A 143,530-nucleotide genomic window follows, 5' to 3' on the forward strand; every position below is an offset into this window, starting at 1 on the left:
GCCCCCAGTAGCTGTCTCCCTCCCTCCCAGTTCTCAGGGGCAGTTACACACAGTCATTTGGTCTCTCTGTGGTGCCAATTCCCTTCTCAGGATTGAAATCCCAGTGATCATCACATGACAGATTCCTGTGGCTTCTCTCACTGGGCTGAACAGTTCTCCATTTGCTTCCTGTCCCACTGCTGACAGTGACTCCAAAATCCACAGTGAAGCAAAACACAATGCTTTTTCACTTACAATTGTTGGGCAAGTTGCCGTACTCCACACCCCTCTGCTTTCCGAGCAGTAAGTAGGAACCCGGTTGTTAGTCGATTGGCCTTTCTGGGGGTAATAATTCCTTCCAAAAATAATACTAATAAATTGGTCACTTCAATTATCTAACAATATAACAGTGTGCGCTTTTAATCAGAATTATAATCCTCATATAACATTTGAACGGTTACAATGAGCTTCACAGGCAATTGCTGCAGAGGGCAGTGACTGCGCCTTTGTAAGCCATTGTGGCGGCCAAATTGTACACAGAAATGTCCAGCAACAACTTGCATTTATATAGCTTGCCCTTCCTGTGGGGTAGCATCTCTCGAGGGCTTAACAGAGGCAGAGCTTGAGGCGAACTGGGGGAACGGACGACGTGACTGTCAGCACATCAAAATGGAAGATCTTCAAAATGGAAGCGACTTCCAAAGTTTCGGGGTGTAGTGGCATGGAGTGGTGGATGGTGGAGCTGAGGGGATGCGGGGCAAGCAGGAGGCTGGAGCCAGTCAAGCGGAGGCAGCAGGTGGTGGAGTAAGCAGTAAGTAGGTCGGGGAGGCAGGGAGATCCAGGGCTTGAAAGGGTTCGTGGGCAAAATTAAGAATGTTGAAGTCGACCGATGATTAGGGAGCGAGTGGACCACACTCCCTCTCAGCGATGTCATTCACTTGCATCTCACTCTGGAGATGTTATTGTATGTATACAACATTGCCCCCAAAAGCCTCGCACCCCTAGTATGTGACTTGCAGCTCTCTCCACTCCTCCTCCCACTTACACTCTTGCAGACCCCAAGTCTTGACCGTTGCCAGCCTTCACCTAACAGTCTCTGGAAGGGAGTGCCCTGAAGGGGTACGGATATTTCCAGGGGAAGTTTGGTGCATACGTGGGATGTTTGGAACTGTCAGATTGATGTGGACACTCTGAGCCTGTGATAGATTCTGTATATGTCAGACACCCGGCTGACCAAACAAAATGTAAGCTTTCGAGCCTTTGATATTTAGAACTAACAGAACTAAATATGTTGCCCACAGGATCCTGGTCTATATAACTCTGTATAACTCTGTGTTTCATACATAAACATTTGGCTGAACCTGACTGTGTCGGTCAGTGTTTATACTCCACCCTTCCGAGTTCACTCTCCTGTACCCGTCTACTCCCTTCTGTCTCGTAATTGCACTGTGTTTCCTGTTATGAAATTTTTTATTTCAGCCACAGCAGCGAGTTTCACACAGTCACCACCCTCTGTGCAATGGAGCTCCACTTAAAATCTTTTTTACCTTCATCTCAGAAAGTTTATATTTCATACAGAATCTTATCCATTTACAATCAGCCTTTATTTTGTTTCCTTCAGGGGAACAGACAGTTACGTGCTGACTGGGAGGCTGTGCACCTACACTGACAAACCCGCCTCTCGATCTTGGAGTGGGATTTTATGGCCCCCAAACATCATGTTATAATATAATCCTCAGTTTGTCCCCACCTCCCCACGGTGTCCCCGCCTCCCCACGGTGTCCCCGCCTCCCCACGGTGTCCCCGCCTCCCCACGGGGGCCCCGCCTCCCCACGGTGTCCCCGCCTCCCCACGGTGTCCCCGCCTCCCCACGGTGTCCCCGCCTCTCCACGGTGTCCCCGCCTCTCCACGGTGTCCCCGCCTCCCCACGGTGTCCCCGCCTCCCCAAGGGGGCCCCGCCTCCCCACGGTGTCCCCGCCTCCCCACGGTGTCCCTGCCTCCCCACGGGGACCCCGCCTCCCCACGGGGGCCCCGCCTCCCCACGGTGTCCCCGCCTCCCACGGTGGCCCCGCCTCCCCACGGTGGCCCCGCCTCCCCACGGTGTCCCCGCCTCCCCACGGTGTCCCCGCCTCCCCACGGGGGCCCCGCCTCCCCATGATGCCCCGCCTCCCCATGGTGGCACCGCCTCCCCACGATGACCCCAACCTCCCCATGGGGGCCCCGCCCCCCATGGTGTACACGCCTCCCCATGGGGGCCCCGCCTCCCATGGTGGCCCCGCCTCCCCATGGCGGCCCCGCCTCCCCATGGCAGCCCCGCCTCCCCATGGTGGCCCCGCCTCCCCATGGCGGCCCCGCCTCCCCCTGGTGGCCCCACCCCCTCACAGCCACAACCTGCCCCCAGACTCCCTGCCTGGTACCCAGTGAGGCAGCGCTGCACTGGATTCTCACTGGACCCTCTCTGTGAGACCGCCCTCCCCTGTCACTGGGTGTGTGAGTGGAGCAGTTGGAGACAGGAGATATTTGCACAAAGCTCTCACAGTGCGGGTGGGGCTGAAGCAGCAGCAACAGTCGCTCTGGATATCGCTGTTGACGGTGACTATCAGCAAAGTCCATCTCACTGATCGATTTGTTCCAACAAGTACCCACTGCAGGTAAGGACCAGGACTTCACCATCAGCTGCTTTTGTATGAGGGTCAATTATCCGAGAATTCTCTGCATTGAGCACCGACTGATCAGTCTATTGGTGACAGAATAATTTGGTTCAACTCCATCCGAGTCCAGATTTACTGTTAATGTCGCATTTCAGAGCCTCAAGGATTTGGCAAATTGCCTCAACTTTGTTTTCAGTAGTTTTTAAAAGAAACTGACAGAAAACAGACCTTAGAAATAAGGCTGTGTTTGAGGATTGGACAAATTCTGGACACTCTGAAATGTTACGTTACTGGAGTAACCATAAAAGAGCACAGTTGGACACTCGGTGGAGTTTTGAACTCCTCATTATGGGAAAGATGTTGAGCTCCTGGAGGCAGTACAGGAGAGGTTGAGCAGTGATGTTGCCTGGAATGAGAAAATGCACTTGAAGGGAAATAATCCCTCAAGAAAAAAAAACAATAATAAATTGGTAATTTCAATCCAAGACTGTTCGTTGGGACATTGCTGTGCGCAATTGGCTGCCGCATTTTGCCCACAAATATACAGTCTATTCACTTTAGAGTATGTTCTGTGAAGCGCTTTGAGACGTCTCAAAGGTGTGAAAAGCGCTATATCAGATGCAAGGATCTTATTATTTATTATTATTTTAAGTCTAATTGTTATCTGGATGAGCCAAAATTTACTCTTAACAGTATATGATATCAAGGTCCTCAACCCTATCTACAAATCCATCCGCTCCATGGCACATCTACATCAAGATGGAAGCCATCCTCCACGGCTCCTGCCAACGTCTCCTCTCTTCTGGCTCTGACCTCCTGATCTCTCTGGCCTCTAACCTCTCTGTACCAGTGTGCAGCCTTGGTGTCTGGCTCCCACTCTCGCTTTCCCGACACACTCCTCACTGGTCTCCCTAACTCCCCCATTCACAAGCTGCAACTCATCCAAAACTCCAGTGCCCACATTCTCACTCTGTATGCCCATCACCCCAGGCCTCGCCAGCCTCCACTGGCTTCCTATCTCCCAGTGGATCAATTTCAAGGTCCTCACCCTCACTGACAAATCCATCCCCTCGTTGGCATCTCCTCTGATCTCCTCCTGCCCGAATCCACTGCTCACTCCCTCTGCTCAGCCACCTCAGCCTTGCTGGACTTCCCCCGCCCTCTCCGGTTCCCCATGGTGGGTGAGATGCTACAGATACAGTTGAAGCCGGTTAAGCCGGACGTATCGGGGATGAACATTTTTAAGGACTTATGAGGTGTCCGAGTTTAATTGAAATTCCATTCTCGCCATCACTGCGGACTTTATGATCCCAAACATTGCATCATAATGTAATCCTCAAATTGTCCCGCCTCCCTATGGTGGCCCCACCTCCCCGCGGTGGCCCCACCTCGCCATGGTGGCCCCGCTGACCCATGGTGGCCCCGCCTCCCCGTGGTGGCCCCACCTCCTCATGGTGGCCCCACTTCCCCATGGTGGCCCCACCTCTACATGGTGGCACCACGTCCCCTTGGTGGCCCTGCCTCTGCATGGTGTTCCCTAGGTGGCACGGCTCCCCGTGGTGGCCCCACCTCCCCATTGCGGCCCCACCTACCTGTGGTGGCCATACCTCCCCATGGTGGCCCCGGCTCCCCATGGGGGCCCCGCCCCTCATGGAGCAGGTTGGAGCCGGTTGAGCGGAGGGAGCGTGCAGGTTGATAAGTGGTTAGGAGGTCACAGGGAGATAGGGTGGCGCGAGACCATTGAGGACTTTGTAGTTGAGGAGCAGGATTTTGAACTGGATCCTCTGAAGGATAGGGAGCTAATGGAGTCGTGCGAGAGTGGGGGAGATGGGGTCACGGAGTTTGGTGTGGGAGAGGACACGGGCTGCAGAGGTCTGGATTATCTGCAGTGGAGGGAGGAGTTGGGAAGCCCGACAAGCAGGGCATTTGCGTAGTCGAGCCTGGAGGTGATGAAAGCATGAGCAAGAGTTTCAGTGGCCTGAGGGGTGAGGTGGTGACGGAGTTGGGTGATGTTACGGAGGTGAGTGAAGGCAGAGCGGGTCATGGCTTGGATGTGGCGGAGAAAAGACAGTTGAAGGTCAAACAAGACACCGAGGTTCCTGACTGGCTGGTGAGTTGTAATGTGCAACCATGGAGGTTGATGCTGCCAGAGCCTGAGGTGCGGAGGCGCTGGCGCGAGCCAATGGGAGGGCCTCAGTCTTGACAGACCGTTTTCAGGACAGCAGTGGTCCTGGAGTTGAGGTGGAGGCAGGAAGACAGAGTTGGGTGTCATTCGCATACATATGGTAGTTGACCCCATATCTGCGGATGATGTCACGAAGGGGAGCATGTAGATATTAAAGAGGAGACAAGGACAGAGCCCTGGGGGACGCCAGACGTGACAGTGCGGGGGCTGGAGGAGAAACCGTTAGATGGCAACAAACTGGAGACAGTGAGAGAGATAATAATAATAATAATATTCCTCGCATTTGATATAGCGCTTTTCATGTCTTCTCGACATCTCAAAGTGCTTCACAGAATAGACTGTAAAGTGAATTGACTGTATATTTGTGGGCGAACGCGGCAGCCAATTGCACACAACAATGTCCCACAAACAGTAGTGGATTGAAAATGACCAATTTATTATTGTTTTGTTTTGGAGGGATTATTATTAGGCTCTGTGTGGAGTAAGGAAACTTGCCCAGGTTTTCGCCCTCTGCCGGGAATTGAACCCAGATGTCTCACTTGCAAAGCGAGTGCTCTAACCACTGAGCTACAGTACACAGATAGGAATTGAACCAGCACGGGCAGGTCCGTGAAGATTGAGTAAAGCGGAGAGGCAGTGTATGAGGATGGAGCGGTTGACAGTGTCAATGGTGGCAGAGAGGTCGAGGAGGACAAGGAGGCAGAGGGAACCCTGATCACAGATGTTCAGAATGTCATTAGTGACTGTGACCAGGGCTGTTTCCGTGCTGTGGGCAGCGCGTAAGCCGGATTGGAGGGGTTCAAAGGGGGAATGGTGAGAGAGAAAGGAGCAGAGCTGGGACGCCACGACTCGTTCCAGAACCTTGGAGAATGGGCAGTAGCCGGAGAGTAGGGATGAGTCCAAGGAAGGTATTTTCAGGATGGGGAAGATGACAGCTGTTATTAGAAAGGTTGGAACTGAACCAGTTGACAAGGAGAGGTTTATGACGTTGGACAGGAGAGTGGCCAGGAGGTGGAGCTGGAAAGGTTATTTCCAGAGGTCAGGGGTTTTGGAAAACGAGGCCTAGTTTTAAAATCAGAACTGGGAGATCCAGATCTGAGTTCAGGAAAAACTTTTTCACCCGGAGAGCGATGGCAGTGTGGAATTCTTTCCCGCGGTGATTTTTTGCACCGCAAGTACACATTCAAAAGGATTTGATGACAGTGACAACAACCTGAGGTTATATAGCACCCATCAAGCAGGAACGGGACTGGGTGCACTTAAGAGTGGCAAAGCCTGACACCGAGCCAGGGGAAGCGGGGAGGTGACTGTAAGTGATTCCGAAGAGGAAGGCATTGCGTGATGCGGAAAGGGGGAAAGAGATGGAAGAGAGGGAGGGAACGAGGGAGAGAGTTCTAATGTTCTGGGGCACATTGACTGATGGCATGGCTGCCAATGGCATGGAAAGTAGGGGACAGGGAGCCAGCCAAGTGGAGTTGGCATGGGGAATAAGTAGGTCAAAGAGCTAGGGAGGTGCCAGGGCATGAAGGGACCTGTAAACGAGCGTGAGGATCCTGAAGTTGATGGTGACAGTTTCAAAGTTGTGGAAGGAGGGATGGGTAGTTGTCGGAGTGTGGGCGGGGGTAGGATCCTCACACTTGTATTCAAATCCCTGCACCCCCCGACTTCTCTGACCTCCTCTCTCCTCAAAACAGTACCCATTGCCTTCGTTCCTCCGGGTCTGGCTTCCTCCTCGACCGCCGAGTCCTCTGCTCCACCCTCGGCTGCTGTGCCTTCAACCACTATGCCCCGAGGCTCTGGAACTGCCTCCCTCAGCCCCTTTGCCTCGCTCCCTCCCTTCCTATTTCCAGGTCTCTGCTGAAGACCTTTCCTTTCAACCGCGCCTTTGGTCATCTTCCTCCCCCTCCCCCCAGCTCCTCGCCTTCCCCCTCCCAGACCGTTAGGCCGGATTTGAGCCAAGTGGGTTCTCAGCCCACACTCTCCCTTGAGCGAGCGGAGGTGCTGGTGAACCAGATTGAGGATCGGGAATAGGAGGCAGTTCGGGAGGTGAGGGGGGCAAAGGCATTGAGTGTGTTGGAGAGGGCGCTGTGGAGAAGAGTAACCGCAGAGGATTGGTTGGTGCGAGAAGTGAGCCAGAGGGGGAGGAGTTCAGAGGATTCCAGGGCAGCAGAGAGGGATTGCGGGGAGATCTTCCACAGGTGGTAGAAAGTGGTGGTAGGTTTGGAAGTAGTGGGGAGAGGGATATAGGAGTTGAGGGAGATAAAATGGTGGTCAGAGATGGCCTTGCTGCTGATGGTGACATCTGAGATGCTGAGGCCCCGGGTGATCAACAGATCGAGTGGGTGGCCATGGGTGTGGGTAGCAGAGTGGATGTGGAGGGAGAGGTTGAGAGAGGAAAGGAGAGAGGAGAGGTCTGAGGAGGTGGAGCAAGAGAGGTTGAAGTGGAGGTTGAAGTTGCCTAGGGTGATGAGGCGGTCGGAGCAGAGGCACAGGGAGGCTAGGAGGGTGGAGATGGCAGAGTTGATGGTTGGGGGAGGATTTTGGGGGGCAGTAAATTAGGAGAATTTTTAGAGAGAGGTGGGAGGGATGGCAGAGGGTAATGTGTTCAAAAGAGGGGAATGAGCCTGTGGAGTAGGGGGATAGGGCAAGTGACGCCCTGGAGATAAGGGCCATCCTGCTACCATGGCAGTTGGGGAGTGGGGCATGGTGGTAGGTGTAGTCAGGTGGTGTGGCCTCAGTGAGGGGGAAGGTGTCACCTGGGTGATCCAGGTTCGTGAGGGCCATAATGTCAAGGTTCTCGTCGAGGATGACAGCATTGATGGCCAGAGTCTTGTTGCAGATGGAGATAAATGATTCTTAGTTTGGGCAAACATGTCATCCTCCTGCTGCTGAGGGGAGTGTTAGGGCTGCACCGTACCCGGTGGAAGATTACCGGCATAAAAATAATCTGACAGCCAACATGGGGCAGAATGTGCAAGTCCTATGTGACCAGCTGTTTTGTCGACTGTTTTCCAGATGTTAACAGTTCAAATTGTCTGTGAGGAGCCTAAACTTCCTGATGGTGTTTAGAGGGTGGGTACTCTAGAGGGATGAGATCCAATGGCCAAAGCATCTTCTCCATCCAAACCTCCAAACCAATGTTGTGTGTGATCTTGTGATGTATGCAGCATCTCCTTTCTCTCCTTTTCGACCACCTTGACACTGAGCTCAGGAGAGTCATTGCTGTGTGTAAGTCACCTGTTCCTTCAGATCACCGACTACTATCCTTTCTCACCCCTATTCCCAGGGCTCCAACAACCCAGGAATTGTGCAGGAAGAGGTCTAGTGTCTTGGTCAGCATGCAGTCTGGCTCATGCAGTCTCGCATCTAAGTCAGATGTTTGTGGGTTCAAGTCCTACATTAGAATTGATATAATTTATGCTAATACTCCATTGCAGTGCTGGGGTGTGTTATATTGCTGGAGGCAGTGTGTTTACGCTGAGAGGATTAGCTGAGTTCCCATCTGCCTGCTCTTGATATTCTGGCCAATAATCACCCAAATAAAATTAGTCATTCACTTGTTTCAATCTTTGTGGGACCTGGCTGTACGCAAATTGGCTGGCGCATTCACCTACAAAGTACATGGTCACTGCACTTTACAGTCCATCATCTTCCTGGTCTGAGAAGCGGAGCATTAATCTATTACTATAATACCCCAGAGGGGAGTAAGACTTTCATAACATGTCTCCAAGTGTTGTGTGGAATCAGGCTACAGTTGGGAAGATGCTGAGCTGCTGCTTGTGTGTTACTGAGCTCTCTGTCCTCTATCACTGATTCAAACAAGTTGGGGGCTGTGTGTCAGCCTCACTAACACGTGATTACTCACAAGGACCCTGAGCTGAAAGGAATGTATTCTGTGCAAATCTCTCCCAATGCAGTAAATGTGCTTCCAAATCATTTACTGGTTGTTACACAGAAACCTCACTGCTTGACTCTCGCTGCTCTCCTGTCTCCTTCGTCTCCTGAAGGTGCTGACTCACACTGCAGGACGGTTACATTGACAATAACATCAAGCCAACGTTCTTCACATCTGGTCGTAAACAGTGAGTGTTAGCGATCGAGAAAAACAGCTAAAACCACACAGCTTATCATCGGGAGCACTGGACCTTGGGACATCCTCCTGATGCGAAAGGCGCTATACAAATGTAATTTGTTGTTCTTGTTGTTTCCTGCTACTGGTTCAGCTCGGACCAGCCTCCCGTTAGAGCTCTCGGGCTTACAGCGATTTTTACAGCAGCAGCCGATTTGGACACGGCAATGTCCCACAAACCCTGAGGTGAATGACCAAGGATTGTTGGCCAGGATACAGGGAGAAATTCTTTTTTGAATAGAGCCACAGAACATCCACTGAACAAGCAAACAGGACCTTGATTTAATGTCTCATGTGAAGGAAAACATTTCCAACAGGAGTCCCTTGGTCTATAGACTCGATGTTATCCCTATTTTACTGTGAGATGGGAACTGGTTTGCCTGCAGCAAAGGGGAAAGGGTCTGGATGAGAAGTAATTGGAAATATTTTATCAAATAAGACTTTCATAACAATGTAAATAAACCAAATCACATTATTTTCTAAATTAAAGCAGTTAGCTTTCCCAGTGCCTGAGCTCCGGCTGTGTGGTTACCTGGGACAGGGGAAGCTATACAGATAGCAAGAGGTTAAATAGTCCCAGGGTCATGTCTTCCAGGTGCCTATGTCAATCACACTGTTCACAGTGTCTGGTTCTGGCCCGTGTTGTCTGCACACAGAATCTGATGGTTGGTTTCCTGTCGCTGTTTATAATAACAATAATAATCCTTGCATTTGATATAGCGCCATATCGAGTCGTCTCAAAGCGCTTCACAGAATATACTATAAAGTGAATTGACTGTTTATTTTGTGGGAAAACGCGGCAGACATTTGCACACAACAGTTCCACAAACAGTCGTGAATTGGGTGACCAAATTATTATTATTTATTTATTAACCGGAAAAATGAACCGCCAATCGACTAACAACCGGGTTCGTATTTACTCCCGGGTAATCAGAGGCACGTGGAGTAAGAAAACTTGCCCAACATTTCACCGTACCCAGGAATCGAACTCAGGTCCTCTTGCTTGCTCTAACCACTAAGTTATAGCACTCCACGTTATCAAGTCAACATTATCTCAGCATTTCAGCCCTCTCCCCTGTTCTGTCCAGCGCCTTGGGACATTCTCACGATGTGAAAGGCACTATATAAATGCAACTTGTTGTTCTTGTTATGTTGTTGGGATCTGACTCCTTTAATCCCATCGAGCAATATGTTACGAGGAAAGCATTGAATGGCTCTGCCTCACAGAGAGAATGTTTACCTGGAATTTGATGACATTCACAATGATACCAGGGCTGAAAGGATTAAATCACGAGGACAGGTTGGAAATCCGTTAATATGGTCCTGTGTGTCTAGAGAGGGATTTGTGTGTGTGTGGGGGGGGGGGTGTGGAGGGTGGGTGGAGTGGGAGGGCTTGGAGGAGGAGAACGTTTGTGCAGGATTCTGTCCATATGCTCCCAGTGTCACATACTCTAAAGCTCTATAGACCTACATACTGTAAAACTAACCAACATAAACTCCTGTTGTGGAGTTAACCCAAAGCCAAACAAACGGTGGAAAAATGATACACTTGTTGTGTTGTACGTTAACCAGCAAGTGCATGTTTATCAGTGGGAGATAGAGGACATCAGGACACTGGTTCTCAGCCAAAGCCAAATCAGTTGTTCTCTAATACCATAGCCAGTGAGCTTGACCATTGTGCATATAACCTTTCTTCATAATCAGTAAACAAATAATGTTAAGCAATCATTACCTTGTGATGATCATTGACACAGAGTACATGACAACATAAGAAAATAAGAAATGCTCAAGGAAAAAAGACCAAGGTCCATCTAGTTTGCCTTTCACCTTCCTGGCAGTCGCATGTGCACATGTCCCAAACTACCTATGTACTATATCCCATAATGTTATTTCCTAAAAAAACTATCTAATCTGTGTTTCAGGGAATCAGCACTTCCTGCTTCAACCGTCTCCTTAGGTTTATTATTTATTCACTGAAATACCGTTTCTGTAGATTTGTTCTGAATTTCCCCCCTTCAATCGCAGGCCGTGTCCTCTTGTTGAAACAGCTTGTCATAGAATCATAGAATTATACAGACCATTGTGTCTGTGCCGGCTCTTTGAAAAGAGATTGAAAAGAACATAAGAACATAAGAATTAGGAGCAAGAGTAGGCCGTTCGGCCCCTCTAGCCTGCCCCGCCATTCAATAAGATCATGGCTGATCTATTCTAACTCCACCTACCCGTCTTATCCCCATATCCCTTAATCCCTTTAGCCACAAGAAATCTATCACAAGAAAAGAGTTATCCAAGTCAATCCCACTCCCCCGCTATCTCCCCATTGCCCTGCAAACTTGTCCTCTCCAAATAATTATCTACTTTTCTCTCGAAAGTTGTTATCGAATCGGCTTCCACCAGCGTATCAGGCAATGCATTCCAGATCCAAACAACTCGCAATGTAAAAAAATTTCTCCTCACCTCCCCTCTGTTTCTTTTAACAACTATTTTAAAATTGGAGTCCTCAGGTTAACGACCCACCCGCCAGTGGAGATAGTTTCTCCTTGTTCATCCTATCAAATCTCCTCATAATTTGTCAAAACTTCTATAAAAGTCTCCTCTTAGCCTTCTCTGCTCCAAGGAGAATAATCCCAGCTTCTCTAGTCTTTTCTGATAACTCAAGTCCCTCATTCCTGGTACCATCCTGGGAAATCTCCTTTGCGCCCTCTCCAATGCCCTGACATCTTTCCTAAAGTGCGGTGCCCAGAACTGAACACAGTCTCGAGCTGAGGCCTAACCAGTGTTTTATATCAAGGTTCCTCATAACTTCCTGACCTTTGTACTCTATGCCCCTATTTATAAAGCCCAGTATCCCATATGCTTCTTTAACAGCTTTATCTACCTGTCCGGCCACCTTCAAAGATTTACTATATGAACCCCAGGTCTCTCTGTTCCTTCACCCCCTTTAAGTTTGTACCATCAGCTTATATTGCCTCTCCTCATTCTTCCTCCCAAAATGTCTCCCAGCCAGTTCTGTATCCGCTGCCACTGTCCCTTTAACGCGGATTTCTATTTTGCTGACAATCTCGTATGTGGCACTTTATCAAACGCCTTTTGAAAATGCTATAATATAAACTACATCAACTGCACTACCTTCATCCGCCCTCTCCGTTATATCATCCAAAAACTCTATCAGGTCTGTTAGACATGATTTACAAATCCATGTTGGCTGTCCTTCATTAACCCATATTTTTCTAAGTGAAGATTTATTTTGTCCCGGATGATAGTCTCAAACAGTTTCCCCACTACTGACATTAGGCTGACTGGCCTGTAGTTCCCGAGTTTATCCTTCTGCCCCTTCATGATCTAGGGGTGCCCAACCCCAACCCGCATGAATTGGAAAATAATCATAACATGAAAGAAGTTTAATTTTCCTATTCCGAACCTGCCGGCTGGCTTGCTGACACACACTCAGCTACAAGCTCTGCTCGTCCTTCTAGTGTAGCCCTCATGTTTTCAGGTAATATGAGTGGATTTACCAAAAAACTAATAACATATAATTTCAACAGTGAATCAGAAGAGCCATTCTGCTTCGTTAATTTTAAAGGAAAGTGTGTGTGTTTACAACAACAACAAGATTACATGTCTATAGCGCCTTTCATGTCGGGAGGACGTCCCAAGGCGCTGGACAGTGACAGCATTTCAGACCCGAGCTGGGGTCAGGGGGGGAGAAGGGAGGGGAGGGGAAGGGGGGGTGGGCGATGGCATGGTCGAAGAGGAGGCTCTTGAAGCGGGACTTGAAGGAGGCTACGGAGGGGGCGAGGCGGAGTGACTGGGGGTTGGAATTCCAGGGGTTGGGGTCAGAGTGGCTGAAGTCTCTCCCGCCAATAGTGGGGCGGGTGGGTCGGGGGACGTGGAGTAGGCCGGAGACGGCTGAGCGGAGGGAATGGACAGGTTGGTAGGAGCTTAGGAGTTCGCAGAGGTAGGGTGGGGCGAGACCATGGAGGGCTTTGTAAGTGAGGATCAGGAACTTGAACTGGATCCTCTGAAGGAGTCGGGAGAGAATGGGGGAGATGGGGTCACGGAGTTTGGTGTGGGAGAGGACACGGGCTGCAGAGTTCTGGATTATCTGCAGCCTGAGGAGGGAGGGGTTGGGAAGGCCGACAAGCGGGGAGTTTGCATAGTCAGCCTGGAGGTGATGAAGGCATGAACAAGAGTTTTGGCGGCCTGAGGGGTGAGGGAGTGGTGGATTTGTTGTGCCGTGCTAGTACCCAAGAAACATAATGTCCAAAGGCACTTTCGAACGAATCACAAGGACTTTGACACAGATTTCCCACACAATTCTGTTGTAAGAAAGAAGAGAGTGAGTGACTTAAAATCCAAACTTGCAATTCAGCAGTGGGTTTTTACTGAGTATGTTCATCAGTCAAAAATTGTACGATAGCGTCTTTTAAAGTTGCTCATGTCCTTGCTAAATGGAACAAACCTTTCGACGACAGAGAGCTGGTGAAGGAGGCGATGCTGTCTGCTGCAGACTCTCTTTTTGAAGGTTTTAGCAATAAGATGGAAATCATGTTGTTGATATATGAGTTGCAAATGTGACATAATACTGTAATAGGAATAGAGTCTATTTCACAAAATATATGATTTCAGTTGATGAGTGACCTTCAAACACGTGACTACTTTCCATTACAATTTGATGAGACCACAGACGTGTCAGACACTGCCCAACTAGTGGTATTAGTTAGGATCAAAACACAAAATACTGCAGATGCTGGAATCTGAAACTAAAACAGAGAGAGCTGGGAAAACTCAGCAGGTTAGGCAGCACCTATGGAGAAAGGAAAGTGAGTCAACGTTTCGGGTCCACGACCCTTCTTCAGAACGTTCTGACGAACGTTTGCAGCACAGACTTTTCAAAGCTCTTCCAGAAGACGTTGATGCTGAGTATACAGACCTGATAGTGCATCCCGAAGTTCGGAGGTTGAGTACAGGGAAAGTTCTTGCAAGATTCCTAGATCTCAAGCCAGAGATTCAGGTGTTCTTGGAGTCCAGAAAAGAAAAATACGAACAACTGAATGACCGGTCTTGGTTGCTTGACTTGGCATTTCTCACAGATTTAACTCTGAAACTAAACATGTTAAATCTGGAACTTCAGACGAAAGCCAAACAAATTGCTGAAGTGGTCAGCTTAGTAAGCGCATTCAAAAGTAAACTGAACTTATGGATGTCTCACTTGATGAAGAAGTCTCTTCTACACTTCCCACGTCTGAAGAAAGTAATTGTTGAAACTGCTGATGAAAACGCTTCTGATCCTCAGTTTTTTGTGGGACATCTTGAGAAGCTACAACAAGAATTCAGTCGGACAGTTCAAGAATTTAATACAATTGCACCAATTGTGAAATTGATTGCAAACCCATTCAGTACAGTTGATGCCTCTGAGAGACATTGTTTCAAGCTGACATCAGAAAAGTGGATGTTAGAATAATAAACATTGAAAGTGACATTATTCTACAGTCCCATGCAAAAGATGAAACTTCTGGAAACTTGTTGACAAAAATAAGTAACCTCTTCTAAGAAGTGCAGCATTGAGGATAAATTGATGCTATGGATCAATGTACCTCTGCGAGTCACTGTTGGCCAATATGAAGTATATTAAGTCAAAGATCCAGACTTACAGATTCACATCTAAATGATTGTCTGCGAGCTGCAAGCTCATCATACAATCCAGATTTCAACATGTTGGTGGAAGAAATGCAGTGCCAGGTGTCACATTAATAGTAACTAAACTGACTTTCTGTTTGATGTTAAAGGTTATACACATACGTAGTATATAATATGCATGTAAATAATGTCCCTAATTTTTAAATTGGGAATTTTATTCCCTTTTGTTCTGTACTACTCCATTTGGTTCATACACATAAATTCATAGAGTGCCCGCTGTGTATTCAAAACTTCTCCCAGGAGCCCTACACCCAAAAAAGGTTGTGCGTTGGGCGTATACACAATGATCTACATTGTGTAGCGCCTTTAGAATCTTAAAGACAGCAATCATGTCGCCTCTCAATCTTCTCTTTTCCGGCATGAACATGCTCAATTTACTTAGTCCGTCCTCATAGTCCAGACCCTCCATTTTTTGATTACTCTCCTCTGTATCCTCTCGATTTTTCCTTTTTGTACTGTACACAGTCTCTAAGTATGGTCTCACCAATGATTTATACAGTGGCAGGAATACCCCACTATTTTGGTTTGCTGTTGATCCTTTGATATATCCCAGCATCTGGTTTGCTTTACTCTCTGCCACAGAGTATTGTTGTGGGAGCTTCAATTTATTGTCAATCAGGGCCCCCAGTTCCTTTTCATTTTCCAGACATATTATTTTCCTTCTGTTCAAATAATAATCTCTTCCTGGATTTTTTGTCCCCATGGACAGACTTGTCTGGCAGCTATGAGCTAGCGTGGTGTTTGATTCTGTCTGATCCTGTTTAATGATCAGTGACGAGAATAGGAAAATTCCTACATCCATCACCTCCTGCTTCGATTTTTCCAACACCCTTCCTGCCGGTCTCCTCAGCTCCACCACCCATAACAACCAACTGATTCATAACTCTGTGGCTGTAACAAACTGCACCCACATCACCCCATCCTCGTCAGGCTGCACGAACAGATCAATTTCACGATCCTCACACTAACTTACAAATCAATTCATGCTCTAACAGCTCTCCTCCTCTCCAACCTGCTTCCACTCCACTCCCCACCCCACTGCTCGGATGGCTCCAGCCGCACGTTTGTCCCTCGTTCCCTCTGCTCCCCCATCAGTGGCTGTGCCTTCAGCCAATCTCGCCCGAATATCTGGAACTATCTTCCTCAATCCCTCCACATCCCCACTTTCAAATCCCGCCTAAAGGCCTTCCTTTTTCCACATGCTTATGGTCACCTCTCCCCTCGCTTTCCCTCTGCAGATTCTGCCACTGTCAATTGCTGCAGGAGGCTACCCCGTATAAAGGGGCTATATAAATGTTGTTGTACGTTGCTGTTCCTTGTCCCCTCGGCTTAACCATTTGGGCTGAGCTTTCAGTAAACCCTGAAACTCCTGAAATCTCTGCCTCAATCCCTCAGTCGTGCCCCCTCATTGCCCATCTTCAGATCAAACCTGAAGAACTTCCTTTTTGACCTCCTCCCTATTTCCAGCTCAGGGTTTGACTCCACCACTGTTAAGCGCTCTGAAACCACCCGCGTGAAAGGCAATGTTTTACTGTATATTTGACTTATATTAAGAAGAGGGCTTCCCTATCGGGCCAGCTGACATTAGTTTGTCAGTGAGTCTAAACTGTGCAATGAGATCCCCAGCCCACCCCTCTCCTGTACAGTCACACAGCTTCTAATTTAACTCTGGACAGAAGCTTTATCAACAGAGTAATGGGGTTAGGCTTGAAGATTTGTACAATTTCCAATGTTTATTTTCCTTTCAGATATAAAATGGCTTCATTTCCAGACTCCAAATGTTTCAGCAAGGAAGAGCTTGATGAGCTTCAGGCTGCTTTTCAAACATGTGGAGAAGACAAAGTCACACATCTGATACAGAAAAAGTTACAGGACTTAGAGTCTGTAGAGCTTAACATTGCAGTAACTGGGGTTTCAGGAGCAGCGAAATCCACCTTTATCAATGCTATGAGAGGTCTTCGGAGCAATGATGAAGGAGCAGCTCCAACTGGTAACATAGAAACCACACTGGAGGGAACCGGATATTCACATCCCACTGTGAAAGGTGTTTATTTCTGGGATTTGCCTGGAATTGGAACTTCAACATTCAAAGCTGATCAATATGTGAAAAAGATGCAGTTTAAAAGATATGATTTCTTCATCATTATCTCACACACGAGATTCACTGAGAATGATACGTTGCTCGCCAAGGAGATTAAACGTCTGGGCAAGAACTTCTACTCTGTTCGGTCAAATGTTGACAATGATCTAAATGGGCTTGGAGAGGAGGGTATTGATTATAACAAAGAAGCAGAGCTGGAAGGATCAGGAAGGATTGTGTCAGTAACTTGGAAAAGGCAGGGATTCAATCCCCATCTGTTTTTCTGATCTCAAGCTTCCATCTGGATCAGTTTGATTTTCCTGTATTAAAGAAAACTTTTGGAAATGATCTTCCAGATAAAAAGAAAGATGTTTTCCTCCTGTCATTTCCAAACAGATCCGTGGATCCTGTGAAGCAGGAAATGAACCCCTCTCCACTTCCATTATTTAGGTTGGTTTTAGATTAGGAAAATTAAATTGGAGTTTAGGTCTGGCTCCAAAGAAAGTGATGTCCAGTTGGCCTCTGGAATCCAATATTCACTGATATAATACACTTTCATATCACTTTTAAAAAAGGAATACTTAGTCCAAACTGCTCTGAAAAGGTGTGAAAATTATAAAGTAATTTACAGAGCAGAATGAAGCCAATCAGCCCATCACGTCTGCCCCAGATCTCAAGCATCTGTCCTTTCAATCCCACTGCCTCGTCCTCTCCCCATTCCCCTTCAAGCCTTTATCTCTTATGTTCATGTCAAACCCCTAATGGACTCTGCCTCCAACAGCCGACTGGTGACATTCTAGTCACAACAACTCTCTGTGTTAAAACATTTCTCCTAAGCTCTCTTTTCATTCTTCTTGAGACAATCTTATTTAAAAGGTATTTAAAAAGGGAAAACTTTGCAGGGTTATGGTGTGAGCTCTTTCAAAGGAAAGGCACGAGGGGCTAAATGGTCTCCTTCTGTGCTGGATGATTCCATGATTCTAAACTATCCAGCGCTCTGAAACCCGTGTCATTTCCCTAACCAGGCTCCTCATGCCGAGCATCACCCTCCTCGCTCAGCTGCATTGGCTCCACATCCCCAGCGGATAAAATTCAAAATCCCTGTTCTCACCATGAAATCCCTCCATGGTCTTGCCTCATTCAAGGTCCATCTAGATTTACTACTTTGACCAAACCTTTCCCACTCCATTGCCCTTAGGTTCCCCCCCAGCTCAGGTGCAGCCAATACTGCTAAGCTCTTTAGTGTGACCTCACTATGTGAAAGGTGCTATCTGATTATGAATTTGTATTGTATTTTGTTGTCTGTAAACACACTGCCGGTACTCTCTGTAATTTAAATAAGAGGCCAAATATCAATATTAGAGGTAGAATGGTTAGATGTCAGATCCCAATCCCGACCCTCAGCTCGGGTCCAAATTCCTGACTCTCCAGCACCTTGGGACGTCCTCCCAAAGTTAAAGGCGCTATACAATTGTAATTTGTATTGTATTATATCAGGAAAATATTAGGGTTGTGATAATGTGGAATGCATTGGCCCAAAGGCCATAGAGATGGAGCTAAATGGGATGTTTAAAAGGGTGATAGAGAGAAAGATACACTGTCATGAAACTTTGTATTTACTATTTAATTATTAATGAAATAGTGTGTGCACAGTTTGGATGTTAAACAAGTCTTTCTTGATTGTAGTTCCAGTCAATGATTGTGCAAAGGACAACAACCCACAATTGCAACATACAATAATTGTAGCAACGAGGTTTCAGTAGTGATCAGTTATCTTCTCTTCAGGAAAGAATATCATAGACAATTTGGGGAAGAGCAGGAGAGTAGGATTTGAGGAGACAGCTACAAAGCATCAGCACAGACACAATGGGCTCAATGACATCCTTCTGTGCTGCAAACATTATAATATAGCTCCTTGGGGGAGAGGTAAGCGAGGTCTCCTTGGAGCTCCAAGGTGACAAGCCTGACCGTATCTGGTAGTCTCTTGTCCGGTTCCTGAGCCAGGCAGGTCCGCAGTATTCCAGGGCACAACCCACTTGGCTCATCAGCAGGACCTGGAAGGGCAGAGCCTTCCATTGTCCACTGGGGCAGGAAGTCATTCCACTCAGCTCTTGTTCATCGTACAAACCAAACCCACAGGGGTAGGGTGTTCCTCGCTGGACAAGCAGCGGGAAAGCTTGCCAGACAGCAATACCAATACCAAGTTATGCAGTTTTATTTGGTTAGACTCCACCAGTTACCCCAACGCACACTCTGGGATCCACAAGCCTTGGCTTTTGCTCACCTGTGCCTATGGAATTATGTAAACAGGATGTGTCCCTCCAGGGAGAGAGTGCACATTCCATTCCAACAATCTAACTCTGGGATTTCCATGTGTTGGTGGGATGTGTGGAATTCTCAGCTTGGATACTGTTAAGTTTGGTGATGGGTTTCCTCATGTGTCAGACGGAGTCCTGTAGCTCAGTGGTTAGACCACTCGCTTTGCAAGCGAGAGACCTGAGTTGAATTCCAGGCAGAGCCAAACCTTGGGCAAGTTTCATTACTCCACACACCTAATAATAATCCCTCCAAAACCAAAAACAATAATAAATTGGTCATTTTCAATCTACGACTGTTTGTGGGACACTGCTGTGCGCAATTGGCTGCCGCGTTTGCCCACAAATGTACAGTGAATTCACTTTACACTGTGTTCTGTGAAGCGCTGTGGGACGTCCTCCCGACATGAAAAGCGCTATATCAAATGCAAAGATTATTATTATTATTATTATAGATACCTGGCTAACCAAAAAAATAGTATCCCAGAGATACAGAGCCACAGTCTGAGGCCGGCACTGAAGGGAATCCCGCTCTATTACAGGACGCTGGAGACTGTCTGTGGTAAATAAAGATCTGCACACACACAGATGTTGAGTCTCTGTTCTACATTTCTCAACGAAGCCAAAATGTTCTCTCAACCGAGGATCTCCACTTGCCGTGGTGCCCAGGGCACAGAGGCTGGTTCTCTCACCACTTCCATAGCTGGACACATCAGTACAGAGCAGTGATGGGATCTGTTATCCTGGCTCTGAGGACCTAATATCACTCTGGACAGAAGCTTTATCAATGGGGGCAATGGGTTTAGGCTTCAAATTGTGTATAATGTACAATATTTCTTTCCTTTCAGAGAGAAAATGGCTTCACCTTCTCACTCAAATCCTTCAAACAGGAAGAACTAAAGCAGCTTCAGGCTGCTTTTCAAACAGGAGGAGTTGAAGGTGTCACTCTCCTGATCCAGAAGAAGTTACAGGATCTGGAGTCTGCAGAGCTTAGCATTGCAATCACAGGGGAATCAGGAGCAGGGAAATCCAGCTTTATCAACAGTATGAGAGGTCTTCAGAGAAATGATGAGGGAGCAGCTCCAAATGGGCTTGGAGGGGAGGGTATTGATTATAATGAAGAAGCAGAGCTGGAAAAGATCAGGAAGGATTGTGTCAGTAACTTGGAAAAGGCAGGGATTCAATTCCCATCTGTTTTTCTCATCTCAAGCCTCAAACTGGATCAGTTTGATTTTCTTATATTAAGGGAAACTCTTGCAAATGATCTCCCAGATATAAAGAAAGATGTTTTCATCCTGTCATTCCCAAACACAACTGTGGAAATTGTGGAGCAGAAAAGGGGGATTTTAAAGAAAAGAGTCTGGATGATGGCTGTAGCTTCCGCTTCTGTCAGAGCTGTGCCAGTTCCAGGGTTGTCCTTTGATTGTGATATCGCTTTGTTAGTTACAGCAATAATATATTTCCGTCACTGCTTGTGTCTGGATGATGCCTCTCTTGAAAGATTGGCCAGGAGAGTTAGTAAACCTGGAGAGGATCTGAAAGCGTAATACAAACCCCCTCGTGGGTGAGATAAACAGTGATCTAGTTACTAGGTCAATGCTCGGAACTGGTGCCATTGCCATCTCCGCACTAGAGCTGGCCCTCGATTTTGTACCAGTTGTGGGTTCTCTCTTTGGAGCAGGATTTATTCTGACCTACAAGCTGCTGAATGCTGCACTTGATGATCTTGTGAAGAATGCAAAAAGTGTGGTGAAGGTCGCATTTGATACTAATTAGGCTCCTCGTCTCCACCACCAACCACCTGCTCTGCACACCCACACGTGCTCCCTCCATCCTCACCTCCATCTCCAAATGTGAGCAGGTGACTGACTTCCTCAGGTCTGTACAGATGTTCACTTCATATCAGAGACACAGTGTGGAACCTCAGTGTCTTGTTAGACCCCCAACTGTTTTTCAAACTTTACATCTGGGCGCTCACTCTCTCGGCTTTCCCTCACCTGCACATTCCCCTCCTCCACCTCTCCTGCTCACCCCACTCTCCAGCGCCTCCCTACACAACTGCAGACCATCCAGATTTCAACAGCCCAGGTCTTCTCCTGGACCAGACTCCTCTAGCGTATCACATTCCTCCTCACTCTACATCAGTGATTCTCCACAATCCATCAGATCTGTGTCAGGTCTCTCTCTGCCCACTGTCGTTGGCTGAGCTCTCATCTACTCTGTCTGCATTCTCTGCAACTCAAATCCCAAGTCTCTCCACCTCAGAGGCCTCCACTTTTGCATCTTGCAGTAAGACCTACCTTATCAACCGAATTTTCCTTCTTCTCTCCACCAAGCTCTTCCCCACACAGGCCCAAGTTGTCTAGTCAGAAGCACTTCCAGACATCCGCCCAATATAAACGGTGAAAATTAAATATAAATTTGTTTGTAATCAAAAATGAGATTTTCCATGGTTTCATGCTGTTTCTTATGAAGGATTCCTATAGCTCAATGGTTAGAGCATTCGCCTCGCAAGGGAGAGAGCTGGGTTTCATTCCCAGTAGGGCAAAACCTTGGGCAAGTTTCACCGAGGGTGGAGCAGAGGATTCGGGGGACAAGGAGGAGGCCAGACCCAGAGGAACAAAGGTGTTAGAAAAGGTTGATTTTAATATAGTTTGTAAAAAGAGCAATAGAAGAATTAATAGAATTAATTTATTATGTGTGTATATCAATACCATATATGCATGGCGGTAGGAAACGGGAGAAAGAAACAGTTTTAATAACATTTTAGGAATTGGCAGAATAAGCCCTCCTGGTTCTCAAAAGTCAACAATCAGTCAGTTGTGATGGTGAGAGAAGGCATAGAACAGGATGCAAGAAGGGCCCAAGAAATCTGCATTCCATGAGGGCACCTAAATAAAGCTGCTCAGTATTCTGTGAACACAGACAGAGACAGGCTCTGGGCTTGGAAGGGAGAAGCAAGATGTCCTGTGTTGAAGAATAGTGAGCAAGCTGTTTCATCTCAAAGGGTTTGCGTATCTAGAAGATATGGGTACAAGGATATGCAAGGGTCGAGTACATTGGGTATGTGCTAAGATGCTTGATTGGAGCAGAAGGGGGGAAGATCCCTCGGCGAAAAAGTATAAGTATCCTGACTTTAGGCAAGTAAGGCAGCAGATCCAGCTGGACAAAGAGGGCAGCCGAACCAACGCCGAGAAGCTGTGCTGAAACCATCGCAACCGACTGACTGACTGACTGCTCCAAAACTCGTAGTGTAAGTTCTGTTACTTGTAGTGGCAGTATTATTTTACTAGTTTTGTATGTGTTACTTTGATTAATAAATCTCTATTACACCTTAATTGGATTGTCGGGTCATTATTTGAACCTCGGGATCGGAAATCCCAACTAAGGCAATGAGCACTGTTGTGAGGAGAGAGGAGGTCAGAGAGGGGGGTGCAGAGGAGGGGAGGGATTTGAAGACGAGGGTGAATTTTGCCTCCATCTCCAGCCCATCAATCTCTCCCTATCGTCTGGCACGGTTCCCATCTCCTTAAAAACAGCTATGATCACCCCCATCCTGAAAAAAACCTTCCCTGGACCCATCCCCGCATTCTAAACACTGGCCCATCTCCAACCTCCCTTTTCTTTCCAAGGTCCTTGAACAAGTCGTTGCTTCCCAACTTCACTCCTTCCTCTCCTATCCTTCCCTTAATGAGACCCTCCGATCAGTTCAGTTTTGTTGTTGTTGTTATTATCACATCATTATCATGTCAAAGCACTTCACAGAGTATACTTCAGCCAGCTCCTAATATTTACTTTTAATACACAGTAACATCAGTTTGTGAAGCAGCTTTGGTTGGTATTTTATTTGAAAATCTACTCACTATGTGCGACGGCCACTTTAATGTGTGATGTCACCTCTAGTTTAAGAGATAATAATAATCCTTCCTTACAACTGGTCTATCACCTTTCACTTGTCAGTTACTCGGTCAGCTGCCTGGTACACACTGACCCTAACAACAACAACAACAAGTTATACTTGTATCGCGCCCTTCATGTGGGAAAGACGTCCCGGGTCACTGGAAAGACAGCGTCTCCTCCAGAGCTCAGCTTCTCACATCATGTCCAGCAGCAACAACGTCCAGTTACTGTAACTGAGACAGACACTGACACACATACACATAGGGGCTTCCTCACAGAGGGGGAAACCTCAGCCTTGAGGGCGTGGAGGTGGTTGGTGTACCAGGAGGACTTCCGTGAGTAGGAGGCAGAGTGATGTGTTATATTATGCTTTAAGAGCAGGGACAGATTCTTTAAATTTAAGAGGTAATAATTCCAATGTATCAGAGATAGCTGGAGAGTTAGAGAGTGAGTTTGGATTTAACTTTTAAATTCCTTTATTTCAATTTATTTATGAAACTTACTGCTCTGCCCTCACCTCCACTAAATCATCCTTCCACTCCAAGACAATCTTGGAGGCCAAGGACAACTTCAGGCTCCTCTTCCTCATCTGCACCCTCCATCCACACTCTCACACCTCACCCATCCTCTCCTCCGATGCTGGAGGAGATGCTGGACTTGAAGTGCCACTCAACCGCCACTCCCTCCCTGTCTCCCCCTCACATTCCAGCCCTACCCATTCGTCCCTCCACACCTTCTCATCTGTCTCCCCCTCTTCTCTCACCACCATTATAACCCATATGAAACCCATCAACTGCTCCCTTGACACCGAGCCTACCCTTCCCCTTAACTTCCAACTCCACCTGCTTGCCCCTCTACTCACAGACATCAGAAACATCTCCCTGGCACCATTCCCACCCCTGTAAAAACAGCCGTCATCACTCCTGTCCTTAAAAATCCCTCCCTGAACCCATCACTGCTCTCAAACTACCGTCCCATCTCAAACCTTCCTTTCCTTTCCAAGGTCCTGGAATGCTTCCTAGTTTTGCTCCTTCCGCTCCCACCATTTGCTTCACAAACCTTCACAAATCAGGTTTCCATGCCGCCCACGACTTTGGTCAAAGTGCAAAATGACATTTTGTCCAGGGCTCCCTCTGCCTCCTCATCCTCCTTGATCTCTCTGCTGCCATTGATACCATTGAACACTCCTCCTCCACCATCTCTCCTCTCACCTCATTCTTTGTGATCTGTCCTTAAGTTGTTCAGATCCTACCTCTCCTGCACCAGGCTCCGTGACCCCATCACCCCCACCTTCATCCAGCTCCACCGGCTGCCCATCCCCCAGAGGATAGAGTTCAAACTCTTCGTCCTCAAGGCCCTCTCTCCATGGCCTTGCTCCTCCTTATCTCTGTGACCTGCTGATCCCATATCAACCTGTCCGCTCTCTCCGCTCAGCAGGCTCTGGCCTGCTCCACATCCCCCGCCCAGCCAACCCCACCAGCGGCCGCTGAGCCTTCAGCCTTTCTGCCCCCATCCTATGGAACTCCATCCCATATTCCCTTTGACTTGCTCCCTCCCTTGTCTCCTTCAGGATGCATCTCAAAACCCTCCTCTTCAACCACCCTCCTTCCCTTCCTGCCCACAACCCTTCCTGATATGGAACCCCAGCTCAGTCAATCCCTGACTGTCCAACATCTTGTGGAGTCCTGTATCTCAGTGGTTAGAGCACTCACCTTGAAAGCGACACACCTGGGTTCAATTCCAGTCAGGGCGAAACCTTGGGCAAGTTTCCTTACTCCACACGCCTGATAATAATCCCTGCAAAAACAATAATAAATTGGATTTCAATCCATGACTGTTTGTGGGACATTGCTGTGTGCAATTGGCTGCTGCATTTCTCCCACAAATACACAGTCAATTCACTTTACAGCATATTCTGTGAAGCGCTTTGAGTCGTCTGGAAGACGTGAAAGGTGCTATATCAAATGCAAGGATTATTATTATTATTATCTTAGGAAATCCTCCTGATGTGAAAGGTGTTATACAATTTTAAGACAAGACTTAACACATAAGAAATGTTACCCCTGTAATTCGGGAGAAAGAAAACAATATTGTAATATTTTGGTGTTTTGGAGACCGACTGAAGGAAGATTGAAAGAAACTTGTTTCCGCCCGGTTCCTGTTATGATTGGCTTCCTGTCCCCAGCATTGTGATCACAGCTTCCTAAGCCTCTCCAACATCACTGCCCGTAACATGTCCTCACAGCTTCCACCGGGACTGTAATCACAATAACCTGCTTCACGTAGCCTGATACCCTCACACTCATGTCTCCAGCTTGGGCTCCACTGTGCTCTTGGGATGAGGAGCAAACAACCAATATGACCACAAAACACAGTCACTGCACTCTACAGAAATAATAATCCTTGCATTTGATATCGCGTAATATCATGTCTTTGAGATGTCTCAAAGCGCTTCACAGAATATACTATACAGTATCCTGTAGCTCAGTGGTTAGAGCACTCGCCTTGCAAGTGAGAAACCTTGGGCAAGTTTCCTTACTTCACACACCTACTAATAATTCCTCCAAAACAAGACAATAATAAATTGGTCATTTTCAAACCACGACTGTTTGTGGGACACTGCTGTGCGCAATTGGCAGTCTGGGGATTGGTGCAGTGTCAGAGCGAAGCGGCAATGCTCACACACCACAATGGGAACGGAAGTCTGTTCTGTTTATTGTGCAGAAATGAGGTTGAGCCCAGACTGTGTGTAGCGCAGGTTTCAGCTCTGAAGGTCTCTCTGGTCTTGCAGAATATTTGCATGTACGGGGCAGCTCCTCTCTGTGCTGCCTTGTTCCATCCAGCCTCTGCCATTTTAATTATCAGTTCATTCTCCCTCTTTAGCTAAAGTATTAAAATTCCTTTACGATGCACTTTTCCCCACCCCCAGCATGACTCCAGAATGATCCTCTGAATTTTGAAATCTTTCTCAATGAATAGAGTTCAGGTGAAAGGACAGGTGGTGGATGAGGATAGAGTGGTCAGTGGTGTCAAAGGCAACAGAGAGGTCAAGAAGGTCGAGGAGGCAGAGGAAGCCCTGGTCACAGATGGACTGAACGTCACTTGTCACTTTGACCAGGGCTGTTTCTGTGCTCTGGGATGTCCTCCTGACGTGAAAGGTGCTCTATAAATGTAATTTTTTTGTAGCACGGAAACTTAATTGGAGGGGTTCATAAAGGAAGTAGTGAGAGAGGAAGGAACAAAGCTGGGAAGCAACAACTCACTCCAGAACATTGGAGAGGTTGGAGATGGGGTGATAGTTTGAGAGCAGTGATGGGTCCAGGGAGGGTTTCTTAAAGATAATAGTGATGGCGGCTGTTTTTAATTGGGTGGGAACAGTACCAGTTGACAGGGAGAGGTTTATAATGTCTGTCAGTAGAGGGGCAAGGAGATGGAGCTTGGAGTTAAGGAGAGGGGGAGGGATGGTGTCGAGGGATAAGGTGGTCAGTCTCATGCGGGTTATAGTGGTAGTGATAGAGAGAGGAGTGGGAGACAGGTTCGAAGATGTGGGATGGGTAGGGGCTAAGATGAGAGGGGGAGATGGAGATAGAAGGACAGAGGGAACTGAGCAGATACCCTCGACTTTGGATTCGAGGATGTGCAGCATTGCCTTGCAGTTGGAATTGGAGGTGAGGATGGGTGAGGCATGAGAGGGTGGGTGGTGGAGCCAGTTGGTGATGGAGAAGTGGAGCCTGGGGTTCTCCTTGACCTCCAAGATTGTCTCGGAGTAGAGCGACGATTTAGCGGAGGCGAAGGTGGAGCGGTAGGATTTGATAAGGTCCAACCGTATCTGCCAATGGACAGTTAAGTTTGATTTAAGCCAGGTGCGCTCAGCGGTTCGTATCTGTGCTGCAAGGGAGCACGGTGACTCTCGTGAGGAGGAGTCAGTTCAGGTGAGTGGAGCAAGGGAATCGAGAGTGGAGGAGAGGGAGCTGTGGAGAAGGGTGACCGAGAAGGATAGGTCATTGCGAGAGGAAGCCCAGAGGGGAAAGAGTTCAGATGACTCCAAGGCAGCCAAGAGGGGGGAGATTTTTTTCCGGGTGGTAGGAGGTTGAGGTTGGGTGGTGGTGGGAAGAGGGATTGAGGAATTCAGGAAGATGAAGTGATGGTTCGAGATAGCTTTATCGATGATGGTGAGGTCCAAGACAGAGATGCCCTGAGTGATCACCAGGTTCAGGGGGTGACCTCGGACGGGGGTGGAGGAGTGGATCTGGCGGGAGAGGTTGAGGGAGGAGATAAGGGAGAGGTCAGCAGAGGTAGAGCAGGAAGGGGTGAAGGTTGAAATCGCTTAGGATGAGGAGGCGTTCAGAGTAGAGGGAGATGGAAGATAGGAGAGTGGAGATGTCGGGGAGGAAGTTGGGGAGGGCTTGGGAGGGGGGCGGAAGATAATTGATAACTGTGCTGTATAATTCTATGATTCTATATAGATAGACACATATATACACAGTAACAGAGAGATAACACGCACACACAGATATATACATCTGTAGGTACATTAGATATCTTTAACGTCCACCTGAACAGGGACATGGTATCTCGGTTTCAAGTTTCATCTGAAGGACGGCATCTCCAATGATACAACGAGAATGATACCAGGAATGGGGAAGCTCAGCTATGAGGACAGGCGGGAGAAGTTAGGACTTTTCCCATTAGAGCAGAGAAGGTTACGCGGGGACCTGATAGAGGTCTTCAAGATCATGAAAGGTTTCGACAGGCGAGATAGGGAAAAGCTGTTTCCGCTGGTAGGTGTGTCTGTGACCCGCGGTCACAGTCTTAAGATATCTACCAAAAGAAGCAGAGGGGAGGTTAGAAGAATTTTTTTCACTCAGCGAGTTGTTCGAATTTGGAATGATCCGCCCGAAAGGGCAGTGAAGTCTGATTTGATAACAGCTTTTAAGAGAGAACTGGATAGGTATCTGGGGAAGACGGGTTTGTAGGGTTATGGGGAGAAAGCTGATTGGGGTTAGAGTTCTGCCAAAGAGCCGCACAGACTCGATGGGCCGAATGGCCTCCTTCTGTGCCATAACATTCTATGAATCTATAACCCACCCCCCAGCACTGCATTGGAGTGACACCTTAGACTATGCACTTCCAAGTCCTGCTGTGGGCATGAACCCATATCCTGGCAGCTCTTTCAAAGAGCCGCACAGACTCGATGGGCTGAATAGCCTCCTTCTGTGCTGGAAGATTCTATTCTATTCTATTCTATTCAGTGGGTACATGATAGGGTTCAGGGACTGTGGGTGGGGTCAGCCCTGAGTGACAGGGACTGTGGGTGGGGTCAGGCCTGAGTGACAGGGACTGTGGGTGGGGTCAGGCCTGAGTGACAGGGACTGTGGGTGGGGTCAGGCCTGAGTGACAGGGACTGTGGGTGGGGTCAGGCCTGAGTGACAGGGACTGTGGGTGGGGTCAGGCCTGAGTGACAGGGACTGTGGGTGGGGTCAGGCCTGAGTGACAGGGACTGTGGGTGGGGTCAGGCCTGAGTGACAGGGACTGTGGGTGGGGTCAGGCCTGAGTGACAGGGACTGTGGGTGGGGTCAGGCCTGAGTGACAGGGACTGTGGGTGGGGTCAGGCCTGAGTGACAGGGACTGTGGGTGGGGTCAGGCCTGAGTGACAGGGACTGTGGGTGGGGTCAGGCCTGAGTGACAGCGACTGTGGGTGGGGTCAGGCCTGAGTGACAGCGACTGTGGGTGGGGTCAGGCCTGAGTGACAGGGACTGTGGGTGGGGTCAGGCCTGAGTGACAGGGACTGTGGGTGGGGTCAGGCCTGAGTGACAGGGATGGGGGGAAGGGGTTGTATTGCGGACCTATTACAGAAGATAAAATGAATCTTTATCAAACATGCTTTTCACGGCTCTCTGTGCGGCTCCCACGTGCTGCCTCACTGCGTCCGTCAGGACCGTGACGGTGAACCACGAGGACACTGCTGCTCCGAGGAGAGAGATGGTCACTGGAGGGAAGCCACGTTCCTTCATAGCCACCGTGCAGCCAACAGCGGTGGCCAACAGCACTGGAGACAGTTTACTCAGTAAACAAAGCTTCTTTACAGTTTTCCATATGCTCATGGGCTCCTCCCGGAATGAGCTGATCGCTCTGTACAGAGACCCGTAATCCAGTCCAACCTCACGCTGGAGATATACGAGTCCTGCGACTACCAGCCCAATGCTAGTCACAAACAAAAAAGCCTGGCCGTGGGACCGCACCCACAGCACCGGCCAGCACAGCCAACAGCCAGATTCTGTTCACCATCGATCTTATCTTCTGTCCCATAATCTCCCTGGTTATTTCGGGGAGTGCGAGTGTGAAACCCTGTGACCTGATCATCGGGACATGTCTGACGAGGTTCGTCCTTAGTTCAGGAAAATCATATTTGTTCAATTTAAAGTTTGATATCAGAAAAATGGGGGTATTTTAATGTTAGTGTATTGGAAGTTGGCCACACAGTCCATCCGGATTGTCTTCATCTCTTCATCTTCTGTAAACTCAGCTCCTTCCATTGCCAGTGAGTGCAGATCATTGTCTATTTTACATCGGACATAGAAGCACAGTTTGCCCTGCTCCTGGACCTTCTTGGCCAGTTCAGCATCATTTTCCCTGAAGCGAGCCTGAGCCACAATGATGAAGAAGTCGTAGCTCTCAAACTTTACCAGCTCCAGATAACGCTTCATTCCCAAACCACAGCTATTTACTGCTGGAAGGTCCCAGAGCTGAACATTGGGGAGATGTGGATAGGGATACATGGTTGGCTCAGTTGTGGTCTCACAGTGACCAGTCGGAGCAGCTCCCTGAGCGTTGCTCTGAAGATTTCTTATGGCATTGATAAAGGTGGATTTCCCTGAGCCTGCTTCACCTGCCACTGCAATGTTAACCTGTACCTCGTCTAAGTGACTACATTTATTCCTTATCTGAGATAGAATGGCTCCTAATCCACCAGTCTTATAATCAGATTGTAGTCCAATGATTTCATCAGAATGGAAGAACTTGGAGGCAGCCATTTGATCTCTGAAATCAAAGATTAATATGAAGGTTTAATTAATGTTGGCCATCAAAAACAACTTATATTGACACGTTACTTATCATGTAGGGAGAGGTCTCAAACATTTGATCAGTTGGATTGGGAGCCCGAGCGAGGTGTGAGATGGGGGCGAGAAGCGAGGGGATCGAAAACACAGCCAAAGAGACAGATTCTTAGAAGACTTTTGAAGGTAGAGAGGGAGAGTATGAAAGGTATAGCTACAGAATATCCCTGGAGTGTGTGTGTACAATGATTACTTGGAGTGTGTGTGTACAGTATATACCTGGAGTGTGTGTGTACAGTATATACTTGGAGTGTGTGTGTACAGTATATAAATGGAGGGTGTGTGTATAGTATATACCTGGAGAATATGTGTGTACAGTATATACCTGGAGTGTGTGTGTGTACAGTATATATCTGGAGGGTGTGTGTGTACAGTATATACCCGGAGGGTGTATGTGTACTGTATATACCTGGAGGGTTGTAGACAGTATATAACTGGAGGGTATGTCTGTACAGTATATATGTGGAGAGAGTTTGTGTACAGTATATGACTAGTGGGTGTGCACAGTACATACCTGGAGTTTGTGTGTATAGTATATACCTGGAGGGTCTGTATATACAGGATATAACTGGAGGCGGTGTGTACAGGATATAACTGGAGTGTATGTGTACAGTATTTAACGAGAGGGTGTGTGTACATTATATACCTGGAGGGTGTGTTTATACAATACATACCTGGAGTGTGTGTGTGTAAAATATTTACCTGAGGGTATGTGTGTGCAGGATATAACTGGATTGTATATCAACAGTATATACCTGGAGTGTGTGTGTACAGTATATAACTGGAGTGCATATGTACAGTATATAACTGGAGAGTATGTTTACAGTATATAACTGGAGTGTGTGTGTACAGTATATAACTGGAGTGCATATGTACAGGATATAACTGGAGAGTATGTGTACAGTATACCTGGAGGGGGAGGGTGTGTGTATACAGGATATAACTGGAGTGTATGTGTACAGTATATAACAAGAAGCTGTGTGTGTAGGATATCACTGTGGATACACTGTTAAAGGAAGTGACTGTCAGACATTGTGGGACAGAGGAGCAAACAGACAGAGTGAATGTGTAAAGAGACAGATACTGACCGGAGTGTGTCCTTCACTCTCTGCAATCCCCTACAAGGGGGAGGAGCCGGTGGGGAGGGGGAGGAGCCAGGCGGAGGGGCTGGGGGGAGGGGGAGGAGCCGGTGGGAGGGGGAGGAGCCAGGGTGGGCGGGGTGGGGTGGGGAGGGGGTGAAGGTGACCAAAGGTGCGGTCGAAAAGAAAAGTCTTCAGCAGAGACCTGAAAATGGGAAGGGAGGGAACAAGACGAAGGGAGTGAGGAAGGCAGTTCCAGAGCCTCGCGGCGCAGTGGCTGAAGACACGGCCACCGAGGGTGGAGCGGAGGACTCGGGGGATGAGGAGGAGGCCAGACCCGGAGGAACCTGTGTTTAATAGAAACAATGTGTGTTTAATAGAAACAGCTTCTTCCCACTGCAATAAACAATCCCAGTACTTACACCCATGTTAAGGCTTGGTATCCTCCAGGTTAGAATTGTGTTATTCAATGATCCAGGGGATTGTTGGCCAAGACACCGGGAGAAACCCACTTTTCATTCTGAATAGTGCTGTGGAGCCCTTAATGTCCACTGAACAGACAGACAGGACCTCAATGTAATGTCTCAGCTGAGGACAACACCGGCAACAATGCAAGGCACCCCTCTCACTGCACTGGAGTATCAGTTAATTATGTAAGTTTAAAGTTATATTTAATTAAATGACTTTGCTTTTAGTGTTCCAAAACAATTCAAATTACTCAAACTCATGACGCTGTATAAATTAACTCTGAACATTTTGGACACAAGTAATATCTCAGATGCATTTATAGTACACCTGGACAGGGGTAGCATTAATCCCAGGTCTGTGATCTGCTTTAGTAACACCAGACAAGGGATTTTTCAGGTTAGCATTCTGTGATCTCATTTACTACAACTATTCAGGTCAGTAAATTATGGAAGTTTTAATCTTATTGAAATATAAAAATACTAAGCCACAACAAGAAAACAAATTCTGTTGATAGATTTCCTTCATCCAATCATAAATCATAATGTTACCTTTGTGCAAATTGTAGATGTTGACACTGTAAAGTGAATTGTCTGTATATTTGTGGCAGCCAATTGCGCACAGCAGTGTCCCAAAAACAATCATGGATTGAAGTCACCAATTTATTCATTTTCTTTTCTTGAGGGATTATTATCAGGCGTATGGAGTAAGGCAACCTGCCCAAGGTTTCGCCCTGCTGAACCCAGGTCTCTCGCTTGCAAGGCGAGTGCTCTAACCACTGAGCTACAGGACTTCACATGACAAAGGTAATTCCATGATCCAGAATTACCTGATTATACCGAATGCCTTTCCTCTCCTGTTACACAATGTTGGTCTTTATTTCATCTGCCAAGTGTCAATACTGCAATGGGTCACAGCACATATAAGGGATCTGTGGGCTGTAAGGTTGGAGCTTACCAGACAGGTTCACCCGGTTACATCGTACAGTAATGTGACTGTTGGGAAATAGCCACAGCATTGCCTTTGCTGCTGATGTGATGGTTACTGTTATGAAGATTTCACTTGTAAGTTATTCTAACACTATCACATCACATCCCCAGGGAGTAAACCCTAATCAATGGCTGCTGTCAGTGACTTCAGATAGAAAGCGTGTGAATGGATTGACTCGGATGGCTGTGATGGTCCTCAGGTATAAATTACCACTCAGCACAGGGTGACCATGTGTGTGTCCACTCTCGGGCCCACCGTGGCACTCGGCATTGGCTGTCCAGCAGCAGCCGCACTGAGTGCCCCATTCCCCACTATCACCACAAGCCCCGCCTGACCCAGACCCCGGGGCACAATCTCTCCTCCCGCATCTTCATTCCCATCCTCCCTGCCAATCCCTCCATCATCCCCTCAGGTCTCACACATTCCCCTGGCAACTGTCCCCTCCGCACCAGCCTTCAAAATGTCTACTCCCTCTGCAACAAGGCTCTGACCATCAATGACCTCATCGATGATGAAAATATCGACATCAGTAACACCCCAGACGACAGCTTCCCCCTCACTGAGGCCGCACCACCCAGCTATACCTCCCATCATTCTTCACATCCCAACCACCGTGGCAGTGGTATGACCCTCATCTCCAGGACCTCACTTACTCTATCCCCTTACTGCTCTGGCTCATTCCCCTCATTCGAGCTCCTTACCCTCCTTACCCTCCTTGAGGGAATCTCAAACACTAACTTTCATCTGAAGACCTTCCCACCACAAAGCCTCACATAGGCATTGCCACCATCTCTCCCGACCTCACGTCACGTACTGTAGCCCCACTCCCATCTGCGCCTCCTCTTGGTGACCCCGCCTCCAGTTGTTGACCCTGCCTCCCCTTGGGGTGCCCGCCTCCCGTTGTAGCCCCACCTCCCCTTTCATGGCACAGCCTCCCTTTGGTGACTTTCCCCCACCTTGGTGGTCCCGCCTCCTCTTGGTGGCCCCGCATCCCCATGGTGACCCCGCCTCCCCATGGCGGCCCCGCCTCCCCATGGCGGCCCCGCCTCCCCATGACGGCCCCGCCTCCCCATGGAGGCCCCGCCTCCCCATAGTTGCACCGTCTCCCCATGGTGTCCCCACCTCCCCATGGGGGCCCCGCCTCCCCATGGTGGCCCCACCTCACCATGGTAGCCCCGCCTCCCCATGGTGACCCCACCTCCCCATGATGACCCCACCTCCCCTTGGTGGCCCCGCCTCCCCATGGTGACCCCGCCTCCCCATGGTGACCCCGCCTCCCTATGTTGACCCCGCCTCCCCATGGTGGCCCCGCCTCACGATGGTGGCCCCGCCTCCCCATGGCGGCCCCACCTCCCCATGGTGGCCCCACCTCCCCCTGGTGGCCCCACCCCCTCACAGCCACAACCTGCCCCCAGACTCCCTGCCTGGTACCCAGTGAGGCAGCGCTGCACTGGATTCTCACTGGACCCTCTCTGTGAGACCGCCCTCCCCTGTCACTGGGTGTGTGAGTGGAGCAGTTGGAGACAGGAGATATTTGCACAAAGCTCTCACAGTGCGGGTGGGGCTGAAGCAGCAGCAACAGTCGCTCTGGATATCGCTGTTGACGGTGACTATCAGCAAAGTCTATCTCACTGATCGATTTGTTCCAACAAGTACCCACTGCAGGTAAGGACCAGGACTTCACCATCAGCTGCTTTTGTATGAGGGTCAATTATCCGAGAATTCTCTACATTGAGCACCGACTGATCAGTCTATTGGTGACAGAATAATTTGGTTCAACTCCATCCGAGTCCAGATTTACTGTTAATGTCGCATTTCAGAGCCTCAAGGATTTGGCAAATTGCCTCAACTTTGTTTTCAGTAGTTTTTAAAAGAAACTGACAGAAAACAGACCTTAGAAATGAGGCTGTGTTTAAGGATTTGACAAATTCTGGACACTCTGAAATGTTACGTTACTGGAGTAACCATAAAAGAGCACAGTTGGACACTCGGTGGAGTTTTGAACTCCTCATTATGGGAAAGATGTTGAGCTCCTGGAGGCAGTACAGGAGAGGTTGAGCAGTGATGTTGCCTGGAATGAGAAAATGCACTTGAAGGGAAATAATCCCTCAAGAAAAAAAAACAATAATAAATTGGTAGTTTCAATCCAAGACTGTTCGTGGGAACACTGCTGTGCGCAATTGGCTGCCGCATTTTGCCAAAAAATATACAGTGAATTCACTTTACAGTATATTCTTTGAAGCGCTTTGAGACGTCTCAAAGGCGTGAAAAGCGCTATATCAAATGCAAGGATATTATTATTTATTATTATTTTAAGTGCTAATTGTTATCTGGATGAGCCAAAAATTACTCTTTACGGTACATGATATCAACCTTCTCAACTTCACCCGCAAATCCATCCGCTCCATGGCACATCTACATCAAGATGGAAGCCATCCTCCACGGCTCCTGCCAATGTCTCCTCTCTTCTGGCTCTGACCTCCTGATTCTCTCTGGCCTCTAACCTCTCTGTACCAGTGTGCAGCCTTGGTGTCTGGCTCCCACTCTCGCTTTCCCGACACACTCCTCACTGGTCTCCCTAACTCCCCCATTCACAAGCTGCAACTCATCCAAAACTCCACTGCCCACATTCTCACTCTGTATGCCCATCACCCCAGGCCTCGCCAGCCTCCACTGGCTTCCTATCTCCCAGTGGATCAATTTCAAGGTCCTCACCCTCACTGACAAATCCATCCCCTCGTTGGCATCTCCTTATCTCTGATCTCCTCCTGCCCGAATCCACTGCTCACTCCCTCTGCTCAGCCACCTCAGCCTTGCTGGACTTCCCCCGCCCTCTCCGGTTCCCCATGGTGGGTGAGATGCTACAGATACAGTTGAAGCCGGTTAAGCCGGACGTATCGGGGACGGACATTTTTAAGGACTTAAGAGGTGTCCGAGTTTAATTGGAATTCCATTCTCACCATCACTGCGGACTTTATGATCCCAAACATTGCATTATAATGTAATCCTCAATTACTCCCACCTCCCTATGGTGGCCCCACCTCCCCATGGTGGACCCACCTCCCCATGGTGGCCCCACCTCCCCATGGTGGCCCCACCTCCCTGTGATGGCCATACATACCCATGGTGGCCCCGGCTCCCCGTGGGGGCCCCACCTCCCCATGTTGGCCCCACCTCCCCATGGTGGCCCCACCTCACCATGGTGGCCCCGCCGACCCATGATGTCCCCGCCGACCCATGGTGGCCCCACCTCGCCGTGGTGGCCCCACCGCCCCATGGTGTCTCCACTTCTCCATGGGGGCCCCACCTCCACATGGTGGCACCACCTCCCCATGGTGGCCGCGCCTCCCCATGGTGGCCCCACCTCCCCATGGTGGCCCCACCTCCCTGTGGTGGGCATACCTCCCCATGGTGGCCCCGGCTCCCCGTGGGGGCCCCGCCCCTCATGGAGCAGGCTGGAGCCGATTGAGCGGAGGGAGCGTGCAGGCTGATAAGTGGTTAGGAGGTCACAGGGAGATAGGGTGGGGCGAGACCATTGAGGACTTTGTAGTTGAGGAGCAGGATTTTGAACTGGATCCTCTGAAGGATAGGGAGCTAATGGAGTCGTGCGAGACTGGGGGAGATGGGGTCACGGAGTTTGGTGTGGGAGAGGACACGGGCTGCAGAGGTCTGGATTATCTGCAGTGGAGGGAGGAGTTGGGAAGCCCGACAAGCAGGGCATTTGCGTAGTCGAGCCTGGAGGTGATGAAAGCATGAGCAAGAGTTTCAGTGGCCTGAGGGGTGAGGTGGTGGCGGAGTCGGGTGATGTTACGGAGGTGAGTGAAGGCAGAGTGGGTCATGGATTGGAGGTGGGGGAGAAAAGACAGTTGAGGGTCAAACAAGATACTGAGGTTCCTGACTGGTGAGTTGTAATGTGCAACCATGGAGGTTGATGCTGCCAGAACATGAGGTGCGGAGGCGCTGGCGCGAGCCAATGGGAGGGTCTCAGTCTTGACAGACCGTCTGTCAGGACAGCAGTGGTTCTGGAGTTGAGGGTGGAGGCAGAAAGATAGAGTTGGGTGTCATCCACATACATATGGTAGTTGACCCCATATCTGCAGATGATGTCACGAGGAGGAGCATGTAGATATTAAAGAGGAGACAAGGACAGAGCCCTGGGGGACGCCAGACGTGACAGTGCAGGGGCTGGAGGAGAAACCGGAGCTGGGATGCCACGACTCGTTCCAGAACCTTGGAGAGATGGGGCGGTAGCTGGAGAGTAAGGATGAGTCCAGGGAAGGTTTTTTCAGGATGGGGATGATGACAGCTGTTATTAGAAAGGTTGGAACTGAACCAGTTGACAAGGAGAGGTTGATGACGTTGGACAGGAGAGTGGCCAGAAGGTGGAGCTGGAAAGATTATTTCCAGAGGTCAGGGGTTTTGGAAAACGAGGCCTAGTTTTAAAATCAGAACTGGGAGATCCAGAACTGAGTTCAGGAAAAACTTTTTCACCCGCAGAGCGATGGCAGTGTGGAATTCTTTCCCGCGGTGATTTTTTGCACCGCATGTACACATTCAAAAGGATTTGATGACAGTGACAACAACCTGAGGTTATATAGCACCCATCAAGCAGGAACGGGACTGGGTGCACTTAACAGTGGCGAAGCCTGACACCGAGCCAGGGGAAGCGGGGAGGTGACTGTAAGTGATTCCGAAGAGGAAGGCATTGCGTGATGCGGAAAGGGGGAAGGAGATGGAAGGAGGGAGGGAACGAGGGAGAGAGTTCTAATGTTCTGGGGCACATTGACTGATGGCATGGCTGCCAATGGCATGGGAAGAAGGGGACAAGGAGCCAGCCAAGTGGAGTTGGCTGGTGGTGGCATGGGGAATAAGTAGGTCAAAGAGCTAAGGAGGTGCCAGGGCATGAAGGGACCTGTAAACGAGCGTGAGGATCCTGAAGTTGATGGTGACAGTTTCAAAGTTATGGAAGGAGCGATGGGTAGTTCCTTCCTCCCCCTCCCCCCAGCTCCTCCCCCTCCCCCTCCCAGATGTGCCGGTGGACCGTTAGGCCGGATTTGAGCCAAGTGGGTTCTCAGTCCACACTCTCCCTTGAGCGAGCGGAGGTGCTGGTGAACCAGATTGAGGATCGGGAATAGGAGGCAGTTCGGGAGGTGAGGGGGGCAAAGGCATTGAGTGTGTTGGAGAGGGCGCTGTGGAGAAGAGTAACCGCAGAGGATTGGTTGGTGCGAGAAGTGAGCCAGAGGGGGAGGAGTTCAGAGGATTCCAGGGCAGCAGAGAGGGATTGCGGGGAGATCTTCCACAGGTGGTAGAATGTGGTGGTAGGTTTGGAAGTAGTGGGGAGAGGGATATAGGAGTCGAGGGAGATAAAATGGTGGTCAGAGATGGCCTTGCTGCTGATGGTGACATCTGAGATGCTGAGGCCCCGGGTGATCAACAGGTCGAGTGGGTGGCCGTAGGTGTGGGTAGCAGAGTGGATGTGGAGGGACAGGTTGAGAGAGGAAAGGAGAGAGGAGAGGTCTGAGGAGGTGGAGCAAGAGAGGTTGAACTGGAGGTTGAAGTTGCCTAGGGTGATGAGGCGGTCGGAGCAGAGGCACAGGGAGGCTAGGAGGGTGGAGATGGCAGAGTTGATGGTTGGGGGAGGATTTTGGGGGGCAGTAAATTAGGAGAATTTTTAGAGAGAGGTGGGAGGGATGGCAGAGGGTAATGTGTTCAAAAGAGGGGAATGAGCCTGTGGAGTAGGGGGATAGGGCAAGTGACGCCCTGGAGATAAGGGCCATCCTGCTACCATGGCGGTTGGGGAGTGGGGCATGGTGGTAGGTGTAGTCAGGTGGTGTGGCCTCAGTGAGGGGGAAGGTGTCACCTGGGGTGATCCAGGTTCGTGAGGGCCATAATGTCAAGGTTCTCGTCGAGGATGACAGCATTGATGGCCAGAGTCTTGTTGCAGATGGAGATAAATGATTCTTAGTTTGGGCAAACATGTCATCCTCCTGCTGCTGAGGGGAGTGTTAGGGCTGCACCGTACCCGGTGGAAGATTACCGGCATAAAAATAATCTGACAGCCAACATGGGGCAGAATGTGCAAGTCCTATGTGACCAGCTGTTTTGTCGACTGTTTTCCAGATGTTAACAGTTCAAATTGTCTGTGAGGAGCCTAAACTTCCTGATGGTGTTTAGAGGGTGGGTACTCTAGAGGGATGAGATCCAATGGCCAAAGCATCTTCTCCATCCAAACCTCCAAACCAATGTTGTGTGTGATCTTGTGATGTATGCAGCATCTCCTTTCTCTCCTTTTCGACCACCTTGACACTGAGCTCAGGAGAGTCATTGCTGTGTGTAAGTCACCTGTTCCTTCAGATCACCGACTACTATCCTTTCTCACCCCTATTCCCAGGGCTCCAACAACCCAGGAATTGTGCAGGAAGAGGTCTAGTGTCTTGGTCAGCATGCAGTCTGGCTCATGCAGTCTCGCATCTAAGTCAGATGTTTGTGGGTTCAAGTCCTACATTAGAATTGATATAATTTATGCTAATACTCCATTGCAGTGCTGGGTGTGTTATATTGCTGGAGGCAGTATGTTTACGCTGAGAGGATTAGCTGAGTTCCCATCTGCCTGCTCTTGATATTCTGGCCAATAATCACCCAAATAAAATTAGTCATTCACTTGTTTCAATCTTTGTGGGACCTGGCTGTACGCAAATTGGCTGGCGCATTCACCTACAAAGTACATGGTCACTGCACTTTACAGTCCATCATCTTCCTGGTCTGAGAAGCGGAGCATTAATCTATTACTATAATACCCCAGAGGGGAGTAAGACTTTCATAACATGTCTCCAAGTGTTGTGTGGAATCAGGCTACAGTTGGGAAGATGCTGAGCTGCTGCTTGTGTGTTACTGAGCTCTCTGTCCTCTATCACTGATTCAAACAAGTTGGGGCTGTGTGTCAGCCTCACTAACACGTGATTACTCACAAGGACCCTGAGCTGAAAGGAATGTATTCTGTGCAAATCTCTCCCAATGCAGTAAATGTGCTTCCAAATCATTTACTGGTTGTTACACAGAAACCTCACTGCTTGACTCTCGCTGCTCTCCTGTCTCCTTCGTCTCCTGAAGGTGCTGACTCACACTGCAGGACGGTTACATTGACAATAACATCAAGCCAACGTTCTTCACATCTGGTCGTAAACAGTGAGTGTTAGCGATCGAGAAAAACAGCTAAAACCACACAGCTTATCATCGGGAGCACTGGACCTTGGGACATCCTCCTGATGCGAAAGGCGCTATACAAATGTAATTTGTTGTTGTTCTTGTTGTTTCCTGCTACTGGTTCAGCTCGGACCAGCCTCCCGTTAGAGCTCTGGCTTACAGCGATTTTTACAGCAGCAGCAGCCGATTTGGACACGGCAATGTCCCACAAACAGTCGTGAATTGGGTGACCAAATTATTACTATTTATTTATTAACCCCGGAAAAATGAACCGCCAATCGACTAACAACTGGGTTCGTATTTACTCCCGGGTAATCAGAGGCACGTGGAGTAAGAAAACTTGCCCAACATTTCACCGTGCCCAGGAATCGAACTCAGGTCCTCTTGCTTGCTCTAACCACTAAGTTATAGCACTCCACGTTATCAAGTCAACATTATCTCAGCATTTCAGCCCTCTCCCCTGTTCTGTCCAGCGCCTTGGGACATTCTCACGATGTGAAAGGCACTATATAAATGCAACTTGTTGTTCTTGTTATGTTGTTGGGATCTGACTCCTTTAATCCCATCGAGCAATATGTTACGAGGAAAGCATTGAATGGCTCTGCCTCACAGAGAGAATGTTTACCTGGAATTTGATGACATTCACAATGATACCAGGACTGAAAGGATTAAATCACGAGGACAGGTTGGAAATCCGTTAATATGGTCCTGTGTGTCTAGAGAGGGATTTGTGTGTGTGGGGGGGGGGTGTGGAGGGTGGGTGGAGTGGGAGGGCTTGGAGGAGGAGAACGTTTGTGCAGGATTCTGTCCATATGCTCCCAGTGTCACATACTCTAAAGCTCTATAGACTCACACACTGTAAAACTAACCAACATAAACTCCTGTTGTGGAGTTAACCCAAAGCCAAACAAACGGTGGAAAAATGATACACTTGTTGTGTTGTACGTTAACCAGCAAGTGCATGTTTATCAGTGGGAGATAGAGGACATCAGGACACTGGTTCTCAGCCAAAGCCAAATCAGTTGTTCTCTAATACATAGCCAGTGAGCTTGACCATTGTGCATATAACCTTTCTTCATAATCAGTAAACAAATAATGTTAAGCAATCATTACCTTGTGATGATCATTGACACAGAGTACATGACAACATAAGAAAATAAGAAATGCTCAAGGAAAAAAGACCAAGGTCCATCTAGTTTGCCTTTCAGCTTCCTGGCAGTCGCATGTGCACAAGTCCCAAACTACCTATGTACTATATCCCATGATGTTATTTCCTAAAAAAACTATCTAATCTGTGTCTGAGGGAATCAGCACTTCCTGCTTCAACCGTCTCCTTAGGTTTATTATTCATTCACTGAAATACCGTTTCTGTAGATTTGTTCTGAATTTCCCCCCTTCAATCGCAGGCCGTGTCCTCTTGTTGAAACAGCTTGTCATAGAATCATAGAATTATACAGACCATTGTGTCTGTGCCGGCTCTTTGAAAAGAGATTGAAAAGAACATAAGAACATAAGAATTAGGAGCAAGAGTAGGCCGTTCGGCCCCTCTAGCCTGCCCCGCCATTCAATAAGATCATGGCTGATCTATTCTAACTCCACCTACCCGTCTTATCCCCATATCCCTTAATCCCTTTAGCCACAAGAAATCTATCACAAGAAAAGAGTTATCCAAGTCAATCCCACTCCCCCGCTATCTCCCCATTGCCCTGCAAACTTGTCCTCTCCAAATAATTATCTACTTTTCTCTCGAAAGTTGTTATCGAATTGGCTTCCACCAGCGTATCAGTCAATGCATTCCAGATCCAAACAACTCGCAATGCAAAAAAATTTCTCCTCACCTCCCCTCTGTTTCTTTTAACAACTATTTTAAAATTGTAGTCCTCAGGTTAACGACCCACCCGCAGTGGAGATAGTTTCTCCTTGTTCATCCTATCAAATCTCCTCATAATTTGTCAAACCTTCTATAAAAGTCTCCTCTTAACCTTCTCTGCTCCAAGGAGAATAATCCCAGCTTCTCTAGTCTTTTCTGATAACTCAAGTCCCTCATTCCTGGTACCATCCTGGGAAATCTCCTTTGCGCCCTCTCCAATGCCCTGACATCTTTCCTAAAGTGCGGTGCCCAGAACTGAACACAGTCTCGAGCTGAGGCCTAACCAGTGTTTTATATCAAGGTTCCTCATAACTTCCTGACCTTTGTACTCTATGCCCCTATTTATAAAGCCCAGTATCCCATATGCTTCTTTAACAGCTTTATCTACCTGTCCGGCCACCTTCAAAGATTTACTATATGAACCCCAGGTCTCTCTGTTCCTTCACCCCCTTTAAGTTTGTATCATCAGCTTATATTGCCTCTCCTCATTCTTCCTCCCAAAATGTCTCCCAGCCAGTTCTGTATCCGCTGCCACTGTCCCTTTAACGCGGATTTCTATTTTGCTGACAATCTCGTATGTGGCACTTTATCAAACGCCTTTTGAAAATGCTATAATATAAACTACATCAACTGCACTACCTTCATCCGCCCTCTCCGTTATATCATCCAAAAATTCCATCAGGTTTGTTAGACATGATTTACAAATCCATGTTGGCTGTCCTTCATTAACCCATATTTTTCTAAGTGAAGATTTATTTTGTCCCGGATGATAGTCTCAAACAGTTTCCCCACTACTGACATTATGCTGACTGGCCTGTAGTTCCCGAGTTTATCCTTCTGCCCCTTCATGATCTAGGGGTGCCCAACCCCAACCCCAACCCGCATGAATTGGAAAATAATCATAACATGAAAGAAGTTTAATTTGCCTATTCCGAACCTGCCGGCTGGCTTGCTGACACACACATTTCCGAGAGGACACGGGCTGCAGAGTTCTGGATTATCTGCAGCCTGAGGAGGGAGGGGTTGGGAAGGCCGACAAGCGGGGAGTTTGCATAGTCAGCCTGGAGGTGCAAATCCAAACTTGCAATTCAGCAGTGGGTTTTTACTGAGTATGTTCCTCAGTCAAAAATTGTACGATAGCATCTTTTAAAGTTGCTCATGTCCTTGCTAAATGGAACAAACCTTTCGACGACAGAGAACTGGAGAAGGAGGCGATGCTGTCTGCTGCAGACTCTCTTTTTGAAGGTTTTAGCAATAAGATGGAAATCATGTTGTTGATATATGAGTTGCAAATGTGACATAACACTGTAATAGGAGTAGAGTCTATTTCACAAAATATATGATTTCAGTTGATGAGTGACCTTCAAACACGTGACTACTTTCCATTACAATTTGATGAGACCACAGACGTGTCAGACACTGCCCAACTAGTGGTATTAGTTAGGATCAAAACACAAAATACTGCAGATGCTGGAATCTGAAACTAAAACAGAGAGAGCTGGGAAAACTCAGCAGGTTAGGCAGCACCTATGGAGAAAGGAAAGTGAGTCAACGTTTCGGGTCCACGACCCTTCTTCAGAACGTTCTGACGAACGTTTGCAGCACAGACTTTTCAAAGCTCTTCCAGAAGACGTTGATGCTGAGTATACAGACCTGATAGTGCATCCCGAAGTTCGGAGGTTGAGTACAGGGAAAGTTCTTGCAAGATTCCTAGATCTCAAGCCAGAGATTCAGGTGTTCTTGGAGTCCAGAAAAGAAAAATACGAACAACTGAATGACCGGTCTTGGTTGCTTGACTTGGCATTTCTCACAGATTTAACTCTGAAACTAAACATGTTAAATCTGGAACTTCAGACGAAAGCCAAACAAATTGCTGAAGTGGTCAGCTTAGTAAGCGCATTCAAAAGTAAACTGAACTTATGGATGTCTCACTTGATGAAGAAGTCTCTTCTACACTTCCCACGTCTGAAGAAAGTAATTGTTGAAACTGCTGATGAAAACGCTTCTGATCCTCAGTTTTTTGTGGGACATCTTGAGAAGCTACAACAAGAATTCAGTCGGACAGTTCAAGAATTTAATACAATTGCACCAATTGTGAAATTGATTGCAAACCCATTCAGTACAGTTGATGCCTCTGAGAGACATTGTTTCAAGCTGACATCAGAAAACTGGATGTTAGAATAATAAACATTGAAAGTGACATTATTCTACAGTCCCATGCAAAAGATGAAACTTCTGGAAACTTGTTGACAAAAATAAGTAACCTCTTCTAAGAAGTGCAGCATTGAGGATAAATTGATGCTATGGATCAATGTACCTCTGCGAGTCACTGTTGGCCAATATGAAGTATATTAAGTCAAAGATCCAGACTTACAGATTCACATCTAAATGATTGTCTGCGAGCTGCAAGCTCATCATACAATCCAGATTTCAACATGTTGGTGGAAGAAATGCAGTGCCAGGTGTCACATTAATAGTAACTAAACTGACTTTCTGTTTGATGTTAAAGGTTATACACATACATGGTATATAATATGCATGTAAATAATGTCCCTATTTTTTAAATTGGGAATTTTATTCCCTTTTGTTCTGTACTACTCCATTTGGTTCATACACATAAATTCATAGAGTGCCCGCTGTGTATTCAAAACTTCTCCCAGGAGCCCTACACCCAAAAAAGGTTGTGCGTTGGGCGTATACACAATGATCTACATTGTGTAGCTCCTTTAGAATCTTAAAGACAGCAATCATGTCGCCTCTCAATCTTCTCTTTTCCGGCATGAACATGCTCAATTTACTTAGTCCGTCCTCATAGTCCAGACCCTCCATTTTTTGATTACTCTCCTCTGTATCCTCTCGATTTTTCCTTTTTGTACTGTACACAGTCTCTAAGTATGGTCTCACCAATGATTTATACAGTGGCAGGAATACCCCACTATTTTGGTTTGCTGTTGATCCTTTGATATATCCCAGCATCTGGTTTGCTTTACTCTCTGCCACAGAGTATTGTTGCGGGAGCTTCAATTTATTGTCAATCAGGGCCCCCAGTTCCTTTTCATTTTCCAGACATATTATTTTCCTTCTGTTCAAATAATAATCTCTTCCTGGATTTTTGTCCCCATGGACAGACTTGTCTGGCAGCTATGAGCTAGCGTGGTGTTTGATTCTGTCTGATCCTGTTTAATAACAATAATAATACTAATCCTTGCATCTGATACAGCACTTTTCACGTCGGGAGGACATCCCAAAGCGCTTCACAGAATATACTGTAAAGTGAATTGACTATATTTGTGGGCGAACCGGCAGCCAATTGCTCACAGCAATGTCCGACAAACAGTTGTGGATTGAAAATGACCAATTTATTATTGTTTTTTTTTGGAGGGATTATTATTAGACTCTGTGTGGAGTAAGGAAACTTGCCCAAGGTTTGGCCCTCTGCCTGGAATTGAACTCAGTTCTCTCGCTTGCAAAGCGAGTGCTCTAACCACTGAGCTACAGGACTCCACGATCAGTGATGAGAATAAGTAAATTCCTACATCCATCACCTCCTGCTTCGATTTTTCCAACACCCTTCCTGCCGGTCTCCTCAGCTCCACCACCCATAACATCCAACTGATTCATAACTCTGTGGCTGTAACAAACTGCACCCACATCACCCCATCCTCGTCAGGCTGCACGAACAGATCAATTTCACGATCCTCACACTAACTTACAAATCAATTCATGCTCTAACAGCTCTCCTCCTCTCCAACCTGCTTCCACTCCACTCCCCACCCCACTGCTCGGATGGCTCCAGCCGCACGTTTGTCCCTCGTTCCCTCTGCTCCCCCATCAGTGGCTGTGCCTTCAGCCAATCTCGCCCGAATATCTGGAACTATCTTCCTCAATCCCTCCACATCCCCACTTTCAAATCCCGCCTAAAGGCCTTCCTTTTTCCACATGCTTATGGTCACCTCTCCCCTCGCTTTCCCTCTGCAGATTCTGCCACTGTCAATTGCTGCAGGAGGCTACCCCGTATAAAGGGGCTATATAAATGTTGTTGTACGTTGCTGTTCTACACGTTCCTTGTCCCCTCGGCTTAACCATTTGGGCTGAGCTTTCAGTAAACCCTGAAACTCCTGAAATCTCTGCCTCAATCCCTCAGTCGTGCCCCCTCATTGCCCATCTTCAGATCAAACCTGAAGAACTTCCTTTTTGACCTCCTCCCTATTTCCAGCTCAGGGTTTGACTCCTCGTGAAAGGCAATGTTTTACTGTATATTTGACTTATATTAAGAAGAGGGCTTCCCTATCGGGCCAGCTGACATTAGTTTGTCAGCGAGTCTAAACTGTGCAATGAGATCCCCAGCCCACCCCTCTCCTGTACAGTCACACAGCTTCTAATTTAACTCTGGACAGAAGCTTTATCAACAGAGTAATGGGGTGAGGCTTGAAGATTTGTACAATTTCCAATGTTTATTTTCCTTTCAGATATAAAATGCCTTCATTTCCAGACTCCAAATGTTTCAGCAAGGAAGAGCAATTCAAACATGTGGAGAAGACAAAGTCACACATCTGATACAGAAAAAGTTACAGGACTTAGAGTCTGTAGAGCTTAACATTGCAGTAACGGGTGTCAGGAGCAGGAAAATCCACCTTTATCAATGCTATGAGAGGTCTTCGGAGCAATGATGAAGGAGCAGCTCCAACTGGTAACATAGAAACCACACTGGAGGGAACCGGATATTCACATCCCACTGTGAAAGGTGTTTATTTCTGGGATTTGCCTGGAATTGGAACTTCAACATTCAAAGCTGATCAATATGTGAAAAAGATGCAGTTTAAAAGATATGATTTCTTCATCATTATCTCACACACGAGATTCACTGAGAATGATACGTTGCTCGCCAAGGAGATTAAACGTCTGGGCAAGAACTTCTACTCTGTTCGATCAAAAGTTGACGATGATCTAAATGGGCTTGGAGAGGAGGGTATTGATTATAACAAAGAAGCAGAGCTGGAAGGATCAGGAAGGATTGTGTCAGTAACTTGGAAAAGGCAGGGATTCAATCCCCATCTGTTTTTCTGATCTCAAGCTTCCATCTGGATCAGTTTGATTTTCCTGTATTAAAGAGAACTTTTGGAAATGATCTTCCAGATAAAAAGAAAGATGTTTTCCTCCTGTCATTTCCAAACAGATCCGTGGATCCTGTGAAGCAGGAAATGAACCCCTCTCCACTTCCATTATTTAGGTTGGTTTTAGATTTTAAGCAGAAGAAAAATTAAATTGGAGTTTAGGTCTGGCTCCAAAGAAAGTGATGTCCAGTTGGCCTCTGGAATCCAATATTCACTGACTTAATACACTTTCATATCACTTTTAAAAAAGGAATACTTAGTCCAAACTGCTGTGAAAAGGTGTGAAAATTATAAAGTAATTTACAGAGCAGAATGAAGCCAATCAGCCCATCACGTCTGCCCCAGATCTCAAGCATCTGTCCTTTCAATCCCACTGCCTCGCCCTCTCCCCATTCCCCTTCAAGCATTTATCTTTCAAACCCCTAATGGACTCTGCCTCCAACAGCCGACTGGTGACATTCTAGTCACAACAACACTCTGTGTTAAAACATTTCTCCTAAGCTCTCCTTTCATTCTTCTTGAGACAATCTTATATATATGCCATCCAGTCACTGACTCCCCAACCAGTGGAAATAGCTTCTCCCTATTTACACTAACTGTCAAACATCTCATAATTTTATACATCTCTATCAGGTCCTTCTCAATCTTCTCTGCTTCAATTGAGAGGATGAGCCACAGTGTTACACCAATGAGCTCTGCAGAAGCTGTTTAGTATTGAAGGAAAACGACTCAGATACCAGGAAGTGTCTCTTTACTCAGTGGGTAATAAACAACTGGAAGAGGTTGCCAGGAAAGGTGGTTGCGGTCAGGACCTCTGTCACGACCTCTCAAGATCCACCAAGCATTTATCACATCCAAGCTTGACGACACCTACACTCTGTTTGCCTTCTTCCCCAGCACTTCCCAAAACCAGCTGCAAACTAAATGGTACAATTTTAAAGGGGTCCAGGAACAGACAGACCTGGGGCTTCACATACATACATTTTGAAGGTGGCAGGACAAGCTGACAAGCTGTTAAAAAGTCTTTGGCTTTTTAAATAGAGACATAGAATATGAAAGAAGGAAGTTATGTTCAACCTTTGCAAATCGCTGGTTAGGCCTCAGCTGGAGGCTTCTGTCTGTTTCTGACCACTGTACTTAGGAAGGATGTCAGGGCCTTGGAAAGGGTGCAGAATTATACCAGGGATGTACTGTAATTATGTGCAAAGTCTAGAGAGGCTGTGATTATTTTCCATAGAGCAGAGAAGGTTGAGGCGAGATTTAATAGGGCGTTCAAAATTCTGATGGGTTTTGATCGAGCAGATGGGGAGGAAATGTTTCCTCTAGTGGGTGGGTCGGTAACCAGAGGACACAAATTTAAGATATTTGGCAAAAGAACCAGAGGGGAGACAAAGAGAATTTTCTTTTACCCGAAGAGTTGTTATGGTCTGCAATGCACTGCCTGGAAGGATGATAGAAGCAGGTGCAACACTTTCAAAAGGGGAGTTGACAGGTATTTAAAAAGGGAAAACTTTGCAGGGTTATGGTGTGAGCTCTTTCAAAGGAAAGGCACGAGGGGCTAAATGGCCTCCTTCTGTGCTGGATGATTCCATGATTCTAAACTATCCAGCGCTCTGAAACCCGTGTCATTTCCCTAACCAGGCTCCTCATGCCGAGCATCACCCTCCTCGCTCAGCTGCATTGGCTCCACAACCCCCAGCGGATAAAATTCAAAATCCCTGTTCTCACCATGAAATCCCTCCATGGTCTTGCCTCATTCAAGGTCCATCTAGATTTACTACTTTGACCAAACCTTTCCTACTCCATTGCCCTTAGGTCCCCCCCAGCTCAGGTGCAGCCAATACTGCTAAGCTCTTTAGTGTGACCTCACTGTGTGAAAGGTGCTATCTGATTATGAATTTGTATTGTATTTTGTTGTCTGTAAACCACACTGCCGGTACTCTCTGTAATTTAAATATGAGGCCAAATATCAATATTAGAGGTAGAATGGTTAGATGTCAGATCCCAATCCCGACCCTCAGCTCGGGTCCAAATTCCTGACTCTCCAGCACCTTGGGACGTCCTCCCAAAGTGAAAGGCGCTATACAATTGTAATTTGTATTGTATTATATCAGGAAAATATTTCTTCACATAGAGGGTTGTGATAATGTGGAATGCATTGGCCCAAAGGCCATAGAGATGGAGCCAATTGGGATGTTTAAAAGGGAGATAGAGAGAAAGATACACTGTCATGAAACTTTGTATTTACTATTTAATTATTAATGAAATAGTGTGTGCACAGTTTGGATGTTAAACAAGTCTTTCTTGATTGTAGTTCCAGTCAATGATTGTGCAAAGGACAACAACCCACAATTGCAACATACAATAATTGTAGCAACGAGGTTTCAGAGAATAAGTAGTGATCAGTTACCTTCTCTTCAGGAAAGAACATCATAGACAATTTGGGGAAGAGCAGGAGAGTAGGATTTGAGGAGACAGCTACAAAGCATCAGCACAGACACAATGGGCTCAATGACATCCTTCTGTGCTGCAAACATTATAATATAGCTCCTTGGGGGAGAGGTAAGCGAGGTCTCCTTGGAGCTCCAAGGTGACAAGCCTGACCGTACCTGGTAGTCTCTTGTCCGGTTCCTGAGCCAGGCAGGTCCGCAGTATTCCAGGGCACAACCCACTTGGCTCATCAGCAGGACCTGGAAGGGCAGAGCCTTCCATTGTCCACTGGGGCAGGAAGTCATTCCACTCAGCTCTTGTTCATCGTACAAACCAAACCCACAGGGGTAGGGTGTTCCTCGCTGGACAAGCAGCGGGAAAGCTTGCCAGACTGCAATACCAATACCAAGTTATGCAGTTTTATTTGGTTAGACTCCACCAGTTACCCCAACGCACACTCTGGGATCCACAAGCCTTGGCTTTTGCTCACCTGTGCCTATGGAATTATGTAAACAGGATGTGTCCCTCCAGGGAGAGAGTGCACATTCCATTCCAACAATCTAACTCTGGGATTTCCATGTGTTGGTGGGATGTGTGGAATTCTCAGCTTGGATACTGTTAAGTTTGGTGATGGGTTTCCTCATGTGTCAGACGGAGTCCTGTAGCTCAGTGGTTAGACCACTCGCTTTGCAAGCGAGAGACCTGAGTTGAATTCCAGGCAGAGCCAAACCTTGGGCAAGTTTCATTACTCCACACACCTAATAATAATAATCCCTCCAAAACCAAAAACAATAATCAATTGGTCATTTTCAATCTACGACTGTTTGTGGGACATTGCTGTGCGCAATTGGCTGCCGCGTTTGCCCACAAATGTACAGTGAATTCACTTTACACTGTGTTCTGTGAAGCGCTGTGGGACGTCCTCCCGACATGGAAAGCGCTATATCAAATGCAAAGATTATTATTATTATTATAGATACCTGGCTAACCAAAAAAATAGTATCCCAGAGATACAGAGCCACAGTCTGAGGCCGGCACTGAAGGGAATCCCGCTCTATTACAGGACGCTGGAGACTGTCTGTGGTAAATAAAGATCTGCACACACACAGATGTTGAGTCTCTGTTCTACATTTCTCAACGAAGCCAAAATGTTCTCTCAACCGAGGATCTCCACTTGCCGTGGTGCCCAGGGCACAGAGGCTGGTTCTCTCACCACTTCCATAGCTGGACACATCAGTACAGAGCAGTGATGGGATCTGTTATCCTGGCTCTGAGGACCTAATATCACTCTGGACAGAAGCTTTATCAATGGGGGCAATGGGTTTAGGCTTCAAATTGTGTATAATGTACAATATTTCTTTCCTTTCAGAGAGAAAATGGCTTCACCTTCTCAGTCAAATCCTTCAAACAGGAAGAACTAAAGCAGCTTCAGGCTGCTTTTCAAACAGGAGGAGTTGAAGGTGTCACACCCCTGATCCAGAAGAAGTTACAGGATCTGGAGTCTGTAGAGCTTAGCATTGCAATCACAAGGGAATCAGGAGCAGGGAAATCTACCGTTTTCAACGCCCTGAGAGGCCTTCAGAGAAATGATGAGGGAGCAGCTCCAACTGGTAACGTCAAAACCACACTGGAGTAAACCGGATATTTACATCCCGATCTGAAAGGTGTTTATTTCTGGGATTTGCCTGGAATTGGAACTTCAACGTTCAAAGCCAAACAATATCTGAAGAAGATAAAGTTTAAAAGATATGATTTCTTCATCATCATCTCACACACGAGATTCACTGAGAATGATACGTTGCTCGCCAAGGAGATTAAACGACTGGGCAAGAACTTCTACTTTGTTCGATCAAAAGTTGACAATGATCTAAATGGGCTTGGAGAGGAGGGTATTGATTATGATGAAGAAGCAGAGCTGGAAAAGATCAGGAAGGATTGTGTCAGTAACTTGGAAAAGGCAGGGATTCAATTCCCATCTGTTTTTCTCATCTCAAGCCTCAAACTGGATCAGTTTGATTTTCTTATATTAAGGGAAACTCTTGCAAATGATCTCCCAGATATAAAGAAAGATGTTTTCATCCTGTCATTCCCAAACACAACTGTGGAAATTGTGGAGCAGAAAAGGGGATTTTAAAGAAAAGAGTCTGGATGATGGCTGTAGCTTCCGCTTCTGTCAGAGCTGTGCCAGTTCCGGGGTTGTCCTTTGATTGTGATATCGCTTTGTTAGTTTCAGCAATAATATATTTCCAACACTGCTTGTGTCTGGATGATGCCTCTCTTGAAAGATTGGCCAGGAGAGTTAGTAAACCTGGAGAGGATCTGAAAGCTGTAATACAAACCCCCCTCGTGGGTGAGATAAACAGTGATCTAGTTACTAGGTCAATGCTCGGAACTGGTGCCATTGCCATCTCCGCACTAGAGCTGGCCCTCGATTTTGTACCAGTTGTGGCTTCTCTCTTTAGAGCAGGATCATCATTTATTCTGACCTACAAGCTGCTGAATGCTGCACTTGATGATCTTGTGAAGAATGCAAAAAGTGTGGTGAAGGTCGCATTTGATACTAATTAGGCTCCTCGTCTCCACTACCAACCACCTGCTCTGCCCACCCACACGTGCTCCCTCCATCCTCACTTCCATCTCCAAATGTGAGCAGATGACTGACTTCCTCAGGTCTGTACAGATGTTCACTTCATATCAGAGACACAGTGTGGAACCTCAGTGTCTTGTTAGACCCCCAACTGTTTTTCAAACTTTACATCTGGGCGCTCACTCTCTCGGCTTTCCCTCACCTGCACATTCCCCTCCTCCACCTCTCCTGCTCACCCCACTCTCCAGCGCCTCCCTACACAACTGCAGACCATCCAGATTTCAACAGCCCAGGTCTTCTCCTGGACCAGACTCCTCTAGCGTATCACATTCCTCCTCACTCTACATCAGTGATTCTCCACAATCCATCAGATCTGTGTCAGGTCTCTCTCTGCCCACTGTCGTTGGCTGAGCTCTCATCTACTCTGTCTGCATTCTCTGCAACTCAAATCCCAAGTCTCTCCACCTCAGAGGCCTCCACTTTTGCATCTTGCAGTAAGACCTACCTTATCAACCGAACTTTCCTTCTTCTCTCCACCAAGCTCTTCCCCACACAGGCCCAAGTTGTCTAGTCAGAAGCACTTCCAGACATTCGCCCAATATAAACGGTGAAAATTAAATATAAATTTGTTTGTAATCAAAAATGAGATTTTCCATGGTTTCATGCTGTTTCTTATGAAGGATTTCTGTAGCTCAATGGTTAGAGCATTCGCTTCGCAAGCGAGAGAGCTGGGTTTCATTCCCAGTAGGGCAAAACCTTGGGCAAGTTTCGCCAAGGGTGGAGCAGAGGATTCGGGGGCAAGGAGGAGGCCAGACCCAGAGGAACAAAGGTGTTAGAAAAGGTTGATTTTAATATAGTTTGTAAGAAGAGCAATAGAAGAATTAATAGAATTAATTTATTATGTGTGTATATCAGTGGAGTCCTGTAGCTCAGTGGTTAGAGCACTCGCTTTGCAAGTGAGAGACCTGAGTTCAATTCCAGGCAGAGGGCGAAACCTTGGGCAAGTTTCCTTACTCCACACAGAGCCTAATAATAATCCCTCCAAAACCAAAAACAATAATAAATTGGTCATTTTCAATCTACGACTGTTTGTACGACATTGCTATGCGCAATTGGCTGCTGCGTTCGCCCACTAATATACAGTCAATTCACTTTACAGTGTGTTCTGTGAAGCGCTTTGGGACGTCCTCCCGACGTGAAAAGCGCTATATCAAATGCAAGGATTATTATTATTATTAATAATAAATTGGTCATTTTCAAACCACGACTGTTTGTGGGACACTGCTGTGCGCAATTGGCAGCCTGGGGATTGGTGCAGTGTCAGAGCGAAGCGGCAATGCTCACACACCACAATGGGAACGGAAGTCTGTTCTGTTTATTGTGCAGAAATGAGGTTGAGCCCAGACTGTGTGTAGTGCAGGTTTCAGCTCTGAAGGTCTCTCTGGCCTTGCAGAATATTTGCATGTACGGGGCAGCTCCTCTCTGTGCTGCCTTGTTCCATCCAGCCTCTGCCATTTTAATTATCAGTTCATTCTCCCTCTTTAGCTAAAGTATTAAAATTCCTTTACGATGCACTTTTCCCCTCCCCCAGCATGACTCCAGAATGATCCTCTGAATTTTGAAATCTTTCTCAATGAATAGAGTTCAGGTGAAAGGAGAGGTGGTGGATGAGGATAGAGTGGTCAGTGGTGTCGAAGGCAGCAGAGAGGTCAAGAAGGTCGAGGAGGCAGAGGAAGCCCTGGTCACAGATGGACTGAATGTCATTTGTCACTTTGACCAGGGCTGTTTCTGTGCTCTGGGATGTCCTCCTGACGTGAAAGGTGCTCTATAAATGTAATTTTTTTGTAGCACGAAAACTTAATTGGAGGGGTTCATAAAGGGAGTAGTGAGAGAGGAAGGAACAAAGCTGGGAAGCAACAACTCATTCCAGAACATTGGAAAGGTTGGAGATGGGGTGGTAGGTTGAGAGCAGTGATGGGTCCAGGGAGGGTTTCTTAAGGATAATAGTGATGGCGGCTGTTTTTAATTGGGTGGGAACAGTACCAGTTGACAGGGAGAGGTTTATAATGTCTGTCAGTAGAGGGGCAAGGAGATGGAGCTTGGAGTTAAGGAGAGGGGGAGGGATGGAGTCGAGGGATAAGGTGGTCAGTTTCGCGGGTTATAGTGGTAGTGATAGAGAGAGGAGTGGGAGACAGGTTCGAAGATGTGGGATGGGCAGGGGCTGAGATGAGAGGGGGAGATGGAGACAGAAGGGCAGTGGGAACTGAGCAGATACCCTCGACTTTGGATTCGAGGATGTCCAGCATTGCCTTGCAGTTGGAATTGGAGGTGAGGATGGGTGAGGCATGAGAGGGTGGGTGGTGGAGCCAGTTGGTGATGGAGAAGTGGAGCCTGGGGTTCTCCTTGACCTCCAAGATTGTCTCGGAGTAAAGCGATGATTTAGCGGAGGCGAAGGTGGAGCGGTACGATTTGATAAGGTCCAATCGGATCTGCCAATGGACAGTTAAGTTTGATTTAAGCCAGGTGCGCTCAGCAGTTTGTATCTGTGCTTTAAGGGAGCACGGTGACTCTCGTGAGGAGGAGTCAGTTCAGGTGAGTGGAGCAAGGGAATCGAGAGTGGAGGAGAGGGAGCTGTGGAGAAGGGTGACCGAGAAGGATAGGTCATTGCGAGAGGAAGCCCAGAGGGGAAAGAGTTCAGATGACTCCAAGGCAGCCAAGAGGAGGGGAGATTTTTTTCCGGGGTGGTAGGAGGTGGAGGTTGAGTGGTGGTGGGAAGAGGGATTGAGGAATTCAGGAAGATGAAGTGATGGTTCGAGATAGCTTTATCGATGATGGTGAGGTCCAAGACAGAGATGCCCTGAGTGATCACCAGGTTGAGGGGGTGACCTCGGACGGGGGTGGAGGAGTGGATCTGGAGGGAGAGGTTCATGGAGGAGATAAGGGAGAAGTCAGCAGAGGTAGAGCAGGAGGGGGTGAAGTGAAGGTTGAAATCGCTTAGGATGAGGAGGCGTTCAGAGTAGAAGGAGATGGAAGATAGGAGAGTGGAGATGTCGGGGAGGAAGTTGTGGAGGGCTTGGGAGGGGGGCGGTAGATAATTGATAACTGTGCTGTATAATTCTATGATTCTACATAGATAGACACATATACACACAGTAACAGAGAGATAACACGCACACACAGATATATACATCTGTAGGTACATTAGATATCTTTAACGTCCACCTGAACAGGCACATGGTATCTTGGTTTCAAGTTTCATCTGAAGGACGGCATCTCCAATGATACAACGAGAATGATACCAGGAATGGGGAAGCTCAGCTATGAGGACAGGCGGGAGAAGTTAGGACTTCTCTTAGAGCAGAGAAGGTTACGCGGGGACCTGATAGAGGTCTTCAAGATCATGAAAGGTCATGAAAGGTTTCGACAGGCGAGATAGGGAAAAGCTGTTTCCGCTGGTAGGTGTGTCTGTGACCCGCGGTCACAGTCTTAAGATATCTACCAAAAGAAGCAAAGGGGAGGTTAGAAGAATTTTTTTCACTGCGAGTTGTTCGAATTTGGAATGATTTGCCTGAAAGGGCAGTGAAGTCCGATTCGATAATAGCTTTTAAGAGAGAACTGGATAGGTATCTGGGGAAGACGGGTTTGCAGAGGTTATGGGGAGAAAGCTGGTGATTGGGGTTAATGAAAGTGACGCTTTGTCAAAGAGCCGCACAGACTCGATGGGCTGAATGGCCTCCTTCTGTGCTGGAAGATTCTAAGTTAGGAATCACTCCTGTGTGAATGTTATGTTTGGAAGCGAAACACAAAACCATTGCTTAGGCCGCTCACTTTATTATTATTGGAAATCCGTCATTTGAAAAGACAACGTCCATGTTACAGTGGGTACATGATAGGGTTCAAAGCACTTTCCATGTCACAGTGCTGAATGGACACTGGAGCTGGGGTGGGAGCCGAGGGGGCCGGAGGGGAAAGGAACCCCAATCAAGGAGATACGTTTTGAGACTTGGCTTGGAAGGATTGTCAGGGTGGGGTGGGGGGGGGGGGGGGGGAGTGGGGGGGGAGCAGGGCAAGGTGAAGCCAGGGAGGGATTTGAACATGAAATGAATTGAGTTCACACATCCATCAATGGTATAAATTTTTGTAAATATTCAAAACAGCTCAATATATTGTGAGGATCTTTCTCCTCCTCTGACAAACACTAACATCAGCCAAAATTGACCACGGCTCGACCGCCTGTCCCTCCCTCAGCCACCTCAAACTCCGCTACGCAAACTCCCTGCTTATCGGCCTCCCCAACCCCTCCCTCCACAGGCTGCAGATCATCCAGAACTCTGCAGCCCGTGTCCTCTCCCGCACCGGGCTCCGTGACCCCCATCCTCACCCGACTCCACTGGCTTCCCATCACACAGAGGATACAGTTCAAGATGCTGGTCCTCACCTTCAAAGCCCCCCCTGGTGTTGCACCCCCGACCTCTGCAACTGCTAACTCCCTATCAACCTGCACTCAGTGGGCTCCAGCTCGGCTCTGAAACACTGACTATCCCGCGACTTGGGACGTACTCCCGACATGAAAGGTGCTCCACACATGCAATTTTGCTGTTGTGACTTCACACCCGTGCACCTCCCTACCTCTCTGACTTGCTCACACCCCAATCCTCAGTGGGTGGGGTCAGGCCTGAGTGACAGGGACTGTGGGTGGGGTCAGGCCTGAGTGACAGGGACTGTGGGTGGGGTCAGGCCTGAGTGACAGGGACTGTGGGTGGGGTCAGGCCTGAGTGACAGGGACTGTGGGTGGGGTCAGGCCTGAGTGACAGCGACAGTGGGTGGGTCAGGCCTGAGTGACAGGGACTGTGGGTGGGGTCAGGCCTGAGTGACAGGGACTGTGGGTGGGGTCAGGCCTGAGTGACAGCGACTGTGGGTGGGGTCAGGCCTGAGTGACAGGGACTGTGGGTGGGGTCAGGCCTGAGTGACAGGGACTGTGGGTGGGGTCAGGCCTGAGTGACAGGGACTGTGGGTGGTGTCAGGCCTGAGTGACAGCGACTGTGGGTGGGGTCAGGCCTGAGTGACAGGGACTGTGGGTGGGGTCAGGCCTGAGCGACAGGGACTGTGGGTGGGGTCAGGCCTGAGCGACAGGGACTGTGGGTGGGGTCAGGCCTGAGCGACAGGGACTGTGGGTGGGGTCAGGCCTGAGCGACAGGGACTGTGGGTGGGGTCAGGCCTGAGCGACAGGGACTGTGGGTGGGGTCAGGCCTGAGCGACAGGGACTGTGGGTGGGGTCAGGCCTGAGCGACAGGGACTGTGGGTGGGGTCAGGCCTGAGCGACAGGGACTGTGGGTGGGGTCAGGCCTGAGCGACAGGGACTGTGGGTGGGGTCAGGCCAGAGCGACAGGGACTGTGGGTGGGGTCAGGCCTGAGCGACAGGGACTGTGGGTGGGGTCAGGCCTGAGCGACAGGGACTGTGGGTGGGTCAGGCCTGAGCGACAGGGACTGTGGGTGTGGTCAGGCCTGAGCGACAGGGACTGTGGGTGGGGTCAGGCCTGAGCGACAGGGACTGTGGGTGGGGTCAGGCCTGAGCGACAGGGACTGTGGGTGGGGTCAGGCCTGAGCGACAGGGACTGTGGGTGGGGTCCGGCCTGAGCGACAGGGACTGTGGGTGGGGTCAGGCCAGAGCGACAGGGACTGTGGGTGGGGTCAGGCCTGAGTGACAGGGACTGTGGGTGGGGTCAGGCCTGAGTGACAGGGACTGTGGGTGGGGTCAGGCCTGAGTGACAGGGACTGTGGGTGGGGTCAGGCCTGAGTGACAGGGACTGTGGGTGGGGTCAGGCCTGAGTGACAGGGACTGTGGGTGGGGTCAGGCCTGAGTGACAGGGACTGTGGGTGGGGTCAGGCCTGAGTGACAGGGACTGTGGGTGGGGTCAGGCCTGAGTGACAGGGACTGTGGGTGGGGTCAGGCCTGAGTGACAGGGACTGTGGGTGGGGTCAGGCCTGAGTGACAGGGACTGTGGGTGGGGTCAGGCCTGAGTGACAGGGACTGTGGGTGGGGTCAGGCCTGAGTGACAGCGACTGTGGGTGGGGTCAGGCCTGAGTGACAGCGACTGTGGGTGGGGTCAGGCCTGAGTGACAGGGACTGTGGGTGGGGTCAGGCCTGAATGACAGGGACTGTGGGTGGGGTCAGGCCTGAGTGACAGGGACTGTGGGTGGGGTCAGGCCTGAGTGACAGGGACTGTGGGTGGGGTCAGGCCTGAGTGACAGGGACTGTGGGTGGGGTCAGGCCTGAGTGACAGGGACTGTGGGTGGGGTCAGGCCTGAGTGACAGCGACTGTGGGTGGGGTCAGGCCTGAGTGACAGCGACTGTGGGTGGGGTCAGGCCTGAGTGACAGGGACTGTGGGTGGGGTCAGGCCTGAGTGACAGGGACTGTGGGTGGGGTCAGGCCTGAGTGACAGGGATGGGGGGAAGGGGTTGTATTGGGACCTATTACAGAAGATAAAATGAATCTTTATCAAACATGCTTTTCACGGCTCTCTGTGCGGCTCCCACGTGCTGCCTCACTGCGTCCGTCAGGACCGTGACGGTGAACCACGAGGACACTGCTGCTCCGAGGAGAGAGATGGTCACTGGAGGGAAGCCACGTTCCTTCATAGCCACCGTGCAGCCAACAGCGGTGGCCAACAGCACTGGAGACAGTTTACTCAGTAAACAAAGCTTCTTTACAGTTTTCCATATGCTCATGGGCTCCTCCCGGAATGAGCTGATCGCTCTGTACAGAGACCCGTAATCCAGTCCAACCTCACGCTGGAGATATACGAGTCCTGCGACTACCAGCCCAATGCAAGTCACAAACAACAAGCCTGGCCGTGGGACCGCACCCACAGCACCAGCCAGCACAGCCAACAGCCAGATTCTGTTCACCATCGATCTTATCTTCTGTCCCATAATCTCCCTGGTTATTTCGGGGAGTGCGAGTGTGAAACCCTGTGACCTGATCATCGGGACATGTCTGACGAGGTTCGTCCTTAGTTCAGGAAAGTCATATTTGTTCAATTTAAAGTTTGATATCAGAAAAATGGGGGGTATTTTAATGTTAGTGTATTGGAAGTTGGCCACACAGTCCATCCGGATTGTCTTCATCTCTTCATCTTCTGTAAACTCAGCTCCTTCCATTGCCAGTGAGTGCAGATCATTGTCTATTTTACATCGGACATAGAAGCACAGTTTGCCCTGCTCCTGGACCTTCTTGGCCAGTTCAGCATCATTTTCCCTGAAGCGAGCCTGAGCCACAATGATGAAGAAGTCGTAGCTCTCAAACTTTACCAGCTCCAGATAACGCTTCATTCCCAAACCACAGCTATTTACTGCTGGAAGGTCCCAGAGCTGAACATTGGGGAGATGTGGATAGGGATACATGGTTGGCTCAGTTGTGGTCTCACAGTGACCAGTCGGAGCAGCTCCCTGAGCGTTGCTCTGAAGATTTCTTATGGCATTGATAAAGGTGGATTTCCCTGAGCCTGCTTCACCTGCCACTGCAATGTTAACCTGTACCTCATCTAAGTGACTACATTTATTCCTTATCTGAGATAGAATGGCTCCTAATCCACCAGTCTTATAATCAGATTGTAGTCCAATGATTTCATCAGAATGGAAGAACTTGGAGGCAGCCATTTGATCTCTGAAATCAAAGATTAATATGAAGGTTTAATTAATGTTGGCCATCAAAAACAACTTATATTGACACGTTACTTATCATGTAGGGAGAGGTCTCAAACATTTGATCAGTTGGATTGGGAGCCCGAGCGAGGTGGGAGATGGGGGCGAGAAGCGAGGGGATCGAAAACACAGCCAAAGAGACAGATTCTTAGAAGACTTTTGAAGGTAGAGAGGGAGAGTATGAAAGATATAGCTACAGAATATCCCTGGAGTGTGTGTGTACAGTGTATACTTGGAGTGTGTGTGTACAGTATATACCTGGAGTGTGTGTGTACAGTATATAAATGGAGGGTGTGTGTATAGTATATACCTGGAGAATATGTGTGTGCAGTATATACTTGGAGTGTGCGTGTGTGTAGCATAAATCTACAGTGTGTGTGTACAGTATATACCTGGAGGGTGTGTGTACAGTATATACCTGGAGGGTGTATGTAAAGTATATACCTGGAGGGTATGTGTGTACATTATATACCTGGAGAGTGTGTGTGTACAGCATATACCTGCAGTGTGTGTTTGTACACTATATACCTGGAGGGTATGTGTTAACAGTATATACCCAGAGCGTGTGTGTGTACAGTATATACATGGAGTGTGTGTACAGTATATACCTGGAGTGTGTGTATACAGTATATAACTGGAGGGTGCATGTGTACAATATATACCTGGAGGATTTGTGTGTACAGTATATACCTGGAGGGTGTATGTTTACAGTATATACCTGGAGTGTTGTAGACAGTATATAACTGGAGGGTGTATGTAAAGTGTATACCTGGAGGGTATGTCTGTACAGTATATATGTGGAGAGAGTGTGTGTACAGTATATGACTAGTGGGTGTGCACAGTATATACCTGGAGTGTGTGTGTATAGTATATACCTGGAGGGTATGTATATACAGGATATAACTGGAGGCGGTGTGTACAGGATATAACTGGAGTGTATGTGTACAGTATTTAACTAGAGGGTGTGTGTACATTATATACCTGGAGGGTGTGTTTATAAAATATATACCTGGAGTGTGTGTGTGTAAAATATTTACCTGAGGGTATGTGTGTGCAGGATATAACTGGATTGTATATCAACAGTATATACCTGGAGTGTGTGTGTACAGTATATAAGTGGAGTGTATATGTACAATATATAACTGGAGAGTATGTGTACAGTATACCTGGAGGGGGAGGATATGTGTGTACAGGATATAACTGGAGAGTATGTGTACAGTATACCTGGAGGGGGAGGGTGTGTGTACAGGATATAACTGGAGTGTATGTGTACAGTATATAACAAGAAGCTGTGTGTGTAGGATATCACTGTGGATACGCTGTTAAAGGAAGTGACTGTCAGACATTGTGGGACAGAGGAGCAAACAGACAGAGTGAATGTGTAAAGAGACAGATACTGACCGGAGTGTGTCCTTCACTCTCTGCAATCCCCACTCGCTGTCCTCGGCTCGGGACCAGTCTTACCCACCAGCTGCTCACAGTAAACGAGTTTGCCCTGAGTAGCGGCAGCAGTGAGAGGCCACAGCACAAGAGCAGCCGTTACAGTGAAAGTGAAAGGAGTTTGTGGTGGGAGTTCTCTTCCTGTACAGAGGCGTCCAATGTGTGGCATTCATGACACTTCAAGGCAATCTGTTCCTCCTCATCACCGATGCTCGTCAGTGACAGAGAATCACAGCACTTGGTTCACTGGGAAATGGGTCCAGGATCGTGTTTATATTGTATTTATAATAATAATAATTGTTGCATTTGATATAGCGCTTTTCACGGTCTTCTAGACATCTCAAAGCGCTTCACAGAATATATTGTAAAGTGAATTGACTGTATATTTGTGGGCGAAACGCGGCAGCCAATTGCGCACAGCAGCGTCCCACAAACAGTGACCAATTTTATTGTTTTGTTTTTTCTTGAGGGATTGTCATTAGGTGTGTGGAGTAAGGAAACTGTCCCAAGGTTTCGCTCTACCAGGAATCGAACCCAGTCTCTGGTTTGCAAGGCGAGTGCTCTAAACATTGAGCTACAGGACTCCACAATAACAACAAAAACAACTTGGATTTATATAGCGCACTCCACACCGGACGGCGTCTCAGAGCGCTTTACAGTAATGGATCCAGGGACCGGGTCAAGGGGAGGGGGAGGAGCTGGGGAGGGGGAAGAGCAAGGGGAGGAGCCAGGGGGAGGAGCCAGGGGAGGGGGAGGGCTGTCGAGGGGGAGGGGCCAGGGAGGGGGGGGGGGAGGGGGGTGAAGGTGACCAACGGTGCGGTCAAAAAGGAAAGTCTTCAACAGAGACCTGAAAATGGGAAGGGAGGGAACAAGACGAAGGGAGTGAGGAAGGCAGTTCCAGAGCCTCGCGGCGCAGTGGCTGAAGACACGGCCACCGAGGGTGGAGCGGAGGACTCGGGGGATGAGGAGGAGGCCAGACCCGGAGGAACCTGTGTTTAATAGAAACAATGTGTGTTTAATAGAAACAGCTTCTTCCCACTGCAATAAACAATCCCAGTACTTACACCCATGTTAAGGCTTGGTATCCTCCAGGTTAGAATTGTGTTATTCAATGATCCAGGGGATTGTTGGCCAAGACACCGGGAGAAACCCACTTTTCATTCTGAATAGTGCTGTGGAGCCCTTAATGTCCACTGAACAGACAGACAGGACCTCAATGTAATGTCTCAGCTGAGGACAACACCGGCAACAATGCAAGGCACCCCTCTCACTGCACTGGAGTATCAGTTAATTATGTAAGTTTAAAGTTATATTTAATTAAATGACTTTGCTTTTAGTGTTCCAAAACAATTCAAATTACTCAAACTCATGACGCTGTATAAATTAACTCTGAACATTTTGGACACAAGTAATATCTCAGATGCATTTATAGTACACCTGGACAGGGGTAGCATTAATCCCAGGTCTGTGATCTGCTTTAGTAACACCAGACAAGGGATTTTTCAGGTTAGCATTCTGTGATCTCATTTACTACAACTATTCAGGTCAGTAAATTATGGAAGTTTTAATCTTATTGAAATATAAAAATACTAAGCCACAACAAGAAAACAAATTCTGTTGATAGATTTCCTTCATCCAATCATAAATCATAATGTTACCTTTGTGCAAATTGTAGATGTTGACACTGTAAAGTGAATTGTCTGTATATTTGTGGCAGCCAATTGCGCACAGCAGTGTCCCAAAAACAATCATGGATTGAAGTCACCAATTTATTCATTTTCTTTTCTTGAGGGATTATTATCAGGCGTATGGAGTAAGGCAACCTGCCCAAGGTTTCGCCCTGCTGAACCCAGGTCTCTCGCTTGCAAGGCGAGTGCTCTAACCACTGAGCTACAGGACTTCACATGACAAAGGTAATTCCATGATCCAGAATTACCTGATTATACCGAATGCCTTTCCTCTCCTGTTACACAATGTTGGTCTTTATTTCATCTGCCAAGTGTCAATACTGCAATGGGTCACAGCACATATAAGGGATCTGTGGGCTGTAAGGTTGGAGCTTACCAGACAGGTTCACCCGGTTACATCGTACAGTAATGTGACTGTTGGGAAATAGCCACAGCATTGCCTTTGCTGCTGATGTGATGGTTACTGTTATGAAGATTTCACTTGTAAGTTATTCTAACACTATCACATCACATCCCCAGGGAGTAAACCCTAATCAATGGCTGCTGTCAGTGACTTCAGATAGAAAGCGTGTGAATGGATTGACTCTGATGGCTGTGATGGTCCTCAGGTATAAATTACCACTCAGCACAGGGTGACCATGTGTGTGTCCACTCTCGGGCCCACCGTGGCACTCGGCATTGGCTGTCCAGCAGCAGCCGCACTGAGTGCCCCATTCCCCACTATCACCACAAGCCCCGCCTGACCCAGACCCCGGGGCACAATCTCTCCTCCCGCATCTTCATTCCCATCCTCCCTGCCAATCCCTCCATCATCCCCTCAGGTCTCACACATTCCCCTGGCAACTGTCCCCTCCGCACCAGCCTTCAAAATGTCTACTCCCTCTGCAACAAGGCTCTGACCATCAATGACCTCATCGATGATGAAAATATCAACATCAGTAACACCCCAGACGACAGCTTCCCCTCACTGAGGCCGCACCACCTAGCTATACCTCCCATCATTCTTCACATCCCAACCACCGTGGCAGTGGTATGACCCTCATCTCCAGGACCTCCCTTACTCTATCCTCTTACTGCTCTGGCTCATTCCCCTCATTCGAGCTCCTTACACTCCACCATCCACTCTGCCACCCACATTCCTGGCCACCCACTCAACCTGGTGATTTCCCGGGTTCACAAAGTCTTAGATATCACAAACAAAGCCATCTCCTCACCAAATCATCTCCTTTAAACTCCTCGATCCCTCTCCCCATCACAACCCAACCCACTTCCATCTCCGATCACCCCTGGAAAAAAATCTCCCTGCAATCGCTCTACGCTGCACTGGAGATATCTGAACTCCTCCCCCTCTGGCCCACATCCCACACTGATTTATCCTCCTCGTTCACTCTCCACAACTCCCTCGACACCACTCGATGCCCTTTCCCCCCTCACCTCCCGAACTATTTCCTACTCACGAACTTCACCCTGGTACACCAGCCACCTGCGCTCCCTTAAGAGTCAGGTGTGGGCCGCCATATGCACCTTGTTCAAATCTGATCTGCGTTCCACTGGCAGGCCTGGCTGGACCACATTAAAATGTACCGCTCCACCCTCACGTTCGCCAAATCGTCCTTCTACTTCAAGATAATCTTGGAGGCGAAGGACAACCCCAGGCTCCCATTCTTCACCACCAACCGGCTCCTCAGTACTCCCTCCCACGCCTCGTCCATACTCTCCTCAAGCTTTGACTGTGAGGAGATGCTGGATTTCCTTGAGTCCAAAATTGAGCAGATCTGTTCAGGTGCTTCCACTCTCCCAAATGCCACACCCTCCCCATCTCTCCCCACACTCTGATCCCTATCCATTCTTTCCTTCACATTTTTAGACCTGTCTCCCCCTCCTCTTTCATCACCACAATATCCAGCATGAAATACACCACCTGCTCCCTTGACCCCATCCCCACCCCACTCCTTGCCTTCCAGATCCACCTCCTCGCCACGCTACTCTTCAACACAATCAATCTCTCTCTATCAACTATCATTCCCATCAACCTAAAAACAGCTTTGATCATATTGTACAGAATTCAAAATCCTCGTCCTCACTTTCAAGCTCCTCATACCTCTTTGACCTGGTAAACCCCATCAACCTATCCTGAAAAAACCTTCCCTGGACCCATCCCCACTTTCTAACTACCGATCCATTACCAACTTTCCTTTATTTCCTCTCCTATCATTACCTTCACGAGTCTCTCAATCCATTTTCCGTGCTGCTCACAGCACAGAAACTGCTTTGGTCAAGGTGACAAACAACATTCTGTCCAACTGTGACCAAATGAAGCAACTCACTTGTCTGTAACTTTTGGTCACAACGCATGAATCTCACTCTGCAGCAGCTACATGTATTGTAGCCCAAAGTTTCGAGCAAGCGATGTGCTTCATGGTTCATTCATGATGTGAGTATCTGCCTCCCTCCAGCCTTCATGCCACTGGGAAGGGAATGTTGGTGGGAGACCGGTACCAACATTAGTACCAAAGCAGTAAAGTTTAGCTTCTTTTAGTGTAAATTAGAGGGACCTGGAAAGGGAATCTCAAACACTAACTTTCATCTGAAGACCTTCCCACCACAAAGCCTCACATGGGCATTGCCTCCATCTCTCCCGGACTCACGTCACATACTGTAGCCCCACTCCCACCTGCTCCATCCCGGGCTCTCCCTCTATCTCTCTCTCTCTCTCTCACATCCAGACACTGTAACAAGCAACAACAACAACAACAAGATTACATTTTTTGTCCTCCCTAAGGCAGGACATGTGGCAATCAGAATACGTCCCCGACTCCTCTTGGAGACCCCGCCTCCAGTTGTTGACCCCGCCTCCCTTGGTGACCCCGCCTCCAGTTGTTGACCCCGCCTCCTCTTGGTGACCCCGCCTCCAGTTGTTGACCCCGCCTCCCCTCGGTGACCCCGCCTCCAGTTGTTGACCCTGCCTCCCCTTGGGGTGCCCGCCTCCCCTTGTAGCCCCACCTCCCCTTTCATGGCACTGCCTCCCTTTGGTGACTTTCCCCCACCATGGTGGTCCCGCCTCCTCTTGGTGGCCCCGCCTCCCCATGGCGGCCCCGCCTCCCCATGGCGGCCCCGCCTCCCCATGGCGGCCCCGCCTCCCCATGGCGGCCCCGTCTCCCCATGTAGGCCCCGCCTCCCCATGGTGGCCCCGCCTCCCCATGGCGGCCCCGCCTCCCCATGGCGGCCCCGCCTCACCCTGGTGGCCCCACCTCCCCCTGGTGGCCCCACCCCCTCACAGCCACAACCTGCCCCCAGACTCCCTGCCTGGTACCCAGTGAGGCAGCGCTGCACTGGATTCTCACTGGACCCTCTCTGTGAGACCGCCCTCCCCTGTCACTGGGTGTGTGAGTGGAGCAGTTGGAGACAGGAGATATTTGCACAAAGCTCTCACAGTGCGGGTGGGGCTGAAGCAGCAGCAACAGTCGCTCTGGATATCGCTGTTGACGGTGACTATCAGCAAAGTCTATTTCACTGATCGAGTTGTTCCAACAAGTACCCACTGCAGGTAAGGACCAGGACTTCACCATCAGCTGCTTTTGTATGAGGGTCAATTATCCGAGAATTCTCTGCATTGAGCACCGACTGATCAGTCTATTGGTGACAGAATAATTTGGTTCAACTCCATCCGAGTCCAGATTTACTGTTAATGTCGCATTTCAGAGCCTCAAGGATTTGGCAAATTGCCTCAACTTTGTTTTCAGTAGTTTTTAAAAGAAACCAGAGTACTGTGACCAAATTCAATCTGTCTTTATTAATGCATTAATATACCGTTTCAGAGCCTCCAGAATTTGGCAAATTGTTGAATTTCGTCTTAACTTTGAAACCGGATTTTATTATTCTTAAAAAGCTTTGGACCTTAACCTTATAAGAGAATAATTTTCCCTCTGGTGACGAGTGTGTTGGAGCTTCCACATCATCCTGAACTCTGGCCTGTACACAGCCCCACCTTCACCAGCTTCTCTATATCCTTTCCCGGCAGCTTGAGTCTTAGCTCAGAAGAATCTTTGCTTTGTGTGAATCATCTGTTTCTTTGCTTCGACTATTTGATCTGTCACAAGACACTGGACCAACAAACCAGGGTGTGGGAATGTCCAATGTCTTTGTGGCGCCCAAGAGGAGAGTCTGAACCTTTCCACAGAACCAAGTCTTTGTGGTGTTGGGTTTTTATCAGGCAGATGATAAAATGAATGTTGTCATTAAATGTCCAAATCATGAATTTTATTCGGATTGGCAAATAGTAGAAACACAACGTTAAAAAACAGTCTCTACCAGATAAAGCGTGATCAAGTATAGAATTGGGTGTTTGATCAGTTACCTTTTCTCTGGGCGTTTTCACAGTCCTCTTGCACTCATAATAGTATAATAATAATCCTTGCATTTGATATAGATATATATAGATATATCCCTCATCCCCTCATCTCCACGATCGGCAGTCGTGATCTCAGCCCCGAAAATATGGAACTCTCTTTCTCAATCCGTCTCTCTTCCCTCCTCCTTCACAATCTTCAGATCATATCTTACTCTCCGGTCACCTCTTCCCTCTTCACAGCTTTGCATCAAACTCCGCCCCTGTTAAGGGCTTCAGACACTAACCCAGGTGAAGGGCGCTATAACAGATTGCAAGTTGTTGTGGGTCAATGTCTCACCTTCCTAGTCCAGGGATATGTTAAAACTGGAGAAGAAACCTGAGGGGAAGTTTTACAGACATTTTGATGCTTGGCTCTCCAGGACAAGCTGTAATTGTAGGCGAACAATGTTACAACAAGAGATCTCACTTATATCGCGCCTTTCATATAGTTACAGTCTGAAAGCCTTTTACAGAGACAGAATAGCAGCCCGAGCAGCGTAGCAGATAAACAGGTGGAGGGAAATGATTGAATATGAGATCAAAGATGTTGATTTTTCAAGAAGGAAGTTTCTAGAGAAGGAAGATTCTCCTGCTGTCCTGGCCAACAATCCCACAAATAAAACTAGTCATTCGTTTCATGTGGGATATTGCTATGCACAATTGTGCTCCTTTGTTTGCCCACAAATGTAGGAGTCCTGTAGCTCAGTGGTTAGAGCAATTGTCTCACCAGCAAGAGACCTGAATTTGATTCCCAGCAGAACGAAGCGTTGGGCAAGTTTCCTTACTCCACACCCCTCTGTTTACCTAGTAGGAACCCGGTTGATAATCGATTGGTGGATCGCTTTTCCAGGAGTAATAATTCCTTCGAAAAAAATAATAATAAATTGGTCAATCAATCCACGACTGTTTGTGGGACACTGCTGTGTGCAATTTACTGTCTGTCGCGTTTCGCCCACAATATATAAAGTCATTTCATTTTACAGTATATTCTGTGAAGTACTTTAAGACATCTGAAAGATGTGATAATGCACTATAATCAAATGCAAGAAATATTATTACATATACTCAGTCACTCAATTTATCAATAATTCCTGAGAAGCACTTTGAGATGTCCTTCTGATGTGATAAGGTGCCATATAAATGCAAGTATTATTATAGTTTAGACATTGGAAATGGAGGAGAGAGTGGAGACTCGCCCAGTGGTGGGAAGAGAGTTGGCGGAGTGGAAAGTGTGGCTGGGTGGTAGAGGAACACAAGATAGTGGGTGACAAACGTGGAAGTATTTGAAGCTTAAAATGAGGCTCTTGACGTAAACTTCCTGGAAGTTAGGAACCAATGAAGCCCGGTGAGGGTGATTGGCTCACGTAGCCAGTACAGAAAAGAATATGGACTACAATGTTTTAGCTTGTGCAGGGTTCAGCTGTGAAGTCTCCCTCGCCTCCTTCAAAGCACGTCTCAAGACCCTCCGGTTTGACCGCATATTTGGTGACCATCCTACCTTATCCTTCCTGCCTTCCATCCACTCCTGATCCCAATCCCCAGTTTGCGTCCAAATTCCTGACCATCCAGCGCCTTGGGATGTCCTCCAGATGTGAAAAGCACTATACAAATATAATTTGTTGTTGTTGCTGCTGCTGTTAACCAAGTCAAACTGTCCCATGGTTAATATTGCATTCCCCCTCAAAATTGTAATAACCTCTTTCATACCAAAATTCGTATCTGGTAAATGTGCACCATACACTCTCCAGCTCTATGATATCGTTCCTGTAATTGGGAGAACACAATACACCAGCTGTGGCCTAACCAGCACGTCCATTCCAACATGACTTTTATATTTAATGACCTGACTTACAGGAAAGGATCTTATCTGTAGCTCATTGCACTTTGACACAATTGGGAACTGACAAATGTTGAATTGGTGGTTAATGTTTAACGAAGGAGTGATGTCCTTCCCCTATTGCGCCCAGCAGTTGTACATTGAGTGAATAGGATTTTTTTAAATTAGTCATCAAATACGATTCCTGTATGGATAAAAATCAATTTACATTTATTTAGGACCTTTCAATTTGGGAGGGCATCTTAAAGTACTTGCGACATGTAAGGAAGTAAACCATTACTAAGCTTCTTCTCCTTGCCCCATTCTCGGAGATTCTACCACCCATGACCCCCCCATCCACACCCAAACCTGTCCCTCCCACTGTCTGATTCTCTTTTATTTGCACCTAAAACTACCTCTATTTCTTACTCCATTGCCCTCTCTTTGCTACACAGACTTTCTACCATGGCTACGATCTCACACACTGACCTTGGTCTAATTCAGTGCAGCTTTGAGATGTGTCTATTCGTTACCCGCACAGCTTTCCTAACCACACACCAACCAGCATTACATTACTCCGCTAACCAGGAACCATCACTGGGCAGTTCTCCAGCTGTTAGCTCTGTCCAAACTTTACTGGGAACTGTGACTGTCACCATCTCAATCCTTTGTTCATGGACATGACAGCAATTGCACAGAGAAACATGCAATATTTTATAACTATTATAAAGACAGGTTCCACATTGAGCAGCTGTTAGTCTCTAGTTTGTCAGTGAGCCTAAACTGTGCCTCAAGCCCCCCAGCCCACCCCTCTCCTGTACAATCTGTTCACTCACACAGCTGCTACTTGTCTCATATCAATCAGTAAGGATACAGACAAGTAGCTGATAAACACTGACAATGTTAATGTAGAATATTTATTTCCTTTCATCTCCTCACTCCACAGAGAGTATCCACAGGAGAATCTATAACCAGGGTCACAGTCTGAAAATTAAGGGTCAGCCTTTTAGAACAGAGTTGAGGAAACATTTCTTCACTCAGAGGGTAGTGAATTTAATCCTCAGTTTGTCCCCACCTCCCCATGGTGACCCCGCCTCCCCATGGGGACCCCGCCTCCCCATGGGGACCCCGCCTCCCCATGGGGACCCCGCCTCCCTATGGTGGCCCCGCCTCCCCATGGTGTCCCCGCCTCCCCATGGTGGCCCCGCCTCCCCATGGTGGCCCCGCCTCCCCATGGTGGCCCCGCTTCCCCATGGTGACCCCGCTTCCCCATGGTAGCCCCGCCTCCCCATGGTAGCCCCGCCTCCCCATGGTGGCCCCACCTCCCCTTGGAGCATCAGCTCAAACAATGTTATTCTAAGTCTTGACGTGGGGCTTGAACCCACAACCTCTGACTCAGAGGTCAGAGCGCTACCAATATACTTTGTAACAGAAAAAGGGTTTGTATCATTAATTATTATCATAGATTTACCAGTTGTTTAAACCTGAAGAACCTTTCATTCCGCTTTGAAGACCTTTTATTCCAGTTTCAAATGCACCAATCGAAATCGGCCACCAGAAGGCTGAACAATGTTGAGCTAATTTTCGGTTTGCATTTAGCTGACGTTGTGCTGCATATATTTTAGTTTCAGCCAATCTGAACCTGCCCCCAGACTCCCTGCCTGTACCCAGTGAGGCAGCGCTGCACTGGATTCTCACTGGACCCTCTCTGTGAGACCGCCCTCCCCTGTCACTGGGTGTGTGAGTGGAGCAGTTGGAGACAGGAGATATTTGCACAAAGCTCTCACAGTGCGGGTGGGGCTGAAGCAGCAGCAACAGTCGCTCTGGATATCGCTGTTGACGGTGACTATCAGCAAAGTCTATCTCACTGATCGATTTGTTCCAACAAGTACCCACTGCAGGTAAGGACCAGGACTTCACCATCAGCTGCTTTTGTATGAGGGTCAATTATCCGAGAATTCTCTGCATTGAGCACCGACTGATCAGTCTATTGGTGACAGAATAATTTGGTTCAACTCCATCCGAGTCCAGATTTACTGTTAATGTCGCATTTCAGAGCCTCAAGGATTTGGCAAATTGCCTCAACTTTGTTTTCAGTAGTTTTTAAAAGAAACTGACAGAAAACAGACCTTAGAAATAAGGCTGTGTTTGAGGATTGGACAAATTCTGGACACTCTGAAATGTTACGTTACTGGAGTAACCATAAAAGAGCACAGTTGGACACTCGGTGGAGTTTTGAACTCCTCATTATGGGAAAGATGTTGAGCTCCTGGAGGCAGTACAGGAGAGGTTGAGCAGTGATGTTGCCTGGAATGAGAAAATGCACTTGAAGGGAAATAATCCCTCAAGAAAAAAAAACAATAATAAATTGGTAGATTCAATCCAAGACTGTTCGTGGGGACATTGCTGTGCGCAATTGGCTGCCGCATTTTGCCCACAAATATACAGTCAATTCACTTTACAGTATATTCTGTGAAGCGCTTTGAGACGTCTCAAAGGCGTGAAAAGCGCTATATCAAATGCAAGGATATTATTATTTATTATTATTTTAAGTGCTAATTGTTATCTGGATGAGCCAAAAATTACTCTTTACGGTACATGATATCAACCTTCTCAACTTCACCCGCAAATCCATCCGCTCCATGGCACATCTACATCAAGATGGAAGCCATCCTCCACGGCTCCTGCCAACGTCTCCTCTCTTCTGGCTCTGGCCTCCTGAATCTCTCTGGCCTCTAACCTCTCTGTACCAGTGTGCAGCCTTGGTGTCTGGCTCCCACTCTCGCTTTCCCGACACACTCCTCACTGGTCTCCCTAACTCCCCCATTCACAAGCTGCAACTCATCCAAAACTCCACTGCCCACATTCTCACTCTGTATGCCCATCACCCCAGGCCTCGCCAGCCTCCACTGGCTTCCTATCTCCCAGTGGATCAATTTCAAGGTCCTCACCCTCACCGACAAATCCATCCCCTCGTTGGCATCTCCTTATCTCTGATCTCCTCCTGCCCGAATCCACTGCTCACTCCCTCTGCTCAGCCACCTCAGCCTTGAGGCACTTCCCCCGCCCTCTCCGGTTCCCCATGGTGGGTGAGATGCTACAGATACAGTTGAAGCCGGTTAAGCCGGACGTATCGGGGACGGACATTTTTAAGGACTTAAGAGGTGTCCGAGTTTAATTGGAATTCCATTCTCACCATCACTGCGGACTTTATGATCCCAAACATTGCATCATAATGTAATCCTCAAATTGTCCCGCCTCCCCATGGTGGCCACACCTCCCCATGGAGGCCCCACCTCGCCATGGTGGCCCTGCTGACCCATGGTGGCCCCGCCTCCCCGTGGTGGCCCCACCGACCCGTGGTGGCCCCACCGACCCATGGTGGTCCCACTTCCCCATGGTGGCCCCACCTCTACATGGTGGCACCACGTTCCGTTGGTGGCCCCGCCTCCCCATGGTGGCCGCGCCTCCCTATGGTGGCCCTGGCTCCCCGTGGTGGCCCCACCTCCCCATTGCGGCCCCACCTCCCTGTGGTGGCCATACCTTCCCATGGTGGCCCCGGCTCCCCGTGGGGGCCCCGCCCCTCATGGAGCAGGCTGGAGCCGGTTAAGCGGAGGGAGCGTGCAGGTTGATAAGTGGTTAGGAGGTCACAGTGAGATAGGGTGGGGCGAGACCATTGAGGACTTTGTAGTTGAGGAGCAGGATTTTGAACTGGATCCTCTGAAGGATAGGGAGCTAATGGAGTCGTGCGAGAGTGGGGGAGATGGGGTCACGGAGTTTGGTGTGAGAGAGGACACGGGCTGCAGAGGTCTGGATTATCTGCAGTGGAGGGAGGAGTTGGGAAGCCCGACAAGCAGGGCATTTGCGTAGTCGAGCCTGGAGGTGATGAAAGCATGAGCAAGAGTTTCAGTGGCCTGAGGGGTGAGGTGGTGGCGGAGTCGGGTGATGTTATGGAGGTGAGGGAAGGCAGAGCGGGTCATGGCTTGGATGTGGGGGAGAAAAGGCAGTTGAGGGGCAAACAAGACACCGAGGTTCCTGACTGACTGGTGAGTTGTAATGTGCAACCATGGAGGTTGATGCTGCCAGAGCCTGAGGTGCGGAGGCGCTGGCGCGAGCCAATGGGAGGGCCTCAGTCTTGACAGACCGTCTGTCAGGACAGCAGTGGTCCTGGAGTTGAGGGTGGAGGCAGAAAGACAGAGTTGGGTGTCATCCGCATACATATGGTAGTTGACCCCATATCTGCGGATGATGTCACGAGGGGGAGCATGTAGATATTAAAGAGGAGACAAGGACAGAGCCCTGGGGGACGCCAGACGTGACAGTGCGGGGGCTGGAGGAGAAACCGTTAGATGGCAACAAAGTGGAGACAGTGAGAGAGATAATAATAATAATAGTAATAATATTGCTTGCATTTGATATAGCGCTTTTCATGTCTTCTCGACATCTCAAAGTGCTTCACAGAATAGACTGTGAATTGAATTGACATTATATTTGTGGGCAAAACCCGGCAGCCAATTGCACACAGCAATGTCCCACAAACAGTCGTGGATTGAAAATGACCAATTTATTATTGTTTTGTTTTGGAGGGATTATTATTATGCTCTGTGTGGAGTAAGGAAACTTGCCCAAGGTTTCACCCTGACCTGACCTGACCTGAACCCAGATGTCTCACTTGCAAAGCGAGTGCTCTAACCACTGAGCTACAGGACTCCACAGATAGGAATCGAACCAGGCACGGGCAGGTCCGTGAAGATTGAGTAAAGCGGAGAGGCGGTGTATGAGGATGGAGTGGTTGACAGTGTCAAAGGCGGCAGCGAGGTCGAGGAGGACAAGGAGGCAGAGGGAGTCCTGATCACAGATGTTCAGAATGTCATTAGTGACTGTGACCAGGGCTGTTTCTGTGCTGTGGGCAGCGCGGAAGCCGGATTGGAGGGGTTCAAAGAGGGAATGGTGAGAGAGAAAGGAGCAGAGCTGGGACGCCACGACTCGTTCCAGAACCTTGGAGAGATGGGGCAGTAGCCGGAGAGTAGGGATGAGTCCAAGGAAGGTTTTTTCAGGATGGGGATGATGACAGCTGTTATTAGAAAGGTTGGAACTGAACCAGTTGACAAGGAGAGGTTGATGACGTTGGACAGGAGAGTGGCCAGAAGGTGAAGCTGGAAAGATTATTTCCAGAGGTCAGGGGTTTTGGAAAACGAGGCCTACTTTTAAAATCAGAACTGGGAGATCCAGAACTGAGTTCAGGAAAAACTTTTTCACCCGGAGAGCGATGGCAGTGTGGAATTCTTTCCCGCGGTGATTTTTTGCACCGCATGTACACATTCAAAAGGATTTGATGACAGTGACAACAACCTGAGGTTATATAGCACCCATCAAGCAGGAACGGGACTGGGTGCACTTAACAGTGGCGAAGCCTGACACCGAGCCAGGGGAAGCGGGGAGGTGACTGTAAGTGATTCCGAAGAGGAAGGCATTGCATGATGCGGAAAGGGGGAAGGAGATGGAAGGAGGGAGGGAACGAGGGAGAGAGTTCTAATGTTCTGGGGCACATTGACTGATGGCATGGCTGCCAATGGCATGGAAAGTAGGGGACAGGGAGCCAGCTAAGTGGAGTTGGCTGGTGGTGGCATGGGGAATAAGTAGGTCAAATAGCTAAGGAGGTGCCAGGGCATGAAGGGACCTGTAAACTAGGATCTTGAAGTTGATGGTGACAGTTTCAAAGTTGTGGAAGGAGGGATGGGTAGTTGTCGGAGTGTGGGCGGGGGTAGGATCCTCACACTTGTATTCAAATCCCTGCACTTCTCTGCACCCCCCGACTTCTCTGACCTCCTCTCTCCTCAAAACAGTACCCATTGCCTTCGTTCCTCCGGGTCTGGCTTCCTCCTCGACCGCCAAGTCCTCTGCTCCACCCTCGGCTGCCGTGCCTTCAGCCACTCTGCCCCGAGGCTCTGGAACTGCCTCCCTCAGCCCCTTTGCCTCGCTCCCTCCCTTCCTATTTCCAGGTCTCTGCTGAAGACCTTTCCTTTCAACCGCGCCTTTGGTCATCTTCCTCCCCCTTCCCCCAGCTCCTTCCCCTCCCAGATGTGCCGGTGGACCGTTAGGCCGGATTTGAGCCAAGTGGGTTCAGCAGTATAAAGCCCAGTATCCCATATGCTTCTTTAACAGCTTTATCTACCTGTCCGGCCACCTTCAAAGATTTACTATATGAACCCCAGGTCTCTCTGTTCCTTCACCCCCTTTAAGTTTGTACCATCAGCTTATATTGCCTCTCCTCATTCTTCCTCCCAAAATGTCTCCCAGCCAGTTCTGTATCCGCTGCCACTGTCCCTTTAACGTGGATTTCTATTTTGCTGACAATCTCGTATGTGGCACTTTATCAAACGCCTTTTGAAAATGCTACAATATAAACTACATCAACTGCACTACCTTCATCCGCCCTCTCCGTTATATCATCCAAAAACTCTATCAGGTCTGTTAGACATGATTTACAAATCCATGTTGGCGGTCCTTCATTAACCCATATTTTTCTAAGTGAAACTTTATTTTGTCCCGGATGATAGTCTCAAACAGTTTCCCCACTACTGACATTAGGCTGACTGGCCTGCAGTTCCCGAGTTTATCCTTCTGCCCCTTCATGATCTAGGGGTGCCCAACCCCAACCCCAACCCGCATGAATTGGAAAATAATCATAACATGAAAGAAGTTTAATTTGCCTATTCCGAACCTGCCGGCTGGCTTGCTGACACACACTCAGCTACAAGCTCTGCTCGTCCTTCTAGTGTAGCCCTCATGTTTTCAGGTAATATGAGTGGATCTACCAAAAAACTAATAACATATAATTTCAACAGTGAATCAGAAGAGCCATTCTGCTTCGTTAATTTTAAAGGAAAGTGTGTGTGTTTACAACAACAACAAGATTACATGTGTATAGCGCCTTTCATGTCGGGAGGACGTCCCAAGGCGCTGGACAGTGACAGCATTTCAGACCCGAGCTGGGGTCAGGGGGGGAGAAGGGAGGGGAGGGGGTGGCCGATGGCATGGTCGAAGAGGAGGCTCTTGAAGCGGGACTTGAAGGAGGCTACGGAGGGGGCGAGGCGGAGTGACTGGGGGTTGGAATTCCAGGGGTTGGGGTCAGAGTGGCTGAAGTCTCTCCCGCCAATAGTGGGGCGGGTGGGTCGGGGGACGTGGAGTAGGCCGGAGCCGGCTGAGCGGAGGGAATGGGCAGGTTGGTAGGAGCTTAGGAGTTCGCAGAGGTAGGGTAGGGCGAGACCATGGAGGGCTTTGTAAGTGAGGATCAGGAACTTGAACTGGATCCTCTGAAGGAGTCGGGAGAGAATGGGGGAGATGGGGTCACGGAGTTTGGTGTGGGAGAGGACACGGGCTGCAGAGTTCTGGATTATCTGCAGCCTGAGGAGGGAGGGGTTGGGAAGGCCGACAAGCGGGGAGTTTGCATAGTCAGCCTGGAGGTGATGAAGGCATGAACAAGAGTTTTGGCGGCCTGAGGGGTGAGGGAGTGGTGGATTTGTTGTGCCGTGCTAGTACCCAAGAAACATAATGTCCAAAGGCACTTTCGAACGAATCACAAGGACTTTGACACAGATTTCCCACACAATTCTGTTGTAAGAAAGAAGAGAGTGAGTGACTTAAAATCCAAACTTGCAATTCAGCAGTGGGTTTTTACTGAGTATGTTCATCAGTCAAAAATTGTACGATAGCGTCTTTTAAAGTTGCTCATGTCCTTGCTAAATGGAACAAACCTTTCGACGACAGAGAGCTGGTGAAGGAGGCGATGCTGTCTGCTGCAGACTCTCTTTTTGAAGGTTTTAGCAATAAGATGGAAATCATGTTGTTGATATATGAGTTGCAAATGTGACATAATACTGTAATAGGAATAGAGTCTATTTCACAAAATATATGATTTCAGTTGATGAGTGACCTTCAAACACGTGACTACTTTCCATTACAATTTGATGAGACCACAGACGTGTCAGACACTGCCCAACTAGTGGTATTAGTTAGGATCAAAACACAAAATACTGCAGATGCTGGAATCTGAAACTAAAACAGAGAGAGCTGGGAAAACTCAGCAGGTTAGGCAGCACCTATGGAGAAAGGAAAGTGAGTCAACGTTTCGGGTCCACGACCCTTCTTCAGAACGTTCTGACGAACGTTTGCAGCACAGACTTTTCAAAGCTCTTCCAGAAGACGTTGATGCTGAGTATACAGACCTGATAGTGCATCCCGAAGTTCGGAGGTTGAGTACAGGGAAAGTTCTTGCAAGATTCCTAGATCTCAAGCCAGAGATTCAGGTGTTCTTGGAGTCCAGAAAAGAAAAATACGAACAACTGAATGACCGGTCTTGGTTGCTTGACTTGGCATTTCTCACAGATTTAACTCTGAAACTAAACATGTTAAATCTGGAACTTCAGACGAAAGCCAAACAAATTGCTGAAGTGGTCAGCTTAGTAAGCGCATTCAAAAGTAAACTGAACTTATGGATGTCTCACTTGATGAAGAAGTCTCTTCTACACTTCCCACGTCTGAAGAAAGTAATTGTTGAAACTGCTGATGAAAACGCTTCTGATCCTCAGTTTTTTGTGGGACATCTTGAGAAGCTACAACAAGAATTCAGTCGGACAGTTCAAGAATTTAATACAATTGCACCAATTGTGAAATTGATTGCAAACCCATTCAGTACAGTTGATGCCTCTGAGAGACATTGTTTCAAGCTGACATCAGAAAAGTGGATGTTAGAATAATAAACATTGAAAGTGACATTATTCTACAGTCCCATGCAAAAGATGAAACTTCTGGAAACTTGTTGACAAAAATAAGTAACCTCTTCTAAGAAGTGCAGCATTGAGGATAAATTGATGCTATGGATCAATGTACCTCTGCGAGTCACTGTTGGCCAATATGAAGTATATTAAGTCAAAGATCCAGACTTACAGATTCACATCTAAATGATTGTCTGCGAGCTGCAAGCTCATCATACAATCCAGATTTCAACATGTTGGTGGAAGAAATGCAGTGCCAGGTGTCACATTAATAGTAACTAAACTGACTTTCTGTTTGATGTTAAAGGTTATACACATACGTAGTATATAATATGCATGTAAATAATGTCCCTAATTTTTAAATTGGGAATTTTATTCCCTTTTGTTCTGTACTACTCCATTTGGTTCATACACATAAATTCATAGAGTGCCCGCTGTGTATTCAAAACTTCTCCCAGGAGCCCTACACCCAAAAAAGGTTGTGCGTTGGGCGTATACACAATGATCTACATTGTGTAGCTCCTTTAGAATCTTAAAGACAGCAATCATGTCGCCTCTCAATCTTCTCTTTTCCGGCATGAACATGCTCAATTTACTTAGTCCGTCCTCATAGTCCAGACCCTCCATTTTTTGATTACTCTCCTCTGTATCCTCTCGATTTTTCCTTTTGTACTGTACACAGTCTCTAAGTATGGTCTCACCAATGATTTATACAGTGGCAGGAACACCCCACTATTTTGGTTTGCTGTTGATCCTTTGATATATCCCAGCATCTGGTTTGCTTTACTCTCTGCCACAGAGTATTGTTGCGAGAGCTTCAATTTATTGTCAATCAGGGCCCCCAGTTCCTTTTCATTTTCCAGACATATTATTTTCCTTCTGTTCAAATAATAATCTCTTCCTGGATTTTTTGTCCCCATGGACAGACTTGTCTGGCAGCTATGAGCTAGCGTGGTGTTTGATTCTGTCTGATCCTGTTTAATGATCAGTGACGAGAATAGGAAAATTCCTACATCCATCACCTCCTGCTTCGATTTTTCCAACACCCTTCCTGCCGGTCTCCTCAGCTCCACCACCCATAACAACCAACTGATTCATAACTCTGTGGCTGTAACAAACTGCACCCACATCACCCCATCCTCGTCAGGCTGCACGAACAGATCAATTTCACGATCCTCACACTAACTTACAAATCAATTCATGCTCTAACAGCTCTCCTCCTCTCCAACCTGCTTCCACTCCACTCCCCACCCCACTGCTCGGATGGCTCCAGCCGCACGTTTGTCCCTCGTTCCCTCTGCTCCCCCATCAGTGGCTGTGCCTTCAGCCAATCCAGCCCGAATATCTGGAACTATCTTCCTCAATCCCTCCACATCCCCACTTTCAAATCCCGCCTAAAGGCCTTCCTTTTTCATCATGCTTATGGTCACCTCTCCCCTCGCTTTCCCTCTGCAGATTCTGCCACTGTCAATTGCTGCAGGAGGCTACCCCGTATAAAGGGGCTATATAAATGTTGTTGTACGTTGCTGTTCCTTGTCCCCTCGGCTTAACCATTTGGGCTGAGCTTTCAGTAAACCCTGAAACTCCTGAAATCTCTGCCTCAATCCCTCAGTCGTGCCCCCTCATTGCCCATCTTCAGATCAAACCTGAAGAACTTCCTTTTTGACCTCCTCCCTATTTGCAGCTCAGGGTTTGACTCCTCGTGAAAGGCAATGTTTTACTGTATATTTGACTTATATTAAGAAGAGGGCTTCCCTATTGGGCCAGCTGACATTAGTGTTACAGCAATGAGCTCTGCAGAAGCTGTTTAGTATTGAAAGAAAATGACTCAGATACCAGGAAGTGTCTCTTTACTCAGTGGGTAATAAACAACTGGAAGAGGTGGTTGCGGTCAGGACCTCTGTCACGACCTCTCAAGATCCACCAAGCATTTATCACATCCAAGCTTGACGACACCTACACTCTGTTTGCCATCTTCCCCAGCACTTCCCAAAACCAGCTGCAAACTAAATGGTACAATTTTAAAGGGGTCCAGGAACAGACAGACCTGGGGCTTCACATACATACATTTTGAAGGTGGCAGGACAAGCTGACAAGCTGTTAAAAAGTCTTTAGCTTTTTAAATAGAGACATAGAATATGAAAGAAGGAAGTTATGTTCAACCTTTGCAAATCGCTGGTTAGGCCTCAGCTGGAGGGTTCTGTCTGTTTCTGACCACTGTACTTTAGGAAGGATGTCACGACCTTGGAAAGGGTGCAGAATTACACCAGGGATGTGCTATAATTATGTGCAAAGTCTAGAGAGGCTGTGATTATTTTCCATAGAGCAGAGAAGGTTGAGGCGAGATTTAATAGGGCGTTCAAAATTCTGATGGGTTTTGATCGAGCAGATGGGGAGGAAATGTTTCCTCTAGTGGGTGGGTCGGTAACCAGAGGACACAAATTTAAGATATTTGGCAAAAGAACCAGAGGGGAGACAAAGAGAATTTTCTTTTACCCGAAGAGTTGTTATGGTCTGCAATGCACTGCCTGGAAGGATGATAGAAGCAGGTGCAACACTTTCAAAAGGGGAGTTGACAGGTATTTAAAAAGGGAAAACTTTGCAGGGTTATGGTGTGAGCTCTTTCAAAGGAAAGGCACGAGGGGCTAAATGGCCTCCTTCTGTGCTGGATGATTCCATGATTCTAAACTATCCAGCGCTCTGAAACCCGTGTCATTTCCCTAACCAGGCTCCTCATGCCGAGCATCACCCTCCTCGCTCAGCTGCATTGGCTCCACATCCCCAGCGGATAAAATTCAAAATCCCTGTTCTCACCATGAAATCCCTCCATGGTCTTGCCTCATTCAAGGTCCATCTAGATTTACTACTTTGACCAAACCTTTCCCACTCCATTGCCCTTAGGTTCCCCCCCAGCTCAGGTGCAGCCAATACTGCTAAGCTCTTTAGTGTGACCTCACTGTGTGAAAGGTGCTATCTGATTATGAATTTGTATTGTATTTTGTTGTCTGTAACCACACTGCTGGTACTCTCTGTAATTTAAATAAGAGGCCAAACATCAATATTAGAGGTAGAATGGTTAGATGTCAGATCCCAATCCCGACCCTCAGCTCGGGTCCAAATTTCTGACTCTCCAGCACCTTGGGACGTCCTCCCAAAGTTAAAGGCGCTATACAATTGTAATTTGTATTGTATTATATCAGGAAAATATTTCTTCACATAGAGGGTTGTGATAATGTGGAATTCATTGGCCCAAAGGCCATAGAGATGGAGCCAATTGGGATGTTTAAAAGGGAGATAGAGAGAAAGATACACTGTGTTATGAAACTTTGTACTTACTATTTAATTATTAATGAAATAGTGTGTGCACAGTTTGGATGTTAAACAAGTCTTTCTTGATTGTAGTTCCAGTCAATGATTGTGCAAAGGACAACAACCCACAATTGCAACATACAATAATTGTAGCAACGAGGTTTCAGAGAATAAGTAGTGATCAGTTACCTTCTCTTCAGGAAAGAACATCATAGACAATTTGGGGAAGAGCAGGAGAGTAGGATTTGAGAAGACAGCTACAAAGCATCAGCACAGACACAATGGGCTCAATGACATCCTTCTGTGCTGCAAACATTATAATATAGCTCCTTGGGGGAGAGGTAAGCGAGGTCTCCTTGGAGCTCCAAGGTGACAAGCCTGACCGTATCTGGTAGTCTCTTGTCCGGTTCCTGAGCCAGGCAGGTCCGCAGTATTCCAGGGCACAACCCACTTGGCTCATCAGCAGGACCTGGAAGGGCAGAGCCTTCCATTGTCCACTGGGGCAGGAAGTCATTCCACTCAGCTCTTGTTCATCGTACAAACCAAACCCACAGGGGTAGGGTGTTCCTCGCTGGACAAGCAGCGGGAAAGCTTGCCAGACAGCAATACCAATACCAAGTTATGCAGTTTTATTTGGTTAGACTCCACCAGTTACCCCAACGCACACTCTGGGATCCACAAGCCTTGGCTTTTGCTCACCTGTGCCTATGGAATTATGTAAACAGGATGTGTCCCTCCAGGGAGAGAGTGCACATTCCATTCCAACAATCTAACTCTGGGATTTCCATGTGTTGGTGGGATGTGTGGAATTCTCAGCTTGGATACTGTTAAGTTTGGTGATGGGTTTCCTCATGTGTCAGACGGAGTCCTGTAGCTCAGTGGTTAGACCACTCGCTTTGCAAGCGAGAGACCTGAGTTGAATTCCAGGCAGAGGGCCAAACCTTGGGCAAGTTTCCTTACTCCACACACCTAATAATAATCCCTCCAAAACCAAAAATAATAATAAATTGGTCATTTTCAATCTACGACTGTTTGTGGGACACTGCTGTGCGCAATTGGCTGCCGCGTTCGCCCACAAATGTACAGTCAATTCACTTTACAGTGTGTTCTGTGAAGCGCTTTGGAACGTCCTCCCGACGTGAAAAGCGCTATATCAAAGGCAAGGATTATTATTATAGATACCTGGCTAACCAAAAAAAAGTGTCCCAGGGATACAGAGCCACAGTCTGAGGCCGGCACTGAAGGGAATCCCGCCCTACTACAGGACGCTGGAGACTGTCTGTGGTAAATAAAGATCTGCACATACACAGATGTTGAGTCTCTGTATTACATTTCTCGATGAAGCCAAAATGTTCTCTCAACCGAGGATCTCCACTTGCCGTGGTGCCCAGGGCACAGAGGCTGGTTCTCTCACCGCTTCCATAGCTGGACACATCAGTACAGAGCAGTGATGGGATCTGTTATCCTGGATCTGAGGACCTAATTTCACTCTGGACAGAAGCTTTATCAATGGGGGCAATGGGTTTAGGCTTCAAGTTGTGTATAATGTACAATATTTCTTTCCTTTCAGAGATAAAATGGCTTCACTTTCTCACTCCAAATCCTTCAACCAGGAAGAACTAAAGCAGCTTCAGGCTGCTTTTCAAACAGGAGGAGTTGAAGGTGTCACACCCCTGATCCAGAAGAAGTTAAAGGACCTGGAGTCTGTAGAGCTTAACATTGCAGTAACAGGGGTAGCAGGAGCAGGGAAATCCAGCTTTATCAACAGTATGAGAAGTCTTCAGAGAAATGATGAGGGAGCAGCTCCAACTGGTAACGTCGAAACCACACTGGAGGAAACCGGATATTTACATCCCGATCTGAAAGGTGTTTATTTCTGGGATTTGCCTGGAATTGGAACTTCAACGTTCAAAGCCAAACAATATCTGAAGAAGATAAAGTTTAAAAGATATGATTTCTTCATCATTATCTCACACACGAGATTCACTGAGAATGATACGTTGCTCGCCAAGGAGATTAAACGTCTGGGCAAGAACTTCTACTTTGTTCGATCAAAAGTTGACAATGATCTAAATGGGCTTGGAGAGGAGGGTATTGATTATAACAAAGAAGCAGAGCTGGAAAAGATCAGGAAGGATTGTGTCAGTAACTTGGAAAAGGCAGGGATTCAATTCCCATCTGTTTTTCTCATCTCAAGCCTCAAACTGGATCAGTTTGATTTTCTTATATTAAGGGAAACTCTTGCAAATGATCTCCCAGATATAAAGAAAGATGTTTTCATCCTGTCATTCCCAAACACAACTGTGGAAATTGTGGAGCAGAAAAGGGAGATTTTAAAGAAAAGAGTCTGGATGATGGCTGTAGCTTCAGCAGCTGTTGGAGCTGTGCCAGTTCCAGGGTTGTCCTTTGCTTGTGATATCGCTCTGTTAGTTGCAGGAATAATATATTTCCGTCACTGCCTGGGTCTGGAAGATGCCTCTCTTGGAAGATTGGCCAGGAGAGTTGGTAAACTTGTAGAGGATCTGAAAGCTGTAATAAAAACCCCCCTCTTGGGTGAGATAAACATTGATCTAGTTACTAGGTCAATGCTCGGAACTGGTGCCATTGCCATCTCCGCACTAGAGCTGGCCCTCGATTTTGTACCAGTTGTGGGTTCTCTCTTTGGAGCATCATCATCATTTATTATGACCTACAAGCTGCTGAATGCTGCACTTGATGATCTTGTGAAGAATGCAAAAAGTGTGGTGAAGGTCGCATTTGATACTAATTAGGCTCCTCGTCTCCACCACCAACCACCTGCTCTGCCCACCCACACGTGCTCCCTCCATCCTCACCCCCATCTCCAAATGTGAGCAGATGACTGACTTCCTCAGGTCTGTACAGATGTTCACTTCATATCAGAGACACAGTGTGGAACCTCAGTGTCTTGTTAGACCCCCAACTGTTTTTCAAACTTTACATCTTGGCGCTCACTCTCTCGGCTTTCCCTCACCTGCACATTCCTCTCCTCCACCTCTCCTGCTCACCCCACTCTCCAGCACCTCCCTACACAACGGCAGACCATCCAGATTTCAACAGCCCAGGTCTTCTCCTGGACCAGACTCCTCTAGCCTATCACATTCCTCCTCACTCTACATCAGTGTTTCTCCACAATCCATCAGATCTGTGTCAGGTCTCTCTCTGCCCACTGTCATTGGCTGAGCTCTCATCTACTCTGTCTGTATTCTCTGCAACTCAAATCCCAAGTCTCTCCACCTCAGAGGCCTCCACTTTTGCATCTTGCAGTAAGACCTACCTTATCAACCGAACTATCCTTCTTCTCTCCACCAAGCTCTTCCCCACACAGGCCCAAGTTGTCTAGTCAGAAGCACTTCCAGACATCCGCCCAATATAAACGGTGAAAATTAAGTATAAATTTGTTGGTAATCAAAAATGAGATTTTCCATGGTTTCATGCTGTTTCTTATGAAGGATTCCTGTAGCAATGGTTAGAGCATTCGCCTCGCAAGGGAGAGAGCTGGGTTTCATTCCCAGTAGGGCAAAACCTTGGGCAAGTTTCGCCGAGGGTGGAGCAGAGGATTCGGGGGACAAGGAGGAGGCCAGACCCAGAGGAACAAAGGTGTTAGAAAAGGTTGATTTTAATATAGTTTGTAAGAAGAGCAAAAGAAGAATTAATAGTCAATTTATTATGTGTGTATATCAATACCATATATGCATGGCAGTAGGAAACGGGAGAAAGAAACTGTTTTACTAACATTTTAGGAATTGGCAGAATAAGCCCTCCTGGTTCTCAAAGGCCAACAATCAGTCAGTTGTGATGGTGAGAGAAGGCATAGAACAGGATGCAAGAAGGGCCCAAGAAATCTGCATTCCATGAGGGCACCTAAATAAAGCTGCTCAGTATTCTGTGAACACAGACAGGGACAGGCTCTGGGCTTGGAAGGGAGAAGCAAGATGTCCTGTGTTGAAGAATAGTGAGCAAGCTGCTTCATCTCGAAGGGTCTGCGTATCTAGAAGATATGGGTACAAGGATGTGCAAGGGTAGAGTACATTGGGTATGTGCTAAGATGCCTGATTGGAGCAGAAGGGGGGAAGATCCCTCAGGGAAAAAGTATAACTATCCTGACTTTAGGCAAGTAAGGCAGCAGATCCAGCCGGACAAAGAGGGCAGCCGAACCAACGGCGAGAAGCTGTGCTGAAACCATCGCAACCGACTGACTGACTGATCCAAAACTCGTAGTGTAAGTTCTGTTACTTGTAGTGGCAGTATTATTTTACTAGTTTTGTATGTGTTACTTTGATTAATAAATCTCTATTATACCTTAATTGGATTGTCGGGTCATTATTTGAACCTCGGGATAGGAAATCCCAACTTAGCCAATGAGCACTGTTGTGAGGAGAGAGGAGGTCAGAGAGGGGGGTGCAGAGGAGTGGAGGGATTTGAAGACGAGGGTGAATTTTGACGCCATCTCCAGCCCATCAATCTCTCCCTATCGTCTGGCACAGTTCCCATCTCCTTAAAAACAGCTATGATCACCCCCATCCTGAAAAAAACCTTCCCTGGACCCATCCCCGCATTCTAAACACTGGCCCATCTCCAACCTCCCTTTTCTTTCTAAGGTCCTTGAACGAGTTGTTGCTTCCCAACTTCACTCCTTCCTCTCCTATCCCTCCCTTAATGAGTGCCTCAAATCGGATCAATTTTGTTGTTGTTGTTATCACATCGTTATCATGTTAAAGCGCTTCACAGAATAGACGTCAGCCAGCTCCTAATATTTACTTTTAATACACAGTAACATCAGTTTGTGAAGCAGCTTTGGTTGGTATTTTATTTGAAAATCTACTCACTATGTGCGACGGCCACTTTAATGTGTGATGTCACCTCAAGTTTAAGAGATAATAATAATCCTTCCTCACAACTGGTCTATCACCTTTCACTTGTCAGTTACACGGTCAGCTGCCTGGTACACACTGACCCTAACAACAACAACAACAAGTTATACTTGTATCGCGCCCTTCATGTGGGAAAGACGTCCCGGGTCACTGGAAAGACAGCGTCTCCTCCAGAGCTCAGCTTCTCACATCATGTCCAGCAGCAACAACGTCCAGTTACTGTAACTGAGCCAAACACTAACACACATACACATAGGGGCTTCCTCACAGAGGGGGAAACCTCAGCCTTGAGGGAGTGGAGGTGGTTGGTGTACCAGGAGGACTTCCGTGAGTAGGAGGCAGAGTGATGTGTTATATTATGCTTTAAGAGCAGGGACAGATTCTTTAAATTTAAGAGGTAATAATTCCAATGTATCAGAGATAGCTGGAGAGTTAGAGAGTGAGTTTGGATTTAACTTTTAAATTCCTTTATTTCAATTTATTTATGAAACTTACTGCTCTGCCCTCACCTCCACTAAATCATCCTTCCACTCCAAGACAATCTTGGAGGCCAAGGACAACTTCAGGCTCCTCTTCCTCATCTGCACCCTCCATCCACACTCTCACACCTCACCCATCCTCTCCTCCGATGCTGGAGGAGATGCTGGACTTGAAGTGCCACTCAACCGCCACTCCCTCCCTGTCTCCCCCTCACATTCCAGCCCTACCCATTCGTCCCTCCACACCTTCTCATCTGTTTCCCCCTCTTCTCTCACCACCATTATAACCCACATGAAACCCATCAACTGCTCCCTTGACACCGTGCCTACCCTTCCCCTTAACTTCCAACTCCACCTGCTTGCCCCTCTACTCACAGACATCAGAAGCATCTCCCTGGCACCATTCCCACCCCTGTAAAAACAGCCGTCATCACTCCTGTCCTTAAAAATCCCTCCCTGAACCCATCCCTGCTCTCAAACTACCGTCCCATCTCAAACCTTCCTTTCCTTTCCAAGGTCCTGGAATGCTTCCTAGGTTTGCTTCTTCCGCTCCCACCATTTGCTTCACAAACCTTCACAAATCAGGTTTCCATGCCGCCCACAACTTTGGTCAAAGTGCAAAATGACATTTTGTCCAGGGCTCCCTTTGCCTCCTCATCCTCCTTGACCTCTCTGCTGCCATTGATACTATTGACCACTCCTCCTCCACCATCTCTCCTCTCACCTCATTCTTTGTGATCTGTCCTTGAGTTGTTCAGATCCTACCTCTCACATCATCTCTGCTTCACCTCAACAAATGGCTTCTCCTCTAGCCCCACACCATCTTGTGCAGAGTTCCTCAGGGCTGTGTCATAGAATCATAGAATTATACAGCACAGAAGGAGGCCATTCGGCCCATCAGATCTGTCCCAGCTCTTTGAAAAGATCTATCCAAATAAATCCCACTCCCCCGCTCTCTCCCCATCGCTCTGCAAACTTGTCCTTTCCAAATAATTATCTACTTCTCTCTTAAAAGTTATTATTGAATCGGCTTCCACCAGCCTTTCAGGCAATGCATTCCAGATCCCAACAACTTGCTGTGTGGAAACATTTCTCCTAATTTCTCCTTTGCTTCTTTTAACAACTATTTTAAATCAGTCCTCGGGTTACCAACCCACCCACCACTGGAAACAGTTTCTCCGTGTTCACCCTATCGAATCTCCTCATAATTTGGAAAACTCCTATTAAGGCTCCTCTTACCCTTCTCTGCTCCAAGAAGGATGATCCAAGCTACTTTAGGCTCTCCTGATAACTGATGTCCCTCATTCCTGGTACTATCGTTGACATGGAATTAACTTCCACATGTATGCACATGACACCCAACTCAACCTCTCTGCCTCCAACCTCGCCTCCAGGACCACTGCTGTCCTGACAGAATCTCTGACAGATATCAAGCCCCCTACCTCCTGATTAGCACCCATCAGCGAAATCTTCATTCCCCCCTTGTTTCACATCTAGGCTCGCCTATGTCAATTCCCTCCTTGTTGGGCTTTCCAACCCTTCCCTACACAAGCTGCAGATAATTCAGAACTCTGCAGGTCATGTCCTCTCCTGCACCAGGCTCCGTGACCCCATCACCTCCACCTTCATCCAGCTCCACCGGCTGCCCATCCCCCAGAGGATAGAGTTCAAACTCTTCGTCCTCAAGGCCCTCTCTCCATGGCCTTGCTCCTCCTTATCTCTGTGACCTGCTGATCCCATATCAACCTGTCCGCTCTCTCCGCTCAGCAGGCTCTGGCCTGCTCCACATCCCCCGCCCAGCCAACCCCACCAGCGGCCGCTGAGCCTTCAGCCTTTCTGCCCCCCATCCTATGGAACTCCATCCCATATTCCCTTTGACTTGCTCCCTCCCTTGTCTCCTTCAGGATGCATCTCAAAACCCTCCTCTTCAACCACCCTCCTTCCCTTCCTGCCCACAACCCTTCCTGATATGGAACCCCAGCTCAGTCAATCCCTGACTGTCCAACATCTTGTGGAGTCCTGTATCTCAGTGGTTAGAGCACTCACCTTGAAAGCGACACACCTGGGTTCAATTCCAGTCAGGGCGAAACCTTGGGCAAGTTTCCTTACTCCACACACCTACTAATAATTCCTCCAAAACAAGACAATAATAAATTGGTCATTTTCAAACCACGACTGTTTGTGGGACGCTGCTGTGCGCAATTGGCTGCCGCGTTTCGCCCACAAATATACGGTCAATTCACTTTACAGTCTATTCTGTGAAGCGCTTTGAGATGTCGAGAAGACATGAAAAGCGCTATATCAAATGCAAGGATTATTAGTATCATTATTATTATAAAGTTGTTTCTCAGACTGGAGGAAGATAAACGGTGGTCTCCTCCAGGCATCAGTATTAGGACAATCGCTCTTTTTAATCTATATAAATGACCTGGACTTGGGAATAGGGAGTGCAATTTCCATGTTTGAAGATGTGACAAAACTAGGAAAAGTGGTAAACGGTGAAGAGGATAGTAGTAGACTGCAAGAGGACATAGACAGACTGGTAAAATGGGCAGACAAATGGTGGGAGGAATTTAATGCAGAGAAGTGTGAAGTGATGCTTTTTAAGATGAGGAACGGGGAGAGGCAATTATAAGATAAATAGAACAATTTTAAATGGGTTCAGGAACAGAGAGACCTGAGGGTTCACATACACACATCTTTGAAGGTAGCAAGACAAGTTGACAAAGATGTTAAAAAAGCAGATCCTTGGCTTTATAAATGGAGGCATGCGGTATAGAAGAAGGAAGTTGTGTTGAATCTTTACAAATCGCTGGTTAGGCCTCAGCTGGAGTATTGTGTCTATTTCTGGGCAACACACTTTAGGAAAAATGTCAGTGCCTTGGAGTTGGTGCAAAGAAGATTTACAAGAATTATACCAGAGATGAGGGGCTTCACTTATGTGGAGAGACGAGAGGCCGGGATTATTCTCCTTAGAGCAGAGAAGGTTCAGGGGAGATTTAATAGAAATGTTTGACATTCTGAAGTTTTGATAGCGCAGATGGGGAGAAACTGTTTCCACTGGCAAGTGGGTCGGTGACCAGAGGACACAGATTTAACATAATTGGCAAAGGAATCAGAGGGGTGATGTGGAGAAATTGTTTTGTTACCCAGAGAGTTGCTATGGTCTGGAATGCACTGCCTGAAAGGTGGAAGCAGATTAGATATTAGCTTTCAAAAGGAAAGGGATAGGTACTTAAAAAGAACAAATTGTTGGGTGATGGGGTAAGAGCTGGGAGTGGGACTAGTTGGTAGCTATTTCAAAGAGCAGTCACAGGCTGAATGTCCTCCTTTTGTGCTGTAAGATTCTATGGTTCTATAGCAGGTCATATATGAACCAGTCCGATTAGAGACGTGAGCACCAGGGAAAGAGCAACTCAAAGTCAGCAATTGCTGGCTTGTTATTTGTGGAGGAAACCTAACATATAAAAACATGGACAGGAATCACCAAAGCCACTCACTCCACTGTACACTGTATTGGTTTGTCTATCACTGAACACAGAATCATCACTGATACTGGAAATGCCCCAGGGAGAAATAATAAATTATTCTAACAGCATGGTATCATGTTGTCAATTGGTCTCAAAGCGCTTCACAGGATTTACTGTAAAGTGCAGTGACTCAGTGGTTTGTAGGTCAACTCGGCAGCCAATTTGCTCATAGCAATATCTCACAAACAGCCATGAAATGAGGGACCAATTTTATGTGAGGGATTGTTGGCCAGGACACCGGGAGAGAGAAACTCCCTTCTCTTTTTGAATGATTAGCAGAAAGGAGACAGAACAGCATTCTTTTAGCTCTGTCGTGTTGAAAACTTCTCACTTTGTAGGTAAATGTAGCTCTGTTCTGTGTTTAATAATAATCATATAGTGAATAACCACATAATGTGGGGCTTTAATTTTGACCTAAACAGGCAACGTCTTATCTGAACACAGTACAGTAAATCCCATGAAGCTCCGAAATATCCTCCCAATGTGAAAGGGCTGTGCTAGTGTATCACACTTAATAATTATCAGACTAGTTTCAGACGGGGACAGTTATTTGTTGGCAGTGTACTCTATATGACCCCCATTATGTCAACATGTCGGATCTTCATAGTAAATGCTGTCGGGAGGAGTGACTGAATTTGTGGGCAAACAAATGTGTCAATCGCGCAGCGTCTGAAATGTATTGAGTGCACCACAAGGGACATTTCCTAATAATAAACGCTCCTCTTTCACAGAGTTTGCAGCTCTCCGGCAGTCTGGGGATTGGTGCAGTGTCAGAGCGAAGCGGCAATGCTCACACACCACAATGGGAACGGAAGTCTGTTCTGTTTATTGTGCAGAAATGAGGTTGAGCCCAGACTGTGTGTAGTGCAGGTTTCAGCTCTGAAGGTCTCTCTGGCCTTGCAGAATATTTGCATGTACGGGCAGCTCCTCTCTGTGCTGCCTTGTTCCATCCAGCCTCTGCCATTTTAATTATCAGTTCATTCTCCCTCTTTAGCTAAAGTATTAAAATTCCTTTACGATGCACTTTTCCCCTCCCCCAGCATGACTCCAGAATGATCCTCTGAATTTTGAAATCTTTCAAAAAATTTTGCAGACAGAAGGGCAGAGGCAGTTGAGCAGATCCCCTCGACTTTGGATTCGAGGATGTCCAGCATTGCCTTGCAGTTTGAATTGGAGGTGAGGATGAGTGAGGCATGAGAGGGTGGGTGGTGGAGCCAGTTGGTGATGGAGAAGTGGAGCCTGGGGTTCTCCTTGACCTCCAAGATTGTCTCGGAGTAGAACGACGATTTAGCGGAGGCGAAGGTGGAGCGGTAGGATTTGATAAGGTCCAACCGTATCTGCCAATGGACAGTTAAGTTTGATTTAAGCCAGGTGCGCTCAGCGGTTCGTATCTGTGCTGCAAGGGAGCACGGTGACTCTCGTGAGGAGGAGTCAGTTCAGGTGAGTGGAGCAAGGGAATCGAGAGTGGAGGAGAGGGAGCTGTGGAGAAGGGTGACCAAGAAGGATAGGTCATTGCGAGAGGAAGCCCAGAGGGGAAAGAGTTCAGCTGACTCCAAGGCAGCCAAGAGGGGGGGAGATTTTTTTCCGGGGTGGTAGGAGGTGGAGGTTGGGTGGTGGTGGGAAGAGGGATTGAGGAATTCAGGAAGATGAAGTGATGGTTCGAGATAGCTTTATCGATGATGGTGAGGTCCAAGACAGAGATGCCCTGAGTGATCACCAGGTTGAGCGGGTGACCTCGGACGTGGGTGGAGGAGTGGATCTGGAGGGAGAGGTTCAGGGAGGAGATAAGGGAGAAGTCAGCAGAGGTAGAGCAGGAGGGGGTGAAGTGAAGCTTGAAATCGCTTAGGATGAGGAGGCGTTCGGAGTAGAAGGAGATGGAAGATAGGAGAGTGGAGATGTCGGGGAGGAAGTTGGGGAGGGCTTGGGAAGGGGGCGGTAGATAATTGATAACTGTGCTGTATAATTCTATGATTCTATAGAGATAGACACATATATACACACAGTAACAGAGAGATAACACGCACACACAGATATATACATCTGTAGGTACATTAGATATCTTTAACGTCCACCTGAACAGGCACATGGTATCTCGGTTTCAAGTTTCATGTGAAGGACGGCATCTCCAATGATATAACGAGAATGATACCAGGAATGGGGAAGCTCAGCTATGAGGACAGGCGGGAGAAGTTAGGACTTTTCCCATTAGAGCAGAGAAGGTTACGCGGGGACCTGATAGAGGTCTTCAAGATCATGAAAGGTTTCGACAGGCGAGATAGGGAAAAGCGGTTTCCGCTGGTAGGTGTGTCTGTGACCCGCAGTCACAGTCTTAAGATATCTACCAAAAGAAGCAAAGGGGAGGTTAGAAGAAATTTTTTCACTCAGCGAGTTGTTCGAATTTGAAATATTTGCCTGAAAGGGCAGTGAAGTCCGATTCGATAACAGCTTTTAAGAGAGAACTGGATAGGTATCTGGGGAAGACGGGTTTGTGGGGTTATGGGGAGAAAGCTGGTGATTGGGGTTAATGAAAGTGACGCTCTGTCAAAGAGCCGCACAGGCTCGATGGGCTGAATGGCCTCCTTCTGTACCGTAATATTCTATGAATCTATAACCCCCCCCCAGCACTGCGTTGGAGTGACACCTTAGACTATGCACTTCCAAGTCCTGCTGTGGGCATGAACCCATATCCTGGCAGCTCTTTCAAAGAGCCGCACAGACTCGATGGGCTGAATGGCCTCCTTCTGTGCTGGAAGATGCTATTCTATTCTATTCAGTGGGTACATGATAGGGTTCAAAGCACTTTCCATGTCACAGTGCTGAATGGACACTGGAGCTGGGGTGGGAGCCGAGGGGGCCGGAGGGGAAAGGAACCCCAATCAAGGAGATACGTTTTGAGACATGGCTTGGAAGGATTGGCGGGGTGGGTGGGGGGGGGGGGGGGGGGGGAGTGGGGGGGAGCAGGGCAAGGTGAAGCCAGGGAGGGATTTGAACATGAAATGAATTGAGTTCACACATCCATCAATGGTATAAATTTTTGTAAATATTCAAAACAGCTAAATATATTGTGAGGATCTTTCTCCTCCTCTGACAAACACTAACATCAGCCAAAATTGACCACGTCTCGACCGCCTGTCCCTCCCTCAGCCACCTCAAACTCCGCTACGCAAACTCCCTGCTTATCGGCCTCCCCAACCCCTCCCTCCACAGGCTGCAGATCATCCAGAACTCTGCAGCCCGTGTCCTCTCCCGCACCGGGCTCCGTGACCCCCATCCTCACCCGACTCCACTGGCTTCCCATCACACAGAGGATACAGTTCAAGATACTGGTCCTCACCTTCAAAGCCCCCCCTGGCGTTGCACCCCCGACCTCTGCAACTGCTAACTCCCTATCAACCTGCACTCAGTGGGCTCCAGCTCGGCTCTGAAACACTGACTATCCCGCGACTTGGGACGTCCTCCCGACATGAAAGGCGCTCCACACATGCAATTTTGCTGTTGTGACTTCACACCCGTGCACCTCCCTACCTCTCTGACTTGCTCACACCCCAATCCTCAGTGGGTGGGGTCAGGCCTGAGTGACAGGGACTGTGGGTGGGGTCAGGCCTGAGTGACAGGGACTGTGGGTGGGGTCAGGCCTGAGTGACAGGGACTGTGGGTGGGGTCAGGCCTGAGTGACAGGGACTGTGGGTGGGGTCAGGCCTGAGTGACAGCGACTGTGGGTGGGGTCAGGCCTGAGTGACAGCGACTGTGGGTGGGGTCAGGCCTGAGTGACAGGGACTGTGGGTGGGGTCAGGCCTGAGTGACAGGGACTGTGGGTGGGGTCAGGCCTGAGTGACAGGGATGGGGGGAAGGGGTTGTATTGGGACCTATTACAGAAGATAAAATGAATCTTTATCAAACATGCTTTTCACGGCTCTCTGTGCGGCTCCCACGTGCTGCCTCACTGCGTCCGTCAGGACCGTGACGGTGAACCACGAGGACACTGCTGCTCCGAGGAGAGAGATGGTCACTGGAGGGAAGCCACGTTCCTTCATAGCCACCGTGCAGCCAACAGCGGTGGCCAACAGCACTGGAGACAGTTTACTCAGTAAACAAAGCTTCTTTACAGTTTTCCATATGCTCATGGGCTCCTCCCGGAATGAGCTGATCGCTCTGTACAGAGACCCGTAATCCAGTCCAACCTCCCGCTGGAGATATACGAGTCCTGCGACTACCAGCCCAATGCTAGTCACAAACAACAAGCCTGGCCGTGGGACCGCACCCACAGCTCCAGCCAGCACAGCCAACAGCCAGATTCTGTTCACCATCGATCTTATCTTCTGTCCCATAATCTCCCTGGTTATTTCGGGGAGTGCGAGTGTGAAACCCTGTGACCTGATCATCGGGACATGTCTGACGAGGTTCGTCCTTAGTTCAGGAAAGTCATATTTGTTCAATTTAAAGTTTGATATCAGAAAAATGGGGGGTATTTTAATGTTAGTGTATTGGAAGTTGGCCACACAGTCCATCCGGATTGTCTTCATCTCTTCATCTTCTGTAAACTCAGCTCCTTCCATTGCCAGTGAGTGCAGATCATTGTCTATTTTACATCGGACATAGAAGCACAGTTTGCCCTGCTCCTGGACCTTCTTGGCCAGTTCAGCATCATTTTCCCTGAAGCGAGCCTGAGCCACAATGATGAAGAAGTCGTAGCTCTCAAACTTTACCAGCTCCAGATAACGCTTCATTCCCAAACCACAGCTATTTACTGCTGGAAGGTCCCAGAGCTGAACATTGGGGAGATGTGGATAGGGATACATGGTTGGCTCAGTTGTGGTCTCACAGTGACCAGTCGGAGCAGCTCCCTGAGCGTTGCTCTGAAGATTTCTTATGGCATTGATAAAGGTGGATTTCCCTGAGCCTGCTTCACCTGCCACTGCAATGTTAACCTGTACCTCGTCTAAGTGACTACATTTATTCCTTATCTGAGATAGAATGGCTCCTAATCCACCAGTCTTATAATCAGATTGTAGTCCAATGATTTCATCAGAATGGAAGAACTTGGAGGCAGCCATTTGATCTCTGAAATCAAAGATTAATATGAAGGTTTAATTAATGTTGGCCATCAAAAACAACTTATATTGACACGTTACTTATCATGTAGGGAGAGGTCTCAAACATTTGATCAGTTGGATTGGGAGCCCGAGCGAGGTGGGAGATGGGGGCGAGAAGCGAGGGGATCGAAAACACAGCCAAAGAGACAGATTCTTAGAAGACTTTTGAAGGTAGAGAGGGAGAGTATGAAAGGTATAGCTACAGAATATCCCTGGAGTGTGTGTGTACAGTATATACCTGGAGTGTGTGTGTACAGTATATACCTGGAGTGTGTGTGTACAGTATATAAATGGAGGGTGTGTGTATAGTATATACCTGGAGAATATGTGTGTACAGTATATACCTGGAGTGTGTGTGTGTACAGCATAAATCTACAGTGTGTGTGTACAGTATATACCTGGAGGGTGTATGTAAAGTATATACCTGGAGGGTATGTGTGTACATTATATACCTGGAGAGTGTGTGTGTACAGCATATACCTGCAGTGTGTGTGTGTGTACACTATATACCTGGAGGGTATGTGTTAACAGTATATACCTAGAGGGTGTGTGTGTACAGTATATACCTGGAGTGTGTGTGTACAGTATATACCTGGAGTGTGTGTATACAGTATATAACTGGAGGGTGCATGTGTACAGTATATACCTGGAGGATTTGTGTGTACAGTATATACCTGGAGGGTGTATGTGTACTGTATATACCTGGAGTGTTGTAGACAGTATATAACTGGAGGGTGTGTCTGTACAGTATATATGTGAAGAGAGTGTGTGTACAGTATATGACTAGTGGGTGTGCACAGTATATACCTGGAGTGTGTGTGTATAGTATATACCTGGAGGGTATGTATATACAGGATATAACTGGAGGCGGTGTGTACAGGATATACCTGGAGTGTATGTGTACAGTATTTAACTAGAGGGTGTGTGTACATTATATACCTGGAGGGTGTGTGTATACAATATATACCTGGAGTGTGTGTGTGTAAAATATTTACCTGAGGGTATGTGTGTGCAGGATATAACTGGTGTACAGAATATAACTGGATTGTATATGAACAGTATATACCTGGAGTGCATATGTACAGTATATAACTGGAGTGCGTGTGTACTGTATATACCTGGAGTGTGTGTGTACAGTATATAACTGGAGTGTGTGTGTACAGTATATAACCGGAGTGCATATGTACAGTATATAACTGGAGTGTATGTGTACAGTATATAACTGGAGTGCATATGTACAGTATATAACTGGAGAGTATGTGTACAGTATACCTGGAGGGGGAGGGTGTGTGTATACAGGATATAACTGGAGTGTATGTGTACAGTATATAACAAGAAGCTGTGTGTGTAGGATATCACTGTGGATACGCTGTTAAAGGAAGTGACTGTCAGACATTGTGGGACAGAGGAGCAAACAGACAGAGTGAATGTGTAAAGAGACAGATCTGACCGGAGTGTGTCCTTCACTCTCTGCAATCCCCACTCGCTGTCCTCGGCTCGGGACCAGTCTTACCCACCAGCTGCTCACAGTAAACGAGTTTGCCCTGAGTACCGGCAGCAGTGAGAGGCCACAGCACAAGAGCAGCCGTTACAGTGAAAGTGAACAGAGTTTGTGGTGGGAGTTCTTTTCCTGTACAGAGGCGTCCAATGTGTGGCATTCATGACACTTCAAGGCAATCTGTTCCTCCTCATCACCGATGCTCGTCAGTGACAGAGAATCACAGCACCTGGTTCACTGGGAAATGGGTCCAGGATCGTGTTTATATTGTGTTTATAGTGTAAAGGGTTGAGTTTAGATCCTATTTTCCAATGATAACAATAATAATCTTTGCATTTGATATAGCGCTTTTCACATCTTCGAGACGTCTCAAAGCGCTTCACAGGATATACTGTAAATTGAATTGACTGTATATTTGTGGCCGAAATGTGGCAGCCAATTGCACACAGCAGTGTCCCAGAAACAGTCGTGGATTGAAGTGACCATTATTTTTTTTCTTGAGGGATTATTATCAGGCATATGGAGTAAGGCAACCTGCCCAAGGTTTCGCCCTGCTGAACCCAGGTCTCTCGTTTGAGAGAGGAGTGTTTTAACCACTGAGCTACAGGGCTCCACATGAAGAAGGTAATTCCATGATCCAGAATTACCTGATTATATCGAATCCCCCGTGGCCTACTCTTTGCCCCCCAGCCCAGCCCAGCTGCTTCCTGTATCTCCTACAGAGAGTGTGGGAGCTCTGGGGCTCAGTCACCTTTTATGTGGCACAGACTCTGCCTCCCCCTCTCTCTGGTATAACCCAAGGCCCCAGTAGCTGTCTCCCTCCCTCCCTCCCAGTTTCAGGGGCAGTTACACACAGTCATTTGATCTCTCTGTGGTGACAACTTCCCTTTTCAGGATTGAAATCCCAGTGATCATCACATGACAGATTCCTGTGGCTTCTCTCACTGGACTGAACAGTTCTCCATTTGCTTCCTGTCCCATCGCTGACAGTGACTCCAAAATCCCCATTGAAGTAAAACAGAAAGTTTTTTTTATTTACAAAAAAGAGCTGTGAAATTACAATAATCAGAAGTCTGTGAATTACTGTAATTTGCAGAGGGGGCTAAGAGAATCATAGAATCTTACAGCACAGAAGGAGGCCATTCGGCCCACCGTCCCTGTGCCAGCTTCCCAAAGACATATTCCACTTGTCCCACTCCCCTACTCTTACCCCATAGCCCTGCAAATTTTCCAAGTACCTATCTAATTCCCTTTTGAAAGCTATTATCTAATCTGCTACCACATCTCTTTCAGTCATTGCATTCCAGATTGTAACAGTTTTCTGTATAAAAAACATTCTCCTCATCTCCCCTCTGGTTCTTTTGCTAATTATTTTAATCTGTGTTCTTTGGTTACCGACTCACGTGCAAGAGGAAACCGTTTCTCCTTATCTACTCTATCAAAACCCCTCATAATTTTGAACACTTCTATTAAATCTCCCCTCAACTTTCTCTGCTCTAAGGCAAATAATTCCAGCCTCTCTAGTCTCTCCATATAATTGTAGTGCTTCATCCCTGGAACCATTCTTGTAAATCTTCTCTGCATAATCTTCAAGTCCCTGAAATCCTTCCTGAAGTTTGGTGCCCAGAATTGCACATAATCATAGAATCATAGAATCATACAGCACAGAAAGAGGCCATTTGGCCCATCGTGTGTGCGCCAGTTCCAAAAAGATCAATCCCAACTCAATCCCACTTGGCCCGCTCTCTCTCCATAGTCCTGCAATCCTGTCCTCACCAAATACCCATCTACTTCTCTCTAAAAGTTGTTACTGACTCGGCTTCCACCTCCCTTTTAGGTAATGCATTCCAGACCTGAACACCTCGCTGGGTGAAAAAACTATTCCTAACGTCCCCTCAGTGTCTTTTAACAAGTATCTTAAATCGGTGTCCTCGGGTTACTGACCCACATGTCAGTTGAAACAGTTTTTCCCGGTTCAATCTATCAAATCCTCCCATGATCTTGAAAACCTCTATTAAATCCCCTCTTAAACTTCTCTGCTCCAGGGAGAATAATCCTAGTTTTGTTAAACTATCCTCATAACTAAGGTCCTTCATTCCTGGTGCCATCCTGGTAAACCTCCTTTGCACCCTCTCCAATGCCCTAACGTCTTTCCTATAGTGCGGTGCCCAAAACTGAACACAGTCTCCAACTGAGGCCTAACAGCATTTTATAAATATTCAACATAACTTCCTGACTGTTGAATTCTGTGTCCCTATTTATAAAGCCCAGTATCCCGTATGCTTTTCTGACAGCTTTGCTACCTGTCCTGTCAGCTTCAGAGATTTGCTTATGTGGACCCCCAGGTCTCTCTGTTCATTTGCCCCCTTTAAGATTGTACCATCAGCTTATACTGTCTCTCCTCATTCTTCCTACCAAAATGCAACACTTCGCATTTCTCCACATTAAACCTCATCTGCCATGTTTCTGCCCATTTTACCAATCTATCTAAGTCCGTTTGGAGGCTGGTGCTATCCTCCTCACCATTAACTACTTTTCCTAGTTTAGTATCGTCTGCAAATTTGGAAATTGTGCTCCCTATATCCAAGTCCAGATCATTAATATAAATCAGAAAGAGCAGTGGTCCCAATACCAACCCCTGAGGGACACCACTAATAGAATCATAGAATTATACAATACACCAGCTGAGGCATAACCAGAGATTTGTCAGGATTCAACATAACTTCCTTGCTCTTATATTCCATGCTTCTATTTATAAAAGTAGAATCCCATATGCTTTTGTCAACTTGGTCTGCCACCTTCAGAGATTTGTGTCTCCAGGTCTCTCTGATGCTGCACCCCTTCTACAATTACACAATTTATCTTATATTGCCTCTCCTCATTCCTCCTCCCAAAATCACTTCACACTTCTCTGTATAACATTACTTCTGCCATGTGTCTGCTGATTTCACCAGACTGACTGTGTCCTCCTGCAATCTGTTACTATCCTCCTCATTGTGTACTTTGTTTCCAAGTTTCATGTCACCTGCAAACTAACTTGGGCAGATCGGCGGCAAATTAAATTCAAGGTGGAGAAATGTAAAATAGTTTACATGGGGGTCCTGGTTGACAATATATTGAAGCTCTCCTAACAATGCTCTGTGTCCGTGAGTAAAGCAAATCAGATGTTAGGATGTATCAAAAGATCAAAAGCAAACCAACATAGTGGGGTAATCCTGCCACTGTATACATCATTGGTGAGACCATGCTTAGAGTATTGTGTACAGTTCTGGTTGCCACAATACAAAAAGGATATTGGAAAAATTGGGAAGATACAGAGGAGGGCAACCTAAATGATTGAGGGAATGGAAGGACTGGACAATTACTCAAGCGGAGAGCCTAGTAGAGTGAGGAGGGAATTGAGTGAAGTGGAACAGAGTGAGAATTCTGTTAAGGAATTTGGTGAGAGTGGGAATTTGGAGCAGAAGGGGAAAGAGATGCAGAATTTTCAAATATATAATATTTATCTTAAGATAATATAAAACATGTCGGGGAATATGGCAGGGCAGCTGAGATCAGTTGCATGCACAATGTGTGCCATGTGGGATGCTTTGTGTGCCCTGGACAGACACGTGTGTAGGAAGTGCCTCTGGCTGCTGAGCTCAGGGTTTCTGAGCTTGAGGAGAGGCTGGAGTTCATGGAGCAAATGTTTCAGGAAGTGGTCACTCCCACAACAACAGAGGGTTCAGAAGGAGAGTGAGTGGGTGACCACCTGTCATGGTAGGAAGAGGGGACGGACAGTGCAGAAATAGATAATTATTATATAAAGTAGATAATTATTTGGGGAAGACAGGGCTATGGGGAGAGCGCGGGGAAGTGGGATTGATTTAGATAGCTCTTATCAAAGAGCCAGGACAGACACGATGGGCCAAATAGCCTCCTTGTTTGTGTTCTGCATAATTCTATGATTCTATGAAACAGCAGAATCAAACATATGAATGCATGGCTGGAAAAATGATGCAGAAAGGATGACTTCAGATTCCTGGAATATTGGTACCAGTTCTGTGGCAAGTGGGACCTGTACAAGGTGGATGGGTTACATCTGAACAGGTCTGGAACCAATATCCTCACAGGGAAGTTAACCAGTTCGGTGGGGAAGGGTTGAAACTAATTTCAAGAGTGGACGGGAATCACTTTCCACCACCAACTGTCCCTCCACATCTGTCTATAAAATGTCTATTCCCTCTCCAAGAAAACACTCACCAAACAAGAACTCATCGTCAATAACAACTTTCAAGAGAGAAGCAGATAGATATTTGGGGAGAACAAATTTGCAGGACTCTAGGAGAGCGTGGGGGAATAGGATTAATTTAGATAGCTCTTTCAAAGAGCTGGCACGTACACAATGGGCCTCTTCTGTCCTGTATAATTCTATGTCTCTATGATTCTATGATCTATGAGGAATGGGATATTTGGGATGTAAGGAGCATGGAGAAAAGGTGAGAAAATGGATTAAAAGATGTAATTTTTAATCTTTAATTACATTTTTAATCCTTCTGCTGTTTCAGCATCAACCGTTTCCGTCCGGGATAAACGTTGGGTATGTTTCCTTACTCCAGAGTGCACACCTCTGTTTAACTAGCAGTAAGTAGGAACCAGCTTGTCAGTCGATTGGTGGATCACTTTCCAGTGTAGTAATCCTTTTAAAGTAAATAATAATTTGGTCACTCAATCTACTACTGTTTGTGGAACACCGCTGTGCACAATTGGCTGCTGTGTACATCCACAAAATATAGTCAATTTGCTTTACAGTATATGCTGTGAAGCGCTTTGAAACGTCTCGAGGATGTTATATCAACTGCAAGGATTACTATTATTATTATTATTAATAAAGCGGTGGAACAGCTCAGTAGCCAGTCATTTGACTAAACAACAAACTAAATGACATACTGACATTGGGAGGACGTCTTCACATACCTAATTGGCAGCCGAGCTGGGTTGTGGTGTTGGTGGTGGTGGGTGAGGGGGAAAGATGGCCTAAAGTGTGGCTGAAGAGATAGATCCTAAAAGATAACTAAAGACTAATGGAGAGGTCAGGGTGGGCTCTTGTTCTTCTCTCTAGGCCTTTCCTAACTGTTGAGCTGGTGAACTCACTGAGGGGATGTGACCTAATGGGATGGTTCACCAGCTGTGACACTGAGCGTGGGACGGAAGAACTGATGGAACATTGCAGTTTAGAGTGAGAGGAAGCAGAGTAACCACAGTGATTGCCACTGGAGGGAATGGAGGAGAGAGAGGTATAGAGAGGATTTGGGGTCATCAGGGAGAACTGACTGTGGAGTTTAAGGAGAAGGGAAAGTTGGAAAGGGTATGGATGAGGGAGAGAGAAGGGGTGTTTGCCTTTCGGAAGCAGTTGATGCAGAGAGAGTGAGTGATGGGTGGGTGAGTTGGGGTGGCTACTCTGGGACAACCAACGCCAGGAGCCATGTGGACAATGTCCAGGCTTGAGAGGGAGGTAATGGTGAGATTCAGAAGAGAGAGAGAAGGCAGTGGGAGAGAAGGACAGGGTGGGAGTAGCGGAGTGTGGGGGGTGGGAGCAGGAACATTTTCAGGGGGAGCGGCTCGGGTCAGGGAAGCAGTCAAAATGCACACGTAAGACCGGGAGCGAGTGATCAGTGGGGCAGCATCAGCCCGCAGGCTACGGGAGACAGTGCAGGGCAGCAGGGGGTGGGGGAGGGGATGGCGGTCATGGCCTACAGGCCAGAGACAAGGAGGGAAGACAAGGTAGCAGGGTAGACATCTCAAGGGCTTCACAGAATATACTGTAAAGTGAATATACTGTATATTTTGTGGGTGAACCTCAGCAGCCAATTGTGCACACAGTGTCCAATGTTTCGGCTCACCTGGGAATCGATCCCAGTCCTCAGCTTGAGAGGTGAGTGCTCTAACCACTAAGCTACAGGGCAAGCATTAGGCTGCTCTACGTCCCACACCCTGCCCACTCTACTATCAGCAGTCGGGCCTTCAGCCTTTCTACCCAACCCTCTGGAATTCCATCTTGGAGCCCCTCCTTCCCGCTCCCATCTCTTGCCTTCTTCAAGGCCCATTTTATGACTGTCATCTTTGATTGTGCCTTCAGTCATCTTTTCTTCTCCACACGCCTTGCTCCAAACCGCAGCTTGGGTGTCAACTCGTCATTTTGCAGAACCTTTGGATGTTCCCCTTCAAGTGAAGGGCACTACATAAATACAATTTGCTGTTGTGTGTTGTTTTAATCATAATTATAATCCTCCCACCCATACTATTGAAATCGCTTCAAAGAGCTTCACAGGGAATTGCTGTAGAGGGCAGTGACTGCATGTTTGTAGGCAACTTGGCAGTCAAATTGTACACAGCAATGTCCAACAAATATCACGACCAATTCTGGGATGTTTGTCTTGACCACTGGTGCCATGTGATTTTACCATTGGCATCAGAAGTTTTTTACGATGGGGGGCGGGGGGAGCCGGAGGTCAGGGACGAAATCGCAACCAAAGAGTGATCACCGGGCTCCTTGACATGTTTGTCCTCAATATTGATAGTAATAATAATCCTTGCATCCTTGATACAGTGCCTTATCATGTCTTCTAGACGTCTCAAAGCGCTTCACAGAATATACTGTGAAGTGAATTGACTGTACATTTGTCGACAAAACGCAGCAGCCAATTGCGCACAGCAGCATCCCGCACACAGTCGCGGATTGAGTGACCAAATTATTATTGCTTTTTGGGGAGGTTTTGTTTGGGATTATTATCCCCAGAAAAGCGATCCACCAATCAACTAACAACCGGGTTCCTGTTTACTCCTCGGTAAACAGAGGCATGTGAGTTAGGAAACTTGCCCAACATTTTACCTTGCTGGGAATCAAACCCAGGTCTCTCGCTTGCGGGGCAAGTGCTCTACCCACTGAGCTACAGGACTCCAAAATGATGACAGCATTATTGAGGTGAAATCAGTCGCTGGATTGTTCATGAAATCATTCCAAATACTCAGCAACAACAACAAATTACAAATTGCAGCAGTTACAGGAGCACGGAACAGGGAGGTTATAAACTGTCTGCACATCACTCGCACTGCGTCAGGCCGACTCAGAGATGGGAGCCTTGGCACTTAACCAAGCTCACCATTGGGGAAGTTTTACATTGGGGGGAGGGGGGCAACATGTACAAGTTTCCTTACTCCACACGCCTCTGTTTACCTAGCAGTAAGTAGGAACTCAGTTGTTAGTTGATTGACAGATCGCTTTTCCGGGGGTAATAATCCCTAAATAATAATGATAATAATTCGGTCACTCAATCCATGACTGTTTGTGAGATGCTGTAAATGCAACTATTGTTACTATTATTGTTATTAATATATCAAATGCAAAGTATTGTTATTGTTATTATTCTTAATATTATATCAAATGCGAGGATTATTATTATTACATTTTTATTTTCTAATGGAATTCCACAATAATGAAGTAAATTGCTCCAACTCCCAGGAACTCTAATTAACACGATTAACCCGTTGCCAGAAGGAAAGTGCTCTCAGATTAAAGAACCTGTTAGAGATCACTGCATGTGGCTTGTTGGGTTCCGGGCAATGAACAGAATAAAACCCACTTATTCTATTCAGACCACTTTTAATAAAGGACCTGAGAACAGAGGAACCAAAGACACTCAGCAACTTATGCTTTGAAAATTGTTTACTTAATAAGAAATGTAAAGTTTGTTAGTTCAAATATCACAAATACAACAAACAGGTCAATAGCATAGATAAAAGCCTGTATCAAAGTATTAGAACCAATAGCTGGTCAGTCCATAAATCATACGAATCTTTGCTTCTTTGGTAGAGTCAGTTGGTAAATTCACAAACAGCAGCAAAAATCTTGCATTAGACGAAAAGTTTCTTGCTTCAGACCCGAAACCTCTTGCTTGAGTATATTGATCACAAAGTCACAGTTGATGATGGACAGCTGAGCTGTGCACTTCAATCGACAGTTGTTATACGTTGTTAATTATTCTCGACAGTTGTTATTCTTCTTGTCCCGTTATCTTTCAATCGATTTCAGACGTTCTGGAATTTCTGCAGTTTCCTTCTTCCCGAAATTGCTGGAGTTAACGAAAGTTGATGAAACAATGGAAACATCTAAGTCTAACAGTTTTTAACCCCAAAGACAACACATTTGCTTTCACCATTTCATATCATCACATGAAAATACGGCTCATGTGTGGACAGCACTTGATATGCTCTGTCCTAGGCTGAGCAATGCATAGTTCGGTCATACACCTTTTATAATCGATTTTCCACAGACAGGATGAGAGTAAACAATCTTTCCTTTCCCATGTCCATGAAGCAAGTCTTTTTATCTCACATAAAAAGAATAATAAGATACAATCTGCAGAATTATTATTATTATTACACCTGCAGACCTGTTATAGAACACTTTAACACAAGACTAATTAAAACATGCATTTGTTATGGATAAACATCTTTAACAATCATAAACAAGTCATCATGACATTTTTCTGGTTACTTCATTATTTTTAAATGGTGTCTTTTCATCACAAGCATTTCTAACCATTGATTGAAATAATGATTTCAACTTCATATATTCACAATGTCAGTTATGAAGCAGGATCACAACAGGCTGACGGTAGTCCTGGCCTTCTCAGCCAGGGAGGGAAAATCAGCCAGGGTTCCTGCACCTGGGCCCTCAATGGCGCCCTCTAATGGTTGTGCGCTTGGGTGAGGTCAGGTCCTGTGACGTCTTCTACAGGTGAGGACTGCTGCCTGCCCACACTCACTGCCACGGCTCACCTGAGCTAGGTACTGGAGGGCAACTGGTGCCCGTGGAACTGCCCCAAGCAAGCGGAGGCTGAGAACAGCAGGGAGGAGTCAGCAGACAATTAAAATATCGTCGTCACAATGTCTCAAAGCGCTTTACAAGATTTACTGTAAAGTGGAGTGACTGTGTATTTTGTGGGAGAATGTGGCAGCCAGTTTCCACAAAACAGTGGCTCACAAACAGCCATGGAGTGAATGACTAATTTGATGTAGGGGATTGTTGGCCAGGAAGCTGTGAGAAACTCCATCTAACAGGCAGACAGGTCCTTGGTTTAATATCTCATCTGAAGGATGGTACAGTAAATCAGGACCTCCAACCAATGTGAAAGGGCCGTAGTAATGTATTATTCATTATCACACTAATTTCAGACAGGGTCAGTTATAAAGGGCAGTGTACTCCACATAAGAACCCATTAGTTCAATGAATCGATTCTTCACAGTAATTGCTGTTGAATGAAGTGACTGAATTTGTGGGCAAACACCTCCATCTTCCTTTCATTAAAACAATCTCCATTTTCTCTTCTCGATTGTGAAGTTGACCTTTATTTTAAGAGGCAAAAAACTTTGTCAAAAGTGCTAAAATGTATTGAACGTATCCACGAGGGACATTTCCTCGTAATAAACTCCTCGTTTGTAGCTAGCTGGGGATTGATGCACAGTCAGAATGAAGTGGCAGTGGTCATACACCATAGTCTGAATGGAAATCTCCTTTCACTGCACAAGGAACAAGGTTGAGCCTATACTGTGTCAGCTCCAAAACCCTACCGGTTCCCGCAGCACTTTTGCATAATTATAATCATGATTATAATCCTCGCACCTATAATATTTAAACAACTTCAAAGAGATTACTTTTAGGGCTCTTGCATTAAGGAACCTGTTAGAGATCGCTGCACGTGGCAGCCCTGATGGTGTAGTGGAGAGAGCTGCAGTGTACAAAGCTGAAATTCACTGGTTCGAATCGCGGTCCGTGAGCGTCTGCTGCTCTCGGCTAAGGCTGCCTGGCCTTCTCACAGTCAGGGCAGGAAAATCAGCCAGGGTTCCTGCTCCTGGGCCATCGACATTGCCCTCATTGCCGACATTGGTTGTGCGCTTGGGTGTGGTCAGGCCCTGTGACGTGCTCTACTGGTGAGAATTGCTGTCAGCCCACACTGACTGCCAAGGCTCACCTGAACTGGGTACTGGAAGGCAACCGGTGCCTGTGGAAATGCACCCCAGCAAACGGAGACTGACACCGGGGCTGGGGGGAGCCGGCAGACAATTAAAAACATAACTGGACAACATAAATTTATATTAAAAAATATTGGGCATTGTATAACCCCACAGAAAAGTAATGATGGCGCTCACTCTTTCACTTCCCTCTCACTTTAATTGTCTTGAAACATGAAGAGGCTTACACTCAATCTGAGTGTACAATAGCCTACACATAGCCTACTGATGTACACACACAAAATCCCATTTCCTTCTCGTGTTCACATTCCTCTCCACCTCTGAAGGAATTCCTCTGTGTTGGACCCAACATGACCATATCCCTCTGTGTTGGACACAGCGTCTCTATGTTAGCTGTGATATAAAGCTGTAACAACGTCTGAGGTCTGAGCTCACTGGAGCTGAGCCCAGCCAGTGGGCAGTGATCTCTGTGCCCCTCTCACACAGACCAGGAATTCACTCCAGAATGTTGAAGTCATTCTTTTCCATCCAGCTCTGAGGCTGACATGTGGCCAGTTACAACCTTAACATGTCTCTTCCATTTACAGTAAAAATAGTCTTTAACAAACAGGTTAATTGGCGTTGTCAGCGTGTGAGGCTGGAATCCCAGCCCAAACATTCACTCAGCATTTTTTTGGGGTCAGCTGGGAGTCTAACGCATGCGGAAACCCATCACCATACTTAAAAGTCTCCAAACCAAACTGAGATTTCCATGCATCAAGTACAGCTATCAAGTTTCATTTTGCCATTGTGCGGTCAACACTCTCTGCCCCCTCCTCCTGCCCTTCCTACTGCCCCTTTCTCCCTCAGCCCCTCCCTCTGTCCCTCAGTTGTTGGTATGTGCTGGAGTTACTGTTCTATATATGTTGATGTAGGGTGTGAGAGGGAAGGTTTATTTTACTCTCCTGTCTTCCTGCAAGGGGTTACATTTTAAGTCTAATTTGTGAAGTTCTACCCACTGTCTAGACTCTAAGTCAATTGTCAGTGACAGACTAGCCAGCCTGGCTAGTCAGCTGGTCATGGAGAAGCAGGTGTCACTGGGATAGGGATTCTTTCCACTTGGCTTCCTTTAACCCTGCCAGCCAAACCCAAATGGGTAGGGTGAGCCTTGCAATGGGAAACTTGCTTCACAGCTCTTTGCACTTTTAGCTGGTTATACCCTAGAGGTTCTAAACGCACACTCTGGGGTCTCCAAGCATTCACTCTTGTCAACCTGCGTCTAATAATCTCCAGAATTACTAAGATCCCTCCAGAGAAAAGGTGCACATTCCATTACACACACAAGGAAAGTTCCACATGTAGGTAGAACTCGCAATCTGGTTTGGCTACTCGACAGCAAGTTTATTGGTTTCCACACATGTCCCACCTTGCTGATCCACAAAACCCTAAAAATCTGCTTACACCTACATCATATACTAGACAGGGGTTTGTAAAATTAATTGATAACTCAAACAAGATTACAAAATCAGTTTGGATGAATCCTTCTCTCGCTGGAGGGATGTACTCTGTTTATCGCATCCCGCAGAGTTTAAGGCACAGGTTTGCGAGAGCCAAGGCTTGGGGACTCCAGAGCGTGTGTTGGGGTGGTGCTGGAGTTTAACCAGCTAAAACCATTGAAAGGCCTGTCAGTCCCCAACCCTACGCATCTCTATTGGAATCAAAACTCACACAGAAAGTACAGTTGAAATATTTTATTGTTTTCAAATAATTAAATACTTTACAAATTATACAGAGAATAACACATAAGACTTGGAGTGTAAGAGCTGAGAAGAGGCAGTCTGCTCTGGTCAGTGTGGTATCTTTCTCCAGTACTGAACTGTGAGCAATATAGCACCTGCCAGCACCAAACAGCACCCTGCCCTGTACACCGGACTAAAACCACATTTGGAAATCAAATGACGTTCTCAAGAAACAGTTTAAAATAAATATCCATTTTTTTTGTACAAAACCTATCCCTCTCATCATTGCTGTGTTATTTTACTCCGTAAATAGGCCGTACTTTCCTATACCCCGAATCTTGGAACTTCTTGCCTCAATCCATCCATCTTGTCCCCTCTCTGCCCATCTTCCAATCACACCTGAAGACTTTTCTCTTCAATCGGGCCTTCAGGCACCTCCCCTCCCTTTCCAGCTTGGGGTCAAACCACACCGTTATTAAGTGTTCTGAGATATTGCCCACATGAAGGGCGCTGTATAAACGCAAGTTGTAGTTCTTGGTGTTGTAGAGGAAAAGGGTTTTTGTGTCTGGATCAGATTATTCTTCAAACAACAACAAGATTACATGTGTATAGCGCCTTTCACGTCAGGAGGATGTCCCAAGGTGCTGGACAGACAGTTTTGGACCTGAGCTGGAGGTTGGGATCGGGGAGAGGTGAGGCAGGGGGGGTAAGGAGGGAGATCAAAAGCACGGTCAAAGAGGGTATTGAGATGGGTCTTGAAGGAGGCAAGGGAGGGGGGTGAGGTGGAGGGACTGCGGGATAGAATTCCAGAGGGTGGGAGCAGAGTGGCAGAAGCCAGCCCGCCCGACAATAGTGGTGTGGTGTTGATAAACTCCTTACAAAGAACGATAATGATTATTTCACTAAAAACAGATTTCAGTTCCCTCAATGGACAAATAGTTAAAGGAATATCTACCCAATCTCTCTCTCTCTCTTTCTTCCTACCACACTGGTGGTTGGAAGTTTGCGCAGTTGAGGAAGGGAAGGGGATCATTGGAATTATTTATCACCTCCTAAACAAAAAACAACAAATTACGTTAGAACAGCACCTTTCATGTCTGGAGGACATCCCAAGGCACTGGACACTCAGAGATTTGGACCCGAGCAGGGGGTTGGTATCAGGAGAGTTGGAGGGCAGGAAGGGTAGGGGTAGGAAGTTGACCGAAGACTTAATCAAAGAGAAAGGTCTTGATACTGGCCTTGAAGGAGGCAAGGGAGGGAGTGAGAAGAAGAGATTGTGGGAAGGGATTTCAAAGGGTGGGGCAGAGAAGCTGAAGGCCCGACCGTCGATGATGGGCGGGCCGGGGGATGGTGGGGCGGCACATAGAATAGGCCAGAGCCCGCTGAGCAGTGGAAGCAGACACGTCTCTAAAGGTTGAAATGTTCCCGGATCCTGGCCATTTCTCTAACTCTGGAATTCTAAGCTTTGTTGTTGCACAGACAATCACTCGGGTGCCACAGCCAGCGGTCTGCAAGGCTCATTGCAGTGACGCCGGGACGTCAGGGCAGGAAAATCAGCCAGGGTTCCTGCTCCTGGGCCATCGACATTGCCCTCATTGCCGACATTGGTTGTGCGCTTGGGTGTGGTCAGGCCCTGTGACGTGCTCTACTGGTGAGAATTGCTGTCAGCCCACACTGACTGCCAAGGCTCACCTGAACTGGGTACTGGAAGGCAACCGGTGCCTGTGGAAATGCACCCCAGCAAACGGAGACTGACACCGGGGCTGGGGGAGCCGGCAGACAATTAAAAACATAACTGGACAACATAAATTTATATTAAAAAATATTGGGCATTGTATAACCCCACAGAAAAGTAATGATGGCGCTCACTCTTTCACTTCCCTCTCACTTTAATTGTCTTGAAACATGAAGAGGCTTACACTCAATCTGAGTGTACAATAGCCTACACATAGCCTACTGATGTACACACACAAAATCCCATTTCCTTCTCGTGTTCACATTCCTCTCCACCTCTGAAGGAATTCCTCTGTGTTGGACCCAACATGACCATATCCCTCTGTGTTGGACACAGCGTCTCTATGTTAGCTGTGATATAAAGCTGTAACAACGTCTGAGGTCTGAGCTCACTGGAGCTGAGCCCAGCCAGTGGGCAGTGATCTCTGTGCCCCTCTCACACAGACCAGGAATTCACTCCAGAATGTTGAAGTCATTCTTTTCCATCCAGCTCTGAGGCTGACATGTGGCCAGTTACAACCTTAACATGTCTCTTCCATTTACAGTAAAAATAGTCTTTAACAAACAGGTTAATTGGCATTGTCAGCGTGTGAGGCTGGAATCCCAGCCCAAACATTCACTCAGCACTTTTTTTGGGTCAGCTGGGAGTCTAACGCATGCGGAAACCCATCACCATACTTAAGAGTCTCCAAACCAAACTGAGATTTCCATCAAGTACAGCTATCAAGTTTCATTGTGCGGTCAGCACTCTCTGCCCCCTCCTCCTGCCCCCCTCCCTCTGCCCCTTTCTCTGGTTTGGCTACTCGACAGCAAGTTTATTGGTTTCCACACATGTCCCACCTTGCTGATCCACAAAACCCTAAAAATCTGCTTTCACCTAAATCATATACTAGACAGGGGTTTGTAAAATTAATTGATAACTCAAACAAGATTACAAGATCAGTTTGGATGAATCCTTCTCTCGCTGGAGGGATGTACTCTGTTTATCGCATCCCGCAGAGTTTAAGGCACAGGTTTGCGAGAGCCAAGGCTTGGGGACTCCAGAGCGTGTGTTGGGGTGGTGCTGGAGTTTAACCAGCTAAAACCATTGAAAGGCCTGTCAGTCCCCAACCCTACGCATCTCTATTGGAATCAAAACTCACACAGAAAGTACAGTTGAAATATTTTATTGTTTTCAAATAATTAAATACTTTACAAATTATACAGAGAATAACACATAAGACTTGGAGTGTAAGAGCTGCGAAGAGGCAGTCTGCTCTGGTCAGTGTGGTATCTTTCTCCAGTACTGAATTGTGAGCAATATAGCACCTGCCAGCACCAAACAGCACCCTGCCCTGTACACCGGACTAAAACCACATTTGGAAATCAAATGACATTCTCAAGAAACGTTTTAAAATAAATCTCTTTTTTTTTACAAAAACTTTTTCTCTCATTGTTGCTGTGTTATTGAGTCAAAAGCGAAGGTCCCATCAACCTCCTTGTGGCCTGGTCTCTCTGCAGTCACCTCTGAGTTGCAGTGGCAGGGGATTTGGTGTATGAATCACATCATCTCTGTGGAGAGAGAATCAGTTTGATGGCAGGTCACAGAATCATAGAATCGTACAGCACAAAAAGAGGCCATTCGGCCCATCAAGTTTGAATAGAACAATTAATGTCAATCCCACTCCCCAGCCCTTTCACCATAACCCTGCAAACCCATCCTCCTCAAATACCCGTCATGTATGAACAACAACAAGATTACATGTGTATAGTGCCTTTCATGTCGGGAGGATGCCTCAAGGCGCTGGACAGTGTACAGCATTTCAGACCTGAGCTGGGGTTGGGGGGGGGGGGCGAGAAGGGAGGGGAAGGGTGGTGGCTGATGGCATGGTCAAAAAGGAGGGTCTTGAGGCGGTACTTGAAGGAGGCTAAGGAGGAGGCGAGACAGAGTGATTGGGGGATGGAATTCCAGAAGTTGGGGGCAGAGTGGCTGAAGGCCACACTAATGGTGGACGGGTGGGTCGGGGGACGTGGAGCAGGCCAGAGCCGGCTAAGCGGAGGGAACGGGCGAGTTGGTAGGGGGTTAGGAGGTCACAGAAGTAGGGTGGGGCGAGGCCATGGAGGGCTTAGTATGTGAGGACCAGGATCTTGAACGGGATTCTCTGAAGGATAGGGAGTCAATGAACCAGGTGAAAAGCAACTAAATTCGAAATCAATCTGCGGAAACACTATTTCAGTGAATGACTGAGAGAGCCCGATTGCAGGAGGATAGAGTATTATTTGTCACTTTGACCAGGGCTGTCTCTGTGTCTTGAGCTGCATGAAACTCAGATTGGAGGGGTTCATGGAGGGAATGCTGGGAGAGGAAAGAGCGAAGCTGAGAAGCGATGACTTTGAAAAAAAGGAAGTTTTGAAATGGGACGGTAGTTAGAGCAGAGATGGGTCAAGGGAAGGTTTTTTTTGAAAGTAGGGCTGATGACAGCTGTAGGGGTGATAACGGATGGGTGCGGTGTGGGTGGACCGGGAGAGTTTAACAATGTCTGTTAGAAGTGGGCAAGGAGGTGGAGTTGGAGGTGAATAGAGAGGTAGGGATGGGATCAAGAGAGCAGGTGCTGGGTTTCATACGGGAAATGATGGAGGTAAGCAAAGAGGGGGAGATAGGGTCAAAAATGGGAGACTGAGATTTGGGGTGGGGATTGAAAGGGGAGCGAGAGATGAGGACGGGGTGTCAGCAGAGGCGGCAGAGTGGATCCCCTCGACCTTGGACTGAAGGAAATCCATCATCTCCTCACATTTGGCGTTGGAGGAGAGGATGGCAGGTGCATGGGAAGGTGGATGAAGGAGTTGGTTTATGGTAGAAGAGAGAAGTCTGGGGTTGTCCTTAGCTTCCAAGATCATTTTGTAATAAAAGGATGACTTAGCGGAGGCGAGGGCATAGCAATGGGTACAGTCCTACCAGATCTGACGGTGAACTGTTAATCTGGATTTTTGCCAGTTGCACTCGGCGGAGCTCATCTGAGATTTGAGGGAGCGGAGGTTACTGGGGAACCAGGGGCTTGTGCCCGTAAGTGGCGGTGCGGGAGATGACAGGGTCAAGGGTATAGAGGATGACCGAGAAGGAGTTGTTTAGAAGGGGTGACCGAGGCGGGTAGATGATTTCAGCAGAAGGCCCAGAGGGATAGGAGTTATGATGCCTTCAGGGCATGGAAGGGGACTTTTCTCCAGGAGCAATAGGAAATGCACGTGAGGTGGGTGGCAGGGAAGGGAGGTGGCGGAGTTAGAATAGTGATCTGAGATGTCTTTGCCAGTGGTTGTGACATCAGAGACACTGAGGCCCCGGGTGACACCAGGTCTCATGGGTGGCCATGGATGTGAGTGGCGGAGTTGATGTGGAGGGAGTGGCTTTGGGAGGACAGGAGGGAGGAGGCATCAGCACATGTGGAGCAAGAAGGGGTGAAGTGGAGGTTAAAGTCACCCAAGATGATGAGGCTTTCAAAATAGAAACAGAGGTGGAGACTTCACATACAGAGATATATGAAATGTTCTGCAGACCTGGATGTTAGGCAACTGCTTTGCAACACTGTTTATCAGTTATTGAGCTCAGTCTGAGGGAGCACTGCATTAAATGGAGGCGCTGTTCCTTGGATGAGAATGAAAAGTACAGGAACTCTGCAATGTAGGAGGTGCTGTCCTTGGGAATGGATGAGACATATCTATTTAGATGGAGGCTAAAGATCTCATGATAAGCGATGAAGAAAGAAAAGGACTTTCTGTACCCTGGCCAACAATTCTCCAATTAAACTGCTCGTTCTCTTCATGACTGTTTGTAGCACCTTGGACGTGCAAATTGGCTCTGTGTTTGTCAACAGCAGTTACTAATGAAACACTTTGATATGTTATAGGCCATATATCAAAAATCAAGACTTATAAGTCAATAATAATAATCCTTGCATGCGATATGACGCCTTATCACATTGTTGAGATGTCTCAAAAGTACTTCACAGGATATACTATAATGTGTATCCTGTGAAGAATTTTGTGGGCGAAATGTGGCAGCAGCAGTGTCCCACAAAAAACCATGGAGTGAGTGAACAATATTATTTTGGGGGGTTTGTTGGTCTGGACAGCAGGTGGAAGCTTGGTCTATCGTCTCATCTGAAGGACAGCACCTCCGACAGTGTCAGGAATGGTGAATTACTTCAGCCACAGGCTCCGGCAACAGTTAGCAGTTACCAAAAGAGTATTGACCATTACTGCAGATTCAATAGCAGGAGAGAGTTGTTAATAGTCTCTACAGTAGTTAGCAGAATTGGTGAACAATTGTTACCAAACAAAATAGGGACTTTCTCAAAATAGGGACTTTCCCATGATTCACCTTCCACCGAAACAAAGACCTTATCATCCAAAAGTTACATACCTTCCAGAGTCTTGTCAAGGTTTGCAATAAAATCCTCCAGGTCCTGTGTGTCTCCAAGCTTAGCTTGGGGGGGAGAAACGCCAATACAAGTTAAGAACCTGACTCGTCTGTAATCCATCAACAATACAACAGCTTCCCACCCTGACTAGCAGATTACTTCATTGAGATTCAAAAAGGGTGGAGAAGAAGTTGCTTGGAAGAAATCCCCTTTGTACCTATTTTATGGACATCAAAGTGTACAACATTGAGTCTAATCACAGGCGTCCCAACAAAGGGATTCATTCTTGGTGAATTCAGGATAGGTCACACATCACATGATCACAAAATTGGTTTGGATGACAACCCTACCGTCCTCCCATCACAGTATGGAGCTGGCATTGAATTAGGTCCAGTGTCCTGGCCTCAACCACCCTTCCTGTTTCAGTTACTAATTACCCTCCGGGTAAAGAAAAGATTCACTTGTTACCAATCCCTTTACAGAACTGACCCTCGACACGACTGACAACAATATATAAGAAGCTGGAATCCCACAGGGATTGCCTAGCAAATGAAGAGAATATTGTGGGTTTTGGGATGATAAATATATCAATCAGCTGTGCTGTACACCTCACAACTGCCATCATTGTGGGAGGAGACAGAGTGTCAGCCATCATTCTGATGGGCAGTGGGGGGGGAGGGAGAGTGACTGTCACTGTGGTGGTGGTGGTGGTGGTGGTGGGGTAGATAAAAGAGTGACCGTCACTCAGCAGGAAAGGCGCCATGTAAAGTACACCTTACCTTTTGGCATTTCTGTGGCTGTGCTGTTGAGTTTCTCAACGCTGCAGTTTAAGCTGTTTGCAGGAGACGAGTTCACACCTTTAAGAGATAAAGCAGTGCCTTGTTACCAGCAAGAAAGAGAAAACAATATTCAGTTCTTTCTGCTCTCCCCTGCCACACATACACACAGAAAGATTATCATCAGAACAATCTGACATCAATGCAAAATGAACCCTCTTGAATCAATGGAATAGGTTTAGCGTCCAAATTGTTCATTGAAAGTGTTTGTGGGCGAGGCATTCAATGTGAGAGTTGAATGGTGGCCAATGCTATTAGGAATCAGTAAGTGGTTTCTATGCAGTTACAGTGTGTTATGGGTTGGAGCTGGGGCTGAGGCGAGGAAGGTGCTTGTGTATCTTAATGACTTCCGATACAGACTGTTGTCACTATGCACGGCCCGATCTCACTCACTGCAATGCGAGCCAGGAAGCGGGTTACAGTGCACTTCACTAAGCTGAGATCACTTGAAGAGCCATTTCCTTACAGAGCAGTCACTGCACTCCCTCCAGGGAGAGAGAGAGAGTATTCCATTTCAACAATCTATCTCTGGGATTTCCACGTGTAGGAGGTGGGATACAGGGAATTCTCAGGTTGGTTTGGACACTCTTAAGCATGTGATGGGTGTCAGACACCTGACTGACCAAAAGAACATTGCACATCATCAGTGCTCATCACAGCAGTGACTGTAGTGTGTGTGGGTGAATGGAAAAGTTGACTTGCAGGGGCTATGCAAGGATGCTCCAATATAGTGCAACAGCAAGAGAGGCTGCAAACTACCTGCAAACTCAGCAGCTGTTCCCATTCTAATTACAACCCGATTTTCTGCTTTTTTGGGGGTCACACAACATAAAGATCTTAACGCGCTACAGCTTAGGGTGTAGCCATGGTCTTTAGGGGTTATTTAAGATGAATATGTAATCGTGCCTGCAACTTCCCTACTCTATAACCAGCCACCGAAAAGCCCTCACCACTTTGTTTTACACTTCCTGCTGTGAATCAGACCAGAATAAAAGCCACAAACTATTCATTGAGAAAGACTTCAAAATTCAGACGGAAACTCTGGAGTCATGCTGTGGGTTTTAAGGAATGGAGACATTTTAATACTTTAGCTAAAGAGAGAGAATGATCTTATAATTAAAATGGTGGAGGCTGGATGGAACAAGCCGTACAGAGAGGAGCTGCATTGCACATGGAAACGTGTAAGATAAAAGTGGGCTCAACCTCATTTCTGCACAGTGAAAGGAGAGGCTTCTGTTCTGACTGTTCTGCTGCTTCATCCTAGTGTGTCAGCCTGGCTCAGCAGCACTCTGAGTCAGAAGACTGTAGGTTTAAATCCCACGTCGGGACTTGAACTGACATAGCTGAACTCATATATAGCTGACACTCCAATACAGTGCTGGGGTAGCGTTGCATTATTGGAGGTGCTGTTCTTTGGATGAGATGTTAAACCAAGGTCACTTCTGCCTGTTCAGGTGGACGTTAAAGATCCCATGGCACGATTCACAAAAAAAAGAGTTTCTCTCTCCCGGTGTCCTGGCCAACAAACCAAAAATAAAATGGGTCGTTCACTCCATGGCTGTTTTTGGGGCATCGCTGTATGCAAACTGGCTGCTGTGTTTTGCCCTCAAAATGCCACTTTACAATATCCTGTGAAGAGCTCTGAGATGTGATAAGGCGCTACATCAAATGCAAGCATTATTCTTATTGTTAATGACTGCATTTTGTAGGGGGAGAGTTGTAGTTTTGTGGTTATTCTGTATCAGTTAATGGTTTCTGAGGGTTAACGTTCAGGCAGGTGAAGGCAGGGAGGCTGAACGCCTATGCAATGTGCTACTCACTGTGGCGGTCCTCGCTGACACTCATTCTCTTCACCTGATCCAAGTGCGCCTGGTACTGGCACTGCCTGTACTGTCCAGTGCAGGAGAAGTCTGCCATCACCCCATCAAATTCATTCAAGACAGCATCAAAATCCTCCTCCAGCACTGAGAGCAACAACACAACAACACAATCACACACGAGTAACCATGACAGCATGCCCAAACTGTTAGAACTGGAACTTGAAGTCTTGAACTATCCCAACTGTAACTGGGATACTTTGTGATTTTGGCAGCACCGAGACATTTTAGGTCAGGTGCTGATACTCTGCAGTTGAATAGATCTGAGGGCCCCCAAGCCGTGGCTCTTGCCAACCTGCGCTTAATACTTTGTGGAATTAGGTAAGCAGGATGTGTTCCCTCCAGCGGACAGAGAGTGCAGTGCGCATTCCATTCCAACCATCCATCGCTGGGATTTCAATGTGAAGGTGCGATACATGAAATTCTCAGAAACTCTTAAGCAGGTGATGTGTTTCCGCATGTGTCAGACACTCAGCTGAGCAAATAAATAGATAGATAGATCGATCAGTGGAATAGATTGCCCACACAGCACACTCCTAGTCCCAGTAGATGGAGAGCGGTGAGTGGGTGCTACAAGTTTGGCACAGAAGCACCTCATAGCTGTATAAAGGGCAATTCCACCAGCTCTCTCCCCACCCCAACCCCTACCATCACACACACACACACACACCGTGGGCTCATTTCCTGTCGAGTGACAAAAGAACAAACTGCCATTCTGACAAAATGCCTTTAGACCTTCTCCTTTAATACTTCACCATAGATGGGACTACGAACCCACAATCCCTGGTTTAGGAGGCCAGTGCCTTATCCATTAGGCCATTGAGGAGAGACCATTCCAACAATCTATCTCTGGGATTTCCATATCTAAGTGGGAGGAATGGAAATCTCGGTTTGATTTCTAGACTCCTAAGCAACAGTGATGGGATTCCACTTGTGTCAGACACGCGGCTGATGAAAAAAAAAATGTTGCTCCCAACCCTCAGTGGAGACTGGAGAGAGTGGTTGATGTGTGTCCCCACACAATACCATTACCCTCCATTTCCTGACCATCTATAAAAGGGGGCTCATTGCCAGGACAAGTGCCCCACCCACAGGAACTCCTGAATCATCAGGTCAGGTCAGGGTGATGTTCGGACCTGCAGCTTCTGACTCAGAGAAAACATGCACAAACACACACACACAGGTGTGACTGTTTGGCAATTTCTCTGAAAATTGGAAAATAATGTCACACTCAAGATGCCAAAAGGGAGCAATGCATCAGACAGGGTGAAAGTAACAGTGCGATTTCAAGCGGATACTTTAACAACAACAACTTGGTTTGTATAGTGCCCTCCACGCCAGACGGTGTTTCAGAGTGCTTCACAGTAACGGATCCCGTGGCCGAGGCAGGGGGAGGAGGAGGAAGGTGACCAAGGACGCAGTCGAAAAGAAAGGTCTTCAGCAGAGACCTGAAAATAGGAAGAGAGGGGGCGAGGGGAAGCGAGTGAGGAACTGAATTCCAGAGCCTCGCGCCGTAGTGGCTGAAGGCACGGCTGCCGAGGGTGGAGCGGAGGACTCGGGGGACGAGGAGGAGGCAAGAGCCGGAGGAACAAAGGCACACATCAGATCACACAGATTGCTCAGATCATACTTGGAACTTGTGTTTCCTGTGTGCACAGAACCCAAAAGCCAAACAACCACATTTTGTAATCTGCTCAGAGCTGAAAGTCAGCAGAGAAACACCGAACCCGTCCATCGCTTGTCAAAAAAAACTTTACAACTCTCGGCAGTTTCAACAACCAAGTTATTTTTCGGTGGTTAGAAAAAGAGATGAGAGTAATTTACAGTAAGAACCTCTCAGGACACACTCTGAAACATGACACTCACATCACACTGTACCTGTGGGGCAACTGTCACCACCTGACCAGCAGCGGCATGGTAAACCATATACAAGCAGGAGACGGGCAAGTAATCAGCCCAGACAGTCAGACAGTCAGACAGCCCTCTCTTACCGGCAGTGGCAGTGGCAGCGGTTGAGCACATGATAGTGGTGTCTGTCTGGGTGAGTGTCTGGGTGTCTGTCTCAGTCTCTCCAGCCTCTGCTCTCACCTCCAGTCACTGTATTTATGTCAGACCCACAGCGCCCGCCTCCCCCACTGACTGACACTCAGCACCAACCAATCACAACCCCCGGGGCGGCCCGGCTGGAATTCCACTGACATCACAGAAACTAACCAGAGGAACTGGGAGTTCCCGACACCTCCCACCAGGGGATTCCCCCTCCTCACCCCCCCCCCCCACCTCCCCTCCCACCCCCTAACCACCCACACACCACCACCCTCCGCCCCTGTCAAAAGGTCCTCTCCAGGCCACGCCTGACACCCACAGGCAGTCTGGCCAGAAATTGCAATCTGTTTGTAGCCCAAAATACAATCAAACAAATACAACAATATATGTATAGCGCCTTTCACGTCGGGAGGACGTCCGAAGACGCTGGAAAGACTATAGCATTTCAGACCCAAGCTGGGGTCAGGGGGGGAGAAGGGAGGGGAGGGGAAGGGGGGTGGCCGATGGCATGGTCGAAGAGGAGAGTCTTGAGGCGGGACTTGAAGGAGGCTAAGGAGGGGCCGAGGCGGAGTGACTGGGCGATGGAATTCGAGAGGTTGGGGGCAAAGTGGCTGAAGGCTCTCCCACCAATGGTGGGGAGGGTGGTTCGGGGGAGTGGAGCAGCCGGAGCCGGCTGAGCGGGGGCGACGGGCGGGTTGGTAGGGGGTTAGGAGGTCACAGAGTTAGGGTGGGACGAGGCCATGGAGGGCTTTGTAGGTGAGAACCAGTATCTTGAACTGGATCCTTTGAAGGATAGGGAGCCAGTGGAGTCGAGAGTGGGGGAGATGGGGTCACGGAGTTTGGTGTGGGAGAGGACACGGGCTGCAGAGTTCTGGATTATCTGCAGTGGAGGGAGGAGTTGGGAAGGCCGACAAACAGGGCGTTTGCATAGTCGAGCCTGGAGGTACTAGCCCCAAAGTAGCCCCATGTCATCTGTTAATAATAATAATAATCCTTTTGATATAACACCTTATCATATGGTTGAGACTTGAATTGACCATGTATTTTGTGGGCGAAATGTGGCATCCAATTGCACACAGCAGCGTCTCACAAACAGTCGTGGATTGAGTTAATTTTTAAGGGATTATTACCCCTGGAAAAGCCAAACGACTAACAACTGGGTTCCTATTTACTGCTGGGTAAACAGAGGGGTGTGGAGAAAGGAAACTTGCCTAAGGTATTGCCCTGCCCAGGAATTGAACCCGGGTCTTCTTGTGCTCTAACCAATACGCTACAGGACTCCAATATGCTGCCAACCATGGGTAATAGAGTAGCCAATTTAGGTTTAATGCTTCTGAAACTATGTAAGAAATGGTCTTCAAAAGGAAAAAAATTACATTTTGTAGCTTTAAATTAAAAATGCAAAAATTAGGCACCCACCCAAAGCTGTTTTTTTCAAGCACAAAACAAAACACATCCAATTGGGTGAAAACTTGCCCAAGCTGGCACCATTACCCACACAGGACATCTCCTCCGAGGGCTGGGAGGATACCTGCTCCAGGACAGACAGGGCCGCATTTCGCCCACAAAACATAGTCAATCCATTCTACAATATATCCTGTGAAGCACTATATCAAATGCAAGCATTATTATTATGCTTTGCCTGCCAGTAAAATAATTTTCTGAACATTGAATGAAAAGGTCAATAAATTCTAAAGATCTTATGAAGTTGATTTTTTTTTGTCTTGTCTTGTCTCTGATTTACGTTTTTTTAAACAAAAATAAAAAAGGATTGTCCCCAAACAAAAGGCAGATAGATTATCTGAAGCCATATTCCAGTTCAGAATTAGCTGTTGAAGGGTGGAGGGGGCACACTCCAAAACATGACACTAAGGTGACACTGTCCTGAACTAACGTTATATGTTTCTGCAGTAAAGAAACACCTGTCACTCCAAAAGGCCAACGGGTGGGTGATGCTGGGAACATTTTGTGATGTGAACAGCTTATTGTGGTAGTTATGAAGAGTGAGTCACACCCTCTCAAACTGCACAGAACAATTCCAATGAAGCAACCACAGAGCGAGGTCAGAATGTCAGCGGGTGCGTGTCAGGGCAGAGGCTGGAATCTAGCCCAGCGCACAGGCTGACAGGCTACAGCAATTCCATCCACAAACCGCAGCCCCCGGCCCAGCCCACTGCCACAGTAACACAGCCTCACAATCACTGAATTGTACAGCACAGAAGGAGACCATTTCACCCACTGTTGTGCCAGCTTTCTGTCCCGTTCTCTGGTCCTCTCCGATTTTAAAATATTTCATTCCCTTTGAAAAGCCACTGTGGATTTTGCATCTGTCTCAGTTTTCGTTATGGGTCTGAGTAAAATTGTAGAATATTAAACACAGGCTGGGCTGTGTGCCAGGACTTGCCAGGCTTGTCAACAAGGTTGTATGGAATGTGAATCGGCCTTTGTGTATGAGGTTTATTCAGAGAACGAAGAAGCAAACATTAGCAAGGGGCAGCTCCTTAACCTCTTTTAATGACAGTTTGTGAGATGTAGCTTTGTGCAAAGTGGCATTTGTCTATAAAATGTACAGTTACTGTATTATACAGCAACTCCTGTGAAGCAATTTGAGATGTCTTCCTAACGTGAAAGGCACTACATCAAATGCAAGGATTATTTAAATATTTATTGTATTTATAATAATAGTAATCCTTGCATTTGATACAGAGCCTTATCACATCTTCGAGACATCCCAAAGTGCTTCACAGAATATACTGTAAAGTGAATTGACTGGATATTTTGCGGGCGAAACATAGCAGCCAATTGCGCACAGCAGCGTCCCACAAACAGTCGTGGATTGATTGACCAAATTATTATAATTTTTTGAAGGGATTATTACTGCCTGAGAGTGATCCGCCAATCGACTAACAACCAGGGTCCTGCTTACTGCTAGCTGTCAGAGGTGTGTGGAGTAAGGAAGCTTACCTAAGGTTTCACCCTGCCCGGGAATCAAACCAAGGTCCTCTCACTCGTGAGATGAGTGCTCTAACCAATATGCGACAGGATTCCACATTGGGTGATTTATATGATTTCTTCACTAAATCATCTCCTGGACCAGCAGGCAAGCAACAATCATCGAATTGAGTTGAAAACTAAATTTTTTAAAGGATTATTGCCCCGGGAAAAACGATCTGCCAATCGACTAACACCCAGGTTCCTATTTACTATTTATTTGCAAATAATTGAATTTACCTTTCCCTGTGTCTCCCTGTGAATAATCACAGTTCTAATCACTTTAATAGGTTTGTAATTTATGCTTCTCAATGGACCTGGGACAATGGGGGAGTTAATGTGATGTGAGGGAGTTAATGTACATCAAATTCTCAGGATTTGTACTTTGGTCTCTGGGTTCCTCCTTTCAGCCACACGATGGTGATAATGAGCACATGTTTCTGGTGAATCCCAGCATCTCTCCACAGTCCTCTCCAGGCACAGAAAGATTTTACTGAAATCAAAGGTGGTCCAGATGTCAAATCTGGCTTTAACAAAGATGTCAGACAGTCTGTCATTGCAGTCTAATAACAGGGGAACCATGAAGAAAATATTGATTATGATTAAATCAGGTTGGATTGCTGCCTGGTGATGTGGTTCCACCCGAGTCAGTGTGATGAGTAATAGAATAGAATCATAATAATAATCATAGAATCTTACAGCACAGAAGAGGCCATTCGGTCTTTGTAAGAGCTATCAAGGTTAGTCGATTAGTCAATTAGCGGATCGCTTTCCAGGGGTAATGATTTGTGTGTCAGCCTGATATAGTGGGTTGTGTGCAACTGGTTACCTAGTTTTGCCCACAAAATACACAGTCACTCCATGTTACGGTGTATCCTGCAATGTACTTTGAGATGTTACAAATGCCTTACATCAAATGCAAGGAGTTTATCTTTAGCCTAGTGCAGGAGGCCTATCAGAACAAAATACAACTAGAAGCCATCCATTGACTCCTGAGGCCCACACTGGTAAAAAGAACAAATATTGGACAATCTGCTCCGGGGGAAAAATAATAATCCTCACATCTGATAATAATGCCTGATCACTTCATCGAGATGTCTCAAAACGCTTCTCAGGATATATTGTATAGTGTGTTTTTATACTCCTTGCATTTGGTATTAGCACCTTTCACGTCAAGCGGGCATCTCAAAGCACTTCACAAGATATACTGTAAAGTGAAGTGACTGTGTATTTTGTGGGAAAAACGTGGCAGGCAGTTGCACACAGCAATCATAGAATTGTAGAATTATACAGCACAAAAGAGGCCATTTGGTCTTTATAAGAGCTATCAGGTTAGTCGATCAGTCTTTGTTCACCCTATCGAAACCCCTCATAATTTTCAAAACTTCTATTAAGTCTCCTCTTAACCTTCTCTACTCCAAGTAGAATAATCCCGGCTTCTCTCGCCTCTCCTGATAACTGCAGTCCCTCATTCCTGGTACCATCCTGGTCAATCTCCTTTGTAACCTCTCCAATGCCTTGGCGTTGTGGTGCCCAGAACTGAACACAGTCTCCAGCTGATGCCTAACCAATGTTTTATAAAGGTTATATATCAATGTCCCACAAACCGCCAGAGAGTGAGTGACCAACTTTATCTGGGGGATTGTTTGCCAGGATACCTGGAAAAACTCCCTCTCTTTATTGAATAGTGCTATGGAATCTTAATGTCCACCTGAACAGGCAGACGGACCTCAGTTTAAAGCCTCATCTGAAAGATGGCACCTCCAACAATTCAGCGTTCCCCCAACACTGCCCTGGAATGTCGGCCATTGTGTGGGTGAAGCAGATAAATGGAGAGAATATATTATACAGTCTGTCAGGGTCACCCTCCCACCCAAATGGAACGAGAAGCAAACTTTTTAAAACAAAGATAATGTGCAAACATGTGTTCATTAGATTTTATTTTTCCTTTTAAATTAGAAACAAGTTACATTTAATGGAATTACACATAGCTTCACACACGCCCCCACAGAGTGAGCGTCCATCATAAACAAGTGACGTTACAATACTTTCCTTATCACAAACACCTCGAACACATACTTCAGCTGCTGCCTCAACCCCACCCACACCCTGTGGAGCTCAGTCGCCAGCAGTGAACACGCAGCCTGCTCCACTGTATAACAAGCCCAAGAGGCAGCGAGCATTCAAACAGTGACCACAGAGTGCACCATCCACCATCACACCAGGGGGAGCCGGGAGCTACTGGGCCAGGGGTGGGGGGCACTAGAGCAGGGAAAGGGGCTGCTCCACACTAATCCTGGTTCAGATCTCACTGGCTGGTTCAGACTGCATGACTTTAACAAGACTTGTACATTATTTGTAAACTAACTCATACCAGCCACTTCAGAGAGATCAGGCTCTCTGTCTGTCTGTCTCTCTTTCTCTGCTGGGTTGCATTCCAGGTTTGGGTCCTTGTCCTGGTGACAGGGAAGGAGATGGCAGGATCCTTGTTTCTTGTAGCAAAGGGGAGTTTGACATTCTGAAGAGAAGGAGGGGGGCAGACTATGTTCCTTCCCTTATCAAACTAGTGGGGAAGGGAGGCAGTGCCTACATCCTGTGCGGGTCAGGAACTCTCTGGGTAAGGAAGGGAAGACACAAATGATAGAGAGAGAGAGAGAAAGAGAGATCAGTTTCTGTACAAGCAAGAACAATTAAAGCAAGTTTCAGACACTGAGCAGAACATATTTGGTTGAATAGTCCGTGGTCATAGTTTGACCCAGATGGTCCCAGTTGGTGCAACAAGTCCCTGGAAATGAAGTTAATTCATTTCTCGTTGTGTTCAGACACAAAACTATTTTGTTTTACGAAAAGTGCGATTTACTGCCTTCTAATTTTATCCATAGCACATCAGCTTTGCTGATCAGTGCCAGCTAGAGGGCATGAGCCCTTCCACTCATCACACCTCCCCCCACTTTACCAGAGGCCAAAGCGATGGGGACATGGCTTTATCCAGCAACAATATCGATCAGCTTTAGTCAGTGCAGACACGATAGGCCAAATAGCTTCTTCTTCTATGCCTATGGTTCTGTGGCTTGTGTTGGGGTCAGCGACCACAGTGATCTATATTACAACTTGGTTGGACTCTGAAACAAGTGTGTTCTGATGAAGCTACAGTGAACGTCACCTTCAAGCTGCTGCTGTTTGCTCAATGTCAGGTTAGAGTGAGAGATGAGGTTCCGTGCCCAAGACTGGCCTGGCTGGGTCACGGGGACTTTAAACAGAGCCTGGACATTAGATTGGCTAAAAGAAAAAGGTCAAGTGTATCACAAGTCAAACTCTTTCACAAACAGCACTCCTTAACACTCGCTGACACTTCACCCTTTAAATGCGAGGAGCATTTGGTAATCCCAGGTTCTTGGCGAAGCCTGAGTTCAAGGCGCATCAATCAGCTGACAGCACCTGGAACCTGTCTCTGTCTCACGTATCCAGATAAAAAGCAGGTGGTGACAGCATGGCAAATCTGGAGTCCTGTAGCTTAGTGGTTAGAGTACTCGACTTGCAAGCGAGAGGACCTGGATTCGTGGGCAGGGCAAAACGTTGGGCAAGCTTCCTTACCACTCACATCTCTGTTTACCTTGCATCAAGTAGGAACCGGGTTGTTAGTCGATTGGCAGATCGCTTTTCTGGGGTAATAATCTCTTCAAAAAAATATAAATAATTAATAATAATAAATTGTTCACAAATTAGTGTCCCACAGTGTCCGACTGTTTGTGGAACGCTACTGTACACATTTCGCCCACAAAACTTACAGTCAATTCACCTTATAGTATATTCTGTGAAGCGTTTTGAGACATTTAGATTATTATTATTATTATTATTATTATTATGTCTCCCAAGACACTTGCCCAGGTGGCAATGCCAGTCACATAGGCTGAGGGCAACAGAGCAGCATAAAAACAGTCGCTGTACTGTGGCACAGAGACCCGAACAGCAACTCAATTGACGGGGTTGGAGGGAGAGAGAAGAGGTTAAGAGATGCTCTTATGTAATGTACAAAATGTTGTGTCTGTCAAGTGGTATTCAGCCAGGATCAAGGGAAGGCTGTCACTGATGTGCACAGTGCATAGATCACGTGCTGCTCCTTCCCTCCTGACCGCTCAGCACGGACAGGGATTCCTGCCGTTGGGCTGCTGTGAGAGCCGCAGGTTGGCATCCCGCCATTCCGTCTCCCGGAAGCTCAGAGCTTTCTGCGCCTTCAGCTTACAGGCCAGCGACATGAAGATGGACTCCACGTGCTCGCTCTCCCGTGGGTCCTTGGCTGATGTCTCAAACAGCAGCATGTTGTTGGCGTCGGCAAAGCGCAGCGCCGCGCTGGACGGCACCTGGACCTCCCGGGTCAGGTCACACTTGTTGCCCACCAGGACCCGCGGCACATGGGGAGAGACCGAGTGGCTGTTACATTCCTGAATCCACGCCTTCAGGTTCTCGAATGAGCCCAGTTTGGTGACGTCGTATACAAAGACCACAGCATGCACGTTCCGGTAGTAATGCTCCACCATGCTCTTCCTGAAGCGCTCCTGCCCGGCTGTGTCCCACACCTGGATCTAAACACAAAGCAGAACATTAACGAGACCAGAGTTAACGTCCATGGAAACATATCACTTTCTCCCCTTTTAACCTTCTCCCTTCCATCCTCCCATCCCCCACCTCTCCTAAAAGCAGTGTCTCATACTGCAATAGGTCCACAAGGGTCACCTCGCATTCTTCTCATGTGGGGCTGACGGGGAGAGGGAGCAGCGTCTCCTTGGAGCTGAGCTGTCTTTAGGACATGTTGGAATTCTGCCAACCCTCTGTAGAGGTCTCGTTAATCCAGTTTCTGACTGCTTCAGGGCACTGCTGATGACAACCCAGCCAGCCTGTCCATCAGTAGTTCTTGGTTTCTGCATATGTCTGACACCAGACTGGCCACGGTGATGGGTTTCCGTGTGTGTCAAGACACCAGACTGACCACGGTGATGGGTTTCAGTGTGTCTCAGACACTCGGTTGATCGCGGTGATGGGTTTCCATGTGTGTCAGACACCCGGCTGATCAAGGTGATGGATTTATGTGCATGTTAAACACCCGGCTGAGCAACAAAAATATTCAGGCTGAGTTTCTCTCTAGTGTCCTGGCCAACAATCTACTCAGTAAAATTGGTCACTAACTTCATGGCTGCTGTGCTATGAAATACACAGTCAGTACTTTATTATAAATCCTGTGATTTACACTTTGAAACGTTTGAATGATGTGATAAAGGGTTATATCAATGCAAGGATTATCACTTTGATGGTCTGGGAAGCTGATCCCAGAAATAGATCCATAGGTGGGGGAATAACCCAAGTAGACACCATTACGCATAATAATGATGATAATCCTTGCAGTTGATATAGCGTCTTATCACGTCTTCGAGACATCTCAAAGCGCTTCACAGAATATACTGTAAATTGAATTGACTATATATTTTGGGGGCAAAACGTGGCAGCCAATTACACACAGCAGTGTCCCACAAACAGTCGTGGATTGAGTGACCAAATTATTATTATTTTTGTTTGCTATACATGACTTTGTGTAATTCCATTGGTGTGCTTACTCTAGTCCCACATTCAGTGAGGAGCGTTTGCACTTACTGTGGATATCTGACACCAGTACTAAAGAATGCAACGGTTAATGAGAAGCCACCATTGCAGACCTCAGGACACACACAACACACACACACACACATAACAGACACAAAAAACCAAACCCAACCCACTGCACATTACTGTAGTTTAACACACGCAGATCACAGGTAGGCAACACATTGTAATAATAATAATCCTTGCAGTTGATATAGTGTCTTATCACGTCTTCGAGATTCTTCGATAACAGCTTTCAAAAGGGAATTGGATAGGTACTTAAAAAGGAAAAAATTACAGGGCTAAGGAGTAAGAGCAGGGGAGTGGGACTGATTGGGTAGCTCTTTGAAAGAGCCGGCTCAGACAAAATGGGCCAAATGGCCTCCTTCTACGTTGTAATATTCTATGATTCGATGACTGGACATCAATGCGCTCAGTGAAGCTCCGTTACATCACATCAGCCCACCTTTTGCTGGGTTGACATGGGAAAAGGGGGGGGTGTGGGGGGAAACTACACCACCAAATAGTTCAGTGTAGAACATCCAGTGAGGATATCAGCAGCTGGTGCAGTTATTCCCACTTGCCACAGATTAGAATCTGTATAACTGAGACAAGGCTTTACTGAAGAATAATCCTGTTGGGTGAGTAGGATTTGGGTTTAACCTGAATGTAATTGGATTGAGCTGTGTGTGTGTGAAATATGACTCCTTGCCCAAGAGTGTTTTTTTTGTCTAAAATAGTCTGCAGTACAGAGATGTTCAGATAACAAACGTCATCTTGGCTCAGTTGGAACATCTGGATCTATCATTAGTGTTTGGAACTCACAGTCTACACTGACATTCCAGCCCCGAGCTGGGGGAGCGCTGTGTTAACGTGGGTGACGTCCTTCAGAATATATATTAAATCAAGACTCTACCTTCAAGGCACTGTCCTTGAATGGTTTAGGTCGTACCTTTCTCACCGTCTTCACTTTGTCTCGACGAATGGCTTCTCCTCCACCCCCCGTACTGTCTCATGTGGTGTCCCTCAGGGCTCTGTCCTCGGTCCCCTCCTCTTCACCCTCTACATGCTCCCCCTCGGTGACATCATCCGCAGACATGGAGTTAACTTCCACATGTATGCGGATGACACCCAACTCTACCTTTCCTCCTCTACTCTCAACTCCACGACCACCGATGTCCTGACAGCTGCCTGTCCAACATCGAGTCCTGGACGAGAGACAACTTTCTTCAGCTCAACGTGCGAAAAACCGAGGCCCTCCTGATTGGTTCGCGTCAGCGCCTCCGCACCTCAGCATCCAAGGCTGCACTCTCCACCTCTCAAAGCCGGTCAGGAACCTCGGCGTTTTGTTCGACCCTGAGCTGTCCTTTCTCCCTCACATCCGCACCACAACTGGCACCGCCTTCCATCACCTCCGGAACATCGCCAGACTACGGCATTACCTCACCCCTCACGCGGCTGAAACCCTGGTCCACGCCTTTGTCACCTCAAGGCTGGACTATGGGAACTCTCTCCTCGTCGGCCTTCCCGCCACCTCCCTCCACAAGCTGCAGGTCATTCAGAACTCTGCAGCTCGTGTACTGTCCCGCACCAGACACCGCGACCACATCACTCCCACCCTCGCTCGCCTCCACTGGCTCCCCATCCCCCAGAGGATTGATTTCAAGATCCTCATCCTCACCTACAAGGCCATTCACGGCCTCGCTCCCTCCTACCTCTCCAACCTACTATCCCCCTACCTACCTGCCCGTACCCTCCGTTCCTCCGGCTCCGGTCTGCTCCACGTCCCCCGCCCCAATCGCCCTACCATTGGTGGTCGGGCCTTCAGCCTCTCAGCCCCGAGGCTCTGGAACTCCATCCCCCAGTGCCTTCGCCGCCTCCTCCCTTTCCTCCTTCAAGGCCGGTCTCAAAACCTTTCTCTTTGACCGAGCCTTCAGCTCCCCTCTCGACTCTCTTCCCCCTTCTCGCTCCCTCCCATCCCTCCCCTCACCCTGACCATTTCCCCCCTCCTCGCTCCCTCCCCTCCCCTCACCCTGACCATTTCCCCCCTGCTCGGGTCATGACCCAACTGTGCAGCGCCTTGGGACGTCCTCCTGACGTGAAAGGCGCTTTATAAATGGAATCTTGTTGTTGTTGTTGTTGTTGCCTGTTCAGGTGGACATTAAAGATCCCATGACACTATTTGAAAAAGGGATGTGCTATACAAATGTAATTTATAATAATAATAATAATCCTTGCATTTGATATAGCGCTTTTCACATCAGGAGGACGTCCCAAAGCGCTTCACAGAACACACTGTAAAGTGAATTGACTGTATATTTGTGGGCGAACGCGGCAGCCAATTGCGCACAACAATGTCCCACAAACAGTCATATGGATTGAAAATGACCAATTTATTATTGTTTTGTTTTTTTGGAGGGATTATTATTAGGCTCTGTGTGGAGTAAGGAAACTTGCCCAACGTTTCGCCCTCTGCCTGGAATTGAACTCAGGTCTGTCACTTGCAAAGCGAGTGCTCTAACCACTGAGCTACAGGACTCCACATTTGTTGTTGTTGTTAATCTGGTTGTTGATTACCCTACTAATGGAGTCAGATTTCCTAGTGTCTGTCCTAAACTTGTCCTTCACATCCTTGAACCTGCGCCCTCTTGCTCTCTGTATATCACCTGTATCCATTTAGAATCTTATATACTCTATAAGGTCCTCTCTGATACACATTAGAATACATTAGAATATACAGCACAGAAACAGGCCATTCGACCCAACTGGTCTATGCCGGTGTTTATGCTCCACATGAGCCTCCTCCTGCCCTTCCTCAACTAAGCCTTCAAGCATCACCTTCTATTCCTTTCTCCCTCATGTTCCTCTTAAATACATCTGTTATTTGCCTTAACAACTCCTTGTGGTAGCATGTTCCACATTCCCATTTCTCTCTGTGAAGAAATTTCTTCTAAATTCCCTATTTGATCTATTTGTGACTATCTTATATTGATGGCAGATATAGTGGTTAGCGCATTCACCTCGCAAGCGAGAGGACCCAGGTTCGATTCCCGGGCAGCCTTAGGCAACTTTCCTTACTATTCCTTATTATCTCTTAGCATAGATGAAGAATCCTAGCTTATAAAATAATAAATATTTGCAATAAATCCTTGCATTTGGTTTAGCATCTCTCACTTCCAGCCATTCCTCTAATTCCTTCTATCTTCTGCCCTCCCTCTTGGATCTGGGAAGTCCTGTATGCCCATCAGCCCCTGGATCTGTACATCGGATATTTCCATATTTCAACACCATCACACACACTCCTCCACTCAATACCGCACCTGAACAATAAGGTGTAATAGAAGCTGGCTTCACCAGAAGATAGCAAATATTCTGTGGTATTTGGAAGAGGAATGTGAATTTATGACTTGCCGATTGACAGTGGTCATTATTTACCTGCTAGAGCTTCTCCATCTCCAATGGAAATCTGATCTACAGACGTGAAATTCCTGCTTAGAACTCTCGCAGTCATTCTCAATAAGGCCAGCTCTTCTGTGTACTGTGGTAAGAAAGGACTTGCATTTTACAGCAACTTAGCAGGTAACTACAGTTAAGTGCAGTGAGTGTTTGTAGATGAAAGTGACAGCCATATTGCATGCAAACAGCTATGTGGTGAAAGACAATTAATCTGGAAATAATTGTTAATAATATTAAACCTTGCATTTGATACAGCGCCTTATCACATCTTCGAGACATCTCAAAGTGCTTCACAGAATATACTGTAAAGTGAATTGACTGTATATTTTGTGGGCAAAACATTAGGACACTTCCCTAATACTACACTGGAGTGTCAGCCTAGATTATGAGCTCTCTGAGACACAGTCTGGCATGAAGGACGCTATATAAATGCAAGTTGTTGCTGTTGTGCTAACATGGAGCTTGAACCTACTACTTTCTGACCAAGAGCCAAGTGCTACGAACTGAGCCACTGAAATAGCCAGCTTCGACATTGGAAAGGCTTTGGAGAGGGTGCAGTGACGATTTAGAAGATTGATACCAGGGATGAGGGTATCTCTACAGTTATGTAGAGAGACTGGAGAGTCTGGGATTAGTCTCCTTAGAGCGCAGAAAGTTTAGGGTGGATTTAATAAGATTTTTAATAGTGTTCAAAATTATGCGGGTGTTTTGATAGCGTAGATAGGTAGAACCTGTTTATTGTGGTAGGTGGGTGGGCAACCAGAGGACACAGATTTAACAAAATTGGTAAAAAAAACTAGAGGGGAGATGAGGAGAATTTTTTTTACCCAGAGAGTTGTTACGGTGTGGAATGCCCTGGCTGAAAGGCTCGTGGAAGCAGATTCCATAACAGCTTTCAAAAACGGAATTGGATAGGTACTAAAAAAGAAAAAATTTGCAGGGCTATGGGGCAGGAGTGGGGGAGTGGGACTAGTTGGTAGCTCTTTCAGAGAGCCAGCACAGAAACGATGGGCCGAATGGCCTCCTTCTGTGCTGTAAGATTCTATAATTCTATGACTCAATGTCTAGACTTACACATAAACAACATTTACTCGGTTGAGTTGCCAAAGGGCTGCAACCACTTCTGCATCTGTAACATTGAACTGACTGCCTTCATCAGAGCAGAGAAGATGAGCAAGAGACAGAAAACAAGGAAGGAAGGAAGGAAGGAAGGGAGGAAGGGAGGGAGGGAGGGAGTGTTTGCAAAGAAGACATCCTCACAGGAGATACTGCTTAACTCGAAGGTCCAACATTTTCTGTGTATCTTATTTGCCTTTGCAATGGGTGAGGGTGATCTAATAATAATAATCCTTGCATTTGATATAGCACCTTCCACATCTTTGTGACGTTACAGTAAAGTGAACTGACTATATTTTTTTGGCAAATAACTAATAATGGGTAAAGATTACTAAAGGTAAAGGTAGAATCCCCAAGGGCAGTGACAGGCACAATCACAAAGCAGTTTCAAACAATTCTCAAGTAATAAAAATATTCCCTTTCAAGCGCTCTTCTGCTGACCCCAGTAACCTGCAATCATCTGAGCTACGTGAACTAGTTAACAGATCACCTTCATCCATTACTAGTTGTCAAATCATCCTCACCAATACCTAGCTATCCTTACCCATGATTAGCTATTAGATCAACTTCATCCATTATTGGTTAGCAGACCATCCTCACCCACTGCTAGTGATCAGATCATCCTCACCAATATCTAATGATCAGTTCACCGTGGTGAACAGGTCAAAGAGGCTAAATACTCCACATACAGCAAATTATTTGTTTGTTCAGCTCAATTCAATTTGTTCAGCACTTTGGGACGTCCTCCCAACGTGAAAGGTACTCTATAAACAATTTTGTTGTTGTTGTTTGTTCAGCTGTACATTAAAGATCTCAAAAGGGCAATTTGAAAATAGTGTCCTGGTTAACAATCCCCTTTCCTTGAGTACAATGGATTATGAGCAGATAGCTGGCTCCTGGCCAGAGTTACTGGCAATCACATTATCAGTGTAACAAGGGCTCAATGGGAACCGTTGGCCACAAGCCACACAGCTTTACCAGCGTTTCTCTACCAGCCTCGATAATTAGATCATCCGCACTCCCCATCAGAAACTCAGTGTACAAGCACGTGCCTCTCCAGCAGATCAGGTTTCCTTCTCTCTTGGGGTTCAGATTTGGCCTTGGCTGAGGAGGGGTCAGAACACCGTTCAACATTAATTTACAGATGAATGTCATATAACTGCAAGCTGCTGTAATAAAATATCCTCATTGTTCAGCCTAAAAACAGGCTCAATGTCAAATAATCTATTTTTGGGACTCAAGAGATACTGATGATATATTTTACCAGATACTTCTGGCTGTTTGTGGGACGTTGCTTTGTGCACATTGACTGCTACGTTGGTCCACAAATACACAGTCACTACACTTCACAGTTTAAATCTGTTGTGATGAGCTTTGAGACACATCGAAGACATGATGAGGCACTATAACAAATCTGAAACGATTCCCTTCAACTGTCAATCACGAAAAAAGTAATTAAGCTATGGGTGAGGAAGATCACACTATACTGATGACAATGTGTATGTACGTCAGCCTGGCTCAGTTGGTATCATTTGAGTCAGAAATTGTAGGCCCTATGTCAGGACCTTGAACACATAGACTGACACTTCAAATCAGTGCGGGAGGATGGGGGGAGGGGGATAATGCATTATTGGAGATGCCATCTTTCAGAAGAGACAAACTGATCTCCCCTCTGCCTGTTCAGGTGCACATTAAAGATCCCATAGACTATTTGAAATGTTTCCTGGCCAACAATCCCCCAAATAAATTTGGTCACAGACTTCATGGCTGATAGTGGGACGTTCCAGTGCACAAATTGGCCATATTTGTCTACAAATACACAGTCACTACACTTTACACCCAGACCACTTTACAGTATATTCTGTGAAGCGCTTTGAGATGACATGATTAATTGAAAGTATTATTATTAATTTATTATTAAATTAAATTTATTATAATAGCATACCATACAGTGCCTCATCACATTGTCAAAACATCTAAAAGTGCTTCACAGTGTGATTACCGTAGTGTGGTGACTGTATCTTGGAAACAAAATTAGTATATAAAAGTCCAGCGAGGCCAGCTGTGGAGTTTCCATCTCTCAACCTCAAAAGTATGAGAAATTTCAGAACTCAGTACTATCATTGCAAATCTTAAGAGATTATGTTACGAAGAAAGACTCAAGTAAATGACCTTGGATTTCACTGCAGAAAAGACTGAGGGGAGACAGGAATGAAGTGGAAGATAGATAATAATCCTTCATTTGATGCAGCGCCTTTCACATCAGGAGAACATCTCAAAGCACTTCACAGTATATAATAATAATCCTTGCATCTGATATAGTGCCTTATCACGTCTTCAAGATGTCTCAAAGCATTTCACAGAATATACTGCAAAGTGCAGGAACTATATATTTTATAGGCAAACACCACAGCCAATTTGTGCACAGCCGTGTCCCACAAACAGTTGTGGATTGAGTGACCAAATTTTTATTATTATTATATTTTTGTAGGGATTATCATCCCTGGAAAAGCGATCAGCCAATTGACTATTTACTGTTGGTAAACTGAGGCATGTGGAGTAAGGAAACTGCCTGACATTTTGCCCTGCCTGGGAATCGAACCTGGATACTCTCTTGAGACGAGTATTCTAACCTGTTTGTGGGACGCTGCTGTGCATAATTGGCTGCCACATTTCACCCACAAAATATATACAGTCAATTCACTTTACAGTACATTCTGTGAATCGCTTTGAGACGTCTTGAAGACATGATAAGGTGCTATATCAAATGCAAGGATTATTATTTCAGTTCAAACTTAAGGCATTGCCTGTTTGGAGTAACTCCCTGAGCGATCCTGGAAATCTTCCAAGAGAAACATGAGCAGTGTTGAGGAGGTAGATGGTAAATTGTCCTGCCAAGTATCCAGAATATGCAAAACATCTCCATCATAAACTCTGCAATGAAAATATTTATTAGTTTACAATTCAGTAAATATCAAAGACTATCCATCATGTTCTTTCTTCTATACAAAGCAGTAAAACTCACACCTATCCGGGTGCTAACTCATCATTCCCGATACTGCAGATGCAGTGAGCAGAGTATGGAGCCTTGTCTTGGACAAGTGGGCTTCCCTCCTCCTCTCCTCATCTGAGAACATATGCTCACACCTTGCACGAGCTTTGTTGGCCAGACTGACTTCAAGGGGAAGATACCCAGTAAGGACGAAACCTTAAGCAAGTTTGCTTACTCCACACGTCGCTGTTTACCTAGCAGTAAGTAGGAACCCAGTTGTTAGTCAATTGGCAGATTGCTTTTCAAATAATAATTTGGTCACTCAATCCATGACTGGTTGTGGGAAGTTGCCATAAATAAAATTCAGTCTTCTTAAAATTGTTTTAATTTTAATCTTCAACCTAGCATTGAAGGATACTGCAGGAAATTTCTTTGTTTGAAAAAAGTAAAGGGATTAAAAGTTGCAAAGCCTGGTTCATAGAGAGTTTTTAATATAGGTTGTTAGTCTGGAAATGCATTGTCTGAATGGGTGATGGGGGCAGATTCAATAATAATGCTTAAAAGGGAATTGGATAGATACTTGAAAACATTTTTGCAGGACTACACTATGGGGTAAGAGTGGGACTAGTTGGCAGCTCTTTCAAAGAGTCAGCACTGGCACAATGGGCCGAATAATCTTCTTCTGTGCTGTAGGGACTGGAGAATGACAGAAGAGGTTAGTAAGATCTGGTGCCTTGTCCAATATCACTCAACGTCCAATTCCCATGAGGCTGGGCCTCTCCCCTCTTCCCCTATTCCTTCTCTGGGCTGAAACCCCAAAATAAAAACTTTTGTGGATGGTTTGTGTTGATCAATCTGTTCACCATTTTGGCTGCCACGTTCTCCAGATGGTCCTAAGAGGAGATAAGAGAAACACATTTATAACTCATCCATTTACAATGCAAAATATGAAAGTTAGAATGTAATTAGGATGGAAAGTGCTTAAGTTTATGTGAAGGTTAGAATTAGCATCATTACCGGGGTCAGGAGTACACAATTATGTAGACGAAAAAAAACATACAGTTTGGTCTTTACACTACAATAAATCTCAATATCTTACCCTTGGTTTCTGAAGCTTCTGATGCTCCAGGAAAGCAGCTCAAGCAGGCAGAGGAGAGCCAGCGTGTTCTTGTGACTGTCCACCTGAGCTGGGTCACATCTGGCTAAAGCTATTGCTGATTGTAACCAGAGGGCAACACGGTGGCCAGTTAGCAGGTAACAATCAACCACATAGTCCGACAGCTCCTACAATAAACTCCTTTGTTTAAATAGATGAGCATCATTATGAAGAGACATAAATCAAGATAGCTATTACCAGATCTAAACTGGAGTTTAGGAGGAACTTCTTTATGCAAAGCGTGGTGAGAACGTGGAACTCGCTGTCGAAATGAAGCAAAACACCTAAAAGTATTTAAGAGGAGAATTGATGTAGACCTGAGGGAGAAGGTAATAGAGAGATATAACAGAGGGGAATAGGAGGATTGGGGGCTTGTGTGGAATATAAACACTGGTACGGATTAGTTTGGCCAAATGGCTTGTTTCCATGCTGTAACATTTTATGGAATTCTGGCACTTTTTGGTGACCAGCCTTCTCATCACCATGTTTCACCAAAGTTTAGACCTGGGTTCATAAACATTCCCCAAAGGCAACGCTCTCTACTCCCTTCCAATAATAATAATTCGGTCACTCAATCCAGAACAGTTTGTGGGACGCTGCTTTGGGCAATTGGCTGCCACATTTCACCCACAAAATATACAGTTAATTCATTTTGCGGTATATTCTGTGAAACGCTTTGAGACGTCTCAACAATGTAAAAGGCGCTATATCAAATGCAAAGATTATTATTATATTATTATTTGTATGTCCAGGTGAAAGTTAACACCAAACCGGTTCCCAGAGACAGGTAAGAGATGGGTTTTTCCCACTTCCCACTCCCAGTGAAACAACTCTAAATACTGCCCTGTACAATGTTTACATTTGTATATAAAATACACATGTAAAGCATTCTCCATTAAGCAGTCTTTCTTTCAAATCTCGATCTCATTATTCCATGGCACTGCAGTATTCGAAAAGAGAAGGGAACTTCTCTCCTGGTGTTCTGGCCAACAATTCCCCAAAATAAAATTGGTTACTCAATCCAGGATTGTTTGTGGGACACTGCTGTGTGCAATTGGCTGCCGGGTTTCGCCCACAAATATACAGTCAATTCACTTTACAGTATATTCTGTGAAGCGCTTTGGGACGTCTAGAAGACGTGAAAAGCGCTATATCAAATGCAAGGGTTATTATTATTATTATATCCTGTGAAGTGCTTGGCGATGTCTGAATGAGGTGATAAGACGCTGTATCAAATGCAAGGATTATTATTATTCACTCTCCCTCACCATGCTCCATCTCACCCTAATCCTCCACAGGCCTCAGTTTATTCTCATCAAAACATGCTCCCTCCCATCTCTTTTGAATAAATTCCAACTGCTTTTTTCAGGTTTTGTGTCAACTCTCTCCCTCTCTGACCACTAAAATTCCCCACTAACTTTCAAATCCTGTAGCTCAGTGGGTAGAGCACTCGCCTCGCCTCAGTGAGTTCAATTCCCAACAGGGCGAAACCTTGGGCAAGTTTCCTTACTCCACACGCCTAGATAATAATCCCTCAAAAAAAGAAAAACAGTAATAATTTGGTCACTCAATCCACGAGTTTCTGGGATGCTGCTGTGCACAATTGGCTGCCGCGTTTCGCCCACAAAATACACAGCCAATTCACTTTACAGTATATTCTGTGAAACGTTTTGAGACATCGAGAAGATGTGAATAGGGCTATATCAAATGCAAGGATTATTATTATTATTATAAATCCAATTCCTTCCTGAACACACTATTTGCAGCCACTTCTCTGTTATCCATTTCCTTAGATACAACTGAAAGCAAACCAGATACAACAACAATCAGATACAGCACCCATCACGCAGGCTAATGTCTCAGAGCACTTACTAATAATCCTTGCATTTGACATTTTGCCTTACCACGTCGTTGAGACGTCTCAAAGCGCTTCACATTATATACTGTAAAGTGAATTGACTGAGTATATTGTGGGCCATCATGCTTCCCCTAAACCTGCCTGTGAACCCTATATACCCGTACTTTAGCTATTCTGAGAACCACTAATCTAGTCTTTCTTTACAGGTTTTCCAAAGTTTGGATTACTAGCGATTTCAGTAAATAAGAATCAAGCTTTTATGATCTCCAAGAAGTTAGTGGACAATAAACCATCACCTGGAGTGACCCAGCACAATGGCCTTTCCCATCCAAGACAGCAGGGAAAGTTTAACAGTGTCAACATACAGTACTCAAGTTAACTTTCACACAGCCTTAGTTACTAACATTATGCTTAGAGCTCAGGAAAGACCAATGTTTATCTTGTTAATGTTTCACTTCTGACAAACCACGATTTGGGTAACCATTTTGCTGCAACACAATAGTCCAGTTACCTGAAACAAACTGTGTATTTGAGGCCATTCAGCCACTGTTAGGACAGCTCTGTCAGACTAACACACGTTGGGTGTCAGCCTGGCTCAGTGGTCGTGCTTTCGCCTCTGAGTCCATGTCCTATTGGGCACAAAGGACTTTCTTAGCACAAACTCATCACATGCATCTTTTTCCATACGCATAAGAACATAAGGATGCTACATCAAAGGACAAAAACATCAAAGGATGCACACTATCTACTATTTTATTTAGACTATTTTCGGATGCTTACCTATGAGAGCATATTAATAAAAATAGTCATTTTATAGTAATTTTGACCGTACCCAATAACCCCGCAGATCAATTTCAAGATGTTTACCATAAAATCCCTTCATCATCTGTGCTCGACCCCTACAATCTCCTCTGACTCGCCTCGTATCCTCATAAACAGGTTGCATAAACTTGGTCTGTATTCCCGTGAGTTTAGAAGTTTGAGGGGTGATCTGATTGAGGCGTTTAAAATAATAAAGGGATAGCTGATAGGGTAGCCACAGAGAAACTATTTCCTCTGATGGAGAATCCAGAACAAGAAGCATCCTCTTAAAATTAGAGCCAGACCATTTAGGAGTGAAATCAGGAGGTGTTTTTTCACCCAAAGGGTGGAGGAAATCTGGAACTCTCTCCCCAAAAGGCTGTGGACGCTGGATCCATTCACCTTGTCAAGACTGAGGTGGACAGATATTTGTTAGCTCAGGGTATCAAGGGATATGGGGTAAGGGCAGGTAATTGGAGTTGAGGTACAGATCAGCCGTGATCTTATAGAATGGCAGAACAGGCTCAAGGGGCTGAATGGCCTACTACTGTTTCTATGTTTCTGTTTTTTTCACTTTGATTCATACTGTCCATCCCATCAGCTCGCTTGCTTAATTCCCCTAATCCCTTAGCTTTTCACCTTCTCTTTGTCTTCAAAAGCCCTCTTTTTTAAAAAAATTCTTGGCCACATTCTCAAATTTCTTGCCTCCAGTGTTGTGGTGAAGCAGAAGTGAAAGATATCTGTTACCCAATTAGCCTGGTTAATCTTTACTTAAGACATAATGTAAGTGGTGACATCAATACAATGAAGAAGAAGAAGGTTTCGGGAATACCAGCCCAGCCTGAGCCGAGGCCTCCACAAGCAAACCTTGTTGTAAAAGAACTCCAGTGGTAGAACAGTCAGATCTCTCTAACAATAATTGCTCATGGAGATGACAAGGGATTTTTGTTGTCAGCTGGGTGTCTGACACGATGCTGAAGAGTATCCAAATCAAACAGAGTTCCACATATGTCTGCCACTTACACATGGAAATTTTACCTCTGTATGGAATGGAATGCACCCTTTCTCCCTGGAGGGACGCACTCTGCTCACCTAACTCCAGAGAATATTAGGCATGGGTTGGTGAGTCAAGGCTTGGGGATACCAGACTGTGTATTGGAATAGCTCCTAGACCAGCTAAAACCTGATAGCTTACCATTAAGAACACTGTCTGGCAAGCTTCCTGACTTTGGTCCAGCTAGGTCCACCCTACCCTCTAAGGGCTTGGAGTTCTGTGGACCTGCCTGGCTTGTCAACCGGACCACTGAGACGTCACAGAGGATTAATACAATTCTGACGTTCTGTTGCCAAGAATATCCGCCTGGATGTCAATCCAGCTTCAGGAAACCCGCTTAATAATAATAATCTTTGCATTTGATATATCACCTTATCATATCATTGAAACATCTCAAAAAGAGTTTCACAGAATATACTGTAAAGTGAATTACATTTATTTGTGGGTGAAATGCGGCAGCCAATTGCACACAGTGTCCCACAAACTGTCGTGGATTGAGTGACCAAATTTTTTTATATATAGCACTTACACCTAGAAAAGCAATCTTCCAATCGACTAACACGTGGGGAGCTCGGTAAACAGAAGCGTGTGTGTGAAGTATGCAGTAAGTTTGTGGAGCTGACCTCCTCCCCAAGGATAGTCAGATGAAGAGGGAGAAAGACCAGAGCATATTGCGTTCTGCCCTAAATCTATTCTTGACCAATACTAAAAACTGTCCAGATGCCCCTGGACTACCCAATTAGCCTGGTTTACTCAGGATATCATGTAAGTGGTCACATCAATACAATGATAAACAAGGTTTCCAGCCTCACCAGACACTAAATATCCCAGAGAACTCAGTGCCAAAATTCAATTTCAGCTGCTGCTGGCGAGCTTTCCTGCTGCTTGTCCAGCGAGGACCACCCTACCCGTTGGACGCCTTGTCTTGCAGGGTTAGCAGGACCTGAGTGGGATGACTCCCTGCCCCCAGTGACTGCTCTGCCCTTCCAGGTCCTGCTGATGAGCCAGGCCGGGCTGTGCTGCCATCAGCAGTGTGTGCCCTGGAATACTGTGGACCGGTCTGGCTCCGGAACTGACCTAACAAGACCATCTCAGAGGGCTGAATAGATTCTGGCATTCCACTGCCAGACATGTCACCTCGGAGCCAGTGCAGCTCCAGGGAAACCCCACTTACCTCCCCCACCATGGGGGGGGGATCACCATTAAAAGGAAAGAGAATCCATTGCACTAATTCAAAACCTTGTTTTTGCAGGAGCTCAAACAAGTCCCACCTAACAGTCTGGTAAGAAGCAGAAACATTACAGCTTAAAAGCCCAAACAAACCGGGTTCAAGTCAAAATCTTAAGATATGAATTTTCTTCAAACAAGTCCACATGTTCCAGTCCGGGTTTACCCGCGACAGTCAGCGCAGCAACCACAGCAACGCTGGGCTCTGCGGGTACAGAGGGGGGCATCAGCAGACACAGGCCAAGTCAATCACAGTGTCCAACCTGCCCAGCCCGGCCCCAGCCCTGACCGAAACAGCACTGACCCTGCCCAGCCCTGACCCTGCCCAGCCCTGACCCTGCCCAGCCCTGCCCTAACCAGCCCTGACCCTGCCCAGCCCTGCCATAACCAGCCCTGACCCTGCCCAGCCCTGACCCCAAACCTGCCCTGACACTGCCAGCCCTGCCCTAACCAGCCTAACCCTGCCCAACCCTAACCCTGCCCAGCCCTGACACTGCCCAGCCCTGCCCTAACCAGCCCTAACCCTGCCCAGCCCTAACCCTGCCCAGCCCTGAACCCAAACCTGCCCTGACACTGCCCAGCCCTGCACTAACAAGCCTAACCCTGCCCAGCCCTAACCCTGCCCAGCCCTGACCCTGCCCAGCCCTGACCCTGCCCAGCCCTGACCCTGCCCAGCCCTGCCATAACCAGCCCTGACCCTGCCCAGCCCTGACCCCAAACCTGCCCTGACACTGCCCAGCCCTGCCCTAACCAGCCCTAACCCTGCCCAGCCCTAACCCTGCCCAGCCCTGACCCTGCCAGCCCTGACCCTGCCCAGCCCTGACCCCGCCCAGCTCTGACCCCGCCCAGCCCTGAAACCAGCCCCGACCCCAGCCCTGCCCTAACCAGCCCTGACCCTGCCCAGCCCCGACCCAGCCCTGCCCTAACAGCACTGACCCTGCCCAAACCTGACGCCACCCTGCCCTGACCCTGCCCAGCCCTGACCCCGCCCAGCCCTGAAACCAGCCCCGAACCCAGCCCTGCCCTAAACAGCCCTGACCCTGCCCAGCCCCGACCCACCTGCCCTTGCCCAGCCCTGACCCCACCCTGCCCTGACACTGCACAGCCCTGACCCCAACCCTGCCCTGACCCTGCCCAGCCCTGAACCCGCCCAGCCCTGACCTAACCAGCCCTGACCCCAGCACAGTCACCAGCCCTGACTCAGCCAGCCCTGAACCCAGCCCTGCCCTAGCCCTGCCAAGCCCAGCACAGCCCCAGCCCCAGCCCTGCCCAGCCCAGCCCTACGCTGCCCCAGCCCAGCCCAGCCCAGCCCTGCCCCAGCCCAGCCCTGCCTGCCCCGCCCTGCCCTGCCCCAGCCCAGCCCAGCCCAGCTCTGCCCCAGCCCTGCCCTTCCCCAGCCATGCCCCAGTTCTGCCCCAGCCCTGCCCTGCCCCAGCACTGCTCCAGCCAGCCCTGCCCCAGCCCTGCCCTGCCCCAGCCCAGCCCCAGCCCAGCCCCAGCCCAGCCCAGCCCTGCCCCAGCCCTGCCTGCCCCAGCCCAGCCCTGCCCTGCCCAGCCCTGCCCCAGCCCAGCCCCAGCCCAGCCCTGCCCCAGCCCTGCCCCAGCCCTGCCCTGCCCCAGCCCAGCCCTGCCCCAGCCAGCCCTGCCCCAGCTCTGCCCCAGCCCTGCCCTGCCCCAGCCCAGCCCTGCCCCAGCCCAGCCCTGCCCCAGCCCTGCCCCAGCCCTGCCCCAGCCCAGCCCTGCCCCAGCCAGCCCAGCCCAGCCCTGCCCAGCCTGCCCCACCCCCAGCCCTGCCCCAGCCCAGCCCTGCCCCTGCCCCTGCCCAGCCCAGTGACCCCCCGGCGCTGGTGGGCGCTGTGCCCCCGGTGGGTACCTTGATGGTCTCTCCCTGTAGATTGACTGTTTTCTCGCGGAAATCCACTCCGATAGTGGCCTCGGTTTTGTCGGGAAAGGTTCCTCCGCAGAAGCGGAAGGTCAGACACGTCTTCCCCACATTGGAGTCTCCGATGACGATGATTTTGAAGATCCGCACCTGGACCGAGAGCTCCAGCCCCGGGCGGGGGGGGGGGCGGGGGGAGGGGGCAGGGCGGGGGCCGGGGGGGGCGGGGGGGGGAGGGGGGGCAGGGCGGGGGCCGGGGGGCGCGGGGGGGGGAGGGGGAGGGGGGGCTCCGCTCAGCCGCACCCACAGACAGGTTTGCCATCGTGGACATCTCT

At 47.3% G+C, this 143,530-nt stretch overlaps 7 protein-coding genes and 1 pseudogene across 9 annotated transcripts; 3 read left to right on the forward strand and 5 right to left on the reverse strand.

Moving 5' to 3' along the window:
- The first annotated feature begins 16,381 nt into the window (after positions 1-16,381).
- Positions 16,382-20,586, forward strand: LOC121850209 (interferon-inducible GTPase 1-like). Its single transcript, XM_042340805.1, is given in 3 exon segments — positions 16,382-16,943; positions 16,946-17,133; positions 19,888-20,586. Coding segments are annotated over 3 exon segments (1,431 nt in total). The 5' UTR covers positions 16,382-16,399.
- An 8,784-nt stretch (positions 20,587-29,370) lies between these two features.
- LOC121850210 (T-cell-specific guanine nucleotide triphosphate-binding protein 2-like) lies at positions 29,371-31,172 on the reverse strand. The gene is made up of 2 exons (XM_042340806.1): positions 31,146-31,172; positions 29,371-29,980 (listed from the first exon to the last, which is right to left on the reverse strand). Exon 2 carries the CDS (start codon positions 29,971-29,973, stop codon positions 29,371-29,373), a length of 603 nt encoding a protein of 200 aa, XP_042196740.1. The 5' UTR covers positions 29,974-29,980; positions 31,146-31,172.
- A 1,335-nt stretch (positions 31,173-32,507) lies between these two features.
- On the forward strand, positions 32,508-51,342 carry LOC121850211 (annotated as a pseudogene).
- A 6,926-nt stretch (positions 51,343-58,268) lies between these two features.
- Positions 58,269-61,197, reverse strand: LOC103190083 (T-cell-specific guanine nucleotide triphosphate-binding protein 2-like). 2 transcript variants are annotated; one of them, XM_042340656.1, is made up of 2 exons: positions 60,969-61,197; positions 58,269-59,462 (listed from the first exon to the last, which is right to left on the reverse strand). In XM_042340656.1, exon 2 carries the CDS (start codon positions 59,453-59,455, stop codon positions 58,271-58,273), a length of 1,185 nt encoding a protein of 394 aa, XP_042196590.1. In that variant the 5' UTR covers positions 59,456-59,462; positions 60,969-61,197; the 3' UTR covers positions 58,269-58,270. The 2 variants fall into 2 exon arrangements, with proteins under 2 accessions (XP_042196590.1, XP_042196589.1); XM_042340655.1 differs by having other exon boundaries at positions 60,902-61,197.
- A 4,737-nt stretch (positions 61,198-65,934) lies between these two features.
- LOC103173969 (interferon-inducible GTPase 5-like) lies at positions 65,935-84,453 on the forward strand. 2 transcript variants are annotated; one of them, XM_042340654.1, is made up of 2 exons: positions 65,935-66,175; positions 82,491-84,453. In XM_042340654.1, exon 2 carries the CDS (start codon positions 82,498-82,500, stop codon positions 83,689-83,691), a length of 1,194 nt encoding a protein of 397 aa, XP_042196588.1. In that variant the 5' UTR covers positions 65,935-66,175; positions 82,491-82,497; the 3' UTR covers positions 83,692-84,453. The 2 variants fall into 2 exon arrangements, with proteins under 2 accessions (XP_042196588.1, XP_042196587.1); XM_042340653.1 differs by lacking the exon at positions 65,935-66,175 and adding an exon at positions 70,486-70,735.
- A 9,235-nt stretch (positions 84,454-93,688) lies between these two features.
- On the reverse strand, positions 93,689-96,515 carry LOC121848027 (T-cell-specific guanine nucleotide triphosphate-binding protein 2-like). Its single transcript, XM_042340657.1, has 2 exons — positions 96,365-96,515; positions 93,689-94,882 (listed from the first exon to the last, which is right to left on the reverse strand). Exon 2 carries the CDS (start codon positions 94,873-94,875, stop codon positions 93,691-93,693), a length of 1,185 nt encoding a protein of 394 aa, XP_042196591.1. The 5' UTR covers positions 94,876-94,882; positions 96,365-96,515; the 3' UTR covers positions 93,689-93,690.
- Positions 96,516-111,108: 14,593 nt separating this feature from the next.
- Positions 111,109-119,147, reverse strand: LOC103176988 (regulator of cell cycle RGCC). The gene is made up of 5 exons (XM_007890901.2): positions 118,977-119,147; positions 116,929-117,072; positions 115,052-115,129; positions 114,275-114,337; positions 111,109-111,429 (listed from the first exon to the last, which is right to left on the reverse strand). The coding sequence occupies exons 1-5, from the start codon at positions 119,005-119,007 to the stop codon at positions 111,419-111,421; spliced, it is 327 nt and encodes a 108-aa protein (XP_007889092.2). The 5' UTR covers positions 119,008-119,147; the 3' UTR covers positions 111,109-111,418.
- Positions 119,148-125,855: 6,708 nt separating this feature from the next.
- rab33a (RAB33A, member RAS oncogene family) lies at positions 125,856-143,372 on the reverse strand (the record flags this gene model as incomplete). The annotated part of the gene is made up of 2 exons (XM_042340807.1): positions 125,856-126,605; positions 143,190-143,372. Coding segments are annotated over 2 exons (630 nt in total), but the record flags the coding sequence as incomplete, so codon positions are not given.
- Between the last annotated feature and the right edge of the window lie 158 nt (positions 143,373-143,530).

Source organism: Callorhinchus milii, unplaced genomic scaffold (genome assembly GCF_018977255.1).
Source record: "Callorhinchus milii isolate IMCB2004 unplaced genomic scaffold, IMCB_Cmil_1.0 Scaffold15, whole genome shotgun sequence".
Lineage (NCBI taxonomy): Eukaryota > Metazoa > Chordata > Chondrichthyes > Chimaeriformes > Callorhinchidae > Callorhinchus > Callorhinchus milii.

Bases quoted from the DNA above. Each gene is read 5' to 3' on its own strand.
- LOC121850210 (XM_042340806.1), bottom strand. From the start codon at position 29,973: ATGGCTGCCTCCAAGTTCTTCCATTCTGATGAAATCATTGGACTACAA.
- LOC103190083 (XM_042340656.1), bottom strand. From the start codon at position 59,455: ATGGCTGCCTCCAAGTTCTTCCATTCTGATGAAATCATTGGACTACAA.
- LOC103173969 (XM_042340654.1), top strand. From the start codon at position 82,498: ATGGCTTCACTTTCTCACTCCAAATCCTTCAACCAGGAAGAACTAAAG.
- LOC121848027 (XM_042340657.1), bottom strand. From the start codon at position 94,875: ATGGCTGCCTCCAAGTTCTTCCATTCTGATGAAATCATTGGACTACAA.
- LOC103176988 (XM_007890901.2), bottom strand. From the start codon at position 119,007: ATGTGCTCAACCGCTGCCACTGCCACTGCCG. The intron at 115,130-116,928 runs GTGAGTAGCACA...TATCTCTTAAAG, and splicing joins TGTCAGCGAGGACCGCCACA to GTGTGAACTCGTCTCCTGCA. The intron at 114,338-115,051 runs GTAAGGTGTACT...CTCCCCCCCAAG, and splicing joins AGCCACAGAAATGCCAAAAG to CTAAGCTTGGAGACACACAG.